At 36.0% G+C, this 144,179-nt stretch overlaps 1 protein-coding gene across 2 annotated transcripts; it reads right to left on the bottom strand.

Moving 5' to 3' along the window:
- Positions 1 to 73,903: 73,903 nt before the first annotated feature.
- On the bottom strand, positions 73,904 to 130,557 carry GABRA1 (gamma-aminobutyric acid type A receptor subunit alpha1). Of its 2 annotated transcripts, none has more exons than XM_047731132.1 (10): positions 130,150 to 130,557; positions 127,773 to 127,861; positions 124,270 to 124,382; positions 110,167 to 110,234; positions 102,487 to 102,707; positions 100,111 to 100,193; positions 93,728 to 93,871; positions 84,712 to 84,864; positions 81,645 to 81,847; positions 73,904 to 76,256 (listed from the first exon to the last, which is right to left on the bottom strand). In XM_047731132.1, the coding sequence occupies exons 2-10, from the start codon at positions 127,844 to 127,846 to the stop codon at positions 75,945 to 75,947; spliced, it is 1,371 nt and encodes a 456-aa protein (XP_047587088.1). In that variant the 5' UTR covers positions 127,847 to 127,861; positions 130,150 to 130,557; the 3' UTR covers positions 73,904 to 75,944. The 2 variants fall into 2 exon arrangements, with proteins under 2 accessions (XP_047587088.1, XP_047587089.1); XM_047731133.1 differs by having other exon boundaries at positions 130,028 to 130,154.
- Positions 130,558 to 144,179: the final 13,622 nt, after the last annotated feature.

Below are 144,179 nucleotides of genomic sequence, written 5' to 3'. Positions count from 1 at the left end.
AGCAATTATTCATTGTATATGGCACCTGTCATATCTTGTCTCTTTTACAGATTTTTGAGCTTTGTTTTGGAAATACAGCTATTTCAAAGCCATGTACATAAGCCACAGAGAATCAAGGTTTGGCCATGCTTGCACAATAAGGCCTAGGCACTAGTGAAGAGAAATTCTTTGCAATAAATCTGCAGTAACACCTTGTCATAGCTAACACAAAATAATTAAAGGAAGCAAAGAGAGCTGGTGGTGCTATTGTCACCTTTAGAGATTATATCACTTCAATTAATAGGAAACAAAAATGTGCTTTGCCTTTTTGGTAGTAAGAATATAAATATTATTTTAATCTAAGTTTGACCATAGTAAAATAATACATAATTACAAGTTATAACGCTATCTTAGAGTTTTTTTTGTTTTTTTTTTTAGATTTTTATTTTTTTATTTATTTGACAGACAGATCACAAGTAGGCAGAGAGGCAGGCAGAGAGAAAGGAAGGGAAGCAGGCTCCCCGCTGAGCAGAGAGCCCGACATGAGGCTCGATCCCAGGACCCTGGGATCACGACCCAAGCTGAAGGCAGCAGCTTTAACCCACTGAGCCACCCAGGCGCCCCTGCTATCTTAGAGTTTTAATAGGCCTTGGATATCTTGTCCTCCAAACTAAGAATATCCTTAAAGCCTTTCTCATGAGTGACACATTTTCCCTCACGCAAGGCAAGTTTGTAACTGCCTCTATACGCAAAAATTTATTTGATGCTATCAGGAAACATTACAAATAAAAATTTAGCTCCAAGTTTACCTTAGTGAAGTGAGCAGGCAATAAATAGAACAATGTATTACCATTGCAAGAGCAATTTTGTTGTTTATGTGTTTAATTTTAGCCTGAACTCTTTTTTATTATATTGTAAGGTAAATATTAGGGAAGTGTTTGGTTCATACAAACTGTGAACAGTTATTTAGTTCAAGAAAACCAACTAAACTGTAGTACCCAGATGACTATTGGGTATTCTGAAGACATTTCTCCCATCTATTTGCCTGGTTGATTAATGCTTTTCCTAACATAAGAGGGGGAAAATGAAACTTACCACCAGTTCAGGAGTTAGCACACCTCTTCCACTAGGCAGATCACTTTCCTCAATTGGAATCATGTTCAATAGGACTAACAATGGCAACAAAGGCTCTTTGAAATGGTAAGGAACATCAGTGGAAAAAATAATCACTTTTTCTTTGAAGTTATGCTATCACAGGAGCCAATTATCCCTTTCAAGAAAATATTCTTACTATAAAGCAGTATCTGTGATTAAAGAAAGGCTATTAGCAATAGAAGGATGTATCTCTATTTGAGGAGCTCAATGATTCTTCCTCTGAAGCAATATTGCAGAAGTGGAGAGCAAATCTGAATTCAAAGTAACCAAACTTAACACTTGACCAAAGTATGAAATTCAGGCTTTAAAATGTTGCATGTGAGTTATGTATTTTATCAACTACGATGTTACTTCAACTACAAAGGTCTCTCCGAACAGGCTAGCTAAATTTCATTCCATTTCTATCATATTGCATGATTGTCAAAGAACTTACCACTATGATAAATCATTTGATTATTATTATTATTTTTCTTATGCTAATTGTCAGTCTTCCTTCCTAGAAGGTGATTTCCATAAGCTAAGGAATTTCTGTCTTGTAAATTTCGAATGCCCAGGAAATACGCATTCAATAAACATTTGCTAAATGAGTTAACAAATGAGTAAATAAAATAATGAAAATAAACACTCCATCCAGTTAGATGTAGATGAAGTGGTCTTGCTCTCTCTGAACTTACAATTGTCCAACCACAAACCTATTGAACGCATTTTGCATAACAGTCATATTAGTTCCGAGGCAAATGGCAAGGCACTGAAATCCCTAGCCTTGAATCTAGATAGACATGGGGTAAACAGTGCTTGACACTAGCTCATTGCTTTGGACTAGCTCTTAGAATTGTGACAAATCACCTAGCCACCTTGGGTCACAGTTTCACTTGCTACACAATGGAGATAAAACTTCATAACATATTGTAAGATTTAAAACAGATAACCTATGCAAAGTATTTGACATTGTATTAAGTACTCAGTAAGTGGTGGCTCTTGGAATTTTTATTAGGAATCTGTAAAGTTCCTCCTGTTCAAAGTGAGTTCATATGTCCACAGGTCATCAATTACGACATATGTCAAAGAGAATTTTCCTCAGTGTCCTTTAATCTTTAATTCTACGTGTCAGAGTTTATATCTAGAATGGGAACATCAGTTATATGACATGGAAGGAGATGACACTAAGGGAGATTTTAAATACTTTCTTTTTAGAGGCAATTTAACCACCTATATTTTGGAATATATGCAAAGCTTTCTTCTGCATGAACATACCTCGGGCTGTTTCAGCAAGGAATGTCTCTTTGTGCCAGTTTGATATTCTTTCTTTCATATTGGATTGAGCTCACTGGAGGTAAATGATAAATCAAGGACATTTACTTGCAATAGGTTTGTGGTTTTACAAATGCAATGCTGGTAAAAATAAAACAAGTCATTTGTATTTAACATCACTTCAGAGTGAAGAAAAGGTTGTGAACTGAATTAAGTCAGAATTTGAATGCCTACATGACCTTGACATGTAAGTACTGCATCTGATTCACTTTTGTGGGGTTTTTCTCCCAATTCTTTCTAACTACTTAGGAAAAAAAAAATATTTATTTTGTTTGAGCATGAAAAACACTTTCCTGAAAGAAAATAACTTCTATCCTAAGATATTTGAGCTTTAAATTTAAAATGCTTTTAAGTAACTTGCTTCTCAAGTAACATTATTACTTAAGCCCCGCAACACAATCAGAAAAGCCTTTTTTTTTTTTTAATGTATTCTTAAATACACTGTCTTACAAAAAGGATCAGGAGAATGGAACAGCCTCTATCAATAGAATACCTCTTAATTATACATGCTAATGGACATGGGAATTGGTTCAGAGAATTTCAAACTTCGAGCAAGCTTCAAATTATTTATATATTGCTCTGATATAATTATATATTTCTCTGATGGAAAATATCTAAGATTTCTGTTAATCAAATGAGAAATGACTCAAAGCAAATTTAAAAGTTCTAAGCAAAAAGACTTGCTATTCACTTAAACCTTTACTTTTTGAGGCAGAAAGATAGTATAACTTCTTTGGTTGAAGCAAAACAATATATAAAGATCCCCCCACCCTTTCTTCCTTTTGCCTTCACCGCCACCCCCTACCCTCTCTCAACTTTATGCCTCCGATCTTTCTTTGAGGTCAACCAGGGAAATTTAGCACTGCAGCATAAGTGATATTTATTTTTTCTTATAACTGAACTATGAACTTCATATGAAAATAAGAATAAGAGGAGACTACTGGCTCTGACAAAGATAGAGTACATGTCAGCAGGCTGTTCCACTATTTTAAAAAAGAAACTGTAAAAGCTGGTTAGAATATTTTAAAAAATCAGTTATCTGCTGTTTGGTTTATTCTGGATAGCAGGTGCCATTATTGAGAAAAGGGATACATGGTTGTTGAATTTCGCCTTTACCATGACTTTTGTCCTAAGAGAATGTTGCAACAATAGGGGTCAGCAAACTACACCTCCCCTTTCTTCCATTAAAATATTGTCAATCTTGATTTAGAGCTTCAGAATCCTATATAAACCACCCTTCTTGGTTTCTTTACTAACCCCTAAGCTATACATAGCAGAAGATCTGAGGAGGCCTAAAAGTGAGAACCCCTCAGAGGCTGGAGAGCTGGACAAGTCTATCAGAGCTTGTGTGATACTGCAAGATAGACCTTGAAGTCTGAGCCCAGCTACTGAGAAACCCTTCAACAGCATAGTGTAGGAATGAGGATTGTGCCCTAATTATAAGGGAAAAAAATGAAGAAGTCATTCCCCCAAAGCCTCAAAGTTTACTACTGTCAAGTTGATCTACCTGTAATCTAATTGCCTGACAGATTTTAATTAGACACTCTTTAGAAGCTAATATTTTTCAACTACCTATCTTCCATGGTGCCCAATGGAAGAAACTGACAATCAGGAAGAAAAAAGATTCAGTCATAGCAAAATCAGAGATAATTGAGATAGAGATGGTAGACAAATCATCAGGATAACTATAATCATATGATAAAGACAAATGAGAAAGGGATGGAAGATGGAGGAAAAAATACAGAATTTCAACAGATACAGAATCCATTTAAAAACATTAAATGGATATTCTAGGACTGCAAGACAATATTTGACACTAAGAATTCTTCAGGTGATTTTTAAAGAGCAAACTGGAGACGAGAAAATTGGATTTGTGAATTAAAAGACAAATTTATAGAAAAGATACAAACTGGAGTATAAAGAGAAAAAGATTTTTAAAGACAGTATCTAAGAAACATGTAAGGCACAAATTGCATACCATCTTTCAGTTCAGAGTACTACTTGACTACAGTCAAGAGTACTATTTGAGCGTAAATAATATTTGTTGAAATATTGTTCAATAATTTTCCTAATAAGAAATATGTTTCAAGGGCACCTGGGTAGCTCAGTGGGTTAAAGCCTCTGCCTTTGACTCAGGTCATGATCTCAGGGTCCTGGGATCGAGTTCCGTATCGGGCTCTCTGCTCAGCAGGGTGTTTGCTTCCTCCTCTCTCTGCTGGCCTCTCTGCCTACTTGTGATCTCTCTCTCTGTCAAATAAATAAACAAAATCTTTTTTAAAAAAATGTTTCGGTTAATTTTTCTAATTGTTCAATAATTTTCCAAGCCCACAGATTCAGAATATTCAGCAAATCCCATTCAGAATAAATACAAAGAAATGACACCTAACTACATGAGAGTTAGAAAGTAGGTATCTTAAATATAACCATATGAAAAATACATAAACAAAAGAAAGCAGTAAAATTGAAGGCAAACTTTTGAACAAAATTTAGGAAAGCACAAAGAGAATCTTTAAAGGATTAAAATAAAAATACTGCCAACCTAGAATTCGGTGCAGATAAAATATTCCTTGGTAATTAAAATGAGAGAAAGGAGGGTTTTAAGAGAAAAAACCCTGATATTTGAGTAATTTATTGCCAGCAGGGCTAATTACAAAAATTAGCAAAGGGACTTCCTCAGGTTAAAGGAAAATGATTCCAAATGAAAGCATGGAATTTTAGGGAAAAAAACACTAGAAAGGTAAACATGATAATAAATACAAATGAATATGAATATCAATTACTTAATAAAAGAAAAATAATAATGCTTTGTGAAAGGTATACTGAAAAATCATATTTCACACAAAGGATAGGAGGTATTAAATGAAGATTAACTGTCTCAACTATCTTTTATTCTTTGAGAAGTGGTCATGAATGAATTCAGTCAATAGTAATAAATCTAGGATACACATTTTAACCTATAGTGTAACCACTAGAAGAATAAAATGAATAACAAGAGACAGTGAAGAGCTAATAAAGGAATGACATTAACACTGATTTTTTTCTCTTGGCTATGTTGAATACCAATGGGCCCATCAAAGACATTGTTCATTGCTCTTATGCATTTTTTTATTTATAGCATTTCCTTTTGATTCATTTTAGAGTTTCCATCTCTCTTTTTCTATCACCCATCTGTTATTGCATGTTGTCACCTTTTTCTATTATATAAGAAGTATACATATAAGAAAGGAAGAAATAAAACTCCATTTCATAAAAGACATGAAAATTTCAAATAATCTTCAAAAACCAAACGTAACAAAAACAAACAAACAAACAAAAACCTCCTGGAAATTAAAAGCATGTGTAAGACTGTAGGATGTATGGCTAATATACAAAAATCAATTGCTCTTCTGTACGCCAGCAATGCATAGTGGAATTCTCAAATTACAAAGTCAATACCATTTGCAAGCAGAACAACAAAAAATGCAATGTTGAGTAATAAATCAAATGGTAAATGTAGTCTATATGTGGAAGACCAAAAGACACATATAAAAGAAATTAAAGGTCTAAATACACGGTAAATTATTCCATTTATGGACTGGAATTGGTATTATTAAAATGCCAATTTATCCCAACTTAGCCTGTAGGTAAAACACAATTCCAATAAAAGTCCCAGCAATTAGAAATTCTATATTTTACATGTAAAAGCAAACAAAGTGGAATAATCCACATGATATTGGGGAAAAAAAAGGAACACGGAGGGACTCACACTATCTTAAGACTTATTAAAAAGGTACTATAATCGACACATTGTAGTATTAGCAAAACAATAGCTATTTAGATCAGTGGAATTGAAAATAGAACCTATGATACAACAGATCTAAGCAAGTAATAGTCAATCTTTGACAAAGGCACAAAGGCATTTCAATGGAGAAAGGACAGTCTTTTCAATAAATGGTAGCAGAACAATTGTATATTCACATGTAAAAATGGGAACCCACACATAGACCTTACCACTGGCATAATATTTAACTCAAAATGGATCATTTAACTAAATGTAAAAATACAAAATTATAAAACTTCTGTTAGAAAGCAAAGGAGAAAATCTACATGAACTCGATGAATTGGTAAAGCTTTAGATGTAAAACTGAGAGCAAAATTCCTTAAAAAAAAAAATGGACCTTACTATAGTTAAAACTCTGTGCTCTATTAAAGAAATTACTAATAAAATTAAAAGAGGAGTCACACACTGTGACAAAATATTTGCAAAATTTATCTTTTAAAGAACAAGTACATAAAATATACTAAGAAGTCTTGCAACTCAAAAACAAGAAAACAACAAGATTTTTTTTAATGGGAAGAAATAAGGGCTCCTGGGTGACTCAGTCAGTTAAGTGTCTGCCTTTGGCTCAGGTCATGATCCCAGAGTCCTGGGATGGAGCCCCGCATCAAGCCCCACATCAGGCTCCCTGCTCAGTGGGGAGCCTGCTTCTCCATCTCTTACTCTCCCTGTTTGTGCTCATACTCTGTCAAATAAATAAAATCTTAAAACAAAATGCAAGAAACATTTGGACATTTCATCAAAGAGGATATAAAGGTGGCAAACCAATATAAGAAAAGACGTTCAGGGGCGCCTGGGTGGCTCAGTGGGTTAAGCCGCTGCCTTCGGCTCAGGTCATGATCTCAGGGTCCTGGGATCGAGTCCCACATCGGGCTCTCTGCTCAGCAAGAAGCCTGCTTCCCTCTCTCTCTCTCTGCCTTCCTCTCCGTCTACTTGTGATCTCTCTCTGTCAAATAAATAAATAAAATCTTTAAAAAAAAAAAAAGGGAAAAGACGTTCAACATTATCTGTCATTGGGTAAATGCAAATTCAAATGAAGAGTCACCACAATGTACATTACAATGGCTAAAATTAAAAAAAAAAACTGGCGGGACGCCTGGGTGGCTCAGTTAGTTAAGCAGCTGCCTTTGGCTCAGGTCGTGATCCCAGCCTCCTGGGATCCAGTCCCACATCGGGCTCCTTGCTCAGCAGGGAGCCTGCTTCTCCCTCTGCCTCTGCCTGCCACTCTATCTGCCTCTGCTCACTCTCTCTGTCAAATAAATAAAATCTTAAAAAAAAAAAACTGGCAATAACCAATTGTTGGTGAAGATTCAGAATTCTAGGATCTCATTCATCACTGATAGGGGAACAAAATGGTACAGCAACTTTGGATGATGGTTTGCTTGTTTTGCAGTCTCACCATAGTTTTACCACATGCTTCAAATCACACTCATCATACCCCACTGATTTGAAAACTTCCATCTACACAAAAGCTGTTTGTGCATGTTACATATTACCTTCACAGCTTTCAAAAATTTGAAGCTAGAAAATTGCTTTGCAATAGGTGAATGGATAGTTACCTGGTACCTTCATATAATGAAATATTACTTTTTTTTTTTGTTTCAATTATTCTGGAAGGGCTTTTATTTTTATGGAATGCTGAAGATTATTTATTTATTTATTTATTTATTTTCAGCATAACAGTATTCCTTGTTTTTGCACCACACCCAGTGCTCCATGCAATCCGTGCCCTCTCTAATACCCACCACCTGGTTCCCCCAAATAATCCAGAAATTTGTATGGAACCAGAAGAGACCCTGAATCGCTAAGGATGTGTTGAAAAACAAAAATAAAACTGGGGCATCACGTTACCTGATTTCAAGCTTTACTACAAAGCTGTGATCACCAAGACAGCATGGTACTGGCATAAAAACAGACACATAGACCAGTGGAACAGAGTAGAGATCCCAGATATGGACCCTCAACTCTGTGGTCAAATAATCTTCGACAAAACAGGAAAAAATATACAGTGGAAAAAAGACAGTCTCTTCCAATAAATGGTGCTGGGAAAACTGGACAACTATATGTAGAAGAATGAAACTCGACCATTCCCTTACACTGTACACAAAGATAAACTCAAAATGGATAAAAGACCTCAACGTGAGACAGGAATCCATCAGAATCCTAGAGGAGAACATAGGCAGTAACCTCTTCAATATCAGCCACAGCAACTTCTTTCAAGATATGTCTCCAAAGGCAAAGGAAACAGAAGCGAAAATGAACTTTTGGGACTTCATCAAGATCAAAAGCTGCTGCACAGCAAAGGAAACAGTCAAGAAAATAAAGAGGCAACCCACGGAATGGGAGAAGATATTTGCAAATGACAGTACAGACAAAAGGTTGATATCCAGGATCTATAAAGATCTCCTCAAACTCAACACACACAAAACAGACAATCATATCAAAAAATAGGCAGAAGATATGAACAGACACTTCTCCAATGAAGACATACAAATGGCTATCAGACACATGAAAAAATGTTCATTATCACTAGCCATCAGGGAGATTCAAATTAAAATCACATTGAGATATCACCTTATACCAGTTAGAATGGCCAAAATTAGCAAGACAGGAAACAACATGTGTTGGAGGGGATGTGGAGAAAGGGGAACCCTCTTACACTGTTGGTGGGAATGCAAGTTGGTGCAGCCAATTTGGAGAATTTAATTTCCTCAAGAAATTAAAAATAGAGCTTCTCTATGACCCTGCCATTGTACTACTGGGTATTTACCCCAAAGATACAGATGTAGCGAAAAGAAGGGCCATCTGTACCCCAATGTTTATAGCAGCAATGGCCACAGTCGCCAAACTGTGGAAAGAACCAAGATGCCCTTCAACAGACGAATGGATAAGGAAATATTACTTTTTAGTAAAAAGTAACAGAACATTTAAAAAAATAGAAAAAAAGAGATCAAAATAACAAGCAACTTGTAGCCAAGAGAGATAAAGACAAAAACAAAATTTACTAATTAAAAACAAAAAAACAAAACAAAAAACCTGTTTAAAAAATAGGCCAAAGCCCTGAATGGAATTCTCGAGATTATTGACTGATCAGCCAATGAAAAGTGAGCAATATAATTTATCAAAGAAATACAAGTGTAATATACCCATGTACCTAACAAACATGACTAACATTAGAAAGAATGACAATACCTAGTGTTACCAATGTGCTGCCGGTTACCACACTAGTAAACTGGAATTGCTAGTTGGAAAACCATTCATCAATTTCTAAGAAAGATAAATATACACATACTCTATGACCCAGCAGTAGCACTACTGAGTATAAATTCAAAATTATTTCTTAGATCCATGAAAAGACATATACAACATGTTCTAGTAAACTTTTTTATACAACAGTTTAAATTTTAAAAAGATTAACCTTGGGTGGAGCAGCTGGGCGGCTCAGTGGGCTAAAGCCTCTGCCTTCAGCTCAGGTCATGATCCCAGGGTCCTGGGATTGAGTCCCACATCGGGCTCTCTGCCTGCCTCTCTGCCTACTTGTGATCTGTCTCTGTCAAATAAATAAATAAAATTTAAAAAAAAAGATTATCCTTTTATGGCAATATAATATTCCATTGTGTGTGTGTGTGTGTTTGTGTGTGTGTATTTTATAACTATCTCACCTTCTCCTTACCCATTTATCTACCAAATGAACACTTAGTTTGTTTCTATGCCTTGGCTATTGCAAATAATGCAGCAATAAACATACGGGTGCACATCTTTTATGAATTAGAATTAGTGTGTTTGTTTTCTTTGGAAAAATACCCAGTGGTGGAATTATTGGATTATATAGTATTTCTAGTTTTAATTTTTTGATGAGTCTCCATACTGTTTTCACAGTGATTATGAAATTTACATTCCCACCAACAGTACGTAAGCATTCCTTCCTTCCCACATTCTTGCCAACACTAGTTATTTTGATTTTTTATTTTTTAATATTTTATATTTTTTTTTTATTTTAATTTTTATTTTTGATTTTTGATTTTAGTCATTCTGACAGGTGTAAGATGATCTCATTGTGGCTTTGATTTCTTTGATGAGTAAACAAATGGATAAGGAAGATGCCATATATATAACACAGTGGAATTCAATAGAGCCATAAAAAAGAATGAGATCACACCACTTGTGACAACATGGATGGGCCTAGAGTGGAAGCAAAATAAGTCAGACTAAGATAAATGCCGTATGATTTCACTTACATGTGGTATCAAATGAAACAAATGAATCAACAACAAAAAAGTAGAATCAGACTTATAAATTCAGAGAAGTTATATCCAGTGGAGAGGAAGATGAGGAGATGGGCAAAATGGGTGAAAGGAAGCAGGAGGTACAGACTTTCTGTTATGGAATGAATAGGAGAATAAAAGGCACAACATAAAGAATACAGTCAGTAATATTGTAATATTGTTATATAGTAACAGATGGTACTATGCTTGTGGTGAGCAGAGCATAAAGTAGAGAGAAGATGAATCACTATGTTGTATACCTGAAACTAATGTAACCTTGTGCATTAACTGTATTTTTAATAATAGCTCAATGTCTATCAACAGTATAATGGATACACACACTGTATATATAACTCATATACTCCTACATCAGAAAATGAAAACATCAAGATGCTGGCTCAGTGGGTTAAAGCCTCTGCCTTTGGCTCGGGTCATGATCCCAGGGTCTTGGGATTGAGCCCCGCATCGGGCTCTCTGCTCAGCGGGAGCCTGCTTCCTCCTCTCTCTCTGCCTGCCTCTCTGCCTACTTGTGATCTCTGTTTGTCAAATAAATAAATAAGATCTTTAAAAAAACATGCTAAAAATCATTCTCTGTGAATGGTGAATTAGGAGTGATTTCTGAAAAATAAAATTTGTGGGTTTTTTTCTGTTTCTTGAGATTTTTGCAATGAGCATGTATTATTCTTTAAAACTTGGAACATATATAGAAACCAAAAGATGCTATTAAGAGCAAACAAACACCACTGGTGAAGTAGAAAACTTTTTTTATAGTTACTTTCTTTTACTCCATTAGAATATTTTTTTAAAGATTGTATTTATTTGACAGAGAGAGATACAGCAAGAGAGGGAACATAAGGAGGGGGAGTGGGAGAGGGAGAAGCAGGCTTACCGCCCAGCAGGGATCCTGATGTGGGACTCCATCCCAGGACCCCATGATCATGACCTGAGTGGAAAGCAGATGCTTAACCAATTGTCTGAGCCTCCCATGCACCCTATTTAGAAAACTCTTGACCTGATCTGTTTCAGATCAGTTTCTTATTCTGAAATAAGAAAGGATACCTAGAAATGGAGACAATTACCCCTAGAAATTAACATATACAATTCTGTTTAGCCTCAGGCAAAAATTAAAATCCTGAAATAATGTTACATAAATTCTTCAAGCTCTTAAGGACATCCTCCAGCCCATTGCAACTTGAGGTACTAATGTCAGAGTGTAATCACCCTACCTTAATTTAGACCATACTGATAGAGGACTACTAATATTAGAATCTCTCCTTTGGAGATAACATAATGACAGCCTAAGTGAATTTTGCTCCCTCTTGAGAAAATGCTAGGAGCAAGGCACCATCTGGTAGGTGTGTGTGTGCATGTCAGTGCGTAACAATCCATCATGTCCTTTTGAGAATAAAATGGCAGCAAAATCAAAGTTCAAATTTTGAACAGTGTATTTCACACATCTGTTAACTTTACACCAAATGATACTCTTAATATTTTCTGGAATAAAGGATGATAGACTGCAGAATATATTTTACATTTTACTTAATCATGATGGTAAATCTGTGTAAAAATTATACATCTTGAACTATTGAATGGAGTATCAATATGGGTGGGCCATGCTTATTCCCAAATATATTTAATAAACATTTTTTAGAGTAAGGTGATGAAGGGTGATATAGGACTTTTAAAATTATTTTCTATAGAAAAATAATTTTAAAATGATTTTTACATAGATTTCTCTATGTTTATGTATGTATATGTGAATATTTGTGTGCATACACATACATATATAAACATCCCGAGCTTCTTCATTAATGTAGCAACATCTGATGTGGTAAACAAAGGCAAAAGAAAAAAAAAAAAAAAGAACAACTAAATTTCCTTACTGCCTACAGCCTACTGACAAGTCCTTGAAACAGGCAGAATTGACATTCCTCTAGGTACTCAGCTGCGTAGATGTTAATACTTTGCTAAGAGCAAAAGGCAAACTTAGCTTAACATTATCCTGACCCCTCTAGGATCCTCTAAGTCTACTTTAACATATAAAAATGCCTTTGGAAATTTCCTTTACGTCTACCTACCAAGATGTATGTTGACAATCATGACCCAAGCATATGACCCACCTATGTACCTCTGAATAGTTTTAGGACTGAGTTTTTAGTGAACAGTAATAAATGATCTTTTCTAACAATAGCTGGCCCCCTCAAGGTCCTGGAAACTTTGTTTCCAAAATGCCCTGGAGGTTTGTGCTTGCTCTCCCTAACCCCCTCCGAACTTGAAAGTATTGTAATCTGCCTTTCCTCTTAACCCCAGTGCAGCTCCTTCTGCCCACAGATCCTATCCCAGTGCTTTAATAAAACCACGTTGCACTAAAGATATCTCAAGAATTCTTTCTTGGCCATCCGCTCCAGACCCCAACACTTTAAACCACATCAATATCCTAATAAAATAATAGCAAACAAAAACCAACAACTGAAAATGAGTACTAAGGAAATCATGGACATCACCAAAAGTGAAAGAGGTCAATTAACTTTAGGAAATTAATGTAATCCACCAAATTAAGAGATTAAAGTAGGAAATGTCCTGGTGTTAATAGAGTCAGAAAGACAATTTGAAAAAAAGCATAAAATACACTGCATTTTAAGTAGCAAACTAGGAAAGTTCTGATAAAATTCATTTATTGATTTCAGGATAATGATTACTGCTAGGGATAGAAGGATGACTTGACTGAGGGAGGGCACTGGGGAACTTCTAAGAAATATTATATTTTCAACATTATATTTCTTGATAGTGGTTTGGTACATGTTAACTTTTTAATTAAGCATGAATTATCTAATTACATATTCATTTTGATGCATTTTTATGTGGTTAAAATATATCAGCATAAAAAGTAAAAATAAAACAAGTAACATATGTTATATTTAAAATCAGAAATATTATCAATCTCTAGTCACTTAAAAACTTTAGAAAACTTATATATAATCTAAGATGATATTAGAAATTCATGAGAATTCTTTTAATTTTACAGATAAAAATTCAAAATTTCCACTTGGTTTGTGGTTTTGCAATATTTTGGTTTGTATGTTTCTCCCCAAAATGATTTTCAATTTTTTAAGTCCTATTTACTTCTTTTTAAAGATTTTATTTATTTATTTAGCAGAGAGATACACAGCAAGAGAAGGGACACTATCGAGGGGAGCAAGGGAGAAAGAAGCAGACTTCCCCCAAAGCCCAACGCAGGGCTCCACCCCAGGACCCTGGGATCATGATCTGAGCCAGACGAAGGCAGCCCCTTAGTGACTGAGCCACCCAGGTGCCTCAAACTTTAATTATTTGAGAAAGAGAAAAACCCCATGTGCAGGGAGGGACAGAAGAAGAGGGAGAGAGAATCCTCCTTGAGCAGACTCCCAGTTGAGTGTGGAGCCCTGACTCTGTCTTGGACTCTGGACTGGGTTTGATCCCAGGACCTTGAGATTATAACCTGAGCTGAAGTCAGGAGTAGGTTAATTAACCAACTAAACCACCCAGGCACCAAACCAAGTTGATTTTTGAAGAAAAAGATGAACTGATATTATAGTATTGTTCTTAGTTTATCATAAACAAATTAAATACCAAATAGTCATTCAGAAGAATAGTTTTTTATCATTAATCTGACTGTAGCTTTTATGCTTTTTATTATTCAAGATAAATGGAAAAGAAGAATTTAATTATGTCTTAAGAATGTGCTTTTATTCCAAATCTTACTCTTTTGCTCAAAGTGAAGGAAGAGAAAGGAAGAAAAAAAAATTGGATTTTAACATATGAATGAAAAGTCAACCTGTTTTTAAAATCTTTTTTTCCCCTTAAATTTTCAGTCATTTTGGAATTTCCAATTCAATCTTTTAAACTATGAAAAATGCCTTAGGTAATTTGGTTAAAACACTGACATTTGAAAATGATGTTTAAAAGGCTCTATAACTTGAAACTTTAAAAATGAACCATGAATTTTAGTCTTGCTGTTGTTTTAGAACTGCAATTAAACAAGCCATATGTTAGCTAACCTGCAAATAATACATCTGTGTTCATTTGTGGAATTTCCCTCCTCCAGACTTCTATTCCAAGCTCCGCCTAAATAAAGAAGCATCCTGTGAGTTAGTTACCACACTTTCCTTCTGTGGGCTGAAGATTTTGAAGTCCTCCATGTAGCCATGTGTAATCTGTGTTGAGCATAGAAGGTTTGGGTTTGTGGAGGGGAAGGGAGACAGAGGGATGATACAATTTGCATCACGTTTTCATCAGTAATCAAAACAACAGCTTTTTACTAAATATCTGTAATTCACTAAATAGCTGTTAGGAATAATAAGTTTAATGCACAGTTTTACCTTCAAGAACTGTATCCTGTGATTGAAGAGATGATGTACAGATACCACGCGCAACCATATATTGTATGAAGCAACAGATGCATGGGAGAAAAGTAGGTATTAGAAGAGATAAGGGGAGGAGTGTCTGGGTGGCTCAGTTAGTTAAGTGTCTGCCTTCAGCTCAGGTCTTGATCCCGGTGTTGTGGGATGGTAGTCTGACTCAGAGGAGCCCGCTTCTCTCTCTCCCTCTGCCCCTCCCACTGCTTGTACTCTCTCATGTGCTCTCTCTCTCTCAAATAAATAAAATCTTTTAAAAAAAATACAAGAGATAAGGAGGAAAAAATTGCACCTTTGGGGTGCATCTTCGCCCTTTTGGCAAACTATTAATTTTTCAAGACCCCATTTAATGTCACTTCCTCCATAAATGCTTTCCTGCCCTTCCCCTGCTCCCCAGCCAGGCCCTACCACTATCCTCTTAGGCATAGACAGATGTAAATCTTCTATTCTCTGTGCTCTTACAACATTTAGCACTGATCACAAGGACTTATGTGTTCTGAGCCTTTCCCTTTGGCCTGTACCTAAGAGCGACTACAACTTCAGCAAAGCTGTTGCTTTTTTTCTTCCCCAAAGTATAGGAAAACATTGTCCCTTTTTAGGTTTAAGTGGTTTTTGTCTTGAAGAATCTAGACGAGAGGATAGAAACACTAGGGATCCCCTCAGAAGGGAGTGTGTATCTATCGCTCTGCTTGGAGGTGAAAAGGATGTATTAGAAAACTAGCTCTAGGCATTAATCAAGCCGTCTCCTTCAGAACATGTGAAGAAATAAGAGACTCCACCTTTAATATTTGTTTGTAGATCATGCTGCAAAATAACAAAAAATTCTTAGAGACTAAATCACAGGGGTCATGGCTTCATAACCACATAGCCATGGCTTCACCAACTTGTAACACTTGAATATTACACTTTTCATAGTACGATGAAATAAACCATTTAATTTGTAGTGGGATAATATTTTGGTATAATAACTGTTGGAGATATCTTTTCTTTTTTATCCCCCCCCCAGCCCACCCCCATACACTGCTTTTTAGGTAGCTATTCACATTAAAAATAGATCAGAGTGATGAATCAAATGTATGGGAAAAAGTTAAAAAAAAAAAGTACTCACAAAAATTTGGAGAGGATTTAACCTTGAAAGCAAAAGGTTTTAGTTTTATAAGAGCTTGCTAATTTAGAATTCAAAAGCTTAAACCCTAAAAAAAAAGAGTAAACTTAAATCATAAAACATTTATTTGCAAAAAGATAAAGACAGAGAAATCTGTCTTCATTCAAGTCTAAGAATGACACTCAGTAAAATTAAGAGTTTTTTGTAGGGTTTTGGACAAAAACAACGGACTTTCCAGGAGCACACTGTCAATGACAGATTGCCCAGGAGCCAGTGGGGGGCTGTGCCATATCAAGAGATGTAAGTGAGTGCCATCCAACACCCGTACAGAAGGTAAAGTCCATCTAAGACCTGTTAACCAACATCAACAGGTTCAGCAGAAAGGATGTGCAGTCTGCCAAGCCCTGTCCAAATTACTCCTTGCCAACAACAGCTCTCCTTTTGCCAATAGAGCAAAACATTAGGAACAATGCACACGAAGAAGCAACCTCATCCCTTTGTCCCCACTTAAAAAAAAAAGTTACCTCTAGATATCTAGAAGACAGATGGTAGTTTGATAGTAGAAACCTTCAGCTTGTACACATATGTGTGACTGTAAGGAACTACCTAAAATTGTTTCCCATATTAGTGGCTCTCAACCAAGGAAAACTTGATCCCTTCCTGCTGGAGAAATATGACCATGTCTGGAGACATTTCGGTTGTCACACATTGGCAGGGAGGAAAAACTGGGAGTGAGGAGGATATGCCATTAGCGTCTAGTGAGTAAACTGCAGCAATGCTGATAACTACCTTAGAATACACACAACAGCCTTCTTATAACAAATAATTATTTATGGCCCCAAATGTTAATAGTGTGGAGGTTGTGGAAACCAAGCCCTAGAGCATGGCTTGTAGTCAAAAAACTTTTGCTTTGCTTACTGTTTTAGATCGTGATCTATTAGTAATGCATACATTTTATTTTTGTCTAAAAAGTAAGGCTAAGTGGAAGAGAAGAATATTCTCTGCAAATGGGAGAGAAAACCCTCAAGGAGATCTTTAATTTTTTTCTTCTGACTCTGTGTTCAGTGATACCATATTGGTAACCTGAAATTTGTTATAGTGGAGTATTTACATCAAACAATTTGGCAAACATAACAAATTGGAGCTTTTTATTTTTATTTTTTTAAGATTAAAAACATTTTTTTTTATTCATTTGATCCAGAAAGAGACAGAAAGAACATGCACAAGCAGGCAGAGGGAGAGGGAGAAGCAGGCTCCTCACTGAGTGGAGAGACTGACATTGGGCTTGATTCCAGGACCTTGGGATCATTATCTGAGCTGAAGGCCAGATGCTTAACCAACTGAGCCACCCAGGCACCCCTGGAGCTTTTTATTTTCCTCAGAGAGCTAGTTGTTAAATATTTACCAGCGTAACACTGGAACAGCGAGATTAGTGTTTTTCAAAGATTAGTAGATGCTTTGGATAATAAGAGTAGAAGGAGGAAGTCCAGTCGGAATCTATTAAAAGTCCATAGAAGAAATCATTAGGACTTTTTGGCCAGATAAAGTGGGATTGAAAAGAAAGGGACATATTTAGGAGAATTAAAGAGATTTAGTGATTAATTGGATGTGGGGCATCAGTTTCTTTGAGCCATTGGGTGGATGATGCCGCCATTTACCGGAATGGAAAGCCCTTGGTGGGGACAGGTTTGAAGTGAATGGTGGCAAGCTATATTTTGGACATGTAAAGTTTGACCTGCCTCCGATATTAAGCTAAAACATAAATCAAGCAGATGGACACAACCATATGCTCATTAGTGTTAACACATAAAGGACTAAGATTTACTAATGTTACTGAATTCCAATATTCAAATGGAACTGGAATTAACTTCATTTAATGGGATGGGATTTTAATTTTTTTTAATTTTTTTTTTTTTTAAAGATTCTATCTATTTATTTGACAGACAGAGATCACAAGTAGGCAGAGAGGCAGGCAGAGAGAGAGAGGAGGAAGCAGGCTCCCTGCTGAGCAGAGAGCCCGATGCGGGGCTCGATCCCAGGACCCTGGGACCATGACCCGAGCCGAAGGCAGAGGCTTTAACCCACTGAGCCACCCAGGCGCCCCGGGATGGGATTTTAGAATGTTATTCCATCTTATTTCTTCTCTTCCCCATCTCACATATTCCCTCTTCCTCAGATGTTGGACACCAGTCTGGAAATCCCTATTCTAACCCCAAGGACTTCAGTTGCTTCTTAGTAATCAGTTTTTATTTACACCTAGACATATGGGTGAAGAGCTCTGTCCCTTCATAAAATTCATTTCTCAGAGGTATTTATACCTTCTGTCTTCTCCGTGAATGTACTGGCAGTTTCCACAAAGTCACAGTGAGGGGTAGGCAGTGGCCATGATCATGGACATGCTACATGTCCAGAGAAAAGTTGATCAAGGCTTGCAGCCTCTGCCGGTGAATATGATTTAGAAAACATGAAGAATCCTGGAGGTCAAGAGGTATCAGTCATGGCACTAGAATAATGTTTGGCTGCCTTGCAAAATTTGTTTTTGTCTTGTTTCACTTTAAAACTTTGTGAAAGACAAAGACAGAAATAAAATAAAACAAAACTCTTTGGGGGGGGGGGGTAAAAAACAAAACTAGTGTCCTGAGGAAGACTACTTAGAAAGTGACAGCAACATTTTGGGTAGCGAGATAAGTGGTGTGTGATGCTGGCAGGAGCAAGGAGGAGCAAACTGAGTTAGCAAGTATTTTATTTATGACTAAATTGCCTTCATCTTTTAACATATTCTTTTAAGCCCCTAGCATTTCCCAAGAGTCAAGTGAATGAGTTTTGTCCCTTGCCAAATGCCAGATGGCTGGCATCTTATCTGTAAAATTAAAAATAATTAAACATCTCATTCTCTAATTGTTTTGCCCCCTCCTCGAACCCACAAGTCTTTCTAGGTCTTTCTTCCAGATGATGGATAAGCAAATGCTGAAATTTTATATGTCCTTGTTTAACTCCAGACCTCAGTTCATCCTGCAATCAGACATAGCCTGAGTTTCCCATGAAAGTTATCAAACAACTGTCATAGATCTGGCCTTCTCTACTACTGTGGGACAAGTGGCAAACTGAAGAGGATAATTTCTCTCAGGTGTGTATCTGCTGTAATTTGTATATTCTAGAAGTTCAAAAAGAAAAAAAAAACTGAGTTTGAGTCCCATTTCTGCCAAATAAGAAATTATATTAGTATCTATCTTGTAGAGTTTTGGAAAACATATATAAGGCTTGTACTGTAGATCGCCACACTGGCATTCTATACAAACCTGACCGAAAATGTCTGACAGCTACTACTGGCCATCTTATATGTGAATCCTATTGTTCATAGTCCTGAGAAATTGCCTATGCAATGTCTACTCTACAAATTACAAACTAATGGATAGTACATAAAGTAAAATTTCCATGGTAATATAAGTAGTAGGGAGAGGAGAAGGGAAATTCATACTCAATCCATCCAACTTCAAAGTAATCACTCTTTTCAGGATGAAATTATAGCTCATATTAGACCTGGCTTACAAACTTCACTCTTACTAGCATTAACACCTAATTTACCTATAATAACAAGTTCTTTACTTTTATTGCTTAACATGCCAAGGAAAAATACTGATTATATAATACTTCGTTATTTTCACGTCTATTAGCAAGATAACATCTGTCCGGGATAATAAACATGTGTTAAGTACCTAATATGTTTTAGCTCAGAAATAATGAGCTATTCTGTATCAGCTCCAAAATAGTAAAAATATAAAATTCCTAAATTTTCCAAATTTAAGTGTATGATGAATTCAAATATTGACAGAGTTATGGCAAAAAGGGTAATCAAGTTCAAGATTACTGGGATTATAAATTGGCAAAATAACTTTGGACAATACTCAGATATTACCTACTATAATGGAAAATATTGAATATCTGATTCCACTTTAGGTTCATAACCTAGATATTCTTTTACAAGTATGGAAGGAGACGTATATGTAAGGGTGTTTACTGCAATATTTGCAGCAGGAAAAAAAAATGGTAACACTCTGAAGTTCAATGACAAGGTGAATGGTGAGTTAGCGAGATGAGAGATTTCTATCTACTTTTTCAGAAAGAATGCTAAGACTTTGTAGCGATAAGAATGTTCCAGAAAGGGGCGCCTGGGTGGCTCAGTTGGTTAAGCAACTGCCTTCGGCTCAGGTCATGATCCTGGAGTCCTGGGATCGAGTCCCACATCGGACTCCTTGCTCGGCGGGGAGTCTGCTTCTCCCGCTGATCTCTCTCTCCTCTCATGCTCTCTCTCTCTCTCAAATAAACAAATAAAATCATTAAAAAAAATTAAAAAAAAAAGTCCCAGAAAAAGTATGCTAACATTTCTTTAAAAAACATTTTCCCCCTATTTTGCAAAAGAGGAAAAGATCTTCATAGATTAAATAAATTTCCAAGGGTCAAGAAGATCCTTGTACGCAAATTTAGGTCTATCTCGAACCGACAAACCATGCTCCTAGACTAGGAGAAATCAGAATTATTAAAGACAGAACGTCAGAGATCTAGTTTAGTTCAGTGGCTTCTTCCACATATTCCAAAGGGCCTAGGAGGGATTGTGAGTTTGCTACGAGGGAATGTCCTTCGCTTTTATTCCTCCTACACCACTGCACCCCTTTTGACTTCAACTACAATAGCTACACATTTTGATTTTAAAAATTTGCCGGAAAAGAATATTTTTTTAAGATTTTATTTATTTATTTGACAGTCAGAGATCACAAGTAGGCAGAGAGGCAGGCAGAGGGAGAGGGAGAAGCAGGCTCCCCACTGAGCAGAGAGCCCGATGCGGGGCTCGATCCCAGGACCCTGGGATAATGATCTGAGCTGAAGGCAGAGGCTTTAACCCACTGAGCCACCCAGGTGCCCCCGGAAAAGAATTTTAAAAAGTGTTCTATGCTAATACCCATGTGAATAATCCAAATACCTCAAATTAAAAATAAAGGAACTAAAGCCCAGAGAAGGAAATGAAGTTACCCACCATCACAAAGCAGAGAACAAGAATTCCAAGTCCAAATGGCCTTCTGGTGTACCACGCTGCTTCTACACATTCTCAGATCCTAACCCCGGTGCCTCTTTGAACTAGGAGACAAAGTCATTCACTGGAAGAGGGCTCATGCAGAAAAGCATGTTTGGGAGGCAAAGACCAAACACGTGGAGATTAAGCCCAAAGAGGGAAAACAGAAGCTGCAGATGGATAAGAAGGGTGAGGAGACTTTCTTCATATTTTTGCTTTCGACATACATTTTCAGAGGTTCTGTTTTTCTCCTAGAGCTGGAATAAATTTTCAAAGGGGACTAATTATACTCTCTTAGGGGAAAAAAGTAATTGCTTCGCAGTTTAATTGAATGAGGATAGATTAGTTTCCGCCGATGGTCTGTCTTCTTTTAGTAATGGAGACTCACTGAAAATGAGCAGCCCAGAAGCAGAGGAAATGGGTTCTTAGGGCCCAAGCTGATGGGTGACCAGAATGTTAACACTGGTCTCATTTTCTTTGCTGCAATTTCAGGGCATTATTTGTCTTTTGTTTACCCTTCATCATTAGTTCCTGTGGCCTTCGTATGTCACCAAGAAGCTCCAAGGTTGGAAATACCATTGTACAATATTGTAGCAGAATACTAGGCTAAAAATAAGACACCTGCTTTACATAAACTTTACATAAATATAAAAAATCTTTTAACCGACATCATCTACTTTTGCCACCATAATTAGAGCTAAAGAACATAAATCCATTTCAAGAATATTTATTGATTAGTATTTAAAAGTCATGCTTTTCTCTCACTGTAGGTCTTTCTTTCTGTGTGAAAGGAGATCCGTTAATGTACCTATTGGCTTCTCCTGGCATCTTCACATACTGATTCTCTGGGAGGGAAAGGTGACCCCATAGGATTAGACTGATTGAGAAACATAAACTGGCCAGGTTCCATTTAGCTCCTTTTTTCACTGTAAACCAGGAATCTCATTTGATGTTCTAGGGGTGTATTTTTTTGCATCAGACTGTCCCAGACAGGAATTGCCTGAGATGGCAAGCACTCTCTGCTAATTCTTGAGTAATGTAGAAAATCCTTTGACCTTCCCTTGCCATTTTTGTTCATTCTCTGCCTGTCTCATTCTTATGCTCTGGAACCCATGTGGAAGAGATGTGGCATCTCAAAGACTCTGACACCTCCAATGTGTCAGTTACTCTTCTACATCTAAGGATGCGATGGTGACATTGACAGATAAGGACCATTCAAATGGAGCTTGCATTCTAATGGAAGAAATAATAAAAAGCACTAAACAAATACATAATTGTTTTAGGGTAATGGTATGAGACAATAATTAACTGAGGGGAATAACTTGAGTGGTAAATGGACATTTGAAAAGGGTCTAAAAAGAGAAAAACAGGCAGGCAAGGGAGAATCTGGGGCAAAACATTCCAGGAAGAAGGAAGAACAAATGAAAAAGACCTTGGCATGTTCAAGGAACAGGGGGAATAAAAGGCTAGTATGGCTGGAGAAACTGGTAAATGGGAGCAAATGTAGGGAAATTAGAACAAAGTAAGACGCAGAAACTTTTTTGTTCAATTGAAAGAAATGATACATTATTTGATACAATATCACAGGCATGCTTTTTTTTAAGGTGGTCACAGGCAGACAGAGAAAAATAGGATCTTTCCTTAAAGGCAATATTTTAAAGTTCAGAAGTACAAGGAATTTGATTACTGAGATTTAAATGAGAATTTTGTTTTTGTTGTTTTACTTATTATGCCTAACATCCTGTTTTCCCTTTCCATTTTTAAATTTTCATATGGTCATTCACGTACAAGAACAAGGAGCCTGTGACCTGCTGTCACCTGTGTCTCACACACGCAGAGCCTGAGCAAGACGCAGAGGGTGGTGGGGGAACCTATTGGAACTTAGGAAGAGATAAGCAACTGACAGCTGGAAGTCACATCTGGGTTGCTTTAGGTCTATCTCTGCCATCAGTCATGGATCTGAACAAGCCCTCTTGATCTTCTTTCACAATTTATGGAGGTTTACTAATAATGCAACAAAAGAGGAAGAGTGCACTAGGAAATGATGTAGAGTGAGATTAGACTATGCAGCTCATTTACCTGAGGAATAGCAAAATGTTCCCATGCATTTATTCATTCTAGGAATTGCAGGTTGAGAAAGGAAGGTGGAATAAACACTTAATTCTGCAGTAGTGACATTGAATGAGAGTCAGGACTTTGAACTATTTAAAATAGCAGACCATCCATTGATAACATGAGAAATATATTGTGTAGCCTACACAATGCTAAGATTTAAAGTAGAGGAAACTGCACACATTATTCAAATATTTAGCCTCCCTTTAAACTTTGGAAGAGCCAACATAGTTGGTCTAAAGGTTTGAACGGCAGCTATTATCGGTCTCAATATAGAAGCTGCCCCATGTGCAGAAGATATGCATCCTTGTGATGTCACTCATTTCTACCCTGCTTACTCTAGGAATTTATACTATTTCCCTTTCTCCTACAGGCAATGAAGTTTAGGACTCTTAAGAGAATGCAGGCTGATGTTCCTAAAATTAAGATAATTCCATTAGGCAGAGATATAGTTTCATAAACTTGTTCATTACCTACCTCACCCTGTGGGTTTGCACAAATCCCAGATACACTTCAATTTCCTCATCTGCAATAGGAAGATATTTACCTCACAATACCGATATGTAAATGAAGTGGTTTGAAGTATTTGAAAACACAGCGAAAAGCAACTTAGAGCTTACTAAGTAAGTAGTTGCTGCTGAAGATTTTACAGGAATTTCAGAAGCGGTGCTGGGGTTTTCTAGAGTAATTGGTGATTTGGAATCAAACGTGCCTTAAGCAATATAACAGGCATCTATTTTGGGATGTTCAAGGCATCAATAAAATCTTCTTTGATAACATCTTATCCATGGGAGATGGATGAGATCCATCTTATCTCATTGGAGAACAAACCCTTCCATAAGAAAATCCATTTGATTTGGTTCTGGTGGTATTGAATACACTTCTGACTTTAGGAGTGATTTTGCCTCTCAGACTTTACCCATTTGAAGCTCTGCAACTCTCTCCTCTACCCTCCCTTACACACAGAGAGTGATTAGTTTAGAAATGGTTAAGTAGCTAAACCAGAGCTAGTCATGTAGATGACGCAGTCATGGGATTTTGTGGAGATGATTGAAACAATCTCTTTCACTCCTTCTTGACCTTTAGACAGTGAGGATGTAACTTTGGACTGTCAGAGGCCACCTAGTGGAGAGAGCTTGAAAGTACCTAGCACAAGTCAAGCAAAGCGGGCTGAAAAATGGAAAGAAGGGAAAAGACTGCATGATAGATTCTTGGACTTTGGCTTTCTACATTTTGATTCTGTGAGTCATGAGATGCCGGCACCAACTTCACCAGTTTACAGTGAGGGCCACCATGAAAATGAAGTCAACAAAGAAGAAAATGTAACAGAGAAAAGAGAGAGAAACTGAGGACTGATGAAATTATTTGATGTCCTAGATCCAGCCAATGCCCAGCCAGTATCTACCCTGAAGCTTTCATTTATGCAAGGCAGTAAGTTCATGTTTTTATTTCACCTAATTTGAGTTATATATTATTACCTGCACCTGGAAGACTCTTTAAAATGCACTACAATGTCAACACTTTATGACTTGATACTTAGAATGGACTATAAAATTAAAGGCTATTATTTATAAGTGACTCCAGTAAATTTGTCTTCTCTAAATGCCAAAATGCCAAAATGTCTTCTCTAAAATGCCAAAAATGCAAGACAAGACCATAGACCATCCATGACATCCATGACATACCCCTAAAGTATCTCCCAGTGGACCTTTATATAATAATATATGACACTAAATAGGTAATTGTTGTATTTTAATTTGTTGATTGATGGGGAACAGTGGATGGTTGCTATTTGTTAGAATATATTTACAGACGAACTAGTAATACAGGGAGAAGGCTGCCCCTGGATGGGGGGGGAGGGATTTAAATACATTCTATCTACACAAGTATTCGGAAGTCCAATTTCATATTTCCTTATAGTCAAGAAGCACTAATATGCATAATATCTAAATAATAATAATAATAATACTGACAATAGCTGCCTCTTGTTAACTGAACACTTGCTATATGCAAGATACTCCGCTGGCTACTTCAAGTGCATGATCTCATTTAAACACGTAGCAACCCTATGAGGTATAGAATTTATTGTCCTCATTTTACAAATGAGGAACTCGGGGCTGATCATAGTTAGAAGCTTTTCCTAGTGCCTTATAGTGGTGATACTGGGACTCAAATCCAGGTAAATTCCAAGCACTGTGCTCTGCATAAAGCCCATGAATATTTTATAAGAGTACAGGAATTCAACCACCAAAGACTTATTTTATTGGGTAAGGAACATGTGCATTCAAGTCAAATCATTTCAAATATTCTCCACATTTGGTAAAAATCTATCCAGCACTCTTTGCATAGTCTAGTAATAGAGATACACTAAAACCCAATTTTTATTTCTGTAGATTTGCTAGGAAAAAAACCTAAGTAAAACTAGATATTTCTGGCTCTGTATTCTGTTTTGGCAAAAATGGAAAAGATACAGTTTTTTCACAAAACAATGTCTTGTTTAAGTTATTCCAAGTGTAACTTTTCTTCATTTCTCTAGAACATCACATTGTCCTTATGTCCTTTACAGGGCAAGGACTTACACTGAGAGTTCATTACTTTCCTGATGAATTAGAAACACCTGTGAGGCCGATAGATTGCTCATCTAGAAAGGAGGAAGTGACATTCTATTAGTTCTTTATTAAGGTAAAAGCAGCATCAACATTACCAGAAAAATTGATATACCTAGCCAGCTAACTGAAGGTTTATGTTCACTTGATGTATTAAACGTCATTTCTTATAGGAGATCTAATTTATGCCTCTGATTAGCTTTATAGAAATACATAAACATTTTGTTTCATTATTAAACATATATTCTTTTTTAGGGAAATTTTCATTTATTTATCTACTATACTATATAGCAGTTACATGACCTTGAAGAGTGAATATATATTATACAGAAATAAAAAAATGGACTCAACTGGAAAAAGACAAAAAGTGAAATATACGTTGAAACATAGGGAAGTTTATTCTGAGATATAAGAATTAAATCTTAATTTCTTTAAATAACAGTAACTTCTTAAAACAGAAAGTTAAGTATGGCCCAAAACCTTTTGAATCTTAAAAGGTCAAACCTGACTGTATGGAGTTATTTTTAGTCATGCTCTGTAATATCTTTAGCAATCAAAAAGATAGGAGATTTATGCTTCTATTTTTATCTCACACAATACAAAGACCAAAGCTGGTATTAAATTTTTATTACAATGTAATATGTATTAATAAAGTTACTTTTCTAACAAGTATTTCATAATGAAAATTATTTCCAGAGCCCAAATCAAAGAGTCAAAAGTGAAAAATATTAGAGGGATCTATAATCTGTTTAGCTTAGTCTCGTAAATCAACTTTCCTGTTGTAATACCAGAGCAAAGAATTTCTTAACAAAGCTTAGACAGATTATGGGTTCTTTAACTATAATTAAACCTATTTCATAGTCTAAGGTCTGAGTGACAAAGCTAGGCTCTGGTACAATTTAAGATAGTCAACATTTTAGTAAGGATAAAGGCCATAGAAAATCTGATTAAAGGAGGCTTTTGAAACATCGACTTTTAAAACGTTATAGGACCTAAAGCAAATGCCAAAAGAAAAGGAGCCCTGTAAGTGTAAGCTTTGGATAAAAGGATTAGGACTATGTGCCATCTATATTTCTGATTTGGGTACATATTTATGAATATGAAGAAAAACCTTATTTCTTTACAAGGAATGTGCAGTACAAAGAGTTCTGTGTGCTTTCAAAAATGTCTCTCGATGGGATGACTAGGCTGAAGATTCTGTATCTCCATCGTGAATTTAAGAAAACCTAGTTGATCAAAGGACTAATGGGGAGGGGTGTGGGTCAGATATCCAGGCTAAGTAAGATGTCTGAGATCAGGCCTAGGAATTGTCCAGAAGTAAGCCAGAAAAATCAGAGTTCAACCAGTGGAAAGTGATTCCATCTGAATCCTGCAGGGTAAAATTCTTTAATTCCTCCTGGTATACATTTTTAGTTAAAATATAACCTAATAGAATTAAAAGCAATTTAAATAAATAGATCAAAATATTTGTCTTATGGATTTTTATTTTAATATCTAAATTCTCTAATATTAGACACTTAAACTCAATTTACACAAAATATACACATTTTTAGAACCAAGTCAATTATCTAACTACTGCTAGTAGTGAATAGTGCATATAAAAATGGTTGTGTTAAGTACAGAACATGCATTGAGTTATATAGTCATCACTCTGTGAAGTGGGCACTATTATTTGTCCAGTTGACCCAAGTAGGCACAGTGAAATTGAATTAACTGACCAAATATTCAGCTCTGAGGTGGCAAGACTGAGCCTTGAACCCAGATAAGTTCCAGAACCTGCACTCTTAACTATGACAGTGCCCGGTCTCTTTCCTAAGCAGAGACACTCTTATTTTTAACATTTAAGAGAGTTGAATACATAGAAATTTAGCATCTTTTCAAGATGATTGCGGAAGTGTCTATCATTAAATGCTTCATTACAAAAACCAAAACTGGGGTAAGAAATTCCAGGCAGAATACAGGAATATACCAAAACTTTTCTGAGAATCTGATAGGCTTCTTTTTGTGGGGGGGAGGGATGCAGGGAAGGGAGACAGCAGTAAAATCTTCATTTAGAAAAAAAAATGTGAATTACCTATGAAAGTGGCTGACAATGGGCCCTTAGTGACTTTGTATATTTGACTACCAGTAACATAGATTTTGGAATGTGGGGATTTTAGAAGGTTTTGAGTACATTTTTTAAAAAATGTAACTTAGTTTTGACATTTAGAAAGAAAAGATCTTATGAGAATTTCATTTGAGCAAATTTTTCCATTGGTGGATAACAGAAATTCTGATAGAACCAAACAATGAAATGCTACTCACAAATAGAAAGCATTGAACTATTGATATATGCAACAGTATAAATGAATTTCATGAACATCATACTAAGTGAAGGAAAGCAGATAGACTGCCTTTCACAGGACTCCATTTATATGAAAGTACAGAAAAATTGAAGCCTCAGTAACAAATGCAGATCAGATCAGAGTTTTCCAGGGGGGCCAGGTGGGGAAAGAGAATGCACTAAAGAGGGAAAGAGGGACAAGGAGACAACTTTTGGGGTTCTTAGTATTAGGATAATCATAGTCTCTCGCTCTCTCTCTTACACACACACACACACACACACACACTGAAATATTCACTTAAACTGGTAAATTTTACTATGTTTAATTTCTACCACAATAAATCTGGTTTATTTTTAATTTTTTTAATTTTTAATTTTAATTTTATTTTTTTCAGTGATCCAAGACTCATTGTTTAGGTATCACACCCATAAAGCTTGTTTTTAAAATATTCAAACTTCAACTCAAGTAGTATCTTATTCAGGTAATTAACTGGATTTTGGAGACAAAAATTTGGGTTGATATCTCAGTAATTCATATATTTAAAGATTTTATCTATTTATTTGACAGCGAGAGAGTGTACGAGAGTAAAAGCAGGGGAAGTGGGAGAGGGAGAGGCAGGCAAGGAGCCCGATGCAGGACTCCATCCCAGGACCCTGGGATCATGACCTGAGACAAAGTCAGATGCTTAATGACTGAGCCACTCAGGTGCCTGGATACCTCAAAATTTTAATGTGATATTATTACTTTTCTATTTTGATAAGTGCTGAAGGAGGTACAAGGACGTGATTTTTTTGTCCAGCAAGTACTAAAATTTTAGACAGTATTATACACAGAAGAAATAGTTCTCCCTCAAAACTGTTAATAGTCATTATAGCTATTTTTATCTGGATGTCAGCTATAGATTATATAGGATAATGAGTATTTATAGAAAGTGCTAGAATACAATTTATCTTTCTCCTTATCAGTATTTTCCACACAACAAAATCTGATTTTCAGAAATTACATTCACCTTATGGATGAATCTAAGTGTTAGTTTTGGAAGTCAGCATGGATTCCAAAACCTATCATCTGTTCTGAAATAAGGCATTCACTAAAGACTGTCGCTTTTGCCATTTGACTACATCCATGGTGATGCAGCATTTGACTAAATATTTCGGTTAAAATCATTTGTTTTCCAACTTATTGTCTGGTAATTAGTAAGTACATAAAATACAAGTTCTCTCACCATTTTTATTTGCATTAGTTAATGTTGCTGCCATTTTTCTCCAGCAATGATTAAAGGAAGTTTTCTGATTTTGATAAAGGAGGGCGGCAAGATGAAGTTTTCATTTCCACTTTTGAAATAATGCATTTTTTATTGGCCTATCTCTAAAGTCAAATAAATTACAGTTCATTTAGTTCAGCACACCAGAGAGAGAACTTTTTATTTTTACATTTATCTTCATGGATAAACTTTGTTTATTATCAAACCAAAGCTTTTCCTGTACATGGAAGAGTAGTGTTATAACACATAGCTATTTTCTACCACTTTTATATTCTGGATCTTTTTAATAAATGTCGAAAATAAAAGGACATTTGGCTCAATAGCCTATCTTAGGTGATGAAGTTGCTTATCAAATATTTCTTCATAAATTAACAAATTTAAGGTGTGTGTGTGTGTGTGTGTGTGTGTATGTGTGTCTTGAAGAAGTAGGTTGTTCATGAATGCTTTTCTTTCCTTAGGAAATTTTGGGTTGTACTAAAAGCTTTGGGGCAATTTTACAACCCTAATATAATGCCACTGGGTGAGTTGAGGTGAACTCCCTCACTTTACATCAGCTGACCTTGACACCACTGTGTCATAATCAAGGCTCATGAAATCTTAATTTATGTAAAGCAGGATTCTAAACAGCAAATTTAAGAGATTCTGGACAAGGCTTTAATGTTAGTTAATAGCAGTGCATATGTAGGATACAAATCTCCTAATTCTTATTTCAGGGAAGCCTTTTTTATTTCCTAAGAACTTTTGATTTTATTGAAGCAAAGGTTTAAAAAAATATTGAAATTTTGTGAAGTTTTCTTCTGTTAAGAGAACAGAAATAATGTGCTTAGTAAAAGAAAAAAAAAGGAAAAAAAAAGAAAAAAAAAGGAAAAGAAAAAAAAAGAAAAGAAAGAAAAAAAAGAGGTCTTTATTTTGCTAACCAAAGGCTTATACTCACTAAATGCACTGAATGTTTTGAATGTTTTTTTTCTGATATACAATTTCTGAATTTCAGTGTTTTTATTAATAAAATGAGCATTTCACTTATTAACATCTAAGTATGCTTTTTTTTTTTTTTTTAATCTTACATGGGTTGTCTTTTCTACTGACATATACTTGCTTGGTAGCCTTGAAGAATGAAAGGGGCCCTAAATCTTATAAAGTCAAACATGATAGTAGAGTTATTTTTAACAAACAAAAGCAAAAATAAGATCTCAATTATGTATCTTAAAATGAGACATTTTTAAGGAAATAATTTAAAATACAATGAACTTAACAGAAAAGTTGTGGATAGCTGTGACAAGTGAAACTATAATTCCTGATTACCAAATGTCCCAACAGTTTGATTAAAGTAACCTATTAGAGCAGAATTAGAAAGAGGAGCTACATGTGTATGCTTATATACCCTACAGAGATAAAGCTATAAATTTCCATTAAACATGAAATTCTATTCCTTGGATTTTACTATATTACATTTACATTTTTATTTAGTGTGGGATATTTTCTAATTTCCTGTGTGACATTTTTCATACTTGGATTATATAGAATGCTATTTCTTATTTCCCCGAAGCATAGAGGTGGGTGGGAGTAGTTAATTTCCTAGGAAAAATTTCCCTATGGTAGAGAATATATTCTTTATTGCCCAGTATTGGTATATTTTGGTAAGTGTTCCACATACACTAATACACAGTATTTATTCAGCATTGGGTTAGTATAACACTATTTCCCATAAATCAGCTTTCTTCATTATTTTTACTGATTTATTTGCTTTATATATGGAGAGAAAGGAGTTATTTTTGATTATGATTGTATTGCTCTATTTACTATTTTAGTTACAATGACCCTATTGTGCTAATAACACTTAACGTGAAATGTGCCTTCTTACCTTTTTAAGTGTACAACAAAGTGTTAACAATAGACAAAATGGACAGATCTCTAACTTTTCATCTTGCATAATTGAAAGTTTCAATTGATTACCTATTTTCTACTTCCTATTTCCCTTAGTCCCTGCCAACCACCATTCTACTCTGCTTTTATGAGGTTAACTATTTGACACCTGGAGTGTAAGTGAGATCATATAGTATTTGTCCTTCTGTGACTGGCTTATTTCAGTTAGCTTAAGGTCTTTCAAGTTTACTCATGTTTATACTTTGTCAGGGATTTCGTCTTTATTTTTATTTATTTTTATCTTTTTTTAGGGATTTCTTTTTAAAGGTTGAGTACTATCCCACTGCATTTATATATTACACTTTATTCATTTGTTGGACATTTAGGCTGTTTTCACATTTTAGCTATTGGGAACTGTGCTGCCTTGAACGTTACAGTGCTGATATCAATGCAATCCTGGTTAATACCTCAATGCAGCTGCTTACAGAAATTGAAAACCCAATTCTAATTTTCATATGGAACCACAAAAGATGCTAAAAAAACAAAACTATTTTAAAAAAGAACAAATCTTGAAGCATCACATTCCCTCATTTTTTTTTTTTTAAAGATTTTGTTTATTTATTTGACAGAGAGAGAGAGAGAGAGATCACAAGTAGGCAGAGAGGCAGACAGAGAGAGGGGAAGCAGGCTCACCGCTGAGCAGAGAGCCCGATGCGGGGCTCGATCCCAAGACCCTGGGATCATGACTGGAGCCGAAGGCAGAGGTTTTAACCTACTGAGCCACCCAGGCATCCCCCTCATTCTTAAAATATATTACAAAGCAGTAATAATTACAACAGTATGGTACTGGCATACAAAGCAACACAAGGGGCCAATGGAACAGAATAGAGAGACCAGAAATAAACCAACACCTATGGTTAACCGATCCTAAATAAGGGTGCCAGAACTATACCACGGTGAAAGGAGGGGGTCTTTAATAAATGGCTTTGACGTAACTGCAAAAACTGCATATTCACACGCAGAAGAATGAAGTCAGAACCCAATCTTACACCACACACCGAAGTCAACTCAAAATGGATGAAAGACAGTTTAAGACCTGAAACTGTAGAACTCCTAAAAGACAAAAGGGGAAAGTTCCATGACATTGGAACTTTTCACAAGGATTTCATGGAAATGACAACAAACAAAACAAAAACAGACACATGGAACTACATTCACCTAAAAAGTTTCTACACTGTAAAGATAACAACATCAGTGAAAATACACTCTATGGAATGGGAGAAAACACATGCAAACTACATGTTGAATAAGGGATTAATTTCTAAAATACAACAGACAAGAAAAACCTCAATAATTTAAATTTTTAAAAACGGACTGAAGGGCGCCTGGGTGGCTCAGTGGTTTAAGCCGCTGCCTCCGGCTTAGGTCATGATCTCAGGGTCCTGGGATCGAGTCCCGCATCGGGCTCTCTGCTCAGCAAGGAGCCTTCTCTGCCTGCCTCTCCGTCTACTTGTGAACTCTCTCTGTCAAATAAAAAAATAAAATCTTAAAAAAAAAAATTTGTATAAAAATGGACTGAAGACTGGAATAGACATTTCTTCAAAGAAGACTGACAAATGACCAAAGGTATTGGAAAGGACACTCGATGCCACTAATCAGGGAAATGGAACTCAAACCCATAATGAATTATCACTTCACACCTGTTGAGATGGCTATTATCACAAAGCAAAAGACACACTACTGGCTAGGTTATGGATAAATTGGAACTTCTGTACACTATTGGTGCAGATTTAAAATGGTGTGGAAAACAGCATGGAATTATGGCATTTCCTCAACAAAAAATAGAACTAAGATATGATCCAGCAATCCCACTTGTGGGAATTCATCCAAAACAAAATTGCAGTGAGGATCTCCAGGGAATTTAGCACTTCAATGTTCACCGCAGCATTAATGAAGTTTACTGTATGTGTCTTAAGACGACAGGATTACGTGCATACAAATCTAGCATGGGTGTATTTGCCTGTGGAATTCACATCTCCCCCTGCTCCCAGTATGGCAAGTACTTCATACTTGCAAAATTTTTATTTCATCTGATTTAATAATTAAGCAACTCTCCAGCTTTCAGTGCTTTAAAGAGGACCTTTGATTTTCTTCTGCCTTCTATCCTTCCGAAATGCTGCTGTGAGCTGCTCCTTCTAATAATTTATGCCCTTTTCCCCCCTCCTCTATTTCTTTAAGATGGTCTCAGTCTTTAGACTGCAAGAAGTTTAACGTAATATGCTCAAGTGTTGTTTTCTTTGGGCTTATTTTACTTGGAGTATCTAGAAACTCTGAACTATATGAATTTTACCAGACTTACCAGAACATGGTAAGTCTTCAAATATTATCTAGCGCCATCCATTTTCCTTTCACTTCATGGACTTCCAGTTTGAAAGTTTGCAGAACCTGTGTTTATTTCAACATTAAAAAAAGCACATGAGACATTTTCTCTACGTTCCAAAACAGATGTACTTTTTTGTAGTTTCCATTCTTTTATTTCTTCCTGGACTTCAACTTTGACGTTTTCTATAAGCCTATCTTCCAGACAATTTATTCTTTTTTGAGCATGTGTAAATAACTACTAAAGTCGTTCATTATATTTTAAGTTCATTATAATTATTCTTTTCTTCTAGCATTTCCTTCTGACTCTTTTAGAAAGGTACACTTAGATATTCAGCAGCATGGGCTTCAAAAGCCACTCATTTTCATAAACTGGAAAGTAAAAATGTTTAATTTTATGCTGTCAGTTCTCAAGATCTTGTTGCTTAAATTCTGAATATAAATAGGTTTACAATGACTTTATTATTAACACAATACATTTTCCTTAAATTCTAGGGATGAATGATATGCTAAGAATTCAGCATAATTCTAATGGATAAAAGAGGAGCTTCTCTGATTAATATACGCTGGGGGGTGGGGAGGACAGGCAGGGATAGTGGTTTTTCTTTTCACTGCTGTGTTCCCAGCACCCAGGAGAGTGCCTGGCCCAGAGTATGTGCTCTTTATTGTCGGGGTTGAATAAATGAATTCATGAATTGAAGTGAAGGTAAGTGAGCAACACAGCTTTTTCATTTTTTTTCACCCACTCATAGAACAAGATCTCAAATTAATCTCTGAGCCACTAATCTAATTAATACAAATAGCAACATTAAAAAGAAATATTGGAAGGCATGAGTGACCTTGATTATGTAGTTTTAATGAAATGAAATAGATTTTGTGATGAAGAATATTACCAGAGATAAAAATGGCATTTCAGAGTGATAAACAGGATCCATTCATGCGAAAGACAATGTTGAATATGCATGTGCTTAATGGGATATTAAGCAATTATAAAAGGATAAAAAATTGATAAAACTAAAGGAGAAAACAGAAAAATAGAGAATCATGGAGATTTTAATAACATTTCTCAGTTTCTGGTAAAATATATACCCATCAAATATCCACAAGAACACTGAAGGTTTGAAAAACAGCATCGAGGGGCGCCTGGGTGGCTCAGTGGGTTAAAGCTTCTGCCTTTGGATCGGGTCATGATCCCGGGGTCCTGGGATCGAGCCCCACATCGGGCTCCCTGCTCAGCAGGGAGCCTGCTTCCCTTCCTCTCTCTCTGCCTGCCTCTTGGCCTACTTGTGATCTCTGTCTGTCAAATAAAAAAAAAAAGAGAAAGAAAAACAGCATTGACCAACTTCTAATTGACATTTTAAAACACACTGAACAACTGTAGGATACACATACCTTTCAAATACATAGACCGTATTCACCAGTATAGACCCTACAGGGGGGGGTCAAAGAAACAAGTCTCAATGAATTTCAAGGTTAAAAATAAAGCAGACCATATTTTCTTGCCAAAATGGTATTGTCAGAAATCATTAATAACTAATTATCTCTTAAGTTCTCCATATACAGGGAAATCAAACAACACACTTATAAGTAATCTATGGTCATGTGAAGGTATCACGAAGGGCATTGACAGTTGTTTATTTTGCCCCAGATAGTACTAAGATCCCAGTATTGAACCACGGTTAATGAGGAACTATAGATTTTCCTTCCAGGTCTTCCATTATTAAGTGAACTCCGGCAACGTCAGGTCCTCATTTAGAGAAAGAATTAAAAAATTTTAAAAGGACTGGGATTAACATAAGCATTTCAAAGATCCAGGAGATACTAGAAATTCCAAGAGCCTGAATCAAATGAGTGGCTGCCTGACTCACAAACACCTTGGCAGAGAGGGGTCACACACTCCTCAGTACCAGCCAAAAAGGTGCGCCTTGCAGAGATCTTTGACAGACACTTTCCCGCTTCATGGTTTAGACCCACAACAATGCAGGATAAGCATTACATATCGGTGGCCTCATAGACTGATTTATGACAAGAGCACAGCATCACTATCAACCTGAAATTGTCACAAAAGGCATCAACACTAAATCTAGTAAGTGGATTCAAAATGTTTTTGGAGAAGAAACTTCACCTTCAGTTTGATTTGTATCCCTGGAAAAGAACAAGAGTGTCCTATATGCTCAAGACATTTCTCATGGAGATGAATGTTTATTTGCAGGATTAGTTTTTTTCCCCCTCCAATTAAATCAAGAGATTTCACTTCTCGCTTATCTGCTTTGTTCACCTGGCCCAGGTTTTTTGATATTCCCAGCCTCAAAGTATCACTTTTTTTTTTTTTTTTTTTAACAAACCCATTCCTGACTTTGCGCAGGTACAATTGATGGTTATTTCTCGTATCTTCAGAAAACACTTTCACGCTGTTATATCACAGTTCCCTGGATACAAAATCCCAGACTCTGTTACAGATGCTGTGGTTGTATTCGCATTTAAACCTCCCTACAACCCACATGGTAGTATTGTGGTTTTAGCACTCTCATTTCCCCAAGCAGGAAATGAAGCATATCTCATTTCCAATGAGCAATAAGTACTATAGATAGGATTTTAGACCAGATGGACTGAGTCCGGAACTGACGCTCCGGTCCACACCGTATGTGCTATCTATTCAACTGTATGTTATAAAAATATATATATGTATAGATATCCTAACATAGAAGATAAATCAAAACATGAAAAAGTATATATTGTAATACTGACTCTTCCTTCTACCACATCCATCCACCCAAAGCATCTCCAGGACCTTCAGATGGTTACCATTGGCGTCTTTAAATCTATAATCCTTTGTGACCAAAACATCCTTTCTCACCTTGACCATCTCTTGCAACATCCCTCTGATATTCAGTCTTGGTCTCAGGTGGTCTATTACTCTACACAGCAGCAAGAAGGGGGCTTTTAAAATGTAAACTATTTTATCACCCTCACTTCAAAATTCTCCAGGACTTTCCACTGCTCCTTGTGTAAAGTCTGACTTTGTTTCCTTTTCCAGCACCATCCTATGCCACAATAACACTCACACAATATTGTAGGCCCCCTCTTTGCCTCAAAAATTGTAAGATTCCTGCCTTGCCCCCATCCTCTAATTTACTGTTATTCTCTCAGCCTAAAATATGATCACGTTCAAATTGACCTACTCCTCCAACTCACAGTCATATTCAAGTCCACAAGTGACTATCTCTTTCTCATCTTTCAGATCTAAGCTTAGATACTAGCTCTTCAAAGATGCTTTTATGGTTTTCCTGTATCAAACTCTGTGCACAGTTCCTCAAAAAAACACATTAAACCAGCCGGCATTTGGGAGGCATCCCTGTCCTTACCAGTCGGCAGGTACACATGCAACTAACATAGATGCCACCCCCTCAACTCCCACCTCTCCTATCTGTTGCTGCCCCTCCCCCACCACCTAGAGCTCAGGAGCCAACTTGAGCTTTCTCTCTCAATAGCTTTTTCCCAAGCCCCATTTCTGTGGTCTCCTAGCTGGCTCTACAGTGGTTGGTCAGCAACCTCGCCAATTTCCTGGTTGAAATTTGAAATTAACTTCTGCACAGAGGACAGAGAGAGACCAGAGAAAGTGGGAGACCACTCTGAATTGGTAGACAGTAGTTTTAATAAGCAAGGAAACTTACATATGAGGTTTTTCTTGGGCAGCCACAATGCAGACAAACCTCCACACTTACCTGCCAGGATCTTAACATTTATATAGAGGTCTTACTGAGGTTTAATTACATATCCATTCCAGTTGATCTCAACAACACCTTACTCTTTCACAGCTACATCCTTGAAATGGCTTCAGGTGTGGGGATGGTGTATGGAAGTACCCTCCCAGGACAGAGGGGGAGGAGGAGCCTCGAATTGCCTGGGTCCAGCGCTGAGGTCAAATGAAAGTCACATTCTCTGGATCACCCCCTCCAACACAATAGCATTCCTGGGCATTTATCCCAGAAAAATGAAAACTGATGTCTACTCAAAAACTTGTGCAAGATTGTCTTAGCAGTTTTATATAATAGTAAAAACCTGGAAATAACACAAATGCCTTCAATAGGTGAATATATAAACAACCTGTGGTACATCCATTACTCAGAATACAACTCAGCAAGAAAAAAATAACAAATTATTTCACTTGTGCTGAGTGAAAAAAAGACAATCTCAACAGGTCAAATACTCTATGATCTCATTTATATAATATTCTTGAAATTTCCAAAATTATATAGAAGAAAACAGAGTCATGACCATAGTTTGGGAATAGTGGAGTGGAGGGGTTGGGTATAACTGGGAAAGGTTAATAACAGGGAGATCTTTGTGGAGCTGAAATACTTCTGTGTCTTGATTGTGTGTGGTGGTGGTTACACAAATTATGTGATAATATGACAAAGAACTATATGTGCACATTGTAGTTATGTCACATTCCTGGTTTTAATATTGTACTATCATGGATAATGGGTAATAGGCACATAGGACCTCCCAATGCTGTTTCTCAACTTTCCATGAATCTGTACTTATTTCAAAATAAAAAGTTAAATAAAGAATTAAAGGGAACATCTGGGTGGCTCATTCGCTTGAGTGTCTGACTCTTGATTTCGGCTCAGGTCATGGTCTCAAGGTCATGAGATGGAGCCCCATTGGGCTTCAAGCTCAGCAGGGAGTCTGCTTGAGATTCTCTCTCTCTCCCTCCCTCTGCCCCTCCCCCCTATTTACGCAGGCACTCTCTAACTCCAAAATAAATAAATAAATCTTTAAAAAAAACAATCAGGGTATAGATATTAGATAAAAAATGCTGAAATATTTACAATGTAAATGGAACAACAGTTGGGGGTATAGGGTATGCTACTGTGATTTACGTAATCCTTACAACTAAGATATCCTATGAGGGTTTTTAGCAAAACCTTTCTAGCAAAACCAACAAAGGATTGCTTTTTCCAAAACTGTGGGTTGTGGTGGTATATATGCAAGTAGGGTTGAAGGTTTTGGGATTTGAGTACAGTTATCTCTTCATGTGCACTTCATTTTAATAAATTTAAAAGGCCCATATTTTTCTTCCAGATGTTTGATTTTCTATATATGTCCAACCATTAAAGGGATTAATATTTAATTAAAGATGTTCAGTAACACAGCCTTGTTAAATTCAAAGTTAGTATCACAAGACACATTGTAAGTTATTGAGGACTGTAATGGTTACTAGGTAGCAAAAAAACTGGAGTGAGTAAAAGATGAGAGACGAGGACAAATTATCAGACAAGAAAAAAAATGTAATTAAAATCTAGTGTACCAGAAAGTAGTTTAATTAATATTAACTTATCTACTGTGTGTTTTAGCTTCAAGTAAATTTCCAGTGATATGGAGCAAATCTTTTAATACACCATTTTTCCAGTTCAGTAACTCTTTCATCTGCACTTACATTTATTATACACTTCTAACCAAATATCCACTGGACATTTGAGACTTGGGTTTCCCAGTACCTGATATTCAATAAGCACTCAATCTTTAAATGTAGAGTCATTTACTCATTTAGGACATCATTACACACCGGTGGCCTTATAGACTCCAAACAAAATTTAAAGTTCCTACAAAGCATAGGGAACAAAACTGTAAATAAGAAAGAGTGGCCTCTCCCATCAAGGGGCTCATGGTCTAGTGGGGGAAGACAGATAAAAGGGCTATGACAGTGATGGGGAAATACAGGCACCACAGAAGCACATAGAAGGTCATTTGACAAAGGTTGGCAGTAGGACAGGAAAGGAAGAGACAAATGGGCTGATGTCGAAAGATAAAGTTTTCCACATGGAGAAACTGGAGAAAATGTTTCAGGCTAAGAGAAGAACATGCCTAATGGCCCAGAGAGGGGGATAAAACCCCGTCCATGGGAATTGGAGTGTTATAAAAAAGAGGGGTGATATCTGGTTGGTTTGGAGTTTTACAATTTAATTTAACTTTTAAAAAAAGATTTTTTTATTCTTTTGACACACAGAGAGAGAGAGAGAAAGAGAGAGAGAGAGAGAGAAAGTGTACAAGCAGGGAGAACAGCAGGCAGAGGGAGAGGGAAAGGGAGAAGCAGGATCTCCACTGAGCAAGGAGCCTGATGTGGGGCTTGATCCCCAGATGCTGGGATGATGACCTGAGCCAAAGGTAAACTCTTAAGGGACTGAGCCACCCAGACACCCCTGGTTTGGAGTTTAGAACAAATAATCACTATGGAGCTTCACCTGGAGAAGATAGAGTCAGCATCATGGAGTAGAGTCAAAAGGCTGTTTAGTAATCCATCCTATAGAACTATAGTAGTGAGAATGGAAAGAATTACTTGATTTTGTGAGAAGTTAGACAAGAATCAAAGACATTCTCAATGTTTATATATGATTGAAGAGGCTTACAAGGTTTCAAAGATGTTGTCCAGGATCTTCAAAGATGATGTGTCGTGGCATCTATTACACCTACTGGTTCAATGGTCAAACCAAGATTTTCATGGAAAAAGATGAAGTAGCATTAATCATATTTGGAAACAAGTTTGGGATGCCTGGGTGGCTCAGTGCGTTAAAGCCTCTGCCTTTGGCTCAGGTTATTATCCCAGGACCCTGGGATTGAGCCCCGCATCAGGCTCTCTGCTCAGCAGTGAGCCTGCTTCCTCCTCTCTCTCCCTGTTTCTCTGCCTACTTGTGATCTCTGTCAAATAAATAAGATCTTTAACAAATAAATAAAATTGAAAAAAATCATATTTGGAAACAAGTTAATAATTGTGTGTATGAGAGTGTGTGTACACACTCTTACACATGGAGAAAGAATTTTGTTGTTGACTTGATAGCATATAGTTGTAAAACATGAAGCTCATATATAAGGGCTGTGGGAAGTTTCTACAGAACAGCTTTGTTCTAATTTCCATATTCTTTCTAAATGCACTCGTCTCCTCAATCAAAACTGGCAATATGCCTGAATTTTCCATTTGAGAATGTTCACTGGCTATAGGCATATGCACTCTGGACACAGAACAGGCTGGAATTGTTACTGCCCCAGGAGTTACCCTAAACCAGTGAAGGACAGAGGTGGTCGACAAATCAATCTGCTCCTACATTCTTCAGAGGGATAGTTCTAATGTATGCTCTGCACAGGCTTTCAGAGCCTCATTTTCCCCTGTTTTTGTCATCTGTCTTTGGATCAAATCTCAGATAAATTGCTTGCAACTAAATCCTTCCATTAGGTTGTTTCCTTCTTACTGTAACTTTGTGTATATGTTGCCTGATATTTCCTGTCAATTTTAAAACAACAGATTTTCTTGGATGAGAAAAACAAACACAGGCAGATAGGAAGCCAAAGTTAGGGTAATTTACTAGATTTCTTATTTTAGAAGTGCCCCGATCTGCTGTGTAGCAGAAGTACAGTATCTTTAATAGGTAATGTTTCTTTCGGTAGAGAATATTCGGTAGGCTGTTCGATTTTGTGATTCAATTTTGTTCTATAGGAGCTTTTTTTTTAACTCTCAATTTTTAACACAACATATATTTTTTGAGAGCCTCCGCGTGTTTGTTCATAAACTGATGGATCACTGATGAGATAAAGGGCGGAGTTGCGGGACTCACGGTAAAGAGCAGAAGGTAAAAAGCCCGGTAGACTTAAGACTCCCCCATAAGTTAATTAAGACACTTACCAATGTATAATTTAATTAGAGCAAATGTCTAATAGAAAAGTATTTCTATCCCCGAAGAGGAGATGAGGCATTTGCTTCTTAGTTTTTCCTTCCATTTTAAAGATTGTAACAGCAGGTATGCCCATTATGGGATTAGCAGAACTGTGTGAGTTCTATGTTCTCGGGGCCTATAAGGAACTTCATACTCACAACAGCTGAACTCCTTGCTGAGGCTTGTAATTCACCTTGTTCTGCAGGAACGTTAATTTCCACCACCTTTACCCGAAGTTTCTAAGATATATCAGAAGCAGTACTCTTTCAAAATGGTCATTTATTGTTCTGGCCAATTTTGAGGCCCCTTCTGTTGATTTCCCTGTAGACCATGTTCTGATCTCATGCTATCTTGGTCTGTTATAACTTCCTCACTCAGGTGTGTCTTTCTCTTTTAGGGAGTACCTTTGTGGGGAATGGCCAGCATTCCCTGTACCAACGGATGAAAGATTACTCCAAACTCTGCTGTAAGAAAGAGGGGAAGGCAAGAGGGTCAATGCTCAGAGTCGAAGACCCTTGCTCTTCCTTGCTGCTGCTTTTATTGGTCCTTCCGGATAATCACAAATCCTTATCACTGTTTCTCAAGCGCGTGATGTGTGGCAAGGGGTCTTACTGAAACTAGTAGGATCTGTTTACCGGAAAGATACAATATGCTAATCTGCGTGTTCTACAAGTTCTGCTAAACATAACCTAAGGGACAATGCCTACACTGCTTAGATCCCAGGGCTGCCATTCTGGCTAAGAAAGCTTTGGGGAAGGCAACTCCCCTAGGCATTCCTATGGCCAAGTGGTCACGAAGGCCTCAGCATTCCAAAGGCCTGTGCCTTTCTCCAAAACCTTCCTTGCCCTAAGTGGCCTCTGGTATTCTGGATGATTTCATGCTCTACAATGACCCTACCATGCCTTCGACCTGTCTTCCATCATCACTGGGCCCCACTCAGCACGGGCTCCCCAGCAGGCTGTGCCAAGCTTAGGAATTTGTCTTCCCACTTACGTGGAAATTGAGAACAGTGCTACCCTATATGCTGTGATTATACAGTATGAATGGGTTTCTGTTTTCTGTTTTTGGTTAGAATCTCTTCTTATGGATCTGTCTGTACCTGAAAAACAGATTTTAATTTAATTAGCTGCCATTATCCTATGAATCGGAAAACCCACTCTTAGGAATTTTGAAACTTAGCTTAACGAACCTAAAGATTTGCTCATGATCAACCTAGGATATTAAAGAATGAAACATTTTATTGGAAAAAAGGTTGACAAATCAAATACCTCTTAGCATCAAAAATGAAAGCAATAGGGGCGCCTGGGTGGCTCAGTGGGTTAAGCCGCTGCCTTCGGCTCGGGTCATGATTTCAGAGTCATGGGATCGAGCCCTGCATCGGGCTCTCTGCTCGGCAGGGAGCCTGCTTCCTCCTCTCTCTCTGCCTGCCTCTCTGCCTGCTTGTGATCTCTCTGTCAAGTAAATAAATAAAATCTTTAAAAAAAAAAAAATGAAAGCAATAGCAACAAGCTAACTTTTCCAATTTCTTTTTATGTTTCCTCATTTGATTATTAGAGTGGGAAAAAAATGACATGATAGGAGAGGTGTGGGCAAAAAAAAACAAAACTTTGTGAACATTTTTGAATAATAAATGATGCCACTTGATGAAAGCTGGATTTCTCCCGTTTTTAGCTGTGTCATCTGTGCAAGTTACTGAACTTTCTGTTTTAGTTACACCACAATTTATTTAAAAATAAATTAGATAAGGGGCATCTGGGTGGCTCAGTCGGTTATTGTCTGCCTTCGGCTCAGGTCATGATCCCAGGGTTCTGGAATCTAGTCCCGTATCGGGCTCCCTGCTGGTCAGGAAGTCTGTTTCTCCCTCTCCCTCTATCTGCTGTTCTGCCTACTTGTGCTATCTCTCTGTCAAATAGATACATAAAATCTTAAAAAAAATAAATTAGATAAGCTATAGCAAATTCTTAGAACAGTCTCAGTACATGGTAAGGATTCAAAATACTGTAGTTATTATTGTATAATATGTACATCAGAAATTAATTATGGGGCGCCTGGGTGGCTCAGTGGGTTAGAGCCTCTGCCTTCGGCTCAGGTCATGATCTCAGGGTCCTGGGATCAAGCCCCGCTTTGGGCTCTCTGCTCAGCGGGGAGCCTGCTTCCCTCTCTCTCTCTCTCTGCCTACTTGTGATCTCTCTCTGTCAAATAAATAAATAAAATCTTAGAAAAAAAAGAAATAAATTATTAAGTTACACTTGGTTAAGAGTTTGAGTAAGTTGTTCCCTGCTTACTTAATGGCTTCTAAGGTCCCCTACCATTTCTTCTGTCTGATTCTTCCCGCACCATCTCTAAATGTTTCAAAAAAAATAGACTCAGTTATTGAGCCAATATTCTTTTTTTTTTTTTTTTTAATTTATTTGACAGACAGATCACAAGTAGGCAGAGAGGCAGGCAGAGAGAGAGACAGGAGGAGGAGGCAGGCTCCCTGCTGAGCAGAGAGCCCGATGTGGGACTTGATCCCAGGACCCTGAGATCATGACCTGAGCCGAAGGCAGAGGCTTTAACCACTGAGCCACCCAGGCGCCCCTTGAGCCAATATTCTTGAAGAGGCTTTTTGCATGTATCAACAGAACAAAAGTAGCATGTGGACCCCAGATGTATATATTAAAAAACAAACAAACAAAAACAAAAAAACCCACAAAGCACTTTGCTGTTACATGGAGAAGGAAAGCACAGAAAATGCATGTGTTCTGGTTTTTGAAGTTCACTATGTTTTGTAGCCCTATGAAAATGACTAGTCTCCGGGGCTTGTCAAGTTAAACCCAACTGGGCCAAAGATTGCTGGAGCTCCTCCTAATGTAGGTGACTGGCTGAAGGTCAAAGTGAGTAACTAGTAAAAACTCACAACTCTTCCTATTTGCAGTTAGTGGAATGGTTCAGAGCAATATCAACATTTCTTTTGTAATATTAGAGAAAACACTTCCAGTTCTAATCGTGAAGAAAACTGTCCAGTTATTCCTCTGGATATAGAAACACAATTGTTTTTAATAGAAAGGGAGTTGATTAAATGTTATCTTAAGATGATCACAGTAAAAAAAAAAAAAAGGATAATCATGGTATTTTTCTCAACTAAGTCATACCATAGCAATTCATGCATAAAATATTCCTTTTCCAAGTTAAAAAAAATCAGTATTCAGAGAGCACCTACTTTTGATTTAAACCTAAATGACTGTCCTGTTAAATTTGATGTGGAGCTCATAATAAAATTTCAGGATCTCCTGACTTACTGCAGGTCAAATGCAGCGTGCATGTTTCCACTCACTAACTCTGTAGAGGGACAAGCACAGTCTTAATTTAAGCTGATGAACTATTTCTCTTCTAGACTAGCATCAGGGATGTTATTTACAATTAGTAAAATGACATATCTTGACTTCCATCTTTATGGATAATGCTTATTTATCCTCCTAATTCATTCAGATGCTTTTGTGTTTCTCCTTTTAAAAAAGAAATTCCTCTTGATATTACTTTCTAAACAAATTGCTTTGGGGAAATAAAAAGAAGGGTTAACTACAATACTATGAAATATTCTTTAATGTCAGTTCCTGTCAGATGAGAGCAAAAAGACATAAAAAAATGAGGACAGTGGACGCTTGGGTGGCTCAGTGGGTTAAGCCGCTGCCTTCGGCTCAGGTCATGATCTCAGGGTCCTGGGATCGAGTCCCGCATCGGGTTCTCTGCTCGGCAGAGATCCTGCTTCCCTCTCTCTCTCTCTGCCTGCCTCTCCATCTACTTGTGATCTCTCTCTGTCAAATAAATAAATAAAAAATCTTAAAAAAAATGAGGACAGTTACTTTATACTGGATGGACAAATAAGCATTTTATTCAGAATATGCTAATGACTATTTTCTTTTTTATGTACAGGAAAAAAATGTTAGTGCAGAAATCAAAAGGACCACTATTGTTTAAGACCAAGGACTTTATCTGGGATATTCTATTGAACATTGTACAATGCTAGTTCTTACATTTAGCTATACTTCACCTTGGAAAGGACTTACCTGATTGTTCTAATTGAGAATAAGTTTTGTTTCGTAAGTACAAAACATTTACTCATACAAAAGTGGAGGTAATCAATTTTCTCTTCCACTAAGAATTATATCAATAATGAGTAATAATTCTTGATTCTGAATCAAGATAGGCCAAACACCTGATACCAAGTTTTTAAATATCTACTTGTTAATTTGAAAGAGAGATCTCCATGAACAAAATGTCAATGGATGTATCTTACTATGCTCCCTTTTCCTTTTAGGGGAAGATAAATACGCATTAGGTACTAACAGGAAAGCAACAATAAATATTTTGACTGTTGTTGATTGAATAAATATCAATGGTATCAGGTTTAGTGGTCATTTAAATTTTGGAATTATAAGATAACCAAAACATAACTATTCCTTCAGGGCAGGGACCATATCTTGTTATTCTGTGTATGGTTGGTGTCTGACACACAATGTACCAGAAGCACAGTGTGATACATGGTGTGACACAATATGATAATCTTAATTCAGCAGATTTTTGAAAAGGCCTCACATACAGTAGACACTCATGAATTTTCTTTTACTGAATTGCAAAATGTACAAAAGACAGGTTTATGAGGTTATAGGTTGGATTAGAGAATTAATTATACCTGAAAATTTCATTTTCATTGTAAGGAATTCATCTTATTTTTCCCCACTAAATTTCAGCCAAAATTCTGTTGTACTTATCTTCTTTAAGGAGCCTTAAAATAAAGGGAAAAAGTCAATGGTAGGCATCTCATTGTTGAAGTCAACAAATGGTACATTCAGCTGACAGGTCGTACCATTCTAAATGGGCTTACTGGCTTCTTTTTCAACAGAAAGCCAGTTCTCAAAAAGGCTCACTCAGCAACAAAGCCAACGAATCCCTTTAATTTTCCCATTAGGTAAAACCAGTGCCTGTACGTCCTAAATCTAAACTTTCCATAACAAGGAAAACAAAACATTTAAAATGAATGATTAACTTAATATTAAAACTATCAGTGGTCCAATTGTACCCTAGAAAGTTACATGATTAGTTCGCTCATTTGATCTGGTTAGGTGTGGTTTTATAAAACAAACAAAGTATTTTCTTTGAACACGTATCTGTGAAATTCTGTTTGATCATGACAAATGCTTTCGGAGCCTGCTGTTACCAGGAAGCCATGTAAAACAATATAGTAACAGATGATTCTTATTGGGCATTATCAATTATGCTCTCTTCTGAAATATTTTAGAAGTAGTCATCCTTTAATTCTTACCTATGACCTTATCTGGCATGTATTTTACAATTGCATACCTTATAGATGGAGAAACTGATGCATAAGAAAGCAAGAAAAGTTTTCCAGAGTAATGCAGTTAATAAGCAGTAGTTAATAAGTAGTAGAGTTGAGATATGAACACAGGCAGTCTGGCTTCAGAATGTTCAGTCACGCTCTTTCAGCTGTAGAACAGGAGATTGAGGTAGGGTAGACATGAATTCTTGGGCCAGTGGTTTTTTGTTTGTTTGTTTGTTTTGTTTTTTTTTTTTTTTTAGATTTTATTTATTTATTTGACAGAGAGAGACACAGTGTAATCTTGGGCCAGTGTTGCATGGAGCACTGGGTGTGGTGCATAAACAATGAATCTCGGAACACTGAAAATAAAATAACATGAAATAAAAATTAAACAACAACAACAACAACAAAAAAGAGCTCCTGGTTGGGGCACCTGGGTGGCTCAGGTCATGATCCCAGGTTAATGGGATGGAGCCCCCAATTGAGCCCCGCATGGGGCTCCCTGCTCAGTGGGAAGTCGGCTTCTCCCTCTCCCACTCCCCCTGTTGTGTTCCCTCTCTTGCTGTCTCTTTCTGTCAAATAAATCAATAAAATCTTAAAAAAATAAAATGGAGATACTATACATTTCTTATGCATAATGTAGTATTTGAGAGCATAGATTCGGGAGCTAGACTGGGGTTGATGCCAAATTCTGCTACTTACCAGCTCTATCACTTGAGCAAGTTATGTAGTGTCTATATGGATTGGTTTTCCCATAAATATTATGGGGAAAATAATATACATAGATATTGTGAGGATTAAATTAGTCTCTCCTTTCTCTTACTGAGAAGAAAGTCTGGTAAATATAAGTGCTTTAAAAGTGCTTGTTAAATATAAGAAAAAGGAAGAATGAAATTAATTTAAATAAATGGCTATAAAGCATCACATAGAAACTAATTAGAAAGTAGGCACTGTTATCGTTAATAATCTAATAATATCTCTCATGTTGGGTCAATCCTATACTTGGATTTTGCGCTTTATGCTAAACTACTTATAGTGACTGTAGAATTTCAATTTTGTTCTCAATGCCTGGCCTCATTACTTGCTTCTATTATCTGAACAGCCTTCCCCTCTCTCTTTCCCTCTTTCCTTACTGCTCTTTAATATCATGCTAATTGTAGTCATTATCATTGTCAATTGCTTAGCTTTTAACTTAACCCTCACTTTCTCTGGGAAGACTTTTAGCTCATTTTAGATCAACATGGTAGGCCCTCACTCCATGTTTTCTCAGCACCCTATCCTGATCCTGTTAGAACACTTACCAACAGTCTGTACCAGAATTGATTATCCTTCTGTTGGCCTGTCATTTCTCCTCAGTTAAGCATATCTTAAAGAAATGTTCCATCCCTGGCACACCTATCACAATTTCTGACACATAGCACTTTTTTTCTGTATGTATATTGAGTAAATGGAGTATTTCCTTTTTTGATCTACTGAGAACAAGCTCTAGATCAGTGGCCTTTAGAAGATAGCCTGTCGAAATATTTTCTCAGCCAGTGAAAAAAGTAAATAAGAAAATGTGATCAGTTTTCATAAAGGTAAATGTAATTAATTTTTTTAAAGTTTCCGAGTTATATTCTTCTTATTCTAATGATAAAAATTATTTTTGGGGGGCACCTTGGTGGTGCCATCAGTTAAGCAACTGACTCTTGGTTTTGGGTCAGGTTATCATCATCAGGGTCATGACATCGAGCCCATGACATCAGCCCTGCACTCAGCATGGAGTCTTCTTGAGACTTTCTCCCTCTCCCTCTGCCCCTCTTACTCGTGCACTCTCTCTAAAAAATAACCTCATATTTTAAAAAATTATTTCCTTAATCGAGAACAATAATAAATGAGTTAGTTTATTTATATTCTCTTTGCTTAGAAAACTAAAAAGCTGGCAACTTCTATTACTGTGGTATCTTTTTTTTTTTTTTTTTTTAGTTTAACTAATTATGAGATCCAGAATTTTGGTGGAAAGGATATGAGGCATAGAAATAAGGACATAAGTAGATGATGCAGAAAAGTAAGAGTGAGGAGTCTCTTAAAAAGGATTATGATATGTGGTATCCCTTTTTAATATTGCTTAGAATTAGTAATTGTGTGTGTGTGTGTGTGTGTGTGTGTGTGTGTGTGTGTGTGTGACAGCCATGTATGTTAAGGTATTTATTGTGACCTAAGTGAATATTCTATTTGTTGTACCTGTCCCTGAACCGAGTGTTCATAGACTGGAAGTCATAGTGCTTCAGCATTTCAGTGAGGCATTTGATAGGGTTCTAAGAGATGTTACTGGACCAGGTATAGAAATATATCACAGCTAATAATGGAGAGGGGTGGAATCACAGTCTAAAAATGATGATATATGTCAATGTCAAGTTGGAATGTTATGGCATTTTCTTTGGCTCTTGCACATTCAAAATTTTATTAATGACTTGGATGAGGACACCGATAGCTTGCCTATCTAATTGTGAGGTGACAGATATTGTAAAGAAACAAAAATGATCAATTACAGTATCAAATACAAAGAAGTCCTTGAGAGTTTGAAATAATTTTGAGAAGAAAAATATTAAGTGACAATACAAATGTATGATTGCTTGCCAAAAGGAAATTCACAAGAACAGGTTAGTTACCCGTTGAAATAAGGGTACAAAAAATGTAGGAATTTTAATTCAATACTAGCTAATAGTAGAAAGTACCTAAAAAAAGAGTTGTGACCTCCTTTGCAATAATAAATGTAAATAATAAATAAATAGGGCCAGCACGATGGAGAAAACAATTCTTTGCTTTGGGTATTGGATATTATATTCCAAGATGGTTTGGTAAAGGCAGTGTATCTATAGATGAGCTACCAAATGTTGAAGAGAATTAACTTGAAAAAAGAGACAATTCAGAGGAATTTTGTCTACATCTTTAAATACTTACTTGATATAATTTTTTCATTTTGGGGAGTGTCTGTGTGTGTGTGTGTGTGTGTGTGTGTGTAGAAAGTTATCTTTAAGAAAAGTTTTTCATTTATTTGTAAAAATATTTCAGATTATGTAACATCAAAGTAAATGATTATAGAGACAGTCTATTACAGAGTAAAGTAATAATGAAGTAATTTTCCTGCAGTTGGAGGTCAGGGAAAAAAAATCATATTTTATTTCCTCCCAGGAGACTGTTGGGAAATGCAATTACTGTTCAAACTTATTTAAAATTGTGAGCTGCAAAATATACATCCATTTAATAAAATTGCATTTGATTTTTGCAGATAAATAATGTTGTAAGGGAAGGTTTGAGCCATATTTAGAGGACAATAAGTCAGGTTTGGATACCTTTTATACATTTCTGTTTCTGAAAATGAATTTTAATCATAATTAACTAAGGAGAACAAACAATAGGGAGCTGAGAAAGTGACTTTATAAAGTATGTTTGCATTTGGTTAGTGTTGACCACAAATTCAGTCAGAAGACCAAAGGGAAAGGGATAGAATCTGAAACTCATATGTCACTCCAGATGCTTTTTTTTTTTTTTTTAACCTCAAATACTGCTTTTCCATCTTGTTCCTACTTATTATAATAGGTCCATGGGACAGAATGAATATACTGGTTAATCTGGAACTACTGCAGAAGGGGAATACTCTTGAACTTGAATAAATGGACTTTTAGTCTCTATTTTTTTTACTACTTTTCTTTTATTATGGATGTCTCACTTCATTGGTGCAGCCTACAGGTAATGTGTCACCATGATGAATGCCACCCACTTCTATCAGACAGTGCTGTCTAGTGAAATGAGGGCTCCATTATGAGCTGTATTTCACTTCTGATTTTAACACAGATTGGTTGAGTGACCTTGAATAAATTGGGTCATGTCAGCATATTAGAGCTTTTTGGCTGCATCCTTGTCCACCTCATATATAATGAATCTATTGCATATGGTAGCCTTTCAACATGAATAATCAATTATCACTAACATAGTAACAATATCTTACTATTTTATAACTAGCATTGCTAATTTCCTAACTTCATCATAATTGCTAGCTTCTTTATCAAGATTATAGGAATACTTCTATCTGTAATGTTATATACCTTCATTTAAATATTTTTAAAATGTAAAAAAAATTTTTTTTTATTTTTTTTATTTTTTCAGCATAACAGTATTCATTATTTTTGCACCACACCCAGTGCTCCATGCAATCCGTGCCCTCTACAATACCCACCACCTGGTGCCCCCAACCTCCCACCCCCCACCCCTTCAAAATTCTCAGATCGTTTTTCAGAGTCCATAGTCTCTCATGGTTCACCTCCCCTTCCAATTTCCCTCAACTCCCTTCTCCTCTCCATCTCCCCTTGTCCTCCATGCTATTTGTTCTGCTCCACAAATAAGTGAAACCATATGATACTTGACTCTCTCTGCTTGACTTATTTCACTCAGCATAATCTCTTCCAGTCCCGTCCATGTTGCTACAAAACTTGGGTATTCATCCTTTCTTTTAAAAAAATTTTTTTAAATGTATTTTTCTTTATTTGGGTATAACTGATAAATAATATTGTAGGATTGTAGGATACAGTGTGATAATCTGACATATATGTATGTGTGTATATATATATATATATACACACACACACACTTTGGGAGGGGTTCCCCTACTGAGTTATAATTAATACATCCATCATTTCACATATTTACACTTTTCATTTTTTTTAGTGAAAACATTTAGTTCTACTCTCTTAGTAAATTTCAGTTACACAATATATATTATGTATGCTATATATCTTTTATTGTCTTTGGTAGAAGTTATTTGGGATAATCAGTTTGGAATTTAGTTCTGAACATGACTGCACTAGTAACTTGTTTTTCAGATATTATAGTTGCTCAAAATACTACAGCACCAATATTTTAGCTAGATATTCTTTTCCTAAAAAGAAGAGGTTATTTACTTTTTGTGTAGATAAAAAGTTTTAAACGTATAAAAGTGTATAAACTGTTTCCCACCCCACCGCCATTAATTCTTCTAGAGGAATTTTTGCCATCAATTAATCTACAATATCTCTATAAGGGTGTGTGTGTACATTTCTTTATTAATCTCATTGGTATTCAACTCCACTTGTTTTTACACAACTTACTATCATTTAAAAATATATCTGAGGGCGCCTGAGTGGCTCAGTTGTTTGAGTGACTGCCTTTGGCTCGGGTCATGATCCCAGAGTTCTGGGATCGAGTCCCACATCAGGCTCCCAGCTCCATGGGGAGTCTGCTTCTCCCTCTGACCTCCCCTCTCATGCTCTCTCACTCTGTCTCTTTCTCTCTCAAATAAATAAATAAAATCTTAAAATATATATATATATATATCTGAGATTGTCTCACATTAAGATCATGTAGATATACTTTATTTTCTTAATGATGATATATTCTTTAATTGTAATAATATATCATAATTTATTTACTCAATTCCATATTGGTGGACATTCAGAGTTTTAAAATATTTTGTGATTAAAAACTATGCTGCTTGGTGAGTGCTGTGAAGTGTGTAAACCTGACAATTTACAGACCTGTACCCCTGGGGCTAATAATACCTTATATGTTAATAAAAAATGTTTTCAAAAAAGGAAACTATGATGCAAAAAACATTCTTGTATATTTGTGTATATGTTATATATGTAAATACATTTTAAAACATTGAGTGATTTTTAAACTGAAACTCTTAGAATCAATACACCTGCAAAATGAAGAGGTTGAGAATATTATACTGTAAACATTTATTTTGGCCAATATATATGTTGTAATTCCATGAAATTCAAGTTAAGAAGAAAAAAATAAAAATATTGCAAAATTACATATATTTGGGCCCAAGTGTACTATGTCTATTAGCTATTTGTAAGACAGCTGGGAAAAAAGAAAAAATATTCTACTTCTGGTTTATTTTTCCATGTCTTTGATCTTTCACCAAGTAAGAGATAAGCATTGATTAATAGCATTGATTACATTTATACCTTAAAAGATATATTTGATGAGATATGTGCATATCATTGATATCTTTTACAGGTACCCAATTTTAGTGGTTTTATTGGAAGATAATCCTGAAGACTGATGATACTTGAATTATGCTCTGCTACTTTTTCCTTTGAACAATTCAAAAGACAAGCCAATTGGAAGTTAAACAGCAATATCTACTTCATTAAATTTTTATAAAAAATACATGTGGTTTAACATAATTTTGTTGATCGAATATGTTTTAATATTATGTCTTTGCATGGGAAGTGCAATTACTGCAGAAAATAATATGTTTCCTGCCATATTGATTAAACACAGTATTCTCCCATGTGCCTTTTTTTTTCATTTGACACTGAGCATAGTTTATTTTAGATTATGTGATAACAATTACTGAATGGTTTACATATTCTGCATTTGGGAATCTTTAAAATGTTATTTTTCAATGTTCCTAATCAAGGCTCAAAAGTGTGAATGATCCTTTTTTGATTAAGTTATTCTTTAGTGTGAATCTGAGTAAACACAGGCATGGTTAAGTGTAATTAGATTTAGCTACCAAGGAGAATGTGTAAAAACAAACAAATAAATGAACAGAAATATATCTAACACTTCAAATATGAAATGGATATCCTGCAAATGCTGGCAGTATGTCACCTCTTCTTCATGCACACAGGTTATAGTAACATGCACAAAGAATCTCCATCAGCTGTCTTAAAGTGGTATAGAGACTATGTCGATATTGAAGGTTGTATTTTATTTTCACCATTGTCTTTTGGAAGACACTTTTCTGTACTGCCTTAAATGCAGTTAATTAGTTACTTACACATTTTGAAAAAAATATTAAATACATTACAAATATTATTATACTATTACACAAATAATTTGATATTTGCATGTCAATTTTATGTGTCTTTTGTGATGCGTGACTTTTACTTTAAGTTTTATATTTATTTCTAACCTTTCAACCACTTTGTTCTTAAGCCTCTAGTTGAAAGCCACCGCAAAAGAGCACATCATATGGCTTTAGGAATTAATCTTAATTTTATTAAAGACAATGGCCATAATAATAACTCGATATTTATTACATATGCACCATGCACCAAGAACAATGCTAAGTGGTTTTATGAATGACCGTTGGTCAACACAACAACACAAAAGATATGGTAAGATTATTTCCCCAATTTTTCACTGAGGGGACTTTGAGCTATCAGGACTAAGTAACTTAAAAAAGATCCTGCCATTAATAATTGGCAGAGCTAGGCTTAAGCTCAGGTCTGTCTAGAGACTTGAATGGTTATAAATAGAAGAAATGTATCAGGAGTATGATAGAGCTTTTGTTTATAACAAATTATGAGAATGTGAGCACAGAAGGACACAGAGTTTCACCAGCATTAGTCGTTGTTTCATTCTCAAGCTGCAAGGGGTTCTTGTTTTGTAAGATGATAAATATGACAGTATTTTGAATAAAAATTCCTCAGTTGAGAATAAGTAAGATTGGACACAAAATAAATTAGATTTATAATTATATTTAATGATTTTTAACTATTTCAAATTCTTTGTTAAAGAAAATTAGAGATCAGTAAAATGCATTGCATGCTGCTTTCCATCTAGCATGTGTGGGGGTAAGCGGTATATGAAATGTGATCCCACCATTTTGTTCCCATTCTGTTGATCCAGAAACCTTTTTTTTTTTTTAAAGATTATATTTATTTATTTGAGAAAGAGAGAGCAAGTGAGAGAGCACAAGTAGGGGGAGCAGCAGAGGGAGAGGGAGAAGCAGACGCCCTGCTGAGCAAGTAGCCGGAAATAGGGCTCAATCCCAGGACCCTGAGTTGAAGGCAGCCATTTAACTGACTGAGCCACTCAGGTACCCAACCCAGAACCTTATTAAGTCTCAGTTCGTTAGGGAATATTTTAACCAAGTTATACCAATATTGGTGGATTTTTACCAAAAGATGTTTTCTGATATTCTTGCAATTAAGCAAATGTAATTCTATGATCAATATTATGAATAGGGCCGTTTAAGCATAATTGTCCAAAGAACAGTTATTTTCTGATACATTTTACAGTGAAGATTTACCTAAGTTAATGAATTTTTGTTTATTTTGAATCTAACTGTAGTTCTTGTGGTTTTGTTTCTTTTCAGTTCTTTGTATCACATACTCCCAAAATGAAACTAATAGGACAATAGTCTGATAAGAAAACAAACCGCAGAGAAGTCAAGTTGAAGTCATGCTTTGTCAGTAAGAATGGGCTCTTACACCAAATTTAAGCAATAAAATTTTTACCAAATAATTTTAGAAACTGTAAATTTTAGTCCCTGTTGATTGTTTCTACAAAATTTTTACTGTCAGTTAGTATAACTTCTAAATGGTATTGAAATTTTCTCATCTATGTAAGATTTTAACTGCCTGCAGGGCCAGCCATTCTTTATTTTATTGCAGATTGATGTTCTTACGTAGTTATACGGCTTATGAACTGAATAAAAGATTTATGATTTGTATTTTATTTCTTAGCTAATTTACAAAATTATGAGCAAATTATCTCACTATTTCAGTACTGAACTGTGATTGAAGATGGATAGATATTATCATGGTAATAGTTTTTTGATGTTGCTGACCACGTTGAATTCTGTACTTGACATGTCCATACTATTTTCTTTTCTTAAGATTTTATTTATTTATTTATTTGACAGCGAGAGAGAGAGAGAGAGAGAGAGGGCGAGCACAAGTAGGCACGGTAGCAGGCAGAGGAAGAGGGAGAAGAAAGCTCCCTGCTGAGCAGAGAGCCTGATGCAAGGTTCCATCCCAGGACACTGGGATCATAACCTAAGCAGAAGGCAGACCCTTAGCCCACTGAACCACCCAGGTGCCCCATCATTGCTATTTTCAAAATGAAAAGCAAATGGACAATGAGATCAAAATGCTTTCATAGTAAACAATGTTCTTGTGACCAAATTAGTATAGGTAGAAAGGCAAAGTCAAAACCTGGTTTTACTGGAAAAATGCATGCCAAAGTGTTAAAAGTGACTCACCTTGGTCTGAATGGTGCAGGTATACGTAATCTTTATTTTCTTTTCATAATCTGCTGTCCGTATTTCTGTAATAGACATGTTTTACTTTTTCAAATGAGGAAAAGAAATAAAGCAAAAAACAAACAATCAAGCAGAGACAAATGATACATGGGCTTAGAAAAGCTTTCCGGCTGTTGTAGAAATGGCAGTCAATATATCACAATTGCAGAGGCAGACTCATATTTTGAAGGAATCTGTAGCTACAGCACACAAAGTCCCCAAACATAGACCATTTTGGGGGCTGCAAGCCCAGTTAAGGAGGCTATCAGGATACCGCAGGTGAGGAATGATGCCTCCTTGAACTGAACAGGCATGGGGATGATGAAAAGTTAGCAGACTAATGGACAGCTAGAGCAGTTGAAAGACTTATCTCAGCAGAAATAAGAAACAGGAAATGTCCAAATGGCATGTGCTTCCACCTGAAGCTCACAGTTGTCTCTCAATGTCAAAAATAAACAAATAAAAATGAACAAAAATGAAAAAGAAATAAATGGTCATGTGTCAGAAACTCCGTAAGGAAAAATTCTTAGGGTCTCTAGATACTTGACTTTGTATTGGAACAAACAAATTTCTCTAGAGAAAAGGTTTCCAATATGCTACCAGGGGTGAACGGGAGGTGGGAGTTGAATTATAATTTCATATTTATCGCTCTAAACTACATCCTTAGAAGGGTGTTCTGATCTATGATTTATTTTAAAAGGTACTTAAGGATCGGTAAGAGAAGTATTGTGGAAAAGGTGCTGACTCTGGGGCAAGAAACCGTGAGTTCCATCCTGGTCGTATTCACTGACGACCTGTGTGGCTGTGAAATGTTGGACCATGATTGTGTTGTAAATCCTGAAAATGGAGGAGGGTAAGTGGTTCCAGATTGACTTTCAGTTTTGAATTTCCTGTGTCTCCTTCCTTCTTCACATTTTAGTGTATGTGCAGAAATAAAAAACTTGAGTGCAAATTACATACTCGGCAATAAACAAAAGATGAAATAATATAAACTAACATTTATGTAGTAACTACTTGTTATGTACTCTCATGTCTCAGTCTGTGTGAGGTAGTGTAACAAAGTGACATAAATAGGATGTTTTAACCCACAGGTATTTATTTCTCACAGTTCTGGAGGCTGGGAAGTCTAGGGTCAGGGTACCAACATGGTGGGGGGGTCTGGATGAAGACCCTATTCTTGGCTTGTAGTTGGTAGGCTTTTCCCTGTGTCCTCATGTGGTGGAGAGAGAGAGCGTGACCAAGTGAAACAATGGCCCTGCTTTCATGATGTCATCTAAAGCTAATTATCTCTGAAAGGCCTTACCTCAAAATACCATCATATTGGGGGTTAGGGCTTTGACATATAAATTTTGGGAAGATGCAAACATTTGGTCCATTACACTCCACATTGTAGATTTATTAATTTATTAATTCTAATACCAAACCAATGAGACTAAAAACAACTTTTAATAACTTCCTTTTAGAAGACGAAGAAATCGAGATACAGAAACATGTACTAATTCACCTTAGGTCACCCAGCTAGGAAAATGTCTACTCAGAAATGCAAATTACAAAACTCACATTCTTATCCACACTGTGCTGTATGGTGTGATTGATTACATGTTGTACCTACTCAGAAAAATAAGCTGAATTTGTATCTTTCACATTAGGGTTATCTATAATATACTGTTTTATTTACTTTAACAACTGGCTAATTTCAGGGACTGGAATTTTCCTAGATGTTGAGTATGCATGACAATCAAATCTAATTCTTACCCCAAGCTTTCTGCTTTTCTGAGATTCCCAGGTAAGTTTTTCAAAAGTAAAATATGTTATATCAGAACATAAAGCTCAAAAATGATAAATATCACCTCTAAGGCCACCACTTAGGGGGATAAAAAACCCTATTGTAATTAATTGTGTGTTAAAAAAATAAAGTGAAATGCTAGTAGTTAAAAAGCATTTAATCTCTTTACATTTAAGAAAATATCAACAAACTTTTTAAATTTTATATCTATTTAGCAAAAAAAATCTATTTAGCAAATATTTGTTCTTGTTTCTCGCTGCATCCATTGTTTATTTTAGTGATGGAACTAAATGTTCTAATCTCAGCTTCATGAGAGTCTGTATGAGGAAAACCTTTTGCTACAAACTAATATTTTATTAGTTTCATTGCATTCTTTCTCTTTCCCTCCTTCTCTCTCTCCCTCTGTCTCTCTCTGTCTCTGTGTCTCTGTCTCTCTCTTTTGCAAAAGGTTTTTTTAATTTAATTTTTAATTTAATTTTATTAATTCCCAGATCATTCAGTTTGATAACTCAATTTTCCTCTAAGGAAAATGTTGAAATTACATAGTTTTATCCACTGATTTCTGGAAAATTTTCAGAAATAACTTATGATATAATTATAAAATGCTCTTGCAAAAAAATATTGTAACCAATAATGGAATCTGGAGCACTAGGATAAGAACTTAATGGTTCTCTGAGCAATGCATTAAATCAACAGTTAAAGTCATAAAAAAAGCAGCTTACTTCTGGCTGCTTGAATCCAGGCTCTCTACCTTTAAACCTGACTAGAGTGTAGAGGAATTAAGCATAATAAGAACATTTTCAAAAAATAATGAAGGTAAAATCTTAGTAAAATAAATTACATTAAATACAATGAAAGAACTAAACATTTTATATTAGTATTTAGTAATGTAAAGTCAGTTTTAGTATCCATATCCGGTAGAACTACAGTGTATGTATACATGAATGAAAAGCAAGTCTGTAAATGTGAAAATTACTTGAAACCTATGATGATAATAAGTCTCGTTAGCTTAGGGGTGGGACTATGAACATAATTGCTGCTGGGACTTGCAGATATGATGAGTAAATGAATTGGAAGAAAAACTGTAACGTTTATATGCCTATCCTTTGTTTTCTTACTTTTTATAAAGACATGAAGAATATGATTTTAACATAAAACTCCAGTATCTTGAACCATTCACATAGAGCAACATAAACATCTGTGACTCAACACATGGTTTACAAAATGTGACATTATCCAATTTGCTTCAAATGTTTTCCAAAGTAAAAAGCAAATATAAATGTTGAAAGAATTAAAATTCCCTGTGTAACCTTCCCAGATCAAACCAGGCATTGTTCTAAGACTTTACATATATTACATATATTTATTGATTCATTTTTTTAATGAAGTAGCTTTACTCATTATCTTCACTTTACAAATAAGTAATCAAAAGTTTATGATAATTAGATGAGAAGGATTTGAACCCAGGCAATCTGACTATAGGTTTCTGTGTCATTGTGCATGATGGGGTCAGCATACCCCAAATCTGCCAGACATTATATCAGTTGACACTCCCATATCTCAAGGGTGAGATTTCATGACTCCCCACATCCTTGTCCACAGCTGGTATTTTCAGACATTTTAATTTTCGCAAATTTGATTATAGTGTATTATTGCATTTCCCTAAATCCTACTAAAGTTGAACATCTTTTCATACGTGTATCAACTATATAATGTTTCCCTAGATTTTTCATTATCACATTTTAGTGAACTACATTAAGATATAGCTTAAAAATAATGGAAGTGTGTGGTTTCAACAAATTATGAAATAATTTGCCTGTTTAATCTCAATGAAGCTCATTTTCTATCAGTCTCTCAGTTTCTTGGACCCAGGCAAATACTAACCTGTTTTCTGTCACTCTCAATTAGATTTTTCTTTTCTAGAATTTTACATAAATGAAATCACGCAGTGCCCAGTCTCTTCTGTCCATCTTCCTTCACTCAGTATATTTTTGACTTTTATTCATGATGTTATGTATGTTAGTTCTTGGTTCCACTTATTTGTAAATAATATTCTATTGAATGAATATATTACAAACTATCCACTCCCTTGTTGGTGGGCATTTGGGTTGTTTCTCTCTCTCTTTTTATTATTACAAATAAGTTTCTATAAATATTATGTACAGATCTGCACATGGACATGTTTTCATTTCTCTTGGGCAAATACCCGGGAGAGCAATTGCTAGATCACATGGTGAGTTCACAATCTTCAGTATTTTATTTTAGCTGCCCTGGTGGGTGCCTAGGGGTTGGTATTTATTGTGGTTTGATTCTTTTTTAAAAGATTTTGTTTGTTTGCTTGTTTGTCTATAGCACACACGAGTAGGGGGAGGAGCAGGGGTAGAGATACTCAAGCAGACTCTCTGCTGAGCGTGTAATCCGACACGTGGGGCTGGATTTCTCAACCCTGAGAACATGACCTGTGTGGAAATCAAGAGTGGCACATTTAACTGACTGAGCCACAGCTGCCCCTGTTGTGGTTTTAATATGCATTTCCCTGGTGTAATGATGTTGAGCATTATTTTGAGTCTGTGAGATCACCATGCTCCACTTAGCAGCACCCTTGCTGAAACATTAGAATACTGTACCAAGACTGAAAGCTGGGATGATCACAGGGCTCAACTCAGTTGTTTCCCTTTTCTCTGTGATCACAGTCTTTCTTGTCTGTCTGTATGTCTGAATACTGTGGATTTTTGTGTTATTCCAGTTTTCTTTTTTTTTTCCTTTCTTTCTTTTTTTCTTTTTTTAATTAACATATAATGCATTATTTGCCCTAGGGGTACAGGTCTGTCAATCATCAGGCTTATACAGTTCACAGCCCTCACCATAGCACATACCCCCCCTCCCCAATGTCTATAACCCAGCCACCCTATCCCTACTCCCCCTACCCCCCAGCAACCCTCAGTTTGTTTCATGAGATTAAGAGTCTCTTTTGGTTTGTCTCCTTCCTGATCTCATCTCGTTTCATTTTTTCCCTCCTTAACCCCCATGACCCCCCACTGCCCTGCCTCTCAAATTCCTCATATCAGAGAGATCATATGATAATTGTCTTTTTCTGATGGGCTTATTTCGCTTAGCATGATACCCTCTAGTTCCATCCACATTGTTGCAAATGGTAAGATTTCATTTCTTTTGATGGCTGCATAGTATTCCATTGTGTATATATACCACCTCTTCTTTATCCATTCATCTGCTGATGTACATCTAGGTTCTTTCCATAGTTTGGCTATTGTGGACATTGCTGCTCTAAACATTTGGGTGCATGTGTCCCTTTGGATAACTACATTTGTATCTTTGGGATAAATACCCAGTAGTGCGATTGCTGGGTCATAGGGTAGCTCTATTTTCAACTCTTTGAGGAACCTCCATACTGTTTTTCCAGAGTGGCTGCACCAGCTTGCATTCCCACCAACAGTGTAGGAGGGTTCCCCTTTCTCCGCATCCTCGCCAGCATTTGTCATTTCCTGACTTGTTAATTTTAGCCATTCTGACTGGTGTGAGGTGGTAACTCACTGTGGTTTTAATTTGTATTTCCTGATGCCAGTGATGTGGAGCACGTTTTCAGTGATGTGTCTGTTGATCATTTGGATGTCTTCTTTGCAGAATTGTCTGTTCATGTCTTCTGCCCGTTTCTTGATTGGATTCTTTGTTCTTTGGGTGATGAGTTTGTTAAGTTATTTATAGATTTTGGATACTTTTATCTGATCTGTCATTTGCGAATATCTTCTCCCATTCTGTCAGTTGTCTTTTGGGTTTGTTGACTATTTCTTTTTCTGTGCAAATGCTTTTGATCTTGATGGAGTCCCAACAGTTCATTTTTTGCCCTTGCTTCCCTTACCTTTGGCAATGTTTCTAGGAAGAATTTGCTGCAGCTGAGGTTGAAGAGGTTGCTGCCTGTGTTTTTCTCAAGGATTTTGATCTTTAACAAAGCAGGAAAGAATGTCCAATGGAAAAAAGACAGTCTCTTCAACAAATGGTGTTGGGAAAATTGGACAGCCAACTGCAGAAGAATGAAACTAGACCATTTCCTTACATCACACACAAAGATAGACTCAAAATGGATGGAAGACCTCAATGTGAGACAGGAATCTAGTTTTCTAATTGTTTGCAATGAGAAGGTACATTTGATCTTGGTTACTCCATTATACCCAGAAACTATTGTTCTTTTACAAAATAAATTTTAAAAAATATTATTTTTAAACAATTAGGAGTTAATTGAACTTAGTTTTGCTAATTAAAGTAAATTTAATTAAACTATATAGAGTTTAGGAGTTTCTTTTTTTCATTATTTATATTGCTTACTTTCCTTCTGGATTCTGGATTACATTGATTAATAACTACTTTAGTAAAGTTGATTTGGTGCTAAACTCCCACATTCTCTATAATTCTAAATATGTCTTTATTTTTTTCTCTCACTTTAAAATGATAATTTAGATGCACACTAAATTCTAGTTTGTTGGTGTTTTTTCTCCAGCATTTTGAAGGTAATAGTGGTACTCTGTCTTCTTGTATTTATTTCTTTTGGTACCTTATCTATCTTATCTTTTTCTTGGGTTTTAATCATTTTGTTAGTCTCAATAATCGGTAGACTGAAAGCAGAGAGTGGCATGGTAGCTTTTCATTATATATATGATAACATATAGCTCAATAATAAAAAAAAATAGAGGAGAGACTAAGAAGGAAAGAAAAGGAGAGGTTTAGTGCCAGGTTGATCAATGAGATTCTTTTAAAATTTGCAGAGTTCATTTGAATTGCAAGGGTTTGCGAAAACTGCCCTTACAATCACATTCCCTTAATCAAGAGTAAGCTTCGGTTGTGAGAATAGATTACTTTTTCCCCTTTGAGGTCAACCTCTTACAGATGGAAAGCATGGCATTGTGTTTGTACTGAAATGGGTTTCTGAGCTGCACGGGAGCAGAGGTGGTAATACATGGCATGATTACATTTAATTTATATTTCAATTCTGACTCTCTTGAGCCCTGGCTCTTTTCATTTTCCTCTTTTCGTGACAGTGGTGCATAGGGCGATGACTATAGATTTTCATCAGTAACTCCCAAATCCCTACTGGAGTCAGTATGCTACAGCAACTTTCTTTCTAGAATGTTTTCCTTTTCTTTTGTTTTGGGACTTTGGTGATTTTCTTTCTTTCTTTCTTTCTTTCTTTCTTTCTTTCTTTCTTTCTTTCTTTCTTTCTTTCTTTTTTTTTTAAGATTATTTATTTATTTGACAGACAGAGATCACAAGTAGGCAGAGAGACAGGCAGTGGGGGGGCAGTGGGGAGCAGATTCCCTGCTGAGCAGAGAGCTCGATGTGGGGCTCCATCCCAGGACCCTGGGATCATGACCCGAGCCAAAGGCAGACACTTAACAACTGAGCCACCCAGGCGCCCCTTTGGTGATTTTCTTTTTACCTTGTTCATCTCTCTGTGCTCCAGAAACATAAAATTTTCTTCAATTTGGGCTGCCATTCTACTAGCCTGACAAGTAAAATTATTTAATTAATTAATATCAGATTATAACAAAACATTAACATCTGAATCTTCCAATTAATTGCTGTCAAATTCCATGTGCAGAGTCAATTATTTCTGTTCTCTCAGAAATGGATAGAGGTGCTTGGGTGGCTCAGACAGTTAAGCATCCAACTCTTGATTTCTATTCAGGCCACGATCTCAGGGTTGTGAGATCTAGCCATGTGTTGGGCTCTTTGCTGGGCAACCCTCTCCCTCTAACCCTCCCTCCAAGCCTCCCTACCCAATGTGTGTGCCCATTCTCTCTTAAAAAAAAAAAGGGGGGGGGATAAAGAACATTGCTGTGTTTGTTATAGTTATAGAGCCCCATCTGTCCTGGATGGGTGGCCTCCCAGTGAACTTTTGGCGGGGCTCACTCTGAACTCTGTGAGGCCTCTGCACCTGCTACCATTGCCTCAGCTTGGAAGACCTTCCTGGATCTTATTAGCTCATCACCTCTAAATCTTGGAAACCTTACCAGACCTCTCAAGCATGAATCTAGTAAGCTCCTCAACCCCTCAGCCCCAGTGGCTCCTCACTCCATAGCAGCAGACCCAAGGCTTCTGTACTTACCGTAATCACGTTGTGCATTATATAGTATTGAAGTTGTTGGTTAAATTTCCACTTTTCTTCAAACAGATAATGAGATGAGAACAGGAAATCAGTTTCACTCATCATTCTGTGCTTAGTGTCCAACGCAGCAAATGGAATCGAATAGATGCTCCAAAAAGAGTCTTGGATTATTGAATAAATAATATAATACATATTAATTATTAATATAATACATTAAAATATATTATAATTCCTGAAAATTCTTCCCTAATTTTCTGAACTCCAGCTGATACACTTGCCTCTGACCTCACAGTGCATTTTGTCCCTTCATTGTTTTTCTTGTGGTTTTAGTGAAATTCTGCTGGGGTTGGGAGCACTTCTGATCTTTGGAGTCGATCAGAGCTCAGGTTGTAGGTAATTCAATAGTATGGTAGCTTTGCCTTCGGGATAAGGCAAAGCTTTGGATAAAAGAAAGCCCAAGCTTTGCCCCTTGGGCTCACTTGGCCAGAGGATCCAGGCACAGACAGAGCCTGAGGCTGTGAACACTGGGCAAGTCACATGGAGTGTGGGTTGCAAGAGAAGAGGATAAGGAGAATAAGGAAGGGAAAACCTGCCATTCAATGGGAGGAAATAAAACTTAGAAATCTATCTAAATCAAAAGTTGTACCACAGAGTTTGGAGAGGACTTTGGAGTGGTCAAGATACACCCTGTAAGACAAATATTCCCAGGGAGGTTACGTTTTGGTCCAGGGAATTGATGAAACATGTACAGGGAAAGGTTAAAATCACACATGCTATCTGTCATAGCTATAGAAATCTTTGACCTTGTGGTTATCTCTGCCCTTTCCTGCTTCTGATACACAGCTTTATTTGCTGTTATAGTTTTGTTTTGCTTTTTTCCCCCTTAGGTTTGCATCTATTTTTATTCTTGTGAATTAAAAAAGAGGATATTTGACCTCTCCTTAAAAGCAGGTCCTCTTTGCTCCTGAGGATATTTGTATCAAATGAAGAAGAGCCAAACGGAACAGGTAGGGAGGAAATATTCAGTATTTCTCCTGTGTTCTACGAGGGTGTCCTGATCTCCAGGCCACCTGCACCCTTTAGCAGTCCCGATGAAAGAGCACAGGGCCTGGCAGTCTGTGTAAGTTTTGCTCCCTGGTGCTGTCTGGACTGCCGTGGGGTGCTACCAGCTTACAGTCTCCAGACAATCTGTCATTTCTGTTTTGTCCCAATAACCTTTGGCAACAACAAAAGCTAACAGGTACCTGAAAGCCAGGGATGCTGAAAGAGTGAATTTGCCCTTTCTTTACTTTAAAAAATGCAGGTGTCACTGGCACTGCTAGAAGCCATTAGCTGTTGAGAAGGTTTATTTAGAATCAAGATCACCTATGGGCTTGTTATAATTCTAGACCAAAAAACCATGTGGCCACCATCTTTGTTATGCAGTTTACCCTCTCTTTATTAGGTTCTGCAAATAGGAGGAAATATGTGAGGAGATAATAACTATGCATATATATTTGGGTATGTGTGTGTCTGTTTCTATCTTTTTCTGTATATATATGTATGAGAGAGAGAGAGATGCAAAGAGATACACACATTACATTACATTCACATACATACATTGTTATTATTTTCCCAAATATAGGAAAGAGAGAGAGAGTTAAAACCTAGATTTATGAAGAAGTTACTGCATCAGAGTCTGAAGGCTTGGTTTCCATTGAGATGTGCACAGTGTTACGGACTAAGGGCCTCCAAATGCCAACAAAGTTGAGAATGATAATATCAATGAATGAAGCCAGCCAGGTGTGCTGGGTGGTGGTGAGAGCACAGGAGGGTGGTGGGGTTATGAAGAACTGGAAGTTCCATGCCTGGTCTGGAAGGGGCAGCAGACACTCACCTTTAGTTTACTGTGGCCTTGGAGAATACAGCTTTATTGTTGGCAGATTTTCATATCTCAATAAAACTGGAAAAAATGTCTATGTAAAATTTTTTAAATTCTTAAAAATAATTTGATGTCTAATTCTCCCATCCCAACCTCATCCTCATCTACTACTCATCTACTACTACTCATTATTCAATTGGTCCTTTCTCATTTACTACTGGCAGTTTTTCTTTACTTGTCCAAGTTTATAATACATTCCAATCCGTACCTCCTATTTTTCATATTTCCATATATTACCTGATCAATAAAAGTTGAATAAAACTCAAATATCAGTAGATACCCAAGCAGAAGACATACTGTTTAAATCTGTAACTAATGTATAGACCTAATAATCTCTTGGCTGGGTTTTCCAACTCTTCTTCCCTCTGGAAGAAATATGCTTTCTTTTCTTTCTTTCTTTCCTTTTTGTCTTTTTTTCTTTCCCTAAAATCTATGTGGTATGTGATAATGATTTTTTTTTTTCCTGAAGCAATTCTTATCTATTTTCAAATCAACTCTACATGTTCCCCCACACACTCCCCGGCTCTCTTATGAAAACAGGTGTGAGATATGATATTGGTAGCATTGAAAGGACCTGAATTTTAAATTCAGACAAAGAAGCCTGACTCTTAGCATTTGATTAACTGCAATAGCTCCCCAAAACTTAAAATTAATTCCAGCCTCTTATTTATAGTCTACAATGGCTGCTAAGATCTAAGATCCCTGCTACCTGGCCACCATCTCCTCCAACTCCTACCCACAATACTTCAGCATGTGTATTTGATTTATCTGCTAGAGTTTTTACCAGCTTATCCCAGCCATACAGCCTTCTGTCTGGTTGGGGTATATTATCAATTTCTGGCTTTTCCTTGACATTCATGTCCCAGAATGTGTTGACTTCCCACAAAGATCAACCTTAGGTGTTATCTATACTGGTTTATGTTCTTCATTGTACTTATTATCTTAATGATTTCATTAAAAATTTTTTTAATGTTATTTATTTGAGAAAGAGAGAGAGTGAAGACAAGCGAGAGAGAGCGTGAGTGCAGGGGAAGGAACAGAGGGAGAGGGAGATGGAGAAGAAGACTCTGCTGAGTAAGAAGCCTGATGTGGGGTTCCATCCCAGGACACTGGTATCATGACCTGAGCCAAAGGCAGACACAACCAGTACCAGCCGGTTCCCCCAAAGATTTAGCTTTTTTTTTTTTTCTTTTTTTAAGATTTTATTTATTTATTTGACAGAGATCACAAGTACGCAGAGAGGCAGGCAGAGAGAAAGAGGGGGAAGCAGGCTCCCCACTAAGCAGAGAGCCAGATGTGAGGCCCGATTCCAGGACCCTGGGATCATGACCCAAGCTGAAGGCAGAGGCTTTCACCCACTGAGCCACCCAGGTGCCCCAGATTTAGCTTTTAAAAGCTATTTTATTGAGGTTTGATTGATATACAAAAAGCTGTACATATTTAATATATTCAACTTGATGAGTTTGCGGGTAAGTATATAAATCATCATCACGCTCAGTGTCATAAGCAATTTCACTATTCTGTGTGTAAATGTCCAGTTAGGGTTTTTATTGTAAGGGAGAGGAAGGTTGATGTTAGTTACATAAAACTTAACTATTTGCAAGGCTGTTTCAAATGCTTACCCAAATCATTTCCTTTTCTAAAAGAAAAAAAAAAAATTCATCATTTTTTTTCTTGGCTATCTTGGCCTCTGCTCTGGAAAACTGACTTTTCAATAGGAAAATTGCATAGTAGTTTGTACTGATGAATGTAGTATTTATATCCTTATAAGTACAGTTTGAGTAATTATTTTCTTGCTAAGGGTATTGCTATCATTGTAGCCCTTACTTTTGACAGAATGTGTAAAAGAATCATAAACCTCTATATGACTTGATAAGAAAGTGTAGTTCAAATAAATAATCCCATAATAGCCTTGCAGGCTTTAGGAAGTAAGATCTTTTGACTAGCAGCCCTCTACCTGCTTTCAATGGGTCAATAAGAGAATTTAGTCATATCCTAATGCCATCCATTAGCAAATACTGCTTATTGAGATGTCATATTATTTTTAAACCATCAAAATAATTTCCAGATATCAACGATTGCTAAATATAATTTGGGCCACTATTTGCGTATGATCCTGTTCCTAATCCTGGTTTGGCATTTTATAGCTACAAAACAGTTGGTGGGTTCTGTAATTTTTCTAAGCCTTTGTTTTCTCATCTGTAAAATGAGAATTGTCATCAGTGCATCACAGCGATATGAGAATTAAATGAAAGAGCATATGAAATAATATAGTGTAATCCCTGACACTAAGAAAGCAATACGTCATTGGGAACAATTAATCAGTGATTATCATTCCTGTTACATCATACAATGGCTTGTTTTCCTATGAGAGTTTTGTTTAGGATCCACAGAATACACAAATATGATGGAACATCAAGATTTAACTTTATCCTGGGGCACTGGCCAAAACGGTTGAAGAGAAAAAGTGTCTTTTCTTTGGGCCACATAGCACTTTACTCTTACCTTTGAATAATCCCTTACTCAAGAAAACTGCTTTTGAATGAAAAATGTTCCTGAGAGTACTTCTCTACTGGGTACTACCTAAGGCTTGAATTTAAAAAGCAGTTTAAGTATATTCTTCCTGTGTCTTCTATTTTTGCAGTGGCCATGAAGGGAAGAAGCAGAACGTACTGTGGACAGCTGACCTCCAAATATGTGGATTCAATTTCCACATGTCAAACCATCAGCTCCCAATGGTAATCGTGCAGAAGAACAGAGAATCACCAATATTATTGTAAAACCAAATTTAAACGTTTAACCTTTTAGTACCTGAATAACCTTGTTAAAGAGAAGTGCTCAACAGTATTTTGAAGAGACTCTATTGCACCCCTCACCCTGAGCTAACTGTTATGCTGGAAATTCTAATTCTATTCAACAATCTCTTGCATAACCTTCAATGTGGGGAAGATCTGGGCAGTGTTTCATTATTGGGTGTCCATTTGGCACCCTCTAAAACTAGAGAATTTTTTAAAAAGATTTTATTTATTTATTTGACAGAGACAGAGATCACAAGTAGGCAGAGAGGCAGAGAGAGAGGGGGGAAAAGCAGGCTCCCCGCTGGGCAGAGAGCCTGATGCGGGGCTCAATCCCAGGACCCTGGTATCATGATCATGATCTGAGCCGAAAGCAGAGGCTTAACCCACTGAGCCACCCAAGCGCCCCTAAAACTAGAGGATTCTAAGTATAGATTGTACTTCATCTTTGAAGATCATATGCATTTATAATAATTATAATATCCACAGACATTTTCCTGCTCTTACAACAGTTGAAAACTGTAGCTCATGAGCAAATGGACAGAACTGCAAACAGCAGGAGCAAATGTTACTGAGTGTCCTACAAACCGCTGTTCTAGAATGTAGAGAGCAGAATAGAGTCCCATTTGTAATGTCTGAAATTGAATTTTCTCTAAAAGGGATAAAGCAATTTAATTTTCAAAAATATTCGAATTTTATTATGTCAGGAAAAAACCCCTCTGTTTTAACAGGTTCATTGAATTTTATTTCTCCACTTTATTTGTACTCACTTTTCCATTTGTGGGTACAGTTTATTATAGTTATCAGTTTTATACTGAATGAGACGAAATCTCTAAGATTTCTTTCAATAAAATTTTGAATTCCTTGTCATTTATAGTAAAATGTATATACCTTCCCTATTAAACTTATGCTTTGTTGTTTAAATCTTCAGTCTTCCCTCCTTCCTCACCCCACGGTATTGTTACTTTAGCTTCCGAAATAAAACCAATGAGCCCATAAACATAGGCTGTGGGTAATGTGGATATATGCAAATAATAAAATAAGAGTCCACATTTACTTTTGAGCTCCTCTAGTGACTATATCGTCTCTGCTACTTTTTTTTTTTTAAGGTTTTATTCATTTGGGAGAGAGAGAGAAGAAGGAGCACATGAGCAGGGAGGAGGGTCAGAGGGAGAAGGAGAAGCAGATGCCCCACCAAGCATGGGGAGCATGGAGAGCCCAACATGGGGCTTGACACCAGGACCCCAGGATCATGACCTGAGCTGAAAGTAGAGGTTTAACCGAGTGAGCCACCTAGGCACTCCTTTCTTCAGCTATTCTAAGTCTAGATATTTTTTCCCTTAGATTTACTTTTTTAATGATTTCTATATCTTTATTGGTATTCTCTATTTAATGTACCATTGTCATAATACTTCTATTACTTGAACATAGCTTTTTGATTCTTCAGACACACTGATTATACTGCTTTGAAGTCAGCCCATTCTGGATGCCTTATTTTCCTCATCTTCCTGCTAAATTTCTACTTTGGGTCTTTGGTCTTTGGTTCTTTGGGTCTTCTGCTTGCTTTACCTGGGATTGTTACTTCTAGTTACCTTCAATATTAGTCTTCTTATTCATTTGCTTGTAAGATTGCTACTGTTTTTAACAGTATCCATGGGTATGGAACTTCTGCCTGCTTTGCCCTAAATAAGGACCTCTTCAGGTGGGAAGGTGTTTGTTAGCACAGCCTCTCCTCCACTGGTAGCATTATTGCAAAAACATAGATAAAGAGATCATGAGTGTAATTCCAGATTCAAACATGGCATATAAATATTCTTCCAAAAGTTTCAGCCCTATTTTGTTTTTGATTCGAATAAATATTCCTTTGTTGTGTGGCTTTGGTTGATTTCTAGAGTTCTGAATTATTGTTTTAGAAAACCTTTCAAGTTTCATTTTGTCTTAGGAAAGTAGATTTGTTCAGGTCTTTATTTGCCATTCTAGCAATGTTCACATTAGTTATTATTACTATTCCTGTTTCCTGCATAAATAAGGCTCAGCAGGAACTGCTCAATGGGCCATGTCAATATTTAAAGTGAGATCTCTGATTTCAGTGCCTTTTTATGCTACGATGGAGATGAATACGAAAGTGTCCATTATGAGCCACCCTATTCATCTCTAGCTTGTATCAGATGACCTTTCTTTTTGATATGAAATGACTTGTGTTTGTGTTGTTTGTAATATTTTATAAGATTATTAATTTTTCAAACAAACATAGACCATCAGTCAAGGAAATCCAGTGTAAATTGTTTTTTTTGAAAAAGATGAATTCTGAAAGTATCTGCTTTATTGTGAAGGCAATATTACTTACACAGTGTTTTAGGCAAATCAACAGACCTACATAAATTTCTTCTTTTATAACTACACTGCTTGTGGGAAGAATCAAAGAAAGTAATATCCATAATTATACCTTGATGGACTATTAATGAAGAAATCATACTTTCCCTAATAAGACATGTTCCATGTTTCAGTTAGAGAAATACAGGTCAATTACCAACAGAAACAAACAAAAAAAACCCCTTAATATTTCACAGCCCCATGCAGAAAACGACTTCTTTTTAGGCCACATATGTTTTATTGAAAAATAATGTGACTTTAGAAAATGTAGGTAATCAACATTGTTTCAAATACAGTTTTAAAGTTTGCTATTAATAAGGAGGAACACTTTCCTTTCTCTGTGAAGTAATTCTTGCACCAAACATAGTATATCTGCTCAATTAATGATTTTCAAATTAATATATAAATCTGTCTTGATTTTCTGAAAAACAGAGATCATTAGTCAGCTGAATTAGTCAGATTCAACTGGATCATATATTTGGAAAATACAGTAGGCTTCAAAATTGGAGTTAAAAAGAATTTTTTTGTTTGTTTGTTTTTTGTATCGTTGGGATATCTGCAGGAATATACAGCCCCCTTCTCCACATGATACAAAGTAGCTGGGCTGAGGTTAAGGAGACTGGGCATGTGGCCTGTTTCTCACAGGCCTGAGTGCTTGCTCTAGTGTAGTATATGGTCTACTTCACACACATGCATTAGTTCCCTGGCAATAGCCTTTGTGACTCGCTGAGTGAAGTGTTACCATGTTATTATCATCATTCAATGAAAGGCCTGTCCCTCATCATCATCAACCATCCCCAACAACAGACTGCCTGATAAATATTGAGTCATCTTTTAAAAACTCACAAAACTGCCCAAGTATTAAATACCCTATACCGTGTACATTTATTGGTAGATGTACATCTTCTTTAAAGTGTTGTAACTTTAGCTTCACTTGGATTCTCTATGAATTACAAACTTTCCAAGATCATCCCATCATCTTCACTTCTGTCATCTCAGGACCTACCACAGTAGCTGAAGGATTCAAAGAGGTCTCCTGTGTTAGATGGTGTTTAAATGGCTCACAAAGTGTAGGGCCTCATAACCTCAGACCATTGACAAATGTTCCGGGACAACTTTAGTTCTTCTTACAGTTCAAGTTTTAGCTTGGGCATGATTAGTTCCTACAGATACAACTATGTAACTTATGAAGAGTGCTGTTATCCCTGCTATTTGTCTCTTAGCATCCTCTACTCTTCTCACAGTATTTATATTATCTTTCCTTGATACTCTGTCTTCCTTTCCTATCATAACTGCAATTTCCTTAAGGAAAAAAAAGCCATGAAATATTTATGGCTACATCCCTATCATGGAGCACAATACTTAATACAGGATAGAGACTCAGCAAATGTTAGCAGAATTTAACTTAATTAAATTAACATTTGGAGTTTATTTGGCCGAAATGTGGCTATAACGTAACCGAGTCAGATGCTTGTTCTTGTTGGTTACCAGAGTTGGAGACATTTTAGAAAACTCCAACAGAAGGTCTTAACAAACAGGTATAATGAAATTCAAACAGATGGTCAGCAATTATGCCAAGTCCGTTCTGATTTTGATTCCTTAGCTAATTATTATGGTGAGCCCCGACATGGATATATTTTGATAGCCAAAATTACCACCGTTCACTACATTCATTTTTGTGAGAGCCAAGAAATCAGTGAATGTGGATTCAGTTGGTTTACATGAGCAGTTTTATTTGGATTGAATAAGCAATTTGGTTGGAGGATTTAAAAATCATTAATTTTGCTAAATCCTCAATCTTTTTTTTAGCGATTATTTGTAGAGATAGAATTTATTTTGTTTTTGCCTGGCCACCATCTGACACAGAAAGATTTTGCCTTGCATAGTCTTGTCTGTAGAAACCTGGTACAGTTTTATGCCTGTCATTGAAATAATTTTTCTGTTGTTTTTCAAGTGATTGTAAATATTTTGTACTTTAATCTGATTTCATGATCACAGAAACACTGAGGAATGGAATAGCCCCAAGGGAGCTTTTCAAATGACAATGCTCAGACGCCCCCCTCAAAACAATTAAACCGCAGTCTCTGCGAAGTAGATCAGAACATAGATTTGCAGTATTGACAATAGATGTTCTACTATCATTTCAGCATTTTGATTCTGTTCTATTTACGTTTTATAAATTTTGAGCTGAAGTGCTACTGGTTGCACCAGATACTGGGTGTTTAATAATTCCTTTTTTTTTTTTTTTAAAGATTTTATTTATTTGAGAGAGAGAGAGAGAGAGAGTGAGACAGAGCATGACAGGGGAGAAGGTCAGAGGGAGAAGCAGACTTCCTGCTGAGCAGGGAGCTCGATGTGGGACTCAATACCAAGCGCCCAGGATCAAGACCTGAGCCAAAGGCAGTGGCTTAACCAACTGAGCCACATGGGCGTCCTAATTCCTCTTTACAAAGTGATCCATTCATAGTTTAGGGTCAGACTATTGACACAGCTTCAAAACTCTTCTCTGTACCCTAGATTCTTGTTAGCACTTGGCACTTTAAGGTGCTCCCATGTGAAAATGTTTAAAGCAGGTCAGTGGTAGGTCCTATGGATAATATGAAAAGAGAGTCAAGCATTCCATTTGGTTATTGAATAATGTTAGCTTTATTATTAGAATAGAATACAGTATGACATAAAATTAAGAGCTTTTGCTAAACTCTGTAAAGCAATACATGCATCTGCCATAAACAACCTCGATTCATGTTGGGTTTTATTGCCACTTCACTGCACTAAGGTGCAATAAACATTCAGTGTCATCTTTTAAAAAATGTTCCTGGGAGTAAACAGGAACTGTCCTCTATAAGAGTGTATCTTTATTTTCAAGGAAGACTTAACTAGTATTACATGGTTTAGCAAAGCACTTTTAGAAAAGCTACATAGAATAATTTGTCTTTGATAAATTGTGCAATCAATTCATACAATAGAATACTATCCACACATACTAACAAACTAAGAAATGATAGAAATGCAATCATTGCATAGCAGAAAGCAGACTAATAAGAAATATTCACATCTAATGAGCAAAATACAGACAAAATGTTAGCCATGAGGAGTCTGGAAGGTAAAATGCTCTTAATAAACACATTGAGTTAACGCCGAAAAGGAACAGATATAAACAGCAACACAGAGGTTAGAGCCATATTTCATTTTATTTTCTATACATGATATCTACACATGATACCAGAGGATGAAACGTCCTTGGTTCAGTCTTTATTGGCCTAGCTCATTCAATTTAGGCAGGACCAAATCAAACAATAAAGCACATTTAAAAAGAAAACCAGAGTTTGTTTAGGAAAACACAAACTGTTTTTTCCTATATCATTGGATAGCAGCTTTTTGAAAGAAACATTGCTCAAAACTTGGGTACAGATCCCAACAGACTTATTTGGCAATTATGCTGATAGGTTTATGTCGTAGTATTCTAAATGTGGTTAGACTATGACCTGCGGATTCTGGATGCTAATTTTAAACATCTCTGAAACTCTATCAGACAAAAGGAGACTTCAAAAATACCGTCTGCATAAATATTCATCTCTAAAACATCTGGGAAGTAATGAAACAGACCAGAATTTTTATAGGGAGTATTAATGGACCTCTTGTAGTTAAAGCCCTTACATAGTAAACCTACAAATATATTGCTAGTATAAATGAAATGTAATAATGTTACTCAATAAAAGCTATTTCCTGTACATTCTTTCATGTGTTTTTATATTTAATGCTACATATGGTACAACACTTATTGAGATAGTTGGTATCAGCAATTATAGCAATATTATACAGCTGATTTTCTAGCTCCAACTAATGCTTTTCCATTTTCTCTCTATTTTATAAGAGCCTCAAATAGGGAAATGTGGCATGACCTGAGCAGAGAGCAACTGATTTACTACTGCACACTGGATGATAGTTTACAATTATAGGCTTTCTCTATATAAGTGGACTTTGTACCCATCTATTTTACATTCCATCTGATTCCCACAGGCTGTTCTGTTTTTAATGCAGGCTCTAAGGTATTTCCGTACCACTTCACAACATTCTAACAGCTAAGAGCGGTGAGTCCTACACAATATTGTAAGAACACAACTTTAAAAAAGTAAAAAATGTACAATCTCATGCTGTATATTTACATACATAATTTATATAATAATCTATATTTACTAATCATAAATTTCAATCTAAAGCTTTTAATGTACTGTTATATAAAATAATACATTCAACAATTCTAGAGCTTGCAAAATATCTTTGCCCCTCTGAAAACATCTTTTCGTAATGAGAATCAAGTGATCATTGGACCCATGTGCTATCTGCATATAGACAGGGTGGCAAAGGGAGTATTTTTTAATTGTTTTATTTATTTATTTAGTTAGTTAGTTTTTGGTTTTAATGAGTGTATGTCTCTGTTAAAATGATTCTTCATTGAATCTAGTGGTAAAAGCTCAGATGATGGTGAAGTAACCTATTTATTAAACCATTTCTCTTTTGGATTAAATGTGGTTAACAGTAAGGAACTGCATGTTTGCCTATGCAATTTTCATGAATTTTAAAATAACCTTTAACAACAGAATAATGCATTAGCCATTTTTAAACAGAGGAAAAAATGGGGATCTTTAGCTTTGGAAAAAAAGTGTTAAAGCTATACATCATTTTTAAAAACAAAAAATGTAAACCACACTGCAGTTTGTGCAATAAAGACATAGATTTTAAAAATTTCATTAAACATTTATAATTTATTCCTTGAAACACCTCCACATAAAAATATTTTTGACATATACAGTATCTCTCTCTCTCTCTCTTTTTTTTTCTTTTTTTAGAATACTTGGAAATATATATCTACAAATGACCTGAAGTTAATAGAGTTAAAGTTTTATTTTCCTTCTACTTTTCCTCTTAGCCTGGACCTAGTCCCCCACCTTTCCTCTCTCTTCCATTCTGTCTCCTTCTGTCATGACTTTTCTCTCATGCTTCCTCTCTCAGAATCCTGTCTCTCAGCTGTATGCTCTGCTTTGCTCAGGACTGCTGGACAGGGGTCTGTTGTTCTTGTATGAATTATGGAAATAAGGAAACCTTCAAATTCTTTAAGACAGAGGCAATAAAGCAGGTGGGAATCACTGCATTAAGAACAGAAAGCAATTCCCAGTGTAGAGGACTGAACAACAGAATGTGAATGAAAGGACCTATTGATGTGGGGTGGGGGCTTTTAGCTGAGGCTCTCTGTTTAAATATGTAGCCCAATAGACCAAGTTAAAGATTCCAAATAGCAGCGGGAAAGCTATTCTTGACAGTCGGTCAATTTTGCTGACGCTGTTAAAGGTTTTCTTGGGTTCTGGTGGTTTTGTTTCCGGCTTGACTTCTTTTGGTTCTATGGTTGCACTTTTAGCAATGGTGGCTAAACCAGGGTCACCCCTGGCCAAATTAGGGGTGTAGCTGGTTGCTGTTGGAGCATAAGTGTTGTTTTTCTTAATGAGAGGATCCTTCACTTTCTTTGGCTGTAGAAGGAAAGAGTAAAAGCATTTTGTTCAGTCAACTGTGGGAAGGAAGTTTATAAGTTGCTGAGCAAAGTGACCTTTACTTTGGAACCCAAACCTATTATTTGTTTAAAATGTGAGAAATGTGATATATGACTGTATTATGGAGATAATTTAAAAAAGCAGACACAAATGCCCGTTATAAAATTGACAAGTTTGGGCATCTACCATACAGCACAGTGTTTACAGCTAATAATACATATTCTAGACTTGAATGTTGATAAGAATAGGTCTTAAATGTTCTCACCACAAAAAAGAAATGGTAACTATGTGACAGGATGGAGATGGTAACTGATGCTATGGTAGTGATGGCTTCACAATATAGAAGTGTATCATATGAACTACACTGTATACCTCAAACTTACACAATGTCATGTGTCACTTATCTCAATAAAGCTGGAAAAAAGTACCCAGTATTTTCCTGTCTTTCCCATCAGGAGGTAGAGTGAGATGATGCCAGTTTAGGAGCCTATTCTCAAGAAGCTTTGTAGCCTCAGCCTTTACCCTCTGGAGACATACTACTGCCTCATGAAGTCTGGACTGGAAAACTGGGTGACCAGAAATCACGTGCAGTGAGAGGCCCAGCCAGTATCAGGCCCCAGACGAATGAGTGGCTACTGCGGATGATCTCCCCCTGGTGGAGCTTCTTGTGTACTGCAACCATGTTGCTGAGCCCATAGTCTACTAATGGAACTACCACCAAGGTGTTCCCAGCCCCAAAGGTGTGGTGGTTTAAGGCACTAAGTTTTGGAGTGGTTTGTTTTACAATAGTAAGGTGCTGAACTAACTATTATTTGCTCCTTCTCCCTATGTTGCCAGTGCACAAATGATCAAGCAGAGTTATTCAGGGCATCCCGAAGTCAGTTCTTGTTCCGTGTCAGCTGCTTGTCCGTGTTACCTGTACAATGAGTAACAACTGCAGCATTTCTTGGGGTTTCTGTCATAAAGAAATTTCTAAAAACTGAAGCAGATCATTGTTTACAGCTATGTGGTCTGATACGGTTGCCACTAGTCACTTGCGACTATTGAGAACTTGAAATGTGACTAGTGTGTAAGTATAAAATATGTATAGGATTCTGAAGGCCTATTATAAATATAATATTTTTGATATACTGGTTAAAGCATATTAATAAGTCACTAATTCTACACCTGAAATTAGTATGATACTGTACATTAACTAGAAGTCAAATAAAAACTTGAGAAAGAAAAAAAAGAAGAAAATTTAGTTTCACTGGTTTGTACTTTTTAATTAAGGCTAATTAGAAAATTTTAAATTATATATATGGTTTGCATTTGTGACTCACATATTTCTGCTGGACAGCACTGGCCTAACAGAGTAGTTCTCTTTCTTTTGTGCACACTAAACCACCAGTTAAAAATTTCTAAAGGGCAAATCCCTTGTGCACAATCTCATATTTTGAATCAGAATTCCTCAGGAGCAGAATCTGGTTACAGAAACTGCAAAAGGGTATACGGAGAATACTGATGAGCCGCTAAACTTGACCAACCAGACTCAATGCTCTCTGGAAAATTTGTATTTTTATTATTGAATCAGAATAAAATATCACTACCAGAAAAAGACCTGCTGCTTTTCACAAGGCACACTAGTCAGGAATTTAAACAGTTTAATTTTTTTTTTTTTTTTTTTATTATCCAGCCCTGTGACCTGCTATTTTTTCCCCCCTCTCCAAATCCTTAAGAATTATATTAGGACATGACAAAAAGCCCAGAATTTTTTCTTTCTAGTATAACGTCATTAAAAGTAAGGCCACTTAGGGGCACTGGGTGGCTCGGTTAGTTAAGCGTCCAACTCTCGGTTTTGGCTCAGGTCATAGTCTCAGAGTCCTGAGATCAAGCCCTGCATCAGGCTCCCTGCTCAGTGTGGAGTCTGCTTGAGATTCTCTTTCTCCCTTTCTCTGCCCCTTCTCCCACTCATGCTTGCGCTCTCTCTCTTTCAAGTAAATAAATAAATCTTTTAAAAAAAGTAAGGCCACTTATGTACTCCTATTTTATAGTGAAGACAGATTTGGTTAAGCTTTATAAAGAGTGACAGAAATTTCCCATAATTATTTGTACAAAAATAATGCAAGTAAAAGTGATTCTCCCTTTCAATGTCAAAGTGACTACAGGTCAAAAATAGATATGGTTTAGTATGTCACACAGGGAAAGACTAATACCATATGATTTCACTTATATGTGGAATCTAATAAACAAAACAAATGAATAAATAAACACAAAGCAGAAAGAGAACCATAAATACAAAGAACAAATTATTGGTTGCCAGAGGGGAGGGCACAGGGGTGGATAGGCAAAATGGGTGAAGGGAAGTGAGAAATACAGGCTTCTGGTTACAGAATGAATACATCATAGGATTAAAAGGCACAGCATTAGGAATATAGTAAATGGTATTGTAACAGCATTGTATGGTGACCATTGGTAGCTACACTTGTGGTGAGCATAGCATTAATGTATACAGTTGGGGAATCACTAGGTTGTACACCTGAAATTAATGTAACACTTTGTATCATCTTTACTGGAATGAAAGAATAGATATGGTTTATTTCAACACAGTTAAACAGCCAAACTGAACTTGTGTTAGTCCATTTCTTAAAAATAAAAGTTCTAACATTGCAGACTACGTTAAAAACCGTGCATGTCCTTTAGATAAAATGTTTATGTACTCTATTGTGGAAGAGAGGCAATGGGTTCCAATATAATCAAAACTTGTTGAGTGACAGACATTCTGTTAGATAAACTGAAACAAATAATCTGCAGCAGGAATGATTCTTGGAGAAGAGTTTATATTATTTATATATTTCATTTTTCCTAGTCTCAAATTATTATAATACTCCAATACTAATGCTTCTCAAGTTAAGAACTTTTTTTTGCAACATCATGTTGAATACAATATTGAGAAATATGTGGTTGGCTTATCAGGAAAGAATACTTAATTATCTTTCTAAATTTTTGAGAATGTTGAGTTCCCCCATATTCTTTAAGAAATTGGTATTTCTTTTAGCAATTTACCACATGAATATGGATCTTAAGCAGGCTCCTGAATCCTCAGTTGATAATGCGATGACTTACAGAAATTTGCTTTTTTAATTTCAAGTTTTACCATGTTAGAGACTGAAAATTTAACTCTCTTGAAAACACTCACCTGGGTCATAGAAAACATATTTTATTCATCTCTGAATGTCAAAACGAGACCTGGATCACACTGTGCTCACACTCCCTGATATAAGCAAATGAAACTGGCAAAGCCCTGGGGAAGATTATTTTAGAGGCATAGATAATTTACAGAAAGTGTTATCTTTCTTATTAGGATGAGCTTAGATGAATTACTGATAAATATATATGCATATATATAGATAGGATAATGACACTACCTACATCTATATTTATATGCTGAATAACATGGACTGTAGATTGATGGAGATCAGAGTATTTTTGATGAGACACAGCACTTGAAAAAAAAATACAGGGTCAGACAGAGATAAATATAAAGTGGACTGTGAACTCAACCAATGCCTCAATCCAAATTGTATGTTTTTCAGACCAAATTCATGATACTGATACTGACACTGATGAGACAGAATCAGAAAGACACTGGCCTCTTGCAACAAAGAAAGTATTCAGCTAGAAAAGCAATTTTTCCCACGGTTGGCATATCACTTTTCAGTTGTCTATCACCCACGTTTGCGTACCATTAATTCTGAAGCACTTTAGCAGACGATTTCCCCGATTCTGAGATGTGCATTTAAAAATGTTCACATTTGTGACTCTGGGCTATGTCTTACACTTTGGTAGTGTCTTATGATTAACTATTTTCCATGTTTGGCTCATTCTCCTTTGGGCTGCCCTTCTGTTCTAGTACAAATGGAGACCATCAATGGCTAAAGTACGTATCTGACCGTCACTCTGTCCTCAGTCTTTCACTCCTCTCTCCAACTGGTAAATGCGAATCCCTTTGTCTTGTCCTTTCTCTCTACTGAACCTGAGCCAAGGTCCTTGGTTTGCAAATTAAGAGAAAAAAAAAATTTTTTTTTCATACTTCGCAAGTATGTTTTAAGACAAGTGAATATCGAGGGCATGGTTCAGGTTCTGTTGGCTGTCATAATGCATTCTACACACTTTCGTTTGCTTTTACTTGTGTAGGAGATCACTGGGGGGTTCAGCTGATTCGTCTGTGCCTGAGGGGCAAATCTAAAGGAGCTTTTCCTTGTCAGCCTCTTTTCTTTCCTACTTATGCATGTATTAATGGCCCATCCTATAATAGGTAACACTAAATTAGTTTAAATATGGTAGATGTTTCCACCACAAAGGATTCTCTTTTCTAGTACATCTGTGGAGCCCTGAGAAAAATACCATAGTTAATCTCTTTACTATAAACCCTTCCAGATTCTTGAATATCCTGAAACTCTGTGATATAGAATGCGGCATTATTTGGGAGTATTCAACCAGACTTTATTCTTAGGGACTAACTCATGATACTAGTACTCTGAGGAATAGAATTTTGGGAAAAAGCTGCTATAGAGTGATTCCTCATAGATTATTTCTAGACATCTTACAATCTCTGTGTCTCTGACTTTGACCTTCTTTCTACCATCCCAAGACTCACTTGCATTTTGACATATTTTTCCTTCAAGCCATAGAAGTAGAAATATCCTCACCACATGTGCTTTAAAATACATTCCAAATTAGATTCTAATTTAGAGAAACAGTAATGAGCTTGACTTGATAATTTTCTATAATGAAGAATTTTTCTCTGATTTGTGTATGATCCTTAAATCAAACCTTTAATTTGGAAAGGAAATATATTTCCTGTCCTTTACTTCACTGAAAATTGGAGATAATACATTTTGTAAACTAAGTTCAACAGAGACATTAGAGTTAATAATTTTTATGACCAAAGTGATTAAGCTCTGAAAACAACAAAAAGACTATTATTTTCAAGTTCAAATTACAATGGCATAAATTTATTTGCACCTAATGTCAAGTTGATTAAAACTGTTCTTAAATCAATAGAGACCCAGGAAAACATATTTGAGAATAAATGTTTACGTTCATCTCTCTTTTATCTCCTTCACTCTACTCTGCACATCGATCGGCCCACTTAAAACAACCTCTCTCTTTAGCAGTACCAAAATTGCCACAGCAGACAGTCACTTATGATTTAAGAAACAGAGAATCCGGGGCGCCTGGGTGGCTCAGTGGGTTAAAGAAACAGAGAATCCTCATTACTCTGTGTCTGCACTCTTCATCCATTTCCCAAAGTCCAAACATGCCATCTCACAGGTTGAATAAAACATACCAGTGACACATCAGAGGGATTATTAAAGAACTTACCTTTTCTGGAACCACACTTTTGCCGTCCCATGCATAACCTCTCTTGGTGAAATAATTGACTGTGGCAAACTCGATCAGAGCTGAGAACACAAAGGCATAGCACACTGCAATGAACCAGTCCATAGCAGTGGCGTAAGCCACCTTAGGGAGGGAATTTCTGGCACTGATACTCAAAGTTGTCATGGTGAGTACAGTTGTTACTCCTGTAAAGAAAGAAATTAAGTGAATCTGTGGGTTCACATCACAAAATTTGATCACTGAAGGTCAGCCTACTTGTGCAAAGGAAAACCAGCAGGACCATAGGTGCCCCTTTCACAGCTTTTTTAAACCATCCAATATTCCCTAGTTTTCCATGAATTTTAAGGTAGATGATCTTTGTAACACTTCCTACGTTAGGAAGTGATAAGATTAAGAAGAAACACAGAGGCTTATATTAAATCATATTTTTGATACACGATCACAGATGTAGGGAATGGACTTACTTTAAACTTTGGAGATGTTACAGAAAGTTCTGGGGCATTACCTGTATTATATAACCAACAAATGGTTTAAGAAATAGTGTCTGGTAAAAAGCCCTTAAATTTACATATCAATATTAACATGAGCAAAGAGCAAGGTACTTAAATGTCAGTATTTGAGGAACAGAACAACCCAGTTTCAAATCCCAGTTCTTTAATTGCTGAATGACCTTGGGAAAATTGCCTCAAAATTCTGAACTTCTGTTTTTCTGTGTGTGTTTTTTTTTTAATTATTTCTTGGGGCACCTGGGTGGCTCAGTGGGTTAAAGCCTCTGCCTTCGGCTCAGGTCATGATCCCAGGGTCCTGGGATGGAGCCCCCGCATTGGGCTCTCTGCTCAGCAGGGAGCCTGCTTCCCTTCCTCCCTCTGCCTGCCTCTCTGCCTCCTTGTGATCTATCTGTCAAATAAATAAATAAAATCTTTTAAAAAATTATTTCTTTATAAATTAATAAGTCTAACTCAGAGGGCTATTATGAGTATTAAATAAACTACTGTAATAAAGTGTTTAGCACTGAACCTGATACCACGAACAAAGTTAATGGCTATTATTGACAACTTCAGTCCTTGTTAATAAATCTCTGCTAGAGTGAATTCCATTTTTTTTTTTTTTCAAAATTTGGTTCATGTAGGCAACTGTCAGAAGTTAATTTGGAAATATATGCTCTTAAACTAAATGTATCCATAAATTAGGAAGGGCATTAAGAGAGGGGTGTGTGCACGCGCATATGCGCGTGTGCTTATGTTTGTTGTCTTACAATTCCTGCTATAAGGACAGGGAAAAGGACAAAAATGTGTCGAACATCTACTGAGTTCCAAGAATTCAACCTGATAATCTACATATTTTATTTTATTCTTCTCAATCTTTTAAACAGCATTATTTTACTTTAACTGTACTCTCATTTTATAGGCAACTGAATCTTTTTTAAAATTTTTTAAATTAACATATAATGTATTATTAGCCCCAGGGGTACAGGTCTGTGAATTGCCAGGTTTACACACTTCACAGCACTCACCATAGCACATACCCTTCCCAATGTCCAACCACCCTCTCCCTACCCCCGTCCCCCTGGCAATCCTCAGTTTGTTTTGTGAAACTAAGAGTCTCTTATGATTTGTCTCCCTCCCAATCCCATCTTTCCTTCCCTACCCCCTAAACCCCTTACTTTTAGGCAACTGAATCTTACAAAAATGAAGATGGAACCTAAACCTTGGATCTATCTGGCAGCAAAATTACACAACCACATTGCCCCTAAATGACAGAGAGCATGGAGCAGCAAGAAGATGACTTTTGAAGACATAAAACAGGCTTCAGCGTCGCTGCATTCTGGATGCCTTATACTAAACTGTTAGAAAGTCCAACTTTTGTACCTTTATCTTTTTCCTTTGTGTATTGTTTCTTTAAACATCTGTGACCCTCTCAGACTTCTCACTCAGCATAGAGGAAAGTGCTGAGTTGAGACTAAAAACAATAGAAACATGTGTTCTAAGTAAATGTTAAAAGGCTAAAGGTCTTGGGAAATTGTATTTGTGATTGTACTGAACTTAAAACATTAGAAATATATAACTTGATACACAGAAATACTTGCCACATTTGAGTTTACAGATATGTAGTTATGCTCACCGAAAGGGCATGAGTTGGCTGAGACATCAGATTGTTGAAAATGTTAAGAGCAAGGTTTTTGACTTATTAAACATTCCAAACGCTTTAGAGAATTTTCAAAAAGGAAGAGTAAGATTTATTAGGGTAAGAAGGGGGAAGGGTGAGGATTTAAAAAAATCTTTTTCACTATAGCGTTATTGTTCATTCTTACAAAAATAAAAATAAAACATATGCTCTCTATTCTATTTTTCTTAATTTTCAGAGAACAAAGGCCTCAAACTGAATTATACATATAGAAATAAGCATCTTGACAAGAGTTCAGGATTTAGTGCTAGTAAGTGGCTTCAAGACTAGCTAATATTAACAAATGATAATTTTTAAAAAAGTTTGAAATGAACTACTCTTGTGCTCTGCAGCTGGAAGCATTCTGGATCTTAATATACCTGTGTTCCTAGGCTACTGTCAGAGCAAAGATCTGGCAGTTTCAACCTGGAAGCACTTTGATAAATTCAGAAGAAAAGACTCTTTTCGGGGCACTTGTAGCAAAGTCTTGCTTTTTTCCTGAGATAACTGATTTTCCATTCCTTGCCTATTCTTGAAGAATGATACCATAGGGATCTCTGCACATGAATAATCTTCAGACTAGATTATAAACATCTTAAGGCTTTTTATTCTGTAGTAAGAGTCTTAAACATAGCACATGCCTAGTTGATATTCACATGCATTTATCTACATACATTAAAACAGCTTTCTATTTAAAGAAAGAGGTTTTTTTTTTTTTTTTTTTTTTTAAATCACACCACAATGAGAATGGTAATTCTTTGAACCTTTCTATTGTGCTAACTTCAGATTTTAATGTATAATTATTTTTTCATTCCACTTGTAACGTCACCAGCATAATATAACTTGCCCTCCAGACCCTTGCCTGTACGTCTTGATTGGCACTTACCAAAGACAGTCCTCGCTGGTACAGACTCTCTGTTGAGCCAGAATGAAACTTGGGAGAGAATAACTGTCATTATGCATGGCAGGTACGTTTGAATAACAAAATAGCCAATTTTTCTCTTCAGGTGGAAATGAGTGGTCATAACAACATATTCTCCTAGAGGGTGAAACATACAATAAAGTGAGCAATTTGACCCTGAAAAGAAATTACCTCTGGATTTTTTCCATCAACAGCAAAATCTTAGACTTAAAACACGTCCCATGTGACATCTGGTTCCTGAAGAGAAAATGTTTATCCAGGAAAGAACAGAGACATTATTAAAACACCAAAATGGGGTTGAGGATAAGACTGAGGTGCCAGAGATCTTATGGATACTGCTACACCCTTATCCTGGTGTACCAAACATGTAAGAGACATAGAGTATCTATTTACAGAATGGCTCTAATGACCATGAAGGCAAAGTGCAAGATCCTGATGTTCTGATGGGTCAGAATAGATCAAATCCTCAGTTTACCACTGTGGAGGACATTCAGGCTGTCTAATGAAGGAGTTTTGGTGTCCAACTTTGGGGGAATTCCTGTTCTAATGCCAGCAATTCCTTTCAGCTGCTCTGTGGCCCTGGGTAACTCACTTAGCCTAGCCTGATCTTTGGAATGAGGAGAGTGGGATATAATCCATGGTTTCTCAAAATTTATTTTGAGGAATACCTCCACCAGAATCACCTGGGAAGGTTTTGAAATATCCAGTTCTTCAGGTCCCACCTAGATACACAAACCACTCTTTAAGGGAGGCCAAGGAAAATCCACTTCAATATAGCTTTTGAACTGTTCTAATTCATAGCCTGGGCTAGGAAACAACGGACTAGCTGGGCACGATTAATGTCTTTGTATATATCAAAGTCTGATTTCATTTAGAAAAGCAGTTTCATTTACCAAAGCGATTGACATGCAACCCAAATTATAGGAGTTTTTTTTTTTTTTAACTGATGTTATATTTTTTCAATTACAAATCTTAGAAAATTTTAGCTTTATCCACTCTGAGTATATACTTAGCTGTCTGTGGGGGTGGGGGGAGGAGAGAAATAGGTATATTCTTACTAAGAAAACATAGCTTTCTTTGGTATTCACATTACTTCACCTTTCTCCTTCCTTTCAACTCCAAATTTTGCCCTATGCAACCTGTGACCATTACCAGCCCATGACCATCTAGCTTCAGCCCCTACAATGTGGCTAAAACTGTTCATGACCTATTAATACCCCACTCTTCATCTTTCTGCAAAGTAATCATAGAGGTTCCTGGTGTAGTTCTGCTTTTAGGTTTCTTCCACTTTTTTTTTTTTTTTTTTTTGGCTCTAACCAGGAACTTCCCTTCTCCTCCTGTCCCTAGACTCATTTGTATCTGAAGGCCTGCCAAATCCACAGCCCTGAGTGACACTGCTTTCAAAATCAACCTGTATTCCCAATATCTACTGGACATCTCAGAAATACTGATTTTTCATTGACATCACCAACTAAATATGTTCAAAAACTGACATTAGTTAACCTTTCCCATAAAAAAAATAACGACCAGCATATACCTGTGCTGCTTTCCCATTTAAAGTCTATCTCTAAATTCATGATACTCTCTCATCTGTCTGCTCACTCAGACTAAAATCCTGGGATCAAACCTTGGATGTTAAGTACGGCTTCTGAGAGAGAGAGAAAGGAATCAGTTGATCATCACAATTTTAATTTCTCCTGGGCAGTATCTTTCAGCCTATCTCTTATCTCATGGTCGCTGCTCTTATCTCTTTTGTAGATCTATTAACTGCCTTGTTTATCTCCAATCACTTCCTCATTCGAGTTTTCCCTAAATTTTGATGTCAGGGTAATCTTTTTAAAGCATACATAAAATCTTAAAATACCTTAATGGATTCCATTATCTACATTAAGATTTCTCAGCCTCAGCACTATTGACATTTCAGACCAGATAATTGTTTGTTGTGGGGGCTGTCCCATATGTTTTTGGATTAGTTGACCTCTACTCACTAGATGATACTAGCAAATGCCCCGCCCTTCTCCAGTGTGACAATCAACAGTCTCCAGTGTTCCTACTGACAAGCAAACTCTGTTACCTGGATTTAAGACTCTCCATATCATAGCTCTAATAAGCATTTCAGTGCCATGTTTCTTGCCTTACCATGCATTTTCACATCTCAGTATCATGACCAACAAAATCCTCTACTTCACATATTATTGCTGAATATTTTGTTCATCTTTGGGTTGGGTTCAGTCCATAGCAGGAAAGGAAGAAATGTGCTGTAAAGGAAAGTTTATCAGCTTTGGAAGCAAATGGATTTGGGTTCAAAACTTAGATACGCTATTTTCTTTCTGGATAGCCATGGGTAACTTGCTTACAGTCTCTAATCCTCAGTTTCCTAATCTACAAAAAAGTGAGAAGTATGGGTGCCTGGGTGGCTCAGTGGGTTAAGCTTCTGCCTTCTGCTCAGGTCATGATCTCAGGGGCCTGGGATCAAGTCCCACATCGGGCTCTCTGCTCGGCAGGGAGACTGCTTCCCTCTCTCTCTCTCTCTCTGTCTACTTGTGATCTCTCTCTGTCAAATAAATAAATAAAATCTTTAAAAGAAAGTGAGAAGTATATTGTGGGGAAGATAAAGAATAAGGGCTCTAATTAAGATAATGCCATGTAAGAGTTTTAAAATAAATTTTGGTTCCCTTCTCCATTTTCTTCTCTTTTCCCTCCAATCAGAATTGGTAAAAATATTGGTAAAATAAATGCATTTATTCTTTATAGGAGAAAATCATTCACACACACAAGTATGCTTTCACTGCTAATTGTTAATAACAATTGCTATTGACTGATCACTAGTAAGTAACTTCAAATTTATTTATAGCTTTATTACATTTATAATAAAATCTCACACTTTTTATTTTAGCTAACTTATATCCTTCTATCCCTCTCATCAAACTGAGGGTTAATTTGGAAGAGGACAGTTCTTTGAATATAGCATGGTTTTACATACTTTACGTATTCAACATCTGTGCATGGTGAAAAGGGATGCATTGAGGTTTAAGGGCACTCACTTAAATTAACATCCATGAGGCTCTCTATTTGGGAGGGCAAATACAATGTTTACTAATTTCTTCTCAGTTTCTGTAGATACCCTGGGTGATGACTCCAAGGTCATCTGAAAGAAATGAGTGATTCAAATTTCAGAAAAAAGCAGAAAACCAATTTTTCCAGGACTACTAAAATGTAGTCTTGTGTGGACATGGCCATGTTACATTTCACCCTCTCAGGAGTATGCATTATTATTCCTAACCATTCATTCAACTGTGGTTTACAAAATGTCATCAGCTCAAAGAAAAAATTCCATCTTTCATATAATGTCAGAAAGATGAGTGTCTATACATATTCCATTATCATCTTTTGTTGTTCGCAATGTGACATTTTAAGAAGATTCTGCAGAGAATATTATTTTGGAGGAGCTATTATTCCACATTATGTTTGTTCTATAAACCACTTCCTCACTAACAAGTTAGAGAAAGAATAGAAGGATTTCAAATCTATCGAAATCATTTACCTAAATTAAAAAAAAAATCTAAGAAGTTTTGGCACAGAACATGTAAGTAAGGAGAAAAAAGGCAGCAAAATCAGAATCATGTTGTAATAGTTTAAAAATAAAAGAAGAACACAACAACAAAAAAATCAATCTCCTAAACTGAATTGAAAGAAATCTCTAGACATCAAGTGCTTATACGCTAAGCATGTCAAATTCTTTTCCTCTAATTCAACAGTCTAGAAGAATTGTAATTCAAATATCCTTGCATATCATGTAACCCTCAGGGAAGCTTGTAAATTAGATGTGACAATATTTCTGATACATTACCATACAAAATTAAGGAAAAAGAAAGAAAAGAAGCAGGGATAGAATTCTATAAAGGAGCTTCGAGGGTTTGTTTAGTAAATGGCTTCCATGTACTTGAAGAGTAAATACTTTGCTTAACTTTATTTGACTTCAGTTTCCTAATTTGTTCGATTAAAATAATAGTGCTTTACTTAACTGTTTCCTAGGATGTTGGGAGGATACAATGAAATGATAGATATGAAAGTCATTTTAAAAAAATTGAGCCATGTGCAAATTGAGAGTGCAAGACAGAAACGATAGAAATATAGTCTCTCCAGCTCTAGAAGGCAACCATTCACGTCACTGAAGTTGTAATGAACATTAGGTCCCTATAAGCCTATAATAGGTCCCTAATAGATCACTTCCCTTCCAAGTATTCTTTTTTTTTGTTTTTAAAGATTTTATTTATTTATTTGATAGAGAGAAATCACAAGTAGGCAGAGAGGCAGGTAGAGAGAGAGGAGGAAGCAGGCTCCCTGCTGAGCAGAAAGCCCGATGTGGGGCTCGAACCCAGGACCTGGGATCATGACCTGAGCCGAAGGCAGCGGCTTAACCCACTGAGCCACCCAGGCGCCCCAACCCTTCTTCCAAGTATTCTTAACTTTGTGTTTTCTAAGCTATGTATTTCCTAAGTTTTTATGCTGATTTTTTAATAGGAATGAGAAATCAAAGATGACATTGAGGGAAGAACTGGTATTTTAATATCTGTGTCAAAGAGTTCTGGAATAGAAATAAGAAAAAAAAATGGCTAGAGTTCTAGGCCACTGAATCTTTCTAGACCTGTCTCTTCATCTGAAATATGAATTGACCAGATAACTACCCTACCCCCAATCCCTACTTTTTACATTTAATGGCTACAGTTATTTCTCTGGAGATTATATACTAGGCTTTGTAAATGGGGGCTCTAAGGATCCTTGGATAAATGCTGATCACTCTTATTGCCCCCTGGTCAGGGAAAATGCTTGTTTCCTCATTCGTTTTGAGCCTGCAGTGTCATCCTTAAATCAACTCATCCAGAAAAGACTATCTTTAAGAAAGAGGATCTCACAATTTCTCTTGGTCATTTGTTCTAAGGATAAGACAGCCACTCATAAAGAAGAAACATTCTTATTCAGCAAGGCTAACCTAAAATTCCTTTGATCAAATCTCTCTTTGACTTTGGTAAATATGAAGGTTTTACAGGCACCACTATGTATTTTAAAAAGGCATTGTACATTATTATATTCTTATTATTTTCTGGCCATGATATTATCATTATGCCTGGTCACTAATTTAATTATTATATTTCTCTGTATAAGTCATATTTTCATGCTCTTTAGTCATGGTTATAATTTCTGTACAGGTTCTCCTTAAAAAATTACTTAGGAAACATAATGCAGTATAGTAGAATGAGATAAGGGGCAATGTCTGGGGTCCAGTTCCAAACTGCCTTCTCTGATACTTCAAGCAGAAATGACTTCTTTGTTATGTCACTCCCTTGCACTAACTCTATCATCATTATTAATAGTAATATATAATATTTATTACATAATTTTTATATGTCAGACACTCTGCTAAGCAGGTTACATGCATTTTTCTTATTTCAATCTCAGAGCAGCTCATGAAGTAGATCCTTTTATCATCTACAAATTTTACAAGAGAAAGATGAACAGAGAAATGTCTTGTCAAATGTCAGACAGTTAATAAGTAGTATAATCAGCATTTAAACCTTCACAGTATAATTCCAGAGTCCACACTCTTAAATCCATGCTGTACCACAGCCTTGCTTTTCACACATGTCTATGTTGCCTGTTACTAGTCATGTGGTTGAGCACTCTGCAGCTAGACTACCCCCAGGTTCAAATCTCAGCTCTGCCATTTCCTCACTGTGTGACCTAGGAAAAGCAGTTAAATCTCTCTGGCTTCAATTATGTCCCATCTGTAAAATGGATATAATAAAGTTAATACCTCTATCCTGGGATTGTCGTATTAGAAGAATGCCATGAGCATGTTAGCTACTTACAGCAATCAGTTATGAATTTCTTGAGGGCAGGAATTAAATGTCCTTCATCTATCTTTCCCAGGCCCAATTATAATGTCAAACACCGAAAGTGAATAAATGGTTGAAGGAATTAGTGAATAAATTGTATTGGATAACAAAGAATTGTATTGGATTTGAGAGCTCACTGGACTCATCCTTCCATGTGACTGTAAAGGTTTTTCTCTGCCAGGTGAGTAGGTGTACTTCAAACTAACTCTCCAACTTACTGTCTTCTCCCAAATCTGGTGGCAGACCTCAGGAAAGATATTGGGACTTTAATGATTTTGTACTGCATTTAAAAATCCAAGCAGTGGATTGAGCCTCATATTTCCCCCTCCTATGTCACTGAAGTGATCTAGAGGTATTTGACTTGAAAGAGATTGCTGGTAGTACCTATGAATGTGTGTTCACATGTAAGTTGGCTCAGGCAAGCAGGGAAACCCCTTCTAAGAGGTGATTTGAATTGCTTCTCTCCCTGCAGAAAATTTTAAGGTAGAGGAAGATGGTTTTTTACCTAATCATTCTCCATGTGGTGCTCTTTCTTGCTATCATTCCTAGTCTTCTGGCAAAAACAGGGAGGTAAAGTACTCAATGCCATTTATCTTAATATTTTTAGGACTCTGCAAGGATATGTGAAATATGGAATGGAAGACCTTAAAAAGATCGTTGTTTCTTCCCACAGAAATCTATCAGGGTGGATTTTTGATGAGCTAAACTGGACCCAGAGGAAATGTTTAGTTCAGTGTTTTATTGTGAGGTTGAAAGTGTACAGCAAACTGAACCCCTACATCTGAGAATTTGCTCACTATTTTCCTCACCTCCCTTCCCTCCCTCCCCCCCCAACCAATATCAATTATGGGAATGACAAGAAAGAGTTCTTATTTGTACAGGTAAACTTGCTGATTTAGCACAGATTGAGTACTTTCAAAAGACCCAGAGTATGAGGTACAGCCAGTTTGGTGATGGGGGGTTGGGCCCTGCCTCTCATTTCCTAGCTCCATGTATGCCTGTATATCATTTCTGAATAACTACAGTATATGTAGCCTAAATCCTGATGAAGGCAGAAACATCTCCAAGTTTATCAGAATGAGCCACTCACTTTGCCGACATGGAAATTGGTCCTAAAGAGGGATGAAATGACATGTCAAGGTCACTAGCACCACAACTAGAGTGGAGGCACTCCTTTCTTTGGGTAACCCTCCTGGCTTGTGTCTACTTCTGCTATTGAATGCATGCCACTGGGGTTGAGTTATTGTTGCTTTCATATCCCTCAGCCTTTATTCTAATGATAATGGAGAATTTCTTGAGGGAAAGTTCTATGTTTATTATTTTCAATGTTCTGGGCCTAAAACAGTGATTATTTGGTTTCCAACAAATACAGATTAACAACATAAAAGTCAACCCCTGCAGCAATTCCTCCTTGATTATTCTATTATGGGTACATTTATTGTTTTATTCATTAGTTCACAATATTTATTTAGTGCCTCTTCTGTTTTAGCTACTATATAGTAAATGATAGGGATATAGAAGACAGATATGGTCCCTGCCCTCACAAAAATGTTAATCACAGCATTTACCACCCATTTTGATAATTATAGTTTATGTGTTTGTCTTCCCTTAGACTTTAGATTCCATGACAGTAAACTCTCTGCCTTGTCTTTGATTGACTCTCCGGTGTCTACCACAAAATCCAGTTTATAATAGCATTTGATTTTTAAAGGTGAACACTGCTCATTTTAGAATGTTTTCCCATATAACTTACGAGCGAGAGAAATTTTCAGTTTTTTTCCATGTTTTGGGATCTCAGACGACATACCATTTTGAGCACTTACCATATATATGTTCTACTTAGCGTTTTATATCATCTCATCTTTAATGCAAAGGTAAAAAATGCCCACATTTTAGAGGAGACCAGAGTTTCTAGTTGGATAAATGACTTTGCCAAAGTCACAAGACTTCTATGTGGCAGGACCAGGACTCGAGTGCATCTCTTTCTCACTACAAAGCCTAAAATCTTTCCACTATGCCACATGCATTTTTAACATGGGCAAAACTGAGCAACAATCTTCTCCATTTTTCAAAAGAAGAAACATAAATATTTGGGCTTCCAGAGTAGCCATGGTTGCGGCAAAATAAGCAAAATGCAGATCCCATTAAACAGGGATTTTTCAATAGCCAGAATAAGATATATTGACCTATTACTTGAACTTGTTAGAATTATCAGGGTCCTAATATAAAACCTGAAATCTAAGGAAGAAATTTTTTCTGACAAGAATAGCACATCTGCCCTTATATATTACCAAATTGCATTTTTTAAAAGAAATTACCAAAGTGGATGAACTAATTTAAAATTTTAAAGACAGCTATAAAAACTTCTGGCTCTTGTTAAGCTTTCATTGACTGAACATAATTAAAATTATTGGGATTGAGGGAGGGTTAAAATCCAAATTTTTATAGTTTTCCAGCCCAACGATCACATTACATTTAGTCACAAATGGATATTTGCATAACTAAACTCTTATTTCTTGAAGCAACTTCAAAATTTAAAGTTTGGGTCCAGCTGCTTAATAGTATCTGCTCTAGTTCTTATGTATAATGATCACTGCTACAAATTCACCAAGATTCACTGACTCATTATAATAAATTAGGCCTAGATAATATTAATAGCTAACATTTCTTGAGTTTCTTTAATATGCCAGAAGCTATTAAAGTACTCTTCATGGATTTAATTTATGCCTTCTAACAACCCTGTGAGGTGACCACAATCAACACACAAAGTGGAAGAGTGAGAATTTAATCCATACATTCTTCCCCAGAGTTCACATTTCTAAATACTCTGCTACCCTGATCACATAGAACTAGCATCTTATTTTGCAAACCAAGAAACAGAGGCCAAAAGACATTAAATGAGGAATACAACGGCACAAATCTATAGAGTTTACACTAATTCCTAGCTTAGGTAGTCTCAGGTTAGTGAAATTTTCTCTCTCTCTCTCTACTTGTGTTATTGAAGAACTTACTGAATTCTCACATTCTCACAAAAACTTTTTATATTTCTTCTGACATATCTGGAATAATCAACTGGCACTCACCTGTACTAGACTGAACAATTCCTGAGTCTACTGTTTGCCCAAGAAGATCATACTGGTTTAGGCGTGACCCATCTTCTGCTACAACCACCGAGCGTGCTGGCTCTCTGGTCCACTCATAAACAACTTCTGCTCTGGTATAGGCATCTGAAAGGAAAGGAAGGAAAATGTCCGTGTGTCATGTTACTTTGATACTCCTCACTAGCTGGTAAGTGCTATTAGTTTCCTATTTTCAATTGCATGGTTCCAGAGAGCAGGCCAGGAAAAAAAGAGCCCATGTCCTTTGGCTTAGGAAAATTAAAACATATTTTCCTGATTTGTTCAGTCATCTGTTCACTTTTACAACAAATGGTTATTAAGCATCTACAAAAGATAAAGAGCTTTGCTGAAAAAATCCGTAACAAACAAGTTTTCCTGATGTTGTGGAATATGCACGGCAGTAATGGGGACAAAAACAGACAAGCTAATAAACACATAATTTCAAGTAATGTTAAATGCAATAAAGCCATACACAGTAGGCTAAGGGAGTAGAGAATGAAGGATGTGGGCCTATTTTAGATGAAGGACTCGGAGAGGGTCCTTGAGGAAATGACAGTTAAATGCATGACAGAAATGAGAGTAGGTTATGTCTTGGGGAAGAGTTTGTTGGATAGTGAACAAAGAAGTTTCTTCCTCTGGTCCAGGTAAAAGCTTGATATATTTGAGGAAAAGCAGGAATACCAATGTGACTAAATCTGTATACATGAGAGATGAAATACGGTTAGAGGCAGAAGCCTGGGTCTGGATTATGTCAGGCCAAGGGAAGATCATGATAAATATGAAATATAACACCAGAAATTCTACCAAGCACCCATTTTTAAAGGAAGTGTAACTTTACTTCCTTTTAATTAATTCTCCTTTTTATGGATGTTTACTATCACGATGATGATGTTGATGAGTTACACCATTTGGCTCATTTTCATTCTCCATGTTACTTTTAACCTGGCCATCCTTCTACATGAGAGATGAGGTCATAATCCTGATCTGTAGTTCAGGAAGGTTGGGGGAAGAGCTGTATAGAACGAGTGCAGAGGAGAAGAAGGGATTCCATAGCTTTTCTGGTTTCTAGTCACAGAATACCCACTACACATGGGGTGGAATGAGAGATGCTGTTAGATGTTTTATATATATATATATATATATATATATATATATATATATATACATATATACACACACACACAGACACACACACACACACACGGCTTTATTAAGGTAAAATTGAAAATAAAATTATAAGGTATTTAAAGTATACAACATGAAGATTTGATATACATATACATTGTGAAATAATTCCTACCATTGAGCTAACATGTCTCATTAACTTAAATTTTGAATCATTTCAGCATTGCATTTCTTAAGGAGGAGGACTGCATTTGTTAGCATCTAAAACATGTTTATTTTTAAAAATCCCTCTAAGAAGTGCAGAGCACTAGTTGAGAAGAACCATATTGCTCATAGTTTGTAGGAACTTATATTCAGTAAAATATTTTTCCCATCATGGTAAATTTTTCTTTTTTTAATGGAAAGGTCTAACCTAAGAACACATCTCAAGTTTATGGTAACACAGAATCACTGATTGTTAACATGGAAGGACTTTAGAGGTTATATAGTTTGTCTCATTTTATAGATGATAAACTAAAGCACAGAAACATTGAATGGCTTATTTAAGGGCTTAAATATTTAAATAGCTATTTAGTGAAACAAACAGAGGTAAGAGCATAGAATGACATTCTTTCTACCCTACTGTTATTAATAAGGATTTCCTAGGCAAAAACTGTATATTATATGCTCAAAATCCAAGCAAGGGGATACTTAGTGGTCAAGTAATTTGGGATGAAACCAATTCTAAACCTCGTGCCATTTTTGTAACAAATGAAAAAACTCTTGCTACTGTATTGCACTATCATTAGCAGTAGTGCCTGGACTCTACTTTTTTGAACTTCATCATGTGTTGCTGATAGGCTGCTAATATAGTTTTAGATGAAAAAATTTGTTACCATCCCCTTTAAACTTCATATAATTCAAAGTCTCATACTTGCAATCTCTTAGAAACTCCACTGTGTATGAAACCTACAATAAACTCAGCGTTGTTGTGAAAGGGGAGATGACATATTGTCCATGTCTCTCAATGGAAATCTCCCAAAATGCAGAGTGGACCCACAAGGTTAAACAGGGGATGGGGATGAAGGAGAGCACTTGTTGTGAGGAGTACCAGGTGTTTTATGGAAGAGTGGATTGACTACATTGTACACCTCAAAATAATATTACACTGTATGCTAACTAACTGGAATTTGTTTTTTTAAAGATTAAAAAATTATTTAGCAGGAGAGAGAGAGGGAAAGAGCCTGAGAGAGCATAAGCAGAGGGAGGGGCAGAGGGAGAAGCAGACTTCCCACTGAGCAGGGAACCCAATGTGGGGCTTGATCCCAAGATTCCGGGATCATGACTTGAGCTGAAGGCAGACACTCAACAGACTGAGCCACCCACGTGCCCCAACAAACTAAATGGAATTTAAATAAAAACTTAAAAAAAAAAAGAAAGTTGGTGTTTCATGATATAAGGCATCACAATAGGTGATATACCTTATTTCTTCATTTTAGTACTTAGAAAGGAGGTCCTATGACTGCTTCCTTCATTTGAGACTAATCAGCATAAAGAAGATAAGGTTAAAAAGAGTCTTCAGCTACTTAGTCAAAATGTTGAGCTCAGATTTAAAATAAATTAGCAGATTACCTCAGAAAAAATTTGAAAAGAAGACAAAAAATTTTGGTTGGGCTTATGAAAGAACTCTGTGGTGCTACAACATTGGGAGCATAGAGTTGGTATCAGAAGAGCATCTGCTAATAAGACACTATCTCTTCACTTTTACGGGCCTTTGTCTTTTCATTTGTATGAAGCAGGTGCACTAAATAATTTCCAAAGTTATTTATTATTCAGAATTTGTTTAAATTTCTACTTATCCCTCTCTCCTTATTTACAAGGCACTAGGCTTGATAATCAGCCAGGAAACCATCATTTATCGAGTCCATAACTAGATCTAGCACTTGCCTACATCTAATTGTCAGAATATCATCTGAATCTCTTCATTTAGAATCAAAGCCTTCTTTGTATTTTCCTCAAAAGCAGTTAAAAGATGTCAACTAAATCATGCACACTGTCTTCTAGTTATATGGCCTTATGAAGATGGCTTTATCCCCAATAAGCAAAAAGAGTGCTATAACACTGACAATCAGGGTTGAATGGAAAGTGGTAATGGAAAGTGGAAAACATCTGCTTTTCTGAGGTTAGTTCCTATCAACATATGGATGATTTTGCTTCATTAACATTTATTACATAGTATTCTACTAAATTATTACAAAATCTTCTAACATATCTTGATTATTTTCTTCTGTGTGATTCTGGCAAGATGTTTGCTTCAAAAACTGGGTCAATGCATTTTTAGCCCACTTTAGCCTCAGTTTCTTCATTTCAGAAGTATGCTAATTAGGCCAGGACAGAGAACTAACTATACAATAAATCAACCACCACTTCTTCTTCTCAAGCCAATGGCAGGTGATGGTAATTAGTCATGGCACTCTCTCACTGAGCTCAAATGCTTATTTTTCAATTTCAAATCTTCTCTGTTTAATTACCCACAGGTCTTAAACCCTTTTCTGAAGCAATCTTCTCTGAGACTTAAACATTAAAGGGGCATTTAAAACCCGATTTACTATAATTTTTATCTATTCAATAAATATTTATTGAGTGTCTACATCATATTAGGCTCTGTACTAGGAAATGCTGAACAAAATAGGTTGTGCTTTCATGGGAGTTTTACAGTCTCCAGACAATAAAAATGTCAACCAATAAATAAAACTAATAATTATTGCTATAATACATCTAAATTAAACATGTACTATAATCAAGAAGATGGGTGGGACTGTATGTAAATTTAGATAAGGTCATTAGGGAAGCCCCAGAAGATGACATTTATGCTGAGAAGTGAAAAATAGAAGAAGCCACTTACATGAAGAACCAAGAGAAGAGTAACCCAAGTAGAGAAAAGAGCATGTATAAAGGCTCTGAGGTAGAAAGCAGATTTTTATTTAACTTCAGTTTTCTTACATGAGACATTATGTGTTTTCTACTTGCTATCCATTTCCTCCTTCCTAAAATACCTCCTATTTTCTTCAGGCTAACAATGTGCTTATTTAAGAATATTTCTTCCCAGCCTCATTTGTAGTCAGCATTAGTAATGAGACACATCTTTGATTAATGAGATACACGTAAATGTCTGCTAGGATTTTAGGGAAAGCTTTTATCTCTTTAATACAGGTGCTTGTTCTTTCTTCTTTGTCCACTATTCTTTATTTTGAAAGCAGATGCAATGGCTGGAATTGCAGCAACCATCTTGTGATCAGGAAGAACATCTAAGGGCATCTTAAACATCATCGTTGTTAAGATGCTGACAAAACAACAATCAACCAACAATCACTTACCATCATCCATCTTGTATAAAAATATAAACCCCTCTTCTTTTTCAGCTAGCTATACTCACGGCTTGAGAGCATTCCTGACTAGTACACTAAACAAGTAATTTGTTGTTCAAAATAAGGTATTTCTGAAGGTAAAAGGGGGCACTATTAGTAGTTATATCAGGATATAAGGCAAAAGTAATTACTGCCCCAGGCAACCTATAATGCATGATCTTTCTAAGTATAAGATTTTGTGGATTAGATGAGCCGATACATATACAAATGTTTAAAATACTGCCTGGCATACCAGTAACACATAATACATAATATTGTTAAAAATGGAGGTGGTAATCAGGAGAAAATATAGTAGTCTGTAACATAGAATATACATTAAATTGGGAAAAGAGTGAGGAGGAGGGAGTTATCACCAAAGGCCTGTTTGGCTGACAATTTTTGAAGTAGTTTGTCCTTGGGTTTCAGTATAGAATTCGATTTATAAATAAACTTGTCTTTCCATGACTAGAGCTGCTAGGAGCCTGAAGGCCCTTTGCTATTTTCTTTGCTTGCTGTCTTCCTACACCACCACTATTTTTTTTTTCTATGAATCATATCTTCACCAAAATAGTTGCTTAGACTGTCTGTCTAGTGGGAGCAGAAAGATGGTTAGGTAGTCCAGGAGCTGACTCAGTCCAAAAGTAACTCTCCTGCAGGAAACCAGGAATACATTGTTCTTACTTCTTACTCCCTTTATATATGCATACTAGTCAAAAGCAGAAGGCTAGAGGAAGACAAGAGAACCTGACTCTGCTGGGCACAGTTCTATTCTCTTGGCTCCTCTAATGTGTGCCTGCATAGTTTCAAATAGCAGAAGCCTCAACAGTTATCATAAAGGTATCTAGGATACCTTCAAAAGCACTAATATACACATAAATTTCAAGGGATATCCAACCAGATCTAGAGCTTTTCAAAAGGTTATGATTAGGGTAAATTCTCATCAGACAATATTTGTTAGGTGTAGGCTTCATTATGAAGAAACGATTATCATCCACTGCTGCCACCTACCAATATTTTCATCTGATAAACAACTTGCAATATTCTTAAAGTCAAACAAATGTCAGCAATGACACAAAATAAGCACAGTGATCTCCATCTGTTGGCAGGGAGTTATTATCTATGTGGTAAAAGCATCCATACTCCACTTGTTTTTCCATGAATACAGCTTTAACAAAAGTAGCATTTTTCCACTAATTAATTAAATCCACTCTTTCTTATAATAATCTCTTCCTGAAAAACATTAAAAATGAAATTAAAGATTATTACTTATAGAAAGCATTTTTAAAAGTTTTTATGTATTTATTTGAGAAAGAGAAGGAGAGAGAGAGAACGAGGAGGGGGTTGTGGGGGTGGGGACGGGGAGAAAGAGACTGAGCAGGAATCCTGATTAAGGCTTGATCCTAGGACTTGGAGGTCATGACCTGAGCTGAGGGCAGACAATCTTGATGTACCAAGTCATCCAGGCACCCCTAGAAAGTATTTGCAGCAAATCACTGAACTTTCTTCATTTTTATCTTTTTTTAATCTGTCTTCTAACAGGTTTTACTAATTGGAGGTTTCTTGCTTAAAGACTTAGGTTTCTCAGGGGTGCCTAGGTGGCTCAGTCAGTTAAGCATCCTACTCTTGATTTTGGCTCAGGTCATGATCTCAGAGTTGTGAGATCGAGCCCCGCATCAGGCTCTGCACTTAGTATAGATTCTGTTTGTCCCTCTCCCTCTATTCCTCCCCCTGCTCTCTGTCTCAGATAAGTAAATGAATAAATAAAATCTTTAAAAAAAATAAAGACTTAGGTATCTCATAAGAATAAAGAAAAATTAAAGTTAAAAATTTACTCACAGCTTCCAAATTTTAGTGGGCAGGCATGTGCATCCATAGGGAAGTCCTCCAAATGCATTGGACACTCAGCTCTCACCGTCAGCCTTACAGTTGAGGAAAACAGAGGATATATAAAAGAGCCCTATAGATTGGGCACTTACTGATTAATACGACTCGATGTTATTAACTATAGCAAATATATTAAGAAAAGCAAGAGAGGCAGGCACAAACAGCAGCATGATACTGAGCTCTTAACCAAAGTATCTAAAAGGAATTATTTACAACTATGATTGGATTTTGTTTTTGTTTTGAGAAAAACACTGACATCAGATTTTGTATGATGGGCAAGGATTTGTTACGTTTCCAAGGACAAGCATTATTACTTAATCCACCTAGACCCAGAAAATCTCTCAGGACTAAAACTAGATGTAAGCAAATAAATATTTGGATAAAGACTTGGTGGAGAAGAAGACATGAATAGCTAGGAAGAGAAGAGGATGTCTCCTCTGCTCAGGGCAGCTCTCCCTATCTCCTTCTTTAAAACAGCACCAAATGGGATAATCCTACAAAGGAAATAGGCATAGGAGAGTTTGTGGGTGATCTCACTATTTTCCCACCATTTCGTTTTATACAAATTTACTGTCTAATGGAAGCCAGGACTCTGCTTGGCTTCTCTTTAGTCCCTATCTTCAGTTCTATTTACATTTGAAAAATATATTTCACTGAAATATATTTGATTTTGTTTGGTGGAATTATGAGGGAATTTATGTCAAATTCCTCACATGGTTCTTATAAAATATATTCACTCATATTAATAAGTAGCTCAAGAAATGTGGTAGGGATGGCTTTATAGTCAGTAAACTCATTAAGTTGCAATGTTGATTAAAGCAAATATGAAATGTATAATTAATGATCAAACTTGCATCTTAAAATCAGAATATTAAGGAAAGTGATGACATATTAGCAAAGGTGGTTTAGGAGTTTAGGAGTTTAGGAAATGGGCAGTAACAGGCTAGTTATTGACGAAGAACATAGCACACACCAGGTAGTATGACTTGGGCAACTTTTCAGTAGGTACAAATCTTGCCCCAGAAAATTGTCAGCTGCGAGGAATAAATATGGAACTTAGGCTCAAAAACAAGTGTAGGGTGTTTTGTAAGAGGAGAATATTTCAAGTCTCAATTATAAATAGATCCTACTTGGATGATCTGGAAAGGTCTCAGCACGTCTGTCCACTGATCCTCCATTTTTTCTCTCTCTCTCTCTTTTTTTTTTTTTTTTTTAGAAATTTGTCATTCTTTAATTCTATTACATGTTTACTAGTTGAGCCTAACATCTAAAGCGTCTCTTGAAGCATTTTTTCCCTTTCTTTTTCATTTGGATATTTTGTATAAAAAGGTAGAAATTCTGGCAGCTTTCTTCAAAAGCAAGAATCACTTTATTCCCACATTGAAAAAAATCCACCAAGTCTAGGATTTTGCCTCCATTACCTTTTTTGTGCCAGAGGAATACTTGGGACGGTCTGAATTACCAAGTACTGTCCAGGTCTACAAAAATAACACTCTAACAAGTCACTTGGGTATGAAATAACTGCTTCCCTTAAGAATGAGTTCTGGACAGTTTTTATTTGCTTACAAATTAGGAATATTTTAAACTTTTTTTTTTCCTTTAAAAGTATTCACAATGTTTTTTGTTTCATATTTTCTTCATTGAGCCATAAATGAATAAAGATATCTAGCTGCTAGGTTTTCCAATAATCTCAAAATGGAGGAATGTTTATTAAGCAGGAATTTTATATAGATATATACACACACACACATACATCATACACATACACATGTATGTTCTTCATATATGTAAATATTCTTCAATGTAAGCAAAATTAAGAATATTTATATTCTCAGTCTAATAATAACACTATAAATTCAGATACTTCTTCTAAGTGCATACTTCCACATGAATCTATAGTTTTTAAGATACTTGAACTGTTCCTTTTTTTTTTTTCCTTCTTTTTTAAGTAGAAACATTTTCGGATACATACCTTGAGATTGCTTCTAGAAATCTGATCTAGAACTTATTGGGATGCAGCAATATATGAGGTTAGTAGTAGAAGCAGAAGTTCCTCATATTGAATTAGAGCAAGTTGGAGAGATACTTGTGACATATTACTTAATATACATTATAAGCCTCGCCCACTTTACCTAATCATTTTACTTAATGCTTTAATGCTTGCATTCAACAGTCTGTTTATTTTTTACAGCGGAGTAATTATTAAGGTTGAAAAAAGAGGGCAAAGAGGAAACCAGATGCTCCGCCATGGCCTATCAGCTTCATGATCACATATATATGGAAGAGAAGTACAGAAAGAATCACAGAGAGAAACACAGTCATCCTTACCGCATGGTGTATAACAAGGTGCCATCCTCTGTGATCCTCAGGAGTTTGTTGGGCATGGTCATGTTGTGTGCCACTGACTTCTTTCCATTGTGAAAAAAGGTATCCGGAGTCCAAATCTTACTTGCCATTAGGTTATTTAACCGGAGAACTGTCATGGGTCCTTTAAATTTTAATCTTTCATCCTTCCAGCTTTGACGGAAAAATACATCTATTGTATATTCCTAGATAATTTTGGAAAATGGCAAAGAGTTCACGGAGCTGTATTTTGCAATGCAAATACTCAGACAATGCATAATTTTTACAACTTTAAAAGCAAAATATGAGCTAGGTGACGTTTTCAAAAGTAAACTTGTGGTGGTCTGTACATAGTGGTTTCTGGTGAATCATTTTTTTAAAATACCTAAAATGCCAGAAATATTGCTTGGTCAGAAAAAATCCACAATTATCTCCTCAAGTATGTGAAAAGAAAATCATGCCCTTCTCTCTATGCCTCTACCCCACCAGCACTCAAAAAAATAGAATACAGTACACATAAAAACAAAACTCATGCTGGAGTTTACTGTTTAAATTAGATAATGATAGCTACTTAGATATAGTATTTTGGGGGGTCCTTCCATAGTCTGAAAACCTCACAGTCAATTTCAAATCATCTGTGGTTCTAATACTAGCCTGGTAATCCCATCTCTTTTATGGGTAAGCAAAAAAGAATTTTTTTTACAGATAATGTTTATAGTCCTTCAATTTTTCACAACAAAGAAGATTATGAAAATAATCTGTTTCACTGTTAATTGGGATCTTCACCAAAAAAAAAAAAAATGCAGAATATGAGGGTGTGTGTGAGTGTGTATCTGAGTATATGTGTGTAGAAGACACATGAGAAATGTGTGAAGCTCATCATCATTCACAGCCAGGGAATCTATTTATTTGAATAAACACAGCATTCCTTATGGCAATACCCAGAGACAAACATCTGCTAATCTGAAAACAAGCAATGTGACTTACCAGCTCCTAAAACTGAAAAGGGTAATATCCATCTTCCTTGCAGCACTTGCTACACTGACACTAAATTTGGAACTTAATGGTTTGAAATAAAGATTACCACATTCTCCATTAATCTTAGCATGCTCCAAACTGGAAGGAAGACTAACTTGAAAACATCATGCTACATTTTCTTAATCCCCTAAACTCTAATGCATTAGAAAGCTGTTTTTTTTTTTTTAAATCTTATACATATCATCTTTAGAACATGCAGAAAAAATAATGTCTGTGTCTAGGCATATTTTGCATGAATTTAACTATCTGCTTTTTTCTCAAGCTTTAAGTAAGATTGGGTAAAGACTGAAGAAAGGTTTTTCCTTCTGCCACACGTTTGGTATAGCTGAGACCTTCTGATCAAGTAATTATTATTATATATAATTATTATTATTATTATAATCAAGTAATAATTATTGGACAGTTTACAGAGGACCGGGCATAGCGCTATATCTTGACTGAAACAGCAACAAGGAAGTGTCACATGATGCCAGTTTATGTTTGTGGGCAAGACAAACTACCTTGTTTGTTGCTTAGGCTTTTCTGTGTCTGGAAGTGTGATGTAAAAAGGCACTGAGATACATGACATAGCAATTTACTCACCAGGAAACATTTGTTAAGCATCTTTAAATTTAGCAGAGGGAGAAATTGCTTAAACTTGGATGCTGTAAAGAAAACTCATGGAGTAGGATGGGCATCCAATGGTATTTTCCATGAGGAGAGAGATAGGGTGGGAACCTATGGACTACACTGGGAAATGATACACAGGAGCAGTGCTTGCCAGGAAGCAAAGGGATGGATTTACCCTGAGCTCTGTATGTTCTCTTCTCTGGACAATAGGCTTATGAGATATGGGTATGATAGTCAGGACATTTCTATTACTCAGGAATCAGCCACGTAAGCTCTATTTTCTATCCAACTGAACTACTTTAGCCTGTCAAATAGTAGAAGAACAGTCACTTGTTAAATCAAGATGCCCAACTGACCATATTCCTATGAATCCAAAAATTTTATTTAGTTGATTTGTTCATTTGCTCCAAGGAGATTTTTGAAAATGAAATAAATGTTAAATATCTTAAAAACCTTAAAATAGATTTATTATCAAATCTTTGATAAGATACATCCCAAAGTCAGTGATTCCAAAAATTATGTCGAAACTTGCCAAATTCCTCATGTTTACATATTTGTCATGTTTACGATCAGCTTTACTTACCTGCGCTAATGGCAGACACTGAAATTCCCAAATTCATATGATATTCTCCCTCCAAATACTGTACTGGCCACACAAGCATGCACACACACACTGCAAAACTAACTGGATAAGCTTTCATTTAAATGTTCCCTTCAGGGGCGCCTGGGTGGCTCAGTGGGTTGGGGCCTCTGCCTTCAGCTCAGGTCATGATCTCAGGGTCCTGGGATTGAGCCCCACATCCAGCTCTGTGCTCAGCAGGGAGCCTGCTTCCTCCTCTCTCTCTCTCTGTCTGCCTCTCTGACTACTTGTGATCTTTCTCTGTCAAATAAATAAATAAAATCTTTAAAAAAAATAAATAAATAAATAAATAAAATCTTTTAAAAAATTAAATAAATAAATAAATAAATAAATGTTCCCTTCAGCTGGAAGTGGAAATGAAAAGTGAAATAAAAACACTTGATAACAATCAGATCCTATCTAAGCAAGAGTGTAAATATTTGGTGTCCCATTTTCTAAGAACTGCCCTTGCAACACTGCCATGGTAGCAGCAGGAGGTTCTCATCATGACCTCACCGTTGGGGTCATAGTGCACTAGACCAGGATGGGCCAGAGCTCCTTCTTTAGGAAGATGAAATATGAGGGAGGAGAGCAGAAGCCACAGCATAATGGTTATGGATGTACGTTCTAAACCTGCTAGCTAGAACTAAATTGTCTGTCTGCCACATGTGTGACTTTAGGTCATTCTCTATAATCCAGTTTCCACCCTATATAGCGGGGATCATACAGTAGCGATTTCACTTGACTATTGTAAGAAGTGAGTTAATGATGCAAGTGAACAGTTTACAAGAATGTCTGAAACATAGGAAGTTCTCAGTAAACATTAGAAGTTATTTGTCTCCCCATTTCTTTGCTTATCAACAAATTTATATTAGATTTCAATGTAGCTGAGAATGAAAAAAGTGCTCTTTGTTTGGACTGGTAGCAGGATAGGAAACCTCAGGAAAGTGAGGTGGTCATAACCAAGTAAAGTAAAATCTGAAGGCAAAGGAAAAGACTCTACAGAAGACTGAACAAGTAGGAAGCTCTGACAAAGATGCTGTTCAAGGTTCAGTGTTCTAGCTGCCACCATTCAAGTGACAAGTTTCTCCACATTACCCTGGTCAATAGAGTAGGTCGCTGGAGAATGTGAGTCTTACTCTGAAGACTGGACAGAACATCCGTTATGTTCCTAAATAAATATTGTTTTGAAGTGTTCCCACTTGCATCATCTACTACCATCTGTGTGTGCTTTGACTTCATACGTTTTCACCACCATGGAAAACAGGGCTCTGCAACTGTGCTGCCTGGATATTTCTGTCAGAACCTAGTGCCCTGGGATCGTGCTATTTGATTGCCAATTAATGGTTTTTAAAATAAAGTTAAGGAGTTGCCCTAATTTTGTTTTCTATTCCAGATGAAGTCAGATGCCTTGGGAGCTGTGGGTCCTCTAGGGGCACACAGCCTGAGTTCAAGTTGCTACTTAGCTAGGTCACTTTCCTCTTCTGGAAACTGCGGATAATAACAATGCCTAGGTAAAATCATGAGTACTAGGTGAAATATGATCTATAAACCTATTAGCATGGTGCTTGGCATATTATAAGCATTCAGTACTGTTCACAATTCTGTTATTATGGTTATCCTTATTAGATATTTTATTAGTTATCACTTTAAAAACTACAAAGCTTTTCTTGTCTTGAAAAATAGCTTTGTCATTGGCCTTCTAATTTTGATAGACTCTAAATCATACTGCTCTTTATTTGTAATTCACCTATAATGTGGTTTAAATGAGTAATCTCCAATGAATTGGCCAGGTAGCCACTTAGCATATCAATTGTAGACCTGGGTAATTTGGTCCTCTGACAGAACAATTCAAACATTATCCTGCTCAGAAATTTTAGGCAACAGGAAGTATAACCGGCTTAGACACTCTGTTCCTTCTTCCTATCTGATTTTTGACCAAAGGCCATTTATGAAAAGTAATGCACAAGTCATAGACTTAATGGTGTATCGAAAACCCCAACATACACCTTTAGTCCAAGACAAAAAAAAAAACAAAATCAGTGTTTCCTTAAATGGCAATCTAAGCAAATAACTCAAAGGTATGCCAAATATTTTCAAGAGAAAATATGCCTTTATATGAGCACCGTCCCGTAACAACTCGTATTGAGCATCTAATCTTTGTGAGGCATTATGAAAGATGCCAGCGATAGAGAATATTCATTTTTAAATATGATGATGGTAATGATAATAATGATAATGAGGAGGAGGAATAATATCATTATCAGTGTGTGATGTTTGTAATGCTTCATCCCCTCTTGATGTTTCCATTTATGAGAAGAGAGCTTCACCGGTGCCAAACTTCTGAATGCTCTCCAATCCCTCATACTCCTTTATTTAGGGAGGAAAAGAGGGAAGAATAATTTCATTTGATGGGTAAATCTGGATGGAAAAATCAATCTTGCCTATCTCAGCCTCTTCTTGCTGCTCTGTCCATAAGACTCACAAATTCTGATGTTTCTCCATGATAGAAGTTTTATATGGACAGTCTCTGCCCTAACAAATGGAGGCCAAAGTCTTACCAGGTGACTGGGTGGGTTACTCAGATCGATTCTGATGTTTACTCTCTGGAAACTCACTTGTCTACAGATATAAAGCACCTTCCACAGGACCTTAATAATTAGTAATGAAGATGATTATTCTCAATTTCCAAATCCCTTATTTTTTTTATCTTATTTCTCAAAAGGTTCAGAACTCAGGAAAGAGGGTATTATTTGCTGAGTCTCACAAGACTTTGTTGTAAAGACAATAGAGACAACTAAACCTATCATTAAATAAGTAGGAATTCAACACTTACTATGAGGCAACCATGCACTGATACTCTGAGGGATGTGAGGCAAATGTATCTTTACATTTTTCGGCATTACTTTAGGAAAATAAGACATTTACATAAGAGAAATAACTTTACAAAGCAGTGTTATAAATGACACCAAAAGCTAAGCTATTATTTTATAGTCAATAAATGTGACTAGAAAACAGAAAGGTAAACCTCATCCACTATCGGATTAATTAAAAAAAAAAAAAAGTTTTCACTAAGCTTTTGGGTCTTGATTTGGGCCTTTGTGGAAATGTAGAATTTAGATGGGTGGGAAACAGAGGGAATTTTCCATGAAGGATACACAGCATGATAAGGAGTTCAGAGGCAAAAGTAATAACTATTGGGTTTACTGAGAGTTTATTGAGTTTATTGAGCACTATCTATAAACACTTTATTTACATTGCTCATTTAAAATCCCTAACTATCTTACAAGGAGAGGCTATTACAATAATACACCCATTGTAGAGACTTTGAGGCTTACACACTTTAGTGATTTGCCCAAGGTCATGCTATTGGCAGTGGTGAGATGTAAATTCAGCCATCTTGGATCCAAGACAAGTTCAGCTCACCCCCAAGTGCTATGGCCTCATAGAAAGTAGTATTTAAGCAAATGACTAAAGTAAATTGTCCATATTAGGAACAAGAGGGGATGGGTGGTAACATCATCTGTGAACTGTATGGAATACAGGTAGAGGAGTTTAAATTTGACCTTAAACCTGACTGGGATCTATTAAATGTTCTTAATTAGAAAAGCAGCACAAGAGAATAGTGCTTTTTTTTTTTTTTAAAGATTATTTATTTATTTTGACAGACAGAAATCACAAGTAGGCAGAGAGGCAGACAGAGAGAGAGGAGGAAGCAGGCTCCCTGACAAGCAGAGAGCCCAATGCGGGACCCGATCTCAGGACCCTGGGATCATGACCTGAGCCAAAGGCAGAGGCTCAACCCCCTGAGCCACCTAGGTGCCCCGAGAATAGTGCTTTAAGACAGAATTCCAACATGGGAGAATCACAAGAGGTCCTCGGGGTGAATAGTTTAGCAAAAAATAGTGTATAACAATATTTCAAGAAAGTGGTCTACAGATCAACCACTATAATAAGTTGCCAAAGAAATAAATACACACTTGTGGCTAATTATTATATTTCTATTTCTTGTATAGAAATAATGGCTGACATTCATTGAGTGCTTCCTATATGCTAAGAACTTTTAAATGCTTTTCATGTATGAATTCATTTAATATTTATGATAACCCCATGAGGTATTATCATTACTCCCATGTTACACATGAAGAAACTGAGGCAAAGAGATGTTAAGGAACTTAACACACACTTATAAGCACAGAAGTTGGGAATATAAACCCAGACAGCATTCTGGTTCAGAAATCTATATTTTTACCTAACACTCACTGTCTTATGCTTGGTGACTCTGATTTGCATAGTTGGTACATTTCATAACCTGTGTTAAGATCTAACCTATCTAATTATCCTGAGCCAGAATTTCCCAGTGTGGCTCACAGAGTATTAGCTCTACAGAATGTCAACAAGTACCATATTAAAGGTTTAGACAAATATGACTGGAAAACACTAGATTAAATGTAGTTAAACAGGTTTCCTTACTTCAGGACTTGTCAGAGCTGCCAAAATGGGTATACTTGTGAATCTCCACACTTTGAAAAATGCTGGTTTTAACTGATATTTTTTGTAACTTTTATTCTCAATCACTTGAACTATTATGAAATCAGAGAACTTTTATGTAAAGATGGTGTCAACAGAAAGGCATTTCAAAAATAATATTCAATAAATATATCTTTGAAATATTTCATAACAGTGTGTCTTCATGGGCTCTATGATTTTTTTATTACATAGGAGCGTGGCTATTATGAGTATGCAAATATTACATCAGAGTTCTACTCTTATACCAATTCCCATCAGATAGAAGAGAATTTCATGTTAACTTATTGGGTTAGAAAAAGAAAGAACAGGTATGCATTAATTTTATTTTCATTCTTGGTAATAATTAATGAATTTCTTTTGCAGTGAAGCTGAACATTTCCCACCAATGTGTTTTATTTGAACTATTTCTCTAATTCTGGTCAACTATTCACTCAGCTTTTATACTCACATCCCCTTTCTAGCCAAGAATAATTCAGAAATCATGATGTTCATGGCTATTGTATAAGAATGCTGGCTATCTAGAGACAGAGCATCTTTCAATCAACATGCCTTCCTAAATAAAATGTAAGGCAGATTACACTATTTGGCTTACAGGACATAACCCAAGTCAAAGCAATCATTTCAGGGATGGTAAAAAAGAAGACTGCAGTGGTTGATATCATAAATGGGCTTGGCCTAGAAAGTAAGTGGGTATTTTCTATGATATAAATATTATATATTAGTATATGTTACAGATTATGCATACAGAAAAACACAAAGATAGAGCTAAGCTATTTCAAGTTGTCCTCTAAGTACTTGGTTTATATTTTCCTTTCAAAAGTTAAACTTAGGAAATACACCAAGAAAACCAAAAATGCAGTGTCACTTACCATATCATGGTCTGAAACAGGTCCGAAACTGGTGACGAAGATGTCAGTCTTCACTTCAGTTACACGCTCTGATGAAGCAGGAAATTGGGACAGTGAATGTCTATCAACAGTCCTTATTAGATCTCACTACCACATACTCATACCCAAATGGGAAATTTATTGGCTTTGATTAGCTATTTCTAAAATTGGTCCACTGTGTAGTCCTGATAATTTACTGCTTACACATGAAATTTCACAGTTAATATTTTTCAATAGAGAATGGAGCCTAAATAAGCCACTTTGGGAGGCAGACTTTATGGAGAAGTCAGCTGCTGCTTAACAAATTCCTCAAGAATGGGCACACTTTCCTAATGATACCAAGCCATCTCACATTGTAATAAAAAAACATGTTGGCATATGGGTGTCATTTAAGCTTAAATACTCTACTCTTACTCTTACAGATCCTCTAGCTATTTCGGATACTTCTGGGAAGTATACGGTATACTGTAGCAAGCTTTATTAACTCCTTAAGGGCTCAGGGGCATGTTTTGTAAATGATGCTTTCTGGCATTAAATCATAACTGAATCATCCAAATTACTCCCCAGGAAAAACTGACAACCTATATCAATACTTGAAATTTTGAGGACAAGAAGAATATATTATGGCACAAAAAAAGTTCGTTTAGTAGATTCCATTTCAAGTTCAATGTGATTTTATTTTATTAGTCTCTGAGGCATATATATCAACCAATAAAACATATTCATTTTAGTCTGGTGACAACTCAACACAGGCATTTTCAAGGAAATTCAGCCACCCCCCCCAAAAAAAAAATGATAGAAAAATGCTGCTTTCATAAAAGGACACAATTTGTTTAGAGGTGAGAGTGGAAAAGATGGGTTTGTAATTTTAAACTGTAGCTCTGAGAAATAATGGCCTAGTATCTTAAGCAATTCATTTTATTTATCAGGACATTTATATCTCTGAAGTAGGACATTAAAAAGGTGATCCAATATATGCGGTAATGAATTCTTCTGAAAATCAAGAATTTTATCTCTCAGCAATTCTCTTGTAAACAGTTAATACTTTCAGTATAAATTTCTCTCAAGAAGGTCATGTTGAATACTGTACATAATGTGTACCACAAATGAGAATATAACTTGGGAGGTAGAGATAATCCCTCCAATAACCAATAAATATTTTTTGGCTCATTTCCCTTCCCCCCTTTCTTTCTTTTCTTCCTTTTTTCTCCCTAACAATTTCATTGGCTCCAAAATGTTTAAATGAGCCCCTTGACATAAGAATTATCTGAGATTTACTCTTTAAAAAACTTGAAAATGGAGGACATAGTTTGAGACAAAGAAAATAGAGCTGTGTTTTTAGAACTCACTTCCTAGAGCACCTGGGTGGCTCAGTGGCTTAAGCCTCTGCCTTCCCTCAGGTCATGATCTCAGGGTTCTGGGATCTAGCCCCACATGGGGCTCTCTGCTCAGCAGGGAGCCTGCTTTCCCCTCTCTCTCTGTCTGCCTCTCTGCCTATTTGTGATCTCTGTCAAATAAATAAAGAAAATTAAAAAAAAAATTGTAGAACTCACTTCCTTCCAAAGTCAGTGTTAACCTTCTACAGCAACTAAAGAGCTTGAAAGGAACAGCCATCAGCAATGTCTTAGTTTGAGTAACCACTGGCCTGTTCGGGCTGTTTCCATCCTCTTTCTGTCTGCATTTGCCCAGTGCTTACATCTCTTTTTCTCTCCTGCACCCTCTTTCTATATGTATTCTTTACTCAATTAACTCTTTTTCTTAGTTTAAAGATCTGTTATTTCTTAAGACTCCATCTAGAGTTCACACTTTATTAGAATACCAGGATTGACTTTCAATTAAAACAATAATAAAAAGAAAATGCACGTTATCTATTCCCAAAAGCTGGAATTTATTTTATTAATTGAGCTCATTTTTGTCCTTTCTTTTTCAGCATTTTCCTTTCTAGTTTAAGCAAAGGAGCCTTTGATATGAAAAAAAAATGCACTTATTGCCATGAAAATAGTACAAAAAGAAAGATATCAGGTAATAGAGAATTGGGCACATTTTCATCCTAATTACTAGTATCCCAGGTATGCTCCTTATTGGTAATAATTTTATTTCTTGTTACTTATGTAGATTAATTTCTTTCTTTTAAAAGTACCCTATATTATGTGATCAAGGAGAATTAACATTTATGTTTTCTTTCTACAAAAATCTTCAAATAGTTGGATCCTCTTGTTATTTATTTTTCTGAGTGGTTGATTCAACCTAATTTTGTTTCTAAGGTTGAGTTTTGATTCTCTGTAGATTATAAACTGTAAGACTTATGGTGAATATCTTACAGATCTGGATAACATCTACAGAATTAAAATTATGTCCATTCTTTCATTTTTATTTTTGTGGTAGGGATCTACTATTAAATGCATGTTCATTTGGGAAATATGTATGAATCCCTGTCTGCATACTTGCAAGTGCTTTGCAGTTTGGGACAGCTTTCCTGAACTCCTTTATCACCATTATCTATTTCCTGAGTGTAGGGAGGGCATAATTTTTACACTTCAAGGTAACTCTCCAAGGTACCTAGCTTTACAAAAATTGGCTTAACAGATGTTTTAGGAGCAACCAAACTGTTTTATCTAGCATGATAAAGCGCTCTAAAGAAGTGAGATATCTACTTGCCAAATATATGGGCTATTTCCCTCTGCTGTTTTTAAATTGTTAGTAAATGATGTTACCATATAACTAACAAATTATAAAGACCAAAAAGCCCATTTATAAAGATTACTATACCAATAAAATGGAGTGTAAAACATGGTTAAGTTTATACACATTAATTGTCATACATAATTGTTAGTGTGCCATATAGAAAGATTAGGAATAAATGCAAAGCAGTTCACACAAATAGCTATAATCACACTTTAAAATCTATTTCTTTAATCCTTAATCTATCCTTGCCCCTAAGTATATTTACCATACCAGTTCATCATCTTCAAGTGCTTGACCTTATTTTCTACTAGTTCTCTCCCTCTGATACTTCCCAAACATCACCACTGTAATATTCCAAGGCATGTACCCTGACTGAGAGCCCTCACCTGGGTCCTTCAGACGACCTTCTCACCATGCACTCTAATCATACAGATATCCTTAAAGAGTTTCTGATTTGTGCTCTTTATTCATCCTGTTTTTCCTCCAAATATATTCACAAACCCTAAGGTTAAGGTAGCAAAATTTCCAAACTGAAGGTTGCCTGGTGGGGGTTGGGAGGGGTGCAGGGACACTCAACTACTAAATGTAAGAGGTGGGTGATGGCACCAGAAGAGAAAGGACGATGGTGCTATGACATCCAGGAAACCATCTGGAACTTGGGATAAGGTAATTAAAGAAAGGGAACAACACTTTCTGTATTTTTCCCTCTAACATATTTTCCTTGCCACATACCCAAACGGTTTTCTTTGATTTGTCATCAGCTGTTTGTGAGTGGCCAGTTTCCACTGCTGAAAAACTCTGCTTATTATGTATGTCTCTGGAAGATTCATCATGAAAATTAGCATGTCAATGTCTCTAAGAAATCATGTTTTAAATAAATGTCATCAACCTTTTTCATCCTTGTATTTCCCAAACTTATCTGGGAATGTTACTCTAAAATGTTACAAAAGCCCTATGGTAAACATAAGGCTAATGTTATTTATCATGTTGTTTATTTAAATTTTTTTTAACTTGAAAGTATGTTCAGAAATTTCAAAAAGAAAAATATGAAGAATATTAACCCCCTTAGAATACCTTCATTCACATACATCTACTGCTAATATCTTGATGTATTCCTTTTCTCCTTTTTTTTCCTATTCAAATGATTATCCTTAAACCACATTCTAATTCAGTTGAGTACAATTTCAGTGACAAGAAATAGGTTTCTTTGACCAAAAGTATGTTTTTCCTTACAACTCACAGGCAATTTCCTTAGTGATACGTGAAGTCATTCTTTAGACAGAAGATTTATAATTCAGAGTGCAAAGGTTCAAGATAGAGGACTGTTATGAATGTACTTTAGTCAAATTATAAAAAGTTAACTTGCCTTTTCAGTAAAGAAATGATGATTTGAAATCCAGACCCATTTAGGTCTAGGATCAGGCTTAAATGGAAGATATGCTCATATGTATGTGCTTGGGCTGATATCTCAGAATTGTTGAAGAACCTTCTTTTTTCCAATTCTGGGAAGATTTAGTCATCTTTTCCCTCTCCTTTCCAACTTGAAATTCCCACAAATCCCCATTAAGGGGAGAAATATATAGATATATAATTTTAGGATGTTATTTATTATTTAAGAAATTATTTATTATTTAAGGAACATTAGAACATTAAAATCCAAATTGTATACTCTAATACCAGACTTTATTGATTCAGCACTGGACTCTAGTGTTATTAGAAATACCTAGAAAGTACTCAAGGCCTTTCTACAGATCACATGAGGAAAAGTGAAGATACTTTAATGTTCTAAAATATTCTATTTAAGACCACACGAGTCAGGAACTTCTAATGAAATTTAGCTAGAGTGATTTTACTGTTAGTCAAAGGTAAACATCAAGGAACCTCTTATGAAACTAGGAAATTGTCTGAAAATGGAAATCAATTAAAATAACTCAGTTGGAGGAAATGTTCAAAGAGCAGATTAATTAACAAATGATTTTTAAAGTATTTTCTTCACAGTAATCCTTCCCTGTCCATTATAAAAAAAAACAACAGTCTTTAAAATTTGTATAAATTTATATACATATTAGACTGTCACAGGGATAATCATGGAATAGTTCTGTAAAATGAAATTATAATGTTGGTGATTATTATTATAGTAATTTGGGATACCTTAAAATAGTACATCAATGTCAGCAAAATTTTTGATGATAAATAAACCAATTAAAATCAGTCTTTAAAGAAGATCTCCTTCAAACATATACTTTATATACATATATAAATGTTTTATGTGCTTTATATATGATTTGTGTATATTTATGTTATATATACACATATACACAAATGTATATCTATATATACAAATACATACACATACTGTATTATATACTCTATAGCTGTTAGATAGTAGTAAATCTGTTTTTAACAGAGATTTCTTACAATGTTGATATTCTGCTGATAAGTATTGAAATAACAGATGTTTTGAAGTGATAATTCAAAAAGATGATTAGTGCTTGAGGCAGAAATGAGAAAAGCAGTATAGTATAGTAAGTAGAAAGCACATTGGATTAAAAGTCAAAACACTCAGATTTTAACTCTGATTCTCCTGGAGAACAAGCTGTGTGATTTTAGGTACAAGCCTTTAATCTTTCTGAGCCTGTTTTTTCCCCTTTTTAGTGAAGAAATAACACCTGCACAGTTGAGTACATCACACTAGAGTAAGGGCGGAATAAGATTAGATGCTAAAAACACTGTGAAATACATTTGTTGAGTATATTAGTTTAACCAACAAATGTTTACTGAGCATTTTCTTTTTCTTTTTTTTTTTTTTAAAGATTTTATTTATTTATTTGACAGAGAGAGATCACAAGTAGATGGAGAGGCAGGCAGAGAGAGAGAGAGAGGGAAGCAGGCTCCCTGCTGAGCAGAGAGCCCGATGCGGGCCTCGATCCCAGGACCCTGAGATCATGACCTGAGCCGAAGGCAGCGGCTTAACCCACTGAGCCACCCAGGCGCCCTTACTGAGCATTTTCTACACGCCACACAGGCACTGCTCTAAGTAATAATACTGGGTTGGTGAACAAAAGTGCAAATGTTCCTATTCTGTAGCACATCTTACAGTCTTGGGGAAAACCTAATAGGTTAGAAACATAAATAGGAAAGATAAAAAGATGATAGATTAGACACATGAATTGGTAGTAGATGACAGGAAGGTGACAGATATAATTACATATATAATTATATCCAAACACATACACGAATTATACTAATTCATTTCAGATCACTGTAAGTACTCTGAAAGGATGTCTTTTGAAGAGATAACTTTGAACTGAGACCTCGATGAAAAAAAATTCAGGGAGGAGCAGAAAGAGAAAGATGATTAAAGGAGGAGAAGAAATAACAAGATCTGAGGTGAGAACAAACGTGTGATGTTTAAGACACAAAAAGCCCGGGGTACCTGGGTGGCTCAGTCAGATAAGCATCTTCTTTTGGCTCAGGTCGTGATCCCAGGGTCCTGGGATTGAGCCCTGTATTGGTCTCCCTGTTCAGTGGAAAGCCTGTTTCTCCCTCTACCCCTTCACTCACTTGTGCTCTGTCTCTCTCTCAAATAAATAAAATCTTAAAAAAAGAAACAGAAAGTCTGATAATATATCTGGAGCCTGGTTATGCCAATGATCGTGGTACAAGATGACACTCTGGATGCGAGTGTGACCACACCTAACGAGCTTTCTGCATTTCACTAAGCAGCTGACCTTTATTCTAATGCACTAAAGAACCTTTGGGTAATGAAGTGAAATGATGTTACTTGCGGTTTAAGAAGATAGCTGATGCTGTGTGAATAATGCATTGTAAGAGTGTCATAAAAAATGGAATAGGGAATCAACAATGAAGAATTAAAGATGGTATTTTTATTAAGAATGCCTATCACAACAATTTATTTAATATGGTATTGGCCATATTTTCACTGGAAATGCTGTCTACTGAGGAACTCAGAGTAATATTCACTAGGCCTAAGTCTATTCTGTAGACTTATAGCTTATGAAGGGGGTTTATTGTCTCCTTTATGTTATTTTCTATCTGTTAATTCACAGAAGCAGTCACTGTATGGAGACTAAATGGACTAACATTAGTCATCATAATAAAGTATATCTTAAAACCCCACTTGGAAATGGTCCTGTTTGGAAATTGAAAATGTTCTGGGCTCCCTACATAACCGTCAGTGTGTACTCCTGGATTGGGCAATGTTTCAGCTCCCTGCCAATCTGCCTGGGGCAACATTTTTGCTCCCTGTCCTTCATTTCTGTTCCCTAAATTCTTTAAAATAATTGGCAACTTTCTCCAGCTGATATGTAGAGCTACTTAATTGTGGCTGTGTTCAGCTACTAAATCTGGATATGGGGTAGAAACCCACATTTCGAGGTAACTAACCAATCCCTGATCCTTTTGTGTTTTCAGATTGTAAGTACTCAAATGATACAAGCATCTTCCGGGGGGAAAAAAGGGAAAGTTTACCATGGCAGAGATGAAACTCATTTCCATTGAGAATTTCCCTCCTTCCCTCTTTATGTTATAGGCAATTTCTATTGAGAGGGGGTAACCTATAGAAAGTTGGCTGTGTTGGAAGAATGGGTTTCTTTTGGTCTATGTAAGTCTTAATCAAAATTATATAACTGGGGCACCTGGATGGCTCATTCGGTTAGGCATCTGCCTTTGGTTTGGGTCATGATCTCTGGGTCTTGGGATTGAGCCCCACATTGAGCTCTCTGCTCAGTGGAGAGCCTGCTTCCCCCTCTCTCTCTGCCTGCCTCTCTGCCCACTTATGATCTCTCTCTCTGTCAAATAAATAAATAAAATCTTTAAAAAAATGTATAACCTGTAATAGCTTTGAGGCATCATACTTCCTGTTCCCATCACAGCATTTTAGTTACATAAGACTAACACTATAGCAATCTTTGGAGGAATATGGGATCTATTTAGGACTGTGTTTTCTCTTAAGTTTTCCAAAACGGCAGAGTTTCTCATCTCAGAAACACTACAACATTATTTTTCAAGTAAGGAATTCAGATTGTACCTGGAAAAAAAAATCACCTACAGAAAACTTTTTAAAAAATATTCTACATTGCTTCTAGAATCAAGATGGGAAATGAAAACTATAAAAAGTTCAAAAGTAACTACAGAAAATAAACTGCGGCTGTTACTAATAATTTGGTCTTTATAACTTAAGCATAGCCTCAGTGGCTACATTTTACCTCAGGAAATTCTTGGTACTGATCTGTCTATGATTTATACACAACAGGAAACGATGAGAGTAGAAAGTTTCTAAACACGCTACAACATTCCTTTGGGTATCTAGCTTGGATTCATTAGACAAGCTGGCTTCAGGAGCTGACTAGAGATCCCAGCCAGTGAAGGTTAAAAGGTGCTCTCTGTTCATTTTAACAGTTCCTCTTGGGTTTTTAGTAACTGCTTTTTCTCAAAACTTCAACTGGATTTGGGAATGTCTAGATATAATATTTCTGTGAAAATGGATTACATTATGCCAGAGTCTGAGTATCTGCTCCACAGCTCACATTAAATGCACCAGATAAGGCTACAGCAAATTCAGAATGAAGGATTCCAGAGTCACATTTCAAAAGGTAATACTAAAGCCATGATCTGGTAAAGGAAATATAACACCACTTCCACCAACAAAAAATATTAGATGAATCTAATCTTTCAAATTTTTTGGATGTTGTTATTAATTTAGAATCTTTTCATTCTGTCAAAAGCCATCACATTGTCCTCTTAATATCTCATCCTCTTAATTTTTGAAATTCTGGCTGTTTTATTAGAAATATAAAATGTATGTGTTAACTTCAGTTGAACATGAATAAAATGGTTGTCTCTGATCTCAGAATCACACAGGATACAAATAATATTAATAATAATGATAGGATAAATATATAAATTATAAATTAATAATTTTAAAAATTACATGAATATTGGATGCGTTGGAATCCTGAGATAGAACAAAGTTGAATTTTGAAAAAGAATTAAATGATGCTTCTTTCTCTAGCCCCTAGTCACCTAAACTTTACAAAGCCACAAAAATACTTCCCAAAAGTTAATCTGCTTTTTTCCAGAGTGCTTAATTTTCCACCTTTACTTCTTTTGATGTTAAAAAAAAAAAAAAAAAAAAAAAAACAAACCAAAAACCCATAACCAAAGATCCCCCAGGAGTTAACACCACTTTGCCAACTGCACGCATATCCAACCCAGTCACCTTGCTTAGCTGGAGATGTTTACATCTTAACCCTGAGATCTCTTGCAATAATTGAGCTAAAGGAAGTCTGAAAGGCCTTATATAGCATTACAAATCCCAAATTGGGAAAATTAGGAAGATAAGGAGAAAGTCTGCTTTGAAGTATGACTGTTTTTTGAACATTAGTTAGCACTAAAATAACTAGAGAGAAAACCCCAATTATACTCCTTACAATTATTCATCTGATACATTTGAGTACAAAATGACACAAATAAATAAAAATCCTAACTCTGTATGACTTACAGGAAAAAGAAGAAAATCTTAACTAAATATCTGTTAAGGGCATGATAGGGATAAACAAAGTCCATTATCTACCTGCATTCCTATCTACTCATTTACTGATTTACTTCTCCTCTCATCTCCTGGGTTTGTCACATGATGATTATGCATTCACTCTCTTAACTTTACCATCTTCATCTTTATGGTTTGATGGTACAATCTTTGGGAGGCATCTATCATCCTATGTATTACTTACTGAGATTAAACCTAAGGCAATATTTAGAAATTTAGAAAAATATTTCCAGAAACTATCATTAGCAGGGAGGGAACAAGTGAAAAGTTCTGTAGTCCCTTGAAAATGTGGCTCAACCAAGATCTCATTCCTTTGACACTATCTTGTTTGATTTCTATTTAAAAATAGTTATACCCTAATCAGTTTTCCAAGGAGTGAAATAAAATTGTTTATAGAAGAAAAGGTCTTTTGTAAGCAAGATGCTTAAGAAGAAGCCTGTGAACGGGAAGGACAGTAACCCCTGAGCTTGGTGGTATGTTCCAGACAATAAACTGTACATATCAACCTGGTTCACCCTGGGATTGTGTCATATAATTGATTAAATGTAGACTGTACATAAGGTTGGACAAAAGGAAAGGGTAAGATGTCACTGGAAGGGTATTACTTATCCTTAAAAACCTGAAACCTCCCTTCAGAATTAAGTTTGGGATCTGTGTTTATAGGCTGTTTTTGCCCCCACCTAGAGCGCAGGGGGAACCAATGTGATGGTGGCCAAAATTTAACTTAGATGGTTGCAGTTCAGGGGCTGTATCATTTAACTTTTTAGGAAGTTCAAGAAAATATAGTTAATAAGGAGAAACCTTGAGAAAATGAATTATTTCAGAATGTGCTTGGTTTGGTCCTGATTTAAAATGAGAAGAGGAATCTTGATTAATCAAGGAACACCTGAGTCTACTCATCTTTAGAACACAGATCCCTCTCCTTTACCATTTTCTCTGGGTTGCTCTCCTTTCACATTCTCTATCCCTCTCACTTCCCTCTCCTTATCTTCAATGCCCCCTTTCGTTCTCTGTTCTTCTCTAACCTGCTCTTTCCTATCTTGCCATTCTTTCTGGCTTTTACCTTTTCCCCTCCTCCTACCATTTTATTCCTCTGTACTGACCAGGCTTTAGGCTAAAGCCTTTCAAAAACATTCTTTAGTTCCTGGTTACAAGGGAGAAGTAGCCCTCTACACCTTGCCCTCAAAAAAAGAGACTTTTAAATGAGAATGAATTCCACAACTTCTGAGAATTTTGATTTGTATTTTCTGGTTACTGATTATTTAAATTCAAGTCCATTTCAAGTTTCCTTCATTAACTATGTATTTAAAATATGAACATGGCCAAATTATTGTTCTCTTTTGTTCTTGAATAGGGGACATTACATCATTAGAATTCCACACATTGTATTCCTTTTCATCTCTCCTATCTAGAAAGAAAGAGAGAAAGAAAGAAAAGAAAAAAGAAAATGAAAAAGAAAAAGAAAAAAAGAAAAGAAAAAAAGCCCCTTCCCGGATATCTCTCTTTATATTACCCTTTCATTTTCACCTTCTCAGGATTGCTCTCTGGGCTCTGAAAAGGTAGACAATCTACAAACTGGTTTCTATCAACTAAATGAACCAAGTTAATATATTTTGTTTCTTAGTTATTGGACCCAGGATATATATCTCCAAAGAGTATTGCTATGCCTTCGGGTGGCAGTATGTTTTTCTGAAAAACAGGTCATGATGAATTTGCACATAAAGAGTTTCTTCCATTAGTTTCCAGTCTCAGCTTATATTTCTATACCTTCTGAGGACATTCAGAACAAAATATCCCTGCCTTCTGCATAACATTATTCTCAAAAAACAAAAACAAAAACAAAAACAGACTTTTGTCATAATAGAGAAGAGAGTGGGCCCATTTCTCTCATAAGAGAAGATTAACTCAGTGGTGATCATGAAGCAATTAAAAGGAAACTTTTACCCTCTTATAAACTAATAATAATATTTCAAGCATTTGCTCTAGATGGGCTTTTCATCTATGAAAATAGATAGATAAAAAAGAAAATGGATCTTGTAACAACAACAACAACAATAAGAAAGGTCCATTTCTGCAATGGAGATCTACTGGAATGTATATCATACTTAAGAGAAATCTATGGTAAAGAAATGAAATTAAATAACTACAGAGAAATATTTATTCATTAATTTCAGTTTATAGCACTCAGAAAGCATTGTGGTAATATTTTTCTAATTCTATAGCTGATAACGCTTCGGAAAATGTCTAAAAACTGTATTTAATATTTTAAGGTATAGTTTTCTAAAGCTTGAGAGACATTCTCAAAATGTACATAAAAGTACTGATGACTCTGGAGATACATATAATAAACATGTTCGTATATCCCTTAAGGTTATAAGATGCACTCCAAAAAAATTTAATGAAAATTAAGTTAGTATTAAAGCTTCCTCATAACTGTCAAATTTATCAGATTTAATTGTAGTACATTCCAGGATGATACGTAAAATAGAAACAGAGGTAAATATTTGAGCTACTTTTTAATTTGTTTTGTCTACCATATCCTCAAAATCAATGTTTCTAGGAGTCACAGATAACAGATAAGTCATCTTTAGCAAAGATTAAAGCACACCATTCCTTTAAATTTTCTTGAGCCCTTGAATTATCTATTATTATAGCACATTATATCCATTTCAATTTAAAAGAATATACTTTGACTATATTTGGCCAACTACTATTTCTGTTCTTTAAACACATGTCTATTTTTTCTTACTTGGGGGGATTAAATAGATATTAAAAGTAGATTCTACAAAAACAGTAATGTTGCAGGTTCAATCAATGCAGTTGTTTCTGTTAACATATCTAGCATTATCTCATTTCTCAAAAATTAGCTTTTCAATTCATTCTTAGCCTACATTATATGTCCCCAAGTTCTATGGCTTTCTATGGTCCAGGTATGCAGATGAAAGTAGGTAAAATGCTTCCTGTTTACACTGTATTTGATTAAAGAGTTAACATACACATTTATTTAAGAATTATTATATATAATTAAATGTCAAGGAGCAGTTCTGGGTTTGTTACTTACACTCCAAACAAGACAGCTGATCATTAAAGGTATGTGCCTGTGTGTGTGTGTGTGTCTGTGTGTGTTTAAAATTCTTCAACAAACTGAAAATTATGTAAAAAGCTTATAGAGGTTACTCATATTCACATGTTAAAGTATTAAAAGGGATTTCCTAAACTAGAATGGAAACAGTGTTTCCTAGATGCATTATAAAATTCTGTTGATTAGTAAGGACTGATATTATGGAGTAGGAAGTAAAGGAATCAGATGCATGCCCACTAGTACTTTGGAAAGCCTTACTTTTTAAAAGTTGTATCACTATCCTGTTTCTTCCTTTTGTACATTCCTTCCCTACTTGAAATCTTTGCAACTTATTTCAAATTTTATGAATTAAGAACAATTTTCTTGAAGCCAGTTTAAACATTTAGATATACACAAATATCATTGCAATACATTGCATACCCAATTATGCATTCCATTTAATGACCAAAACATCGTTCCTTGAGACTTTTTTTTCTCAGAATGTAGTAAAGGAACACTAGGTGGAATTCAAACCTGAAGGAATTTGTATAGCATGTCCAAGAATGGACGTTTGAAATTGACAAGAAAGGACACCTGGTAAGGCCTCTGATGTATATTTGAATTGTGTCTTTGACAAAGCAGTTCCTCTTAAACCTCTGAGACACTAATGGTGTTTGTTAGCCTCAAAACAGACCTATGATCCACATCCATGTGATTACACTACTCAATATATATATATTATATATATATATAAAGACTAAATTCATGCTACCATTCAGTTTTAAAATCAAAATTTGGATTCCCAAGCTTCTTATTTTTTGTATATATTTGCTACCTCAGTGAAGGAGAGATGACTTTCTTAATATTGCCATTTAATTGGAATTTAAATATTGCTATCAAATAGTTTTAAACAAATGCTTCAGAGAAGGTGCAGCATTATCTACAGTTGGGAATCATAGATTCTCACCTTGATTTCCTGTGTGACTTTAAACAATAATTTATTTCCTTGCTTCCTTTGTTTTAGTCTGAGATCAATATTTTGTTTTGGCTTCATTAGTCTCTGCTTAACTAAATAAGATTAGTGGATTATCTTATTCAAAGGTTATTCAAATATGTGAGTAATATCTAGCACTATTTATTCTTATTGTAATAAATATTGTATTATTTAGCACTTTTTTCTTCCTAAGTAGGAATCCATTAGTATAATTGGTATACAAAGAAAAACAAATTTTTACTATAGAAAATTAGGGTTTAAGTTCAAATGCATGGTTAAAAAAATTACCATCTATCACATTCACCTTTTATCCCAGAGTTGGTACTAATCTAACGCAAAACAGTGGATCAATACATAAAATTCAAAATAAATGTTTAGAGCATTAGGCTCAGAGATAATCTATTTGAATTCAGTGTAAACATAGCAATGCCAAATGAAGTAGATGTACTCTTTGGGCTAGCAGGGAGAATATTAACTTCATTTTTTTTCCTGGATAATAAAATCATTACACAGAAAACATTATGATTTCCAAGTAAATGTAACATTTTTTAATGTAATTATGAAATGTTTATATCTGCCTTTTTCTACATATAGGTATGTGCACAGAAATACCATAGTAAATTGAACTAACATTGAGCAATCTATTAAAAATAGGATTAGTCCTTAAACTACATGCTACTATTCTTACTACTTTACATTTAGAAGGAAAGCAAGGCTTCATTAATAAAGATTTGATACTGTTCTCTAAAATAAAAACACAATAACGCAACCCACCTCCCAATCCTGGTCTCAGACGATTGTCATAACCATCTAGGAGTCGGTCCAAAATTCTGGTGAAGACAGTAGTGTTGTCTTTAAGTTCATCTTGTAATGAGGGTTGTCCATAGCTGAAAAAGATATAAAGGCAGGTAATAATCTAAATTACATAATTCTATTAAAACCTTTTTCCCAAATAAAGCTTTCCCTAGATTTCCCTATCTTCTTTCCTATTGAATCTTAATTTGAAAATTCCTTCCGGCAAAATTAAAAAAAAAAGTCATATTTTAATTTTTACCATTTTCTCATATTTGTTATCACACATGATAAACTCTTTATTCTAATATTTCTAACTATGGAAAGAAAATTATAGGAAATGAGTTCTGTCTCTTTGCCCGTATAAATCTCAGCATGTATACAATGCTATAATGCATGTTTCCCTGGGCAAGAAGGTTAATGCATGGTAAGGAGAAATAAAAAAAATCTGGCAAACTTCTTCCGAAAAAAAAAACACAAAACGTATTTATGAGCTATCAAATTAGTAGTTTTGCTTTCATTTAATGTAACGTATAGCATTAGCCTAAGATTTCACCTACCAACATTTACTTCTTTCATCCACTTTATATATATATAGATATAGACATAGAGGTAGAAATATCTACATATATATGCATTTATTCTTTTGATGTTCTTTTAGGATATTTGGATGAGAAAAAAAATTAAAACTTGTTTCTTAGGATAATTATAGTTTCAAATCAGTGTGTAATTTCCATTCCCCTTAAGTTTTATGAACTGATTTCTACAATGTGCCTAATTCAAATCTCTAATTAAATGAGATTTTGTCATTTCTGTCTTAAAGTAAAAGATACCTTGGAAAAGATATGGTCCAATATTCTTAATTTATGGTTTATTGAACTGTAGTGTCGGATTAGTGTTTTAAGGAAACATAGCAATCTGTGAGCAGAGCTTGAACGAGAACCCTGTTTTCTTCAACTTTTAGTCTAAAACTTTAGTTCTATTCTTCTATAATGGATTAATTGTTCCTATTTAAATCTTTCTAGCTTCAGGTATCATTTCTACCCCTTATCATTACTAGTCTTTGAGTTTCAACCACACAGTGACCATAGTTCAAATACTGCGCATTTCTTATAACAATCACATTATCATTTATGGTTGTTGAATCATACTTTATATAATGATTAGGATGACACCTCCAAAATCCTTTGAGAGAAGTCTTTTTATCTCAGTGGATCACACTCACTGATACATTTCAATGACAGCTCTGACCTTGAGTAAAAAAAAAATGGAGAGTGTAAACTAAGAAATGCCACAAAAATATCACTTTCATACTCTCTGTTTAATATGCTTTTGGCTTCACTCTTGTGTGTTTGTATTACTGATCAATGAAAAAAATAGTAACATCCGAAACCAGGATTCACTTATTTGACAGGAGTAAGAAATATAAAGAAAGTATCATTTCAAAAACAAACACTATTTTTAAAAAGGTAAGTAGTTTTATATCGTCAAAATTCAATGGCCATTTTTCTGATAAAATTTTAATTTAATAATTAAAACTATTATAACTAAAGGCTCTTCATGATGCTAAATATATGAAATTCAACTGTATGGAACAATTTCCCATTCTCCTAAATTCAACATTAAAACCATACAGCTTGACAGTATATTCTCCCTTGGCAAAATTAAACTTCTTAACTAGTTTTTGAAATCAAATTTTCACTGAGCTTTCCAGGATGTCTCATTAGCAGATGATACCAGTAAAGCAAAAATAGTTGTCTAAATGTAATTACTTATAAAAAGTCTTCACAAAACGAATTGTCACACATGCATGCATCTTTCAAGGATATTGAAGGTCATCTTGATAAAGGTGGAAAAGAAATGCTAGTCCACTTTAAATTGTGAGGAGGGCCTGATCAAGTAGTCTAAGGAAGAAAGCAGCAAAATAAGAAGGTTAAAGATGAGATGGGGTAAGGGACAGAGCACAATTCGATTCTGGATATAATTCCTAAAATATGCAGCTGTCTATTACCTTTTCCTGCATTTTTTGTGTGTTGAAGCTTATACCAAATTCAGGAAAAACTTTCATCCCTGGTTTTATCTTATAAGTGCCATTTCCACCAATTGTATACATCAGAATGCAAATGCCAAAGGAGACTTTTCCATCCCTCCCAGAAAACTAGTTCTGCTATCCCAGCTGGAATAGTAATCTTTATTTCCTGTGATTTTCTAATGAGGGTATTTTTCATCTCCACGTCTAATTTACTATGTCCAGTTATAACTGTCAAAGAATAACCCCAGAATAGAGATCAAGATTGTTTATTGCTCTTAAACACTTATGCCAATGTAAGGTTTCCTAAACAGAATATATAATTTGAAGAGAAATGTCAGTTACAGTACCTGATTTTGATTCCGAATGAACCACTCTATAATAAAATACTGTGCACTAACTCCATCTACAGGTCATTACAATAGTAACACTTCATATAATTTTTCAAAAGAAATGGAAAACATTTAACTCCTCGGATTAAGAGTATCTGGCAATAGTGGATCTCCTCTTCATCTGATAGTCATTACTTACCACACACAATAGCAAAAAATAAAAACAGACAACGTCTTAATTAAAAAAAAAATTTCCTAAATTCACATCTTTCCAGATTATTCCTTCTCTCTACCTTAACTTTTTAAGAGTTTACTTTCCATTACATCTCGAAGAACCTTGGGTTTTTATGTCTAAGACTGTCTTAAGGGCCACAGGAGTAGACCATGCAAGAAGTATAAAAGCAGATAAAGAAGAATCTGAAATTTTTGGTCACTTACATCACTGCTACTACAATATGTTTATATGCTTGATTTGATCATCAGCAAATTTTCAAATATGGTTAAACATATGTTTAAATTTTTCTCATAACTTTTCCCACAGTAGTCATGCTTAAATAGAGAAGTTCAATTTTATGTAATGTTCTTAAATATTTGTTTAGTATATTCTACCTCTATTGATTATACAAAGAATGGTTTCAAAACATAATATGCACACACGTTTATAGAGACTTAGGACTTTCAAATTACAAATATTATTTTAAACTTTCCACTTTCATGCAATCACAAGTTACTCTATGATCTTTACAGTTGGCTAGAAATTTTCTTGTTGGAAAATCAACTCATAGAGTATGCAGACATTAATTGGGGTAACTTTCTCTATGAATTAGGAAACTACATATTTCATTCAGTTACAACTGAACAGTGAGAAGTTCAATTTAAGACTTAAATGTTGAATTAATACATTCTTTTAACAAAAGCATGTTAAGTGTATTCTAACCATCATGCAAATAAGATGGCTATTTTTTCATACTGCTCTTCTTTATTCTTAGTTGGGATTTTATTGCCGTTAAGTTTTTTGAATTCCCTTAGTCATGAATTCATCCAAGGACAATTTTCTTCCCCCTGAAAGAATAAATGAAAAGTTACAGAGATTATCATGCAGATTTAAAATAAAGTGCCCCCACCTTCTTCCAGTCAATGTGCTCAGAAGGAGGGTCCAGGCCCAAAGATACTCAGAGAGACCCGGACTTTTCTTCATTGCGAGCTTGTGCAGCTGAAAAGTAGAACAAGTAGAGATCAATGTCTCTTGCAAGAAACATCAGGTTATAACCACTAGGGCTGACTGAGGCAGTTCAGATGAATGCTTTGAAGTCAGGAAATGACCTCACTGGGATATGACACCTCATTGGAAGCAATGGAAACCTGGACCATCCATCCTCCACTATCCCTTCCATTTCTCCATTCAGAAATATATCAGTATCTTAATTTCTCCTGTAAAAGAATACAAGTTGAAATGCTTTTAAGTGCCAATACTGCCCAACATAAAAACTGTTTTTTTTTCCTTTAGGTTTTATATTTCCAATATAGTGTGAATTACTCTCTTCTTGTTGTTTATGATCTGAAAATATTGACCTTTCTGATTGGAGTTACCACGCCTGAACTGTGAATTGAAATTTTTAAGCTGGTGTCTGTAACGGGGAGAAATGTTTTGGAGCTGAGATGGGGTAGGTTAATATGCTTCAATGACTGAATTCATCTTTGAATTCTGGATGCACCTTGATTTCAGAAGCAACTGTATTTAATCTTTAAAAAAAAAAAAAAAGGAAACACACTGTTGAATGCCGAAGTCGTGCTTATGTTCTCTGCCTGTGATTGCCTTATTAAATATGCTCACTAATGCTTCTGTGAGGCTAAAGGACATACTTTACAGTCAAACCATGTGCTGATCTCTCTCATACACACAAACCACACTCACATAAATGCATACAAACATGCCCACACGTATCTTTTAAGCCCTCTTGAATTCTGCCAGGTTGCTGCTAGAAAATGTTTCATCTCAAACAGATGGAAGCTGGAGTGCTTTGCTTTACATGAATACGGGAATCTTTTTTCCCTCTTAGGTAAAGTGCAATCAATCACCATCTGATTGTTGAATTTTAGACTTGATAGTGGGATGCTGGAGGAAAGGAGGAGTATGGAAAGCTTAAATATTTCAAGAAATTATGATCTATTTGTGGAGTCAATTTTTAAAAATCAGTGCACTACCTGGATAAGGAGCAGATATGGTAGGTAACACTTTATTTCATGTGCCATAATTAAGGGCAGTTATAACATGAGAATGTTAAAGGTATTTATTAGCACTTCCCTGAATCTATACAGACAGTGATTAATGGATTGCATGTCTTTTAAAGCATGTTTTTCATTAACCACTCTATGGTTTAATGTGGTATGCCTTTAAGTACATCTACACAAATGCTTTCCACACTCTTGGGGATCATTTATATCAGTAAAAACCATTACAAACAGGCATGTAAGCAATGAAACATAATTAATGTGTTTGGAGTAAAATGGTCTAGATCTACAGATAAGAGCTGTGAGCTTCATAGTTTTTACTTAATTTAGTCACTGGTTTTGGCACGGACGAGAAGAAATATTGGATAAATATCATTATGTTAAAATACTGCATCTAAATTGCACATTTATAATTCACCCTTGCATTAATCTTCAACATGTTATGAAAGAAAAGCAACTTCTCTTGCCCTATTAATAATTATTGGTCTTTATAAAAAAAAGGGGGGGTATTCCCGAAGGGGTAAACGAAACAAAATCCCAAAACAAGGTACCATAGCTTTTTGTCCTCCTCTGGCATTTTAAAGAGAAAAACAAACCTATCATGGTACTGGAGTTGTTGAGTAAGAAAGTTTCTTGCAAATACAAACATAATAGTTTAAAAGAAATGCTAAGCCTTTTCCTTACCCTTTTCCACCTTCCCCCACCAAACGCACACCCTCCAAACACCCATATCCCATGCCACTCATATCAAATGGTAAGTTGAGTTTTTCATGTTCAGAACCAGAGAGACCCCTACACCAGAGGGCATTTTAGCAGCGTCCACTGGAAAGGAGAAAAGAGGCATTTTTGCAGACAGAATGTGAGAGTGCCTTCCATAGGACGGAACATTGACAGGTTTTCTGTCCTAGCGTCTTAACTTTAGATGATGCCCCCCAAAGCCCCTCCCCAGCTCATCCCAGCACCCTCTTGAAAAAAAAAAAAAAAACAAAAAAACAAAACAAAACAACATGTCACCACCCACCCCACGGAATAAATTCATATCTGCCTAAGAAAGAGAGAAAGAAAAGAAGAGATACAGAGGGGCAAAAATAATGCTTCTCTATCGCTGCGGTTTTCACCCTGAAAGAAAAACATTCGTTGTTTCTACCTGCTATGGGATCGGGCTCTTGTCCTGTTCCTCTTTCTCTTTTTTCTCCAGCATTCCTGTCTCTCCAGCTAGGAAAAGCAACGTTCAAAGCTCAGTGTGTAGCGGTCTGAAGCCGCACTTACCTCGGGCCCCCTCTGGGCACAGGATCGCTCAAGACCCGGGAAAAGTGTGCGAGAGAAAATCGCGGAGAGCCTGGAACCAGCGCGAGTCCGCGAGTCCGGGCGCGCCGGGAGCGGAGGGGCGTCCTCGCTCTGCCTCTCACTCACTTGGTCTGAGCCATCATGGACTCTGTGTGCTCCTTTGCTGAAGATTTCACACCCAAATTTGCTTCCCAGTATCCGATCTGCAGCTATACAACAAAAGATTTCTCTTTACCAAGACAGTAGTAATACGTCCCAGGGCAAACCGGATGTGAAATAGGCGGTGACTTCATGCCAGAGAGATTTTATTTTAGAAAGGAAGGTGGTACCAGCCTCTGGATCTGGAGACCAATCCGCCCATTTTTTATATGCAGCACAATTTAACTTGCACCGCTCTGGCCCTAATCCCCTTCTCTCTGGCTGCAGACTCAAATCCTTCTACAATCTGCTGCAAGCTTTCCTTTTTTTTTTTTTTTTTTGGTGGGGAGTAGAAATGGGGGAGCAAAGGGTAGACAGGGTTAGAGACCCAGGGACTCTACTCAGAACCTTTTCATACTTTCAATTTATGAACACTATTTTAAGGTGTGCCCATTAAAAAAAAAACAACTCATCAGTGTAACTAATCCTTTGATCAAAGATTCAACCACTGCATGCATATGAATGAATGCAGGGAGCTGCAGGGTTGCACATGTGGAAAGCCACTGTCCTCTCGCCTGTCTCCCTTACACGCACTCCCACACACATGTCTGAGTCCCTGTGTCTTGCGGAGTCACGAAAAATGAGGGATGGCGGGGAAGAGTTCTGACCAGGAGGGAACTGGCCACCGGGTTTCGAGGCTTTCGCACTTTCACAGGTTGTGAGCGCTTTTCACCCCACCTTCGTCTGTAGCTTAGAGGGCAGCAATAAACGCGCTCCGGAACCGCGTTTTTAATCTCTGGAGGCAACTGTTTGTCTGTTTACGTTATGAAGGAGAAAACACGGGCTCCTTTAAGTAAGAATTGTGCTGGGTCCCTACGAGGAGTATTTAACTTTAAATAAAGCACCCAGATCATTTCTAGGTTTGAGAGTCATATAGCTCCATTTCCGGAATCATTCCCTCGCCTCGAACTCCATCATCCTCCGGATTAGGAAAATGGGAGAGGGGGAGGAGAGAAGATTAACAAAAAGATTTTTAGAAGTCAAGACAAAACCGTCTTCTACTTTTTTTTTTTTTTTTTCCTCCTCCCTGCCCTCTTCTGTTACCCTCCCTGGTGGCTCTCCACCCACGAATAAACTATACCCTTAGGGAAGGAGGGTGTATTTCAACATCAATCTAACTAAATTTTCAACGAGCCAGGGGCGACTGAGTTCTTTCTTCGGATTTTGTGAATGGGTGTTTGTAGCACAGAAGAAATGGGTGTTTCTGAAATGACCCGAAGCTCTGGAAACTGTCCCTTCTGTACTTGCGCTAGACTAGATAGGAGGCGCTGAAAAGATAGGGTGCCTTCAGGAATTTCTTCTGGTGAGGAAGGTCCGACCTTTGAGCTCCCTAGTCATTTTGACCACGAAGACTTCTAGCAGAGGAGACTTTTTTTTTTTTTTAATAGGGGCGGAGCTTGTCAAGGAGAAGAAAAAACCCTAAATGGCAAGTCTATAACACTCACTGGTTTTTTATGCTGGAAGCCTTCCTTGACGTTGTGCTGCAATGCAATCAGCTTAGGTGGTTAAAACATAGGACAGGTAATTGAAAATAAACTTATCTTATTGAAAAAAATGAAGGAAAATAAAAATGATGACCACATTCAGATTTGGGCTTGGTTATCATGAGTTTTGAAAGGGAAATGTTACTGGGAAATTATTTTAGAAATAAATCTTCAAGGAAGAGAGATTTAAAGACCATCTTATGTTGCCTACTCTGTTCAGATAGGACAAAGATCAATGCATTTTTTTTTAAAGATTTTATTTATTTATTTGACAGAGAGAAATCACAAGTAAGCAGAGAGGCAGGCAGAGAGAGAGGAGGAAGCAGGCTCCCTGCTGAGCAGAAAGCCCGATGTGGGGCTCGAACCCAGGACCTGGGATCATGACCTGAGCCGAAGGCAGCGGCTTAACCCACTGAGCCACCCAGGTGCCCCAAGATCAATGCATTCTTAAAGATATCCATTGAGAATCATATCTTCCCTGTATGAGAGTCCTCAATTTTTATTTACTTATGTACTTATCCATTAATCACTTACTTCTTGAGCAGTTCTGAGAATTAAAACTCACTTCAGCGATATTCTGAAACCCTGGGTTAACAATTTAAAAATATTGTTTTCTTATCTGACCATTTAAAATGCAATTCCATTGTTTTCCTTTGATTCAACAAAGACTATTCAACAAAGACTATTTCTAGATAGTCCTAGAAATGTAATCTTTTCATCTTTCTTTCTCCTGGTAAAACTGTCACAGCTCCTTCTACTCTCCTCTGCAAATGGAAATAACTTTATATCCTATATCTAATGCCATACAGTCAAATCACTCTACTGATTATGTTTTTTTCAATCAGTTACTGAAACGTTATCATTTGCACCATAATCTCTGAAAACAATGCCAATCACATCTTTCTTCAGATTAAATATTATGTGACTATCCAATAGGATGCAACTGCACAGCATTTCCATACATTTTAAGACAAATATTTAGAAATAAGATTGGATTTATCTTAAAACTACAGTTAAAACTACAGAAATGGAAATGTCCATACTATGATTTTCTAAGTAAAGCAAGGCAGTTTTTACTAGATGATCTATGTATGATTTGTTTTGAGACATGTTTTAAATAAATGAATTTAATAAATAGTGGCCATTTAAAACATTGATAATTTGACTACTCCAAAAACAGCAATTGCAACTTTAAATTATCAGTGTATTTATTAGTTCCCATCAAGGTATCATTAACATATGCACATATTACCAACGAATAAATATAAGAAAAATATAAGAAATTAATGACAAGGAAATAATTACTTTATATTGTCTTGTTATATTGAATCTTTTAGATCATTGGTGACACTCTTGTTTTTTCCTCTACGTAGGGGAATAAATTCCTTCAAACTGTGTGTGCAACTTATATCTGATTGAAGTAAGTTTTTATAATAGTAGTAACCATGATATTTAGTATTCTTAAAGTGTTTACTTGGTGCCAAGTAATGTGCTAACAAACTTGCATAAACCATTCGATTTAATTCATAAAACAGGTCTGTGAGAGATAGTCTTAATATACCTGCTTTACTAATCATCCAATAAATTATGGGTTAGAGAGAGTGAGATGTGCCAAAGGTCACATAGGTAGTGAATGTTCGTGCTATGCAAACCCAGATCTTCTGACTTCAAAGCTTATTTTCTTGACCACCCTTCTACATTACTTTATTTCCTTAATTACTATAAGTTGTAAATTCACGTTAAAATCTGTTTTATTCATCTTACATCTATGCTTACCATCTTCATATCAGTTACATAAAACCTATCTCTGAACATTTAAAAAAAATATTTGTTCAGGGGATGCCTGCGTGGCTCAGGTGGTTAAGCCACTGCCTTTGGCTCAGGTCATGATCCTGGAGTTCCAGGATCGAGTCCCACATCAGTCTCCCAGCTCTGTGGGGAGTCTGCTTCTCCCTCTGACCTTCTCCCCTCTCATGCTCTCTCTCTCTTCCTCTCTCAAATAAATAAATAAAATCTTTAAAAAAAAATTGTTCAGGACAAGATTCTTCTTTTGCTGGTCTAGTGCCTCAAACTGCAACACAGGGTCAGGTTTACTTCAGTGTTTTGGAGGTTTCTAATATTTTCCTTCTTACAAGACCACTCTCTCAAAGGACCTCCAAACCCTCACTGGTTGTAGGCAGAAGGGATTTGAGGTCAAACCTAGGACCACAGATCCTGGGGAGGCCTAACAGCTCTATTTCCAGTGTTGCAGTCTGGTACATTTTGCTTTTTCTGTCAATTTTAAATGGCAGGAAGCCCTGACCTAATTGAAGAAGTGGTACTGATTCTTTTCAACAGAAATGTTTTTACTTTCTCCAACTAAATGTGAACCAAATGAGAAAAAAAAATAGCAAGAGTATTCTTATTAATTCAGTGTGGCTTTTTATCATTTATAAAATAATTTGGGGTGAGGGAGAAGAAGCAGCAAAAATAATGAAATATCAAATAAGTATCAACCGAAACCTAGTATAAAGTGGTCTTTTTAAATGTCTTTGCATAGTTTAGATATGGGTGCTGCAAGTACATTTTAACATGTAGGAAGCCTGGTTATCAATCTGCAACAATAATGTACAGGTTGCAGTTAAACATGATGCCACCTACATTTATTTATATATACAGTTGGATATTAAAATGGAATTTTTACACTCACTAAACTAGTCCCCCTTTTCTAATACTCCTATTTATCATACAGACCATCTTGCTAATGAACTATATGAGCACATCCAGAGGGCTATACCTTCTATTCTAGTTGGTACTGAAATAATAGCTCAGTGGGAAGAAGAATTGTGATTTAAGTAAAAGAGCACTTTTTGTACTTTCACCTAGACACCTTTGTCATCTGGGTTACTTAGACAAATTCTTTTTTTCCCATACTAGCAGGCTAGTTTGACATCTCAGCATAGTGAGAAACAGAGTATGTATAATAGAAATAAAATCAAAATTTTCTCATATTTGTGTCATAAATATTTGGCACTCTAGAGGGATTTAAAGATTGTCTGCCCCAACCAATTTAACAGATCAAAGATGATGTAATTTTTCCTGTGATCTTTGTAGAAGGAGAACTCGGGTTAGCATGGCACAGTGATCGCCATGCGTGGATATATATCTGAAGTCACTGGTATGTAACAGCTTCATGACGACTGATATATTGCTGAACTTTTCTGAACCTTACTTTCTGAAGTTTTAAGATGAGGTAATGTTAGGGGCACCTGGGTGGCACAGAAGATTAAGTGACCGACCTTGGTTTTAGCCCAGGTCGTGATATCAGGGTCGTGAAATCAAGCCCCACATGGGGCTTCATGCTCAGCGCAGAGTCTGCTTCAGATTCTCTCCTTCTGCTCCTCTCACTCATGGTTTCACTCTCTAAAATAAATAAATAAATATTTTTAAAAAATAAATTAAATGAAGTAATGCTGCCTCATTTGCTGATTGTGGTGTTATATGGGAAAACAAATGCGAATCACATAGTCTTCTTGTATACACCTGGTAGGTGCCCAATGAAAGCCACTTTCCTTCTCTCTCTTCTATCTCAATACAAATTCACTATTTTTCAAGCACTACAGTACACTCTTAACAGCATATTCATATAGCACAACGATTCTATTATCCCTATTACACATTAGATTTAACTGAAACATAAAACCCCCAGTTATTAGACAAGATACCACAACAAGCTGGCTTACATGCCAGGCTTAATCCTAGGCCCATACTCACCTCTAAGGTGCTCTGAGAAGAATGCTTCTCACTACACCTGCCTTAAGCACTGAGTATTTTTTTTTAAGGTTTTATTTATTTATTTGACAGAGAGAGATCACAAGTAGGCAGACAAGCAGGCAGAGAGAGAGGGGGAAGCAGGCTCCCCACCGAGCAGAGAGCCCGGCGAGGGGCTCGATTCCAGGACCCCAAGATCACGACGCGAGCAGAAGGCAGAGGCCCAACCCACTGAGCCACCCAGGTGCCCGGCATTGAGTATTTTACATATATTCTCAACCAGGAAATTTGAAGACAGTTCCAAGATAGAAGCAACCATAGCACATGCTCCAACCACAGCTTCTACAGTCAGCTACACACCCCCTCCTCCAAGAGACATTATACAACATTTTCCCATAAGATTTAAGAAAAATGCAACAAATACCCTTTAGGAATAAAACATGTATGTGAGAGCCAGACTCTTTTTAATAGTTACATAAGTAGGACAGTATCCAGTTTTCTTTTGTGGCAGTTTTCAGTTTATCAGCAACTCACGTGTAACCCAGATTCACCCATTTTCTTTCAAAGTCTTTTCTTTTCACAGATGTCAAACACATCAACCCAGGCAGGAAAACGCAGATTTACTCAGAGTTCAGAGGAATGATAATAAGCTGATAGTTGTAAGAATTACTTATTTTCAAATAAGAAGTATCAATAATTTTCAAAAACTTTGAGAAGATTTTAGACTGTAAATTCCATTAGCAATGTGAAGACTGCAATGCAAGTCAGGAGGGAGGTAAGAAAATGAGCACCATTTTGTCACAACTCGAGATTGGGTATTTTAAAATGGTATATCCTTTATAACTTGACTTGAGGAAACATGCATTTGCTATTTTTATGGTAACTTTCAGCCATTCAGGATATGTTTTCTTTGGTAAACTTCAAGTGTATATATGTGCACATAGTCTCTGGGTAAACTCCTCTAACCTATTAGAATGCATATTTGCCCTTATTTTTCTCTATTAAGGAGAACATAATAAATAGATATTTCAGTCAATATCAATTATTAAGTGTCTAGCATACAGAAAGGAAGAATAAAGATCTGAGTTGGGGAATCAATTTAGAAAGATCACTTATCAGAAACAGTAAAAAAAAAAAATTAAAAAATAGGCATGTTGGTACCAAGAAATTGCATGTAGTTTATTCAGTATCTTCTGAAATGATGAGGATACACCTAGTTTAGAATATTTGAGGATTTTAATGTGGTCTTATTATCCTGCTGGGCACCTTCATTTACATATCTGTTCGCAATCATAAAACACAGAAAGTGACACAAACGTTAAAGCAGCATTTAAAAAATCATTCATCATGCCCTGAATGGCCATAGGATTTGTGTAAAGGATATGAAATGGAAGGATTTACTAGAACAAAGATCAAGATTAAGACACTAATGCCCCATCTGTTCAGTAGCTCCCAATTCTTGATGTTTACAATAATTGTGTTCTATGGAGTGAAATGAAAATGAGTTTGTAGATATGGATGAATTTTTTATTATTGTTGATCATAAATATATCCCAAATTATCTAATGTCCCTGTGTTAAATGTAGAACACAGAACCAATTAATTTTTTTCACCCTAATTTACAGCTAAACAATCTCAACCTAACTCATTTCCAATTTTGCTTATAATAACATTCACCATGCTTTCTCTTGAAGAAAATTCCACGACTTCCATTTTAATTATATATATGACCTTGGGCAGGGGTAGGGGGTAACAAAAGAGTTTTAAAGATGAGTGATAATTACGCTTGAGTAATTTCATTTATGAAACAATCAGCCCATGCAAATCTCAGGAATGTGGACTGTTCTGCATGAGAACCAGAGATTTAGCCCAGTATTGCATTGGATGGGTAAAGAGATAAAACATCAGAAATCATACAGACCAATATCAACTTAACATAAAGGATCAAGAAGACAAGTGAAGACAGATTTACTTGTTCCACACATCATCTGCTTATAAAGATGACAGGACATAATTGCCTTTGAAAGAGGTGAAGTGATTCTGAAAACAACAGAGCAGGCTTACAGTTCATCACTACTCACATTTAGTGTTAGAATCTCGACATAAAGTAGACCATTCTTAAAATTTCATTTAAGGACATGAGAGAATGAACTCTTAAATGCCTCTCCCTCTCCCCATAAAAGAGATTATCTCCTATTTAGTAGCTAAAGTATACCAGAAACTATATTTTTCTCCCCCACATAATCTTTGCCATTGCATTCTTGCAGTAATGTTGTTTACAGAGAACCTAGGTTCAAAAGAATAGTGGACTTTCCTAGACACACTTGGTTCATAATTCAGAGCCCAGATTTGAACCTGAGGAAGACACTGATTTTGTGGCTTCCAAAAACTCATGATTATAAAGCAAGTGAAGGTAAGTCTCTTCATTGTAGGCTGGGAATAGAACTGTCATGAGAGACTCATGAAAATATTTCCGATCACAGATTTGCAATTTGTGAAGAAATGTAATCATATGAATAAAAATTTTTAAAAATGTTTAGTATGGGGAAGCAGAATAATATATTTCAGAAAGTGGAATTTGGAGTTGGATATTTTCTTTCTCTGTCAATTACTTACTGTTCAGCCACTTAATTTCTCTGAATATCTATTTCTTTTTTTATAACAGAGGATTAATAATTTCATTTTACATGGAATATTCATGAGATAATAGTTATAAAGTAGGTAATACATTAAAATATTTTCAGCAGTTGGTAACTATGGTTATTATTAACACTATCCTTAACAATTGCGATAATGTGTAACTTTCCCTAGAACATTTCGTAGCTTTTCAAATATTAAAATTAAGTTTTTATACACAGCAACCAATTAAGTTATGGCTTTGCAGTTGGACCAACTCACTCAGCCAAAATTTATTAAATATCAGATTGACCATTTGATTTTTATTTTCATCATATAGTTATTGTCTGAAGCAAACAAAGCTCTGGCTTTTAGAAGGAAAGTGAATTCATTATTTCAGAGAAATTCGACTCAGCAGGTGGTAGAACATAAGACATAAAACGCTCAAGGCGGAAGCAACTGCAAGACTCAGGCATAACCCCACAACAGGAGGCGAAAAATTCTCTCTGTCCAACTTCTGCTCAACTATTTTGCCAATAAGATGAAGTAGGTTTAGTCAAAATATAGCATGGCTTAGTATTAAAATCAGATAAAATGGAATACAAAATAGATGGGATGAAAATCAATGAACAAATTAGAAGTTAAGAAAAAAGCTCTACTCGTTCTATGTTTTGCTCTTTTTCTGACAATCAGAGGAAATAGATACCCCTGAAGGACTAAGGAATTCAGAAATTCTAGAAGAGAACACCGAAAGGCAAATTATTTCTTGTGGATTCAGCAAATTCTGAAATTGAAAAGTAATTTTTACTAGACAAAGAATGGGTCAGGGAAAAGTCTTGCAGAGATTCATTTTTTAATATCATGCTTTTGATTTTATTTATTTGTGTAGGAATATTTTATTTTATCAGGGAGGTTCATTCCATGACAGACCATCTGAATCATATCAATATTTTAGAATTCAAATTAAACACAAATATCAACTACTCCTGAATTAAAAATCATGCACAGCATTTTGTTTGTTTTATAATTCTTCCTATAAGCTAATTTCAGTTAGAAGTATGCTTTTCTAAACTGCCAAAGTGGAATAAAGACAGAACTTTAAAAAAGTGTTTGAAAAGCAGCTTCACTAGATTGCTGTTCTGTTCCTTTCCTTCATTATTAGTTCTGTGAACCATGTTAAAATATTATAGTTACTCTTTGGGTGACCTTGAGAGACTTGATACCTCTAGGAAAACTAGCTATTTTAGGGATTGAACTGTCCTAAGTTAGTCTGACAGCCATATGTTTAAATCATGATTTCAGTGCCTGGAGAAATTTTTGTCAGGCTCCCAAGAAAGCGAATTCAGGAGAACTGCCTTGTGGCTTTGGAAGAACATGGTTGGGGAAGGTCAGTCAAGGGTTAGAAGCCTTTGTCAAAGGCTTAAGGAGGACGCAAATACAAGCCCTATCCCCAGACAAAACAGCATCTATCTCCCATTTATATACTCATGGAAGGCCCCATAAATTAAAAAAAATAAATCCATTACAAAATTTGCCTATCTCACCTCACACTTTTTAAAATAAGTGTGTGATTTTGTGTGAGCAATAAATAAAAACAAGAGGGAAAAAAATGGAAGAAGGGCTAACATTTTTCTTGAGAAGAGCTTGTGAGTCACCAGAAAAATGTAAGAGAAAACCCAAATATTTTAGGACTAAATTTGTTTAAACTGCATAGCAGTTCCTCTACTCTAATATATGGGAACGGGTAGAAAAAGTATTGCCAATATTTGCAATTGTAATCCCCAATTTTATCATTCTTTCCCTTTGAAAAATCATGCTAAATCTGAAGTTGTTAAACTCCCTTCTCTTTTGAAGCACATTAAGATGTGAAGAGAAATTTAATCTTCAGAGCTCAGCACATCAAATACCATGCAAAACTAAAATTTTATATAAAAGTCTTAACAGAAAGACTCCTGGACAATATTAAGTAATTATTTGTTCATGCCATTTTTATTGAAAGAAGCCTCAGTAACCATCCTTTGCATAGATCTTTGTTTTTATCTAGTTTCCAAATCCAAAACCAAATCTGAGATTTCCTCATTTAACAGCACACTATATGAAAGGACTCACCTGCTCAGGCCTACTACTTTCACTTTTTCATACCCATTTGCAAAATTCATGTCTATAAGTATTACTGCCTTTGAGTTTCCAGAATTTATTTCATACAGAATCTTTACAAATGTACTGAATAATCTAATCAGATTATTTTTAGAACTGTTTAAATCCATTTAAAGTTCTTCTGAGGAGTAAATAGGAACAAAATCATCAAAAAAAATTTTAAGAGAAAATTCTAAGGATAGAGATTGTTCTACCAGATATAAAAATGTACATGAAGAAACTATAGTAAATAAACTAAACAGTTTTGGCCCAGATGCAGATGGAAGCTTAATGTAGGATTATCTGTAAATGCCCCTAAAATTAGAGGCATCTTAAATGTCCAAAAATAGGGGAGAAATTGAATAAATTTTAGTACATTCATATCATGAAATTATATGTAGTACTTTAAAAAATGAAGTAAATTTTGACCCATTCACATAAAATGATACTTGCCATGTATTGCTACATCAAAAAGCAAGCATAAATAGTATGATTACTGTTTTGCAAAATACATATAATAACAAAATAAAATATAGGCCTGAAATGGTACACATTTCAGATACATAAAGCCATCAACAAAGATCACACCTTTTAATTTTATCTTTTCCATATAGTATTTTTTTGTGTATGTATACCTTTTGTAAAAAATTTTTTATAAAACAATAACAGAAAGAAAAAAAGAAAAGTGATACGACTTAGCTTCCTGGATACAGAAGAAATGAAACAGTGACACTAACCCCAGAATTCTGTTATTGCAGTTGTTATTGTAATTATCACCCAGGAAGAGTTGGATTCTCAAAATTGCTGACATTTCATTCACTTGTCTTAGAAGTTGAAGAGGAAATGGCAGCACAGTGCTAGGAATTCATACTCACTTTCTTCATCTTTCTAATTATATAGTTATCCAGGAGTAAAACTTCTCTTCAGAAATAAGATAGATACTTAGTTCACGATCTTAGGCACTGCTCCAAATAAAATGTTTATAAGTTTACTATAACCTCAACAATAAATGATCAAAAAATAAAGGCTGTCAATCAACTAAACAGACATGGGCAAGTATAAAAGACTCTCTGGTGTGTGTTATAAATCCCAGATCATTTTACAATATTACGAGTCTAGAGACCTACACCCACTTTTTTTGTTTGCTTGTTTTGTTTCAGGTAGAATTCATTTTGTGCCTGCTGGACACCCTGGGGAGCATATGTTTAAATATGTCACATCATATTGATGGGAACCAAAGTTCTTCACCTGGCTCTCTGCCTATAGCACTTGGAACTCTTCACTAGTCGCATAATTCTCACAGTCCTATTGTTAAATGAATAACCTCCTATTCCTTCTGTTGAAGCCATGTGTAAGTTTGGCTGTGTGGTTTTGCACAACAGTTATGTAAGTAAACATCTCCAAATCCCTATTAAGCATGATCTTTTCTCTCATTTGAAAGGTTCTCTCCTGAGCCCCTGCCTCTGCCCCCTGACATACACGGCCTTAGCAAGAAGAGCAAGTTTTAAATAAAGAGTAAATTTAAATGATTCAAATTTCTCTGTTTCACTCCAATAAAATGTCCTATTATAAGTTAGTGTTTATGAAAACATTCAAGAAAGAGCCTCATGGCCAAGAGAGATGTATAATTCTGCTTTGCATCTTTGTATGAAGAAAGAAAAACAATCTTTCATATAGGAATAGAACACAACTTTGGGCATCTCTTTTCTATGGGTTCAAAACCCATTTTTCTCTGTCTTTATTCTTTTTTAGAGATTTATTTACTTATTTGAGGCAGAGAGAGAGAAGGGAGAGAATCCTCAAGCAGACTCTACACTGAGCACAAAGACCAATGTGGGACCCAATCCCAGGACCCTGAGATCATGACCTGAGCTGAAACCAAGAGTTGTACGTTCAACCAACTGAGCCACCTAGGCACCCCTGAAAACCTAGCTTTCTATTTAAAGGATGAAAAGATCAGTTATTAAAACACTTCTAAGTTTAAAACTCTGATTATTACATTTACTATTAAGCTTTGGTAGATGAGATTAGCATTTCTTATTTTTCACTTAGCTAAAATAGGTTTGCACTTCAGAAGAGTAGGTAAGCAAAGATAAACTTGACAGTTGTGCAGTGTGGGTATGCATCAGTCTCCAGATTGGCTGTAGAAAAGGAGGATTTCCCCTTTTCTCTTGAGATCAAATGAGAGCAGATGGTGGCACTAGGAGCTAAGTGTCCCTTCTTGGATGGGCATAAAGATGGCAGAGAGGTTCTATTCAAAACTCAATGAAATAAATGTCCAACAGGAGAACAGCAAAGCAGTTTCAGGGAAACACAGGTCATGTCTGAGCTCGGCTAATTACTGAGCTGAGACAAGTTACGTAAGTTTTTTATATTTCCAATTTTTCATCTGAAAATTAAGAATAAGAGCCAATTTTTTCTTAAGAAGCCTAAATTAGGTAACTTAAATAAAGTGCTTAGCACAGTGCATGGTACATGAGAAATGCTCAATGAATACTTTTTAATGTTACTGATATTAATTCTACTCATTAATATTATATCATCACTATAGTAAAACCTTTCTGATACTGAGTTTCTAAATTTTTATGGATTGAGATTAATATCTCTTCTTCACAGTGAGGTTAGAAATCAGTAACCCAAAGGAACTTTTACTATAGCTACTATTACTGGAAACACTGACATTATAATGTTTTTATTTAGGGAATACCACTATGTCACCATCACTTAAGAATTTACAAAATAGCCATGTAAATGGCATGCATCAGGGAACACATGTCTCTCTGAATGCACTGTACAATTTAAGATTTAATGGATGAATTCAAGATTCCTAGAAGAAGTGATGCGAAGGTATATTAGCATGAACAGTCATTATAGTCTTCAGATCATCTTATCTTAAATACTGCACTCTACAGTCATTGAGGTTTAAAAAGATTCAGGTTATAGGAATATTGATGTTAAATCAGTCAGAATGCACAATTACTTCTCCTTAGCTCTATGACTCTATGCATAGGTAAAAACATGTTGATGTTGCAGTTTTCAAATTGTGTATGCTCCCTCCTCTTCCCTGTTTCTTTTTGAATACGAAATTCCATGTGTCTTATTGTAATAATTAAGCAAGAAAATTGTTTCCCAGTATACCAGCCCATATATTCCCTCATGCATAAGTGAAGACCTAAATGAATATTTGCAAACACTGACAGCTCAGGTATTGATTCTAGGATTCTACTGGACTAAAATACAATATACAATATATATACAAATACAATATATAATACATACATAATACAAAGTACAAATATAGATTGTATCCCAAGGTATGACAGGCCCATTTCAACTCAAAATATTAAAACCATGCTAATTAGGGATATTCTGGTTATTAAAAATTCTAATATTGGGGTGCCTGGGTGGCTCAATGGGTTAAGCCTCTGCCTTCGGCTCAGGTCATGATTCCAGGGTCCTGGGATCAAGCCCCGCATCAGGCTCTCTGCTCAGCAGGAATCCCGCTCCCCCCACCCCCTCGCCTGCCGCTCTGACTACCTGTGATCTCTCTCTGTCAAATAAATAAATAAAATCTTAAAAAAAAATTCTAGTATTAGTGATTCACATGAAGGAGTTCTCAGTGCAATCGTGCATGAACTTTTCCTGTTGGGTTTAATATTTCTAAGTGCTTCAGAAGACACCCAATCCTCCATTCTCATCGGAAAATATGAGTTGACTACCTCCTGTCTATTATACTCCAAGAAGCAGTGGCAACCACTAGAGGCTGTGCTTGTAGGATTGAGATGGGGTAGGGAATGCTGGTTTTGGAGCTGGAAAATCTGGATTTCC

This window comes from Lutra lutra, chromosome 5 (assembly GCF_902655055.1).
Source record: "Lutra lutra chromosome 5, mLutLut1.2, whole genome shotgun sequence".
In the NCBI taxonomy this organism is placed as follows: domain Eukaryota; kingdom Metazoa; phylum Chordata; class Mammalia; order Carnivora; family Mustelidae; genus Lutra; species Lutra lutra.
This window is presented reverse-complemented; position numbering and strand designations above follow the sequence as displayed.

What these genes read in the sequence shown, in the direction of transcription:
- GABRA1 (XM_047731132.1), bottom strand. Translation starts at nt 127,846, where the DNA reads ATGAAGAAAAGTCCGGGTCTCTCTGAGTATCTTTGGGCCTGGACCCTC. An exon ending in CTGTTTCAGACCATGATATG is followed by an intron (nt 102,708 to 110,166) that starts GTAAGTGACACT and finishes AAAATTATCTAG; the next exon opens with GAATATACAATAGATGTATT. An exon ending in ACCTTGTTATACACCATGCG is followed by an intron (nt 100,194 to 102,486) that starts GTAAGGATGACT and finishes CTCAACTGTAAG; the next exon opens with GCTGACGGTGAGAGCTGAGT.